The sequence below is a fragment of the Fopius arisanus genome, unplaced genomic scaffold (genome assembly GCF_000806365.1).
Source record: "Fopius arisanus strain USDA-PBARC FA_bdor unplaced genomic scaffold, ASM80636v1 scaffold00061, whole genome shotgun sequence".
Classification (NCBI taxonomy): Eukaryota; Metazoa; Arthropoda; class Insecta; order Hymenoptera; family Braconidae; genus Fopius; species Fopius arisanus.
Genome location: NW_011887800.1, coordinates 48,661 through 190,833, shown reverse-complemented (window position 1 = coordinate 190,833; position 142,173 = coordinate 48,661). Strand labels below are relative to the sequence as shown.

Below are 142,173 nucleotides of genomic sequence, written 5' to 3'. Positions count from 1 at the left end.
CCTAGGGGTTTTCATCGTATTTCTGGGTGTACACCCCCCTGTATCACCTTTTCACTCCTCGTTTCTTGGATAAGAGGGTGATGGGGTGGGTGGGTGATTGGGGGGTGAGTTGATGGGGTAAGAGGCATGGTTTCAGGGAGTTATTTATTTTTATGGGGTTTCACTCTTTACGTCGTCCAGATACCAGTTGCGAAAAGCTCTGGCTTCTGGCTCTGCACCAGTACCGAAGTACGGGGAAACCCCCGTGTGCCGCACGGTTAATGGCGTTACGGGGTTGCCATGGTTACCAGTCGCAGGAGAGGAACCCCATGGAGTCCCCAGGAGCCAGTCGCACCCTGGAAAGCGCATTTATCCTGGAAAAAAAAGTTGTAAGAACTGGTGGCATTCTATTATTCACAGTCACGTTGATACAGCTATTGTTTTTAGGGATTATTAATGAAAATTTTAATCTAGAGATAAATGTAAGATGATGGCCTGTTTGCATGGGTTGAAGGTCGTAATCGATTATAGCACCTTTTGAGATCGATATTTCAATTTGTTAATTACTTTTAATAGTCACATTTTTTAGGGAACCATCTCGAGGAGGAAATTGTTTATAAGCGAAATATTTATATTTCCTCTGATTTTTGAGGCTTGTACTATATTTGTATTATATTTGTATTATATTTGTATTATATTTGTATTATATTTGTATTATATTTGTATTATATTTGTATTATTAAATTGAATTATTGCTGGACTATCAATAGATACTCGAATATCAATGAAAATTATTACTACACAGATCGCATTTGAACTCAGAATTGTCCGGGATTCCGTCGTTCGGTTGCACGATTTAACCACTTCGGCCACCGTCGGTTGCCTATTTTTCAATGCATTTTTTAATTTCAATTACGTCATTAAACCCGATAGACCGCGATCCTAATCTCGGTTTACGCGGTTTATTCGCAGTTTCTGGACGTTGTATCTCGCACGGAGAGAAATATTTAATAAAAATTACCCATCCTATCGGTAATTCCTTTCAGGAAAATTTTCTGGAAATATTTCGGAATCTTTCCAGAACTTCTACTGATTTCGAATTTCGGATTATCATGTGATTACAATAAACCATTGAAATAATCCGTATACCTCGGATAATACTTTTTCCAAAATATTATAATTCCGGCGATAACGCAGAAAGAAAAATAAACAAAAAGTGGCGGAAGAATTATTAAATTTAAACAATTATTTACATCAGGAATCAAAAACGAGAAAATGGTGAAGCTCACCCACAATTCCCATAACGTCCATAAAGATGTTTTTTATTGTATTAAATTTAAAAAACTACTTTTTTAGTCGGTACTCTGATCTGATATAAGTAATAACCCCATTTTCCAAAAGAGGAAAAAATGAAACGAAATCGTTTGGATGAAAAGTATTTATGGATAGATGGCTCCATGAGACGGATAAAATTCGGACAAATAGGATCATGAAACGATTCTCAGATCGACGAGAAAGAACTGAACGAATAAATTGGACTGAAGGTATGGATTCTGAATAAAAGCGGATTTATAGAAAATCCGGAGGAATTTCTATTGAAAAATGATGCAAGAAGATGGAAATCGTCCGAATAGATTTGGGGGTATAAGCCATAACAACTTTTCCATTGATATTTATTTTTATTTATATCTTGACATCTTATAAAACTCGGATGAATGTACGGAAAATGAATATAGTAATAGTATATTGAAACAAACCAGAAGAACCCCCACCAACCCCATCATTTCAACATTTTCATTATTCAACTTTTTAAATAAAAAAATAAGTTACAGATGACCATAAAATAAAAGAAAAAAATAAGAAAAAAATCTATCCACAAATAATATCAAGATATATAATATAATACGATAAAATTATATAGTAATAATACATAATATATCTAACATTCACTTTTATTCGCTGTAAATATATCTAATAAATTCAAGTTATTTGTTAAATCAATAAATATATTAATGGAAATGTTGACTTATTGTCTGTAAAAATTTTCGCATTTTTCGATAAAAATAAAATGAGGACAAATTTCATCCAAAAAAATGTTAATCGCCATGGAATTAATGGACACTCACGAAAAATAAATTCCATAGATTCTCACGGTATATTAGTATTGGCACGCACGCGCTACACAAATTGGCACGCCCTTGTACAATGAGGGAGAAATTCCATACACGTGTGGAGATCAACAGAGACAGATCCTCACTCTCCTCTGGGATAGAACCACTGTATTCGGTATATGCTCTCACCCCCTTTCGATGGAGGAAAATCTATGTGTACCTCGGGATCTGTGCAGCCTCCCGGAATTAAAGCGCGGATACTGCTCGCTACCGATACGTTCAATGTATTTGCATTGATATTTTCTATCTACCAAATTTTTATTATTTATATTTCAGATGAAAAATCGGAAGGGATGTGTCAGCTTTAAAATTCAAATTTACGCACTACGTAGTCCGACTTTATGAGAATTTTTTTAACCATTTTATTTATTATTTTTTTCGAATACACCAGGCGATGGCTTAAATGATTTTCAGATACACATCACGTTTTTTCCCGCTTGACGCACGTCTACATCATGTTTACATCACTATCATATTCTTTTTTCAACTCGAAAATTGAAATTAATGGAAAAATATTGAATTGTTGAACAACCATTGCCAGACTCTTGGCTGTCGAATTTTTATTTTACACAATTGGCAAATAGAAATAAAAATAAAAACTTCAGGGCGAGTTTTCCACGTTCAAAATAATTTGAGTTTTAATGAATCGTCAACTAATTAGATTCGGCGATAAACTTGCTATTCATTTTTTTGTAATTCTCAAATAAATTATCCCAATCAATCGTCAATTTTAATTAATATTTTAAAATATAAATCAATGTACTATTTCACTCGCTGCAATTGTCCCTCAATATATCAATAATTTTTCAATATTCCAAATGACACAATACCGTCAATATTATTATCGAATAAAATTTGAAGCACCAATACAACAGATTTTCTTTCCAGATTGTTCTTCCCCCTAAAATAAAATAAAAAATCCATGATCCCTGATCCGAAAAAACCTCGATAAAGCCCTTAAAATTGATAAAAATTCAATTTCACAAAACTAATAACGAAAGCATGTACAAAAATGACTGGCAACACGTTGAAAAAGTAGCTCCCATCGAGTCCAATTCATCTTGTCAGCCCCTTGGGACAGGTTCGACGCTTTCCTCTCCTAGTTTCTCCCTCACTTCGCTCTTGTCCCCGAAACAGATTGCCAACGTTATACCGAGGCAACGGTGAGAAAAGTGCCACATGAAGTCAGAAATCATGCCAGCTAGGCCCTCCATGCCGAGGCGAAAAAAAGCTCTTCCTCTTTCTACCTCAGGCTTTATTACCATCTGCGCAGAGAGCGAATACCATTATCCACCATTGTTATTATGATTATTCGATATATATATTTTTTTTTTTATTCCAGCAGCCTGGGGGTAGAGACTCGACGAGAGCTACTTTTCATGCGGGTGTGTTAAAATTTTTCGCATCATCCTTTTTGTCACGTCAAAGTAACAGTCGGATGACAGATGATATTTCTTCAAAAAATCCTCTCGTCTCCCTTTTTCAAATGTAAGCCATCACTCGTTATCGCACCTTCCACGTTTCCATCGTCAATGATTTTACAATTTTTCAGTATCAAAACAGAGAGCCCTGGGGAATATATGGATTGTGAGTCATGAGTCGTTGGAAAAATCGAAATTCACTCCCTAGTTTATTTTTGATGGGAGATTGTTCCCTCGTTGGTGTAAAGACCGTAGAAAAATATGGGGGAGAGCCTTTTATATTTTTTTGTTGGTTTTCCTCTGAACATAAGTCATTCATGGGCTTTAAGTGCGTGGAGCTATGAATTTTTAGACTATCATCATTATGTCATAAATGAATTATTGAATGGGAAATATTACATCGAGAATGGGGTGATTTTTATATTATTTCACGGTATGGTTATTTATGGAAATTCCGGGCAGTGGTGGGAAGAATTTTTGAGAGATTGAAGTTGAAAGGTTAATGAAACCGTTGGGAAATATTCTCGTTTATAAACCGCGGCATCATGCATTTTAATGTGAGAATTTTCGAGTTATCAGAATTAATGTGATTCGGAATCTAGGAATTACAGCGATTTTCATTATTTCAAAGAATTTCTTATTTTTTTCGAAGTAAGCCATAAAAAATATTAAATTTGCAGAAAAGTCTGTCATTGTACTCTAGTTATCTCAGAATGATTTGAATTTTTTTACAATAATGTTACACTGAAAAAAATAATTAAAAAACGCGATAAAAAATAACAGTCCAAAAATAATACAGGTAATACCGTTAAACAAAATAAATAGATGGAATTAAACAATAGAAAAAATATTTGCGGTGAAAGATTTGTAATTTCCGGAATATTCCAGGTGAAAAACAAATCACAAAAATCAATAAATTATTCGATAACAATCGATGATTAAAAATAAAATAGAAGAATAAAATCTCAGCGCCTTTCCACTGCTTTCCCCCAATATCTCAAACCCCTGACAAACCTATTGGCACCCCATTTACCCCCCGATAATGATGAACCGATAATCTACCGCCATGATAAACCCTTTAACGCGTTCCACCTCCCAAAATCGTTTAAGCGCAATATTTGCACAATTTGGCATGAGTATATAATGATTGTGCTATCAGGATGGGTTGAATGAAGCCGAACATTTATCACCTATTCCCCTGTAGAGAATCCTTACGCCTCCAGGAAGCCCCGAATGAATCCCTTTTTGAGGCGGGATAACTCTCACGTCAAAACATCGGGCAATTAACCCCCGGGGGATTCGAAATGCGTCGTACGTACCCATTGGGTCTACATCGTTACGTAGATGATACTAAAGGGGGTGGAATCAGGGTGGAGAGAGCCCTGGACCCTTTTCCCGATGAATAAAAGCCCCAAGTGCGTCGTGGTGCTCCTCAACAACCGCAGGGGAATTACCCCGTGGATTACATGAAAATTCTATTATCGTCTTAGTATCTTCTACCGAGGTATCTATTCACTGACGTATCTGGGCCAAAAACCAATCGATTTTACACCCCTCACCAGTGCCCCCCACTGCCTACCACTACCTATCGCAATCTTTTTAATTGCTACTTAATTCAATAATTAAGTCACGCTAAATTCCATTGATTCGGAGTGGAGAATATATTCGGGATGGATTATATTTACCTGTGATGTCATAATATAACCGCATATTTGACATAAAAAAACATGTAAAATGTCACTTTTTTTCATAACTAATAATAATTTTTTTAAATAACATTTTTATGTCCCACTATATTTCCCACTATTTCAACTATAATAATAATTATGGTCGCGACAGCCTTAAAACAGACTAATTGATTTATTGATGCTTTTAATTAATTGATAACTCAAAAATCTTCAGGAAAACGACAAATTTTCAGTAAAAGCGGTAGAACAATTTTAAAATTCACATGGAGTGCCAATCACTGCTTGAAGGCTGACGTTTTTTTTATTTCATCCTCCAAGGCGAAATTATAATTTGATGCAGGCTGGGAAATTATGCAATTTCGAGGGATTGGTGCGTAATACCGATATACCTAAATCGTGGAGAGTGGGTGGCCTGAGGGCTCTGGACCTGCAGCTCTTGCCCTCGATGGGATACGAGAGTGGACGCTAGCGCGTGTCCTTCGCTAGCCACAGCCAATTAGCAAGGTCCTCCCATTAATCCGACCAATTAAGGATAACACGGGAATTCTATTACGCTCTTACTACGAGAATATTCTGAGTTTACAGCCTCTCAGAGCAGGTAGTGCACGATTTTCTATCCCCGGAACCAGGCAAGAGGGTAAGTGGTGATACTCCGGATCAAGTGAGGAATTTATCCCATTTTTTTTTCTCAGATTAAAAAAAATATATACTTCAAATGAGTATATTAATATATTAAACTCAACTGGAATTTTTGCTCAGAGATTCGCACTTCTTCCTTTAAATTTTTCTTTAATTCAATTTTAGTAACTGCGCGGAGAGAAAATTTCAAAATTACCTGAAGAAACCCGTGGAATTTACGAAATGGTACGTATAAAATCGTGAATATAATAATTGAATAGTTTTCCAAAAAATTACCTGACATTTTCGTACTCTTTTGATGACAGACCCGAAAATTAACTGAACGTTTCAGATCGGTCTCATATTTTCATAGAAATCCACCTAAAATCATCCTCGCTTGTGGATTACGTGAAATATTTCTTAAACTTTTTCCTGAATATCAATTAATCGAGTAATTTTTTTGCATGACCCCCATACGTCATGTAAACCATGTAAATTATGAAAAATGTCAAATTTTTAACATGAAATTTCAAGCGCATTAGTATTATTCATAAAGACCGGAACTTTTCTCAAGATATTGTATTATAATACTATATACTCCTAGATGTCGGATTCGCCATCGCCTGTGAAATTTCGCAAGTAAGCAAAAGTGCGAAAAATACCGGACATACCCGAGTGAGATAATTCACCGCAAGACTGAGTGGATGCAACCTCACTTCCCCGTCTGAAAAACAGGATTTCCCTCGTATGTCAGAATTTGCGTTAATATTCGAGGTTGGCAGTGAGGGGTAGGAGAAAAGTTTGTTGAATACCTCGTCGCCCGAGGTTTCACTTCTCCCTAATTACCAGGGCCTCATTAACCCTCTCGAGAAAACGAGAAAACTGTGATAAACGATGGTTCGTTACTCCTCCATAGCTGACGTGACGAAAAGTTAATTTTTTTGTTATTTTCGTTTGAAAAGAATAATGTTTGAAAGGAAAAACAATAAAAGAAATACCTCCACTGAATCGCGACTAAGTAATGGCACTTTTCCCAGCAGGGGCTAACTGAGAATTGTGACATTGCGCGAGAGTAATTCATTTTAAACGACGGAAGAACGAGTGGGTCAGGAAGCACTCAGTTTCGCATCTAGGAGTCACTCCCATCGTGTACACATGCACTTGTGAATGTTAAATTTATACGGAGTGAGCCCCCGCGGTGGCTCTTTCAAATCTCTATGGTATGCGTCTGCATTCCCACCATTCACTATTTTAATTAAGATAATTAAGGTATTTATTGATAAATTAAGGGTCCTCGCTGGGAATTGCCAGCTTACAAAAGGCATCCACGGGATTCTAGACAGTGTAGGTCCCTGGCATCCCTCTTGAAAATCGCCCTCTTCCCTCATCCAACTTCGGTGCTTTCTGTGAGAGCCACTCGAGCGTACCTCGATCGGCCAAAAAGCCACTCTATGTATTTTTTTTACATTTTTCTGAGGATTGCCAGGAGTTGAAATCAAAGAGGAATGGAAAAATATGCATCCTAAATCAACTCCGTACTTGAGGAGAGGAAAAAATAATATTTTTCATCATTTTGCTTTCGAGTGGGAGCTTTTTTCATTTTTCTGACCAACCTAGTATGGAATTGACGTTAAAAAATATAACGTTTTTTGCGTTTTGTCATTATTTAATGACTCGCCAAGTTTCAAGGTGGTATCAACATTTATCCAGATTTTTATAAATTTTTAAAAAGAATTAACTGTAGAGAAAGTCCATGAAAATGTTCACCAACCCGTGGATCACATCTACATGAAAAAATATATTGTATATAAATACACATTCATATGTACATATATCAAGCAGAAAATTAATATTATAAACAATGGCGTGTAACTCACTTACTAAAGGCCCTCAAAAAATTTAATTTCCGGGGAATATTCCAAAAAATCAAAGAATTCGACTAGATAAAAAAACTTTTCAAAAAAACATTTCCTCTTAGAATCCCAAAATTATTGCGGGAATGAAATATATTTTTAGTAATAGAACCTCCTCCGTAATAGAATCCCCCGACTCCTCAAGTCATCTCTATCACTTTCTTTTTTATATTATATAATAAATATATAAATGAATGTAATATCCCACTCGCTTTATCGATCCCCGTTTATAAAACGCAATTTGAATTTTGGAAAAAATTTATCTACTCGATTTATCCCGTAAATGTCTCGATTCTCTTTTTCATTTCTTTCATCACCCATATATGATAGTCAACACTCGCCCCCGTGTCCCAACATCTTCCGCATTATTGAAATTTTTGTCGTACTCCCTTTTCACGTATAAATATACGCTCAACTTCCAGCACACGCAATGCCAAGTCAGCGTAGAAAGAAGAAAGAAGAAGTTGGAAAACGTTCTCGAATTATGTACGGAACTCCCGCATCCTTTTCTCCCCTCGGTTAACCCCGTAATACACGCACAGAAACTCAGTGGAAATTTATGTCGACTCGCCATGTCTTATGCATTGCATTTCCGATGTGGGGATGAAAAAAAAGAAGATGAAGTTTCTTTACCCCTGTGTCTCGAGACGCCCTCGAATTATGGAATGCGTGTGGGGTAAGACAAAAAAGATTCGAGAGAAGAAAGATTTGAAGAATGCATAACACAGGTGGTTTTATGCTTTTTCTCGCAGACACTAAGAGCGAATCGCAAAGCCTCACAAGACGTTAAAAGTATATTTAAGGTATGCGGACGGGTGGATCAATGTTTCATAATCAATTCACAAGATTTACATGAGAAACAGCCATTTAAATACGCGCCTCATCCCCACAAGGATATTTCGTTTCATTTTTATTTTATAAAGATTCAACAGGAATACTCCAATTACAGAAAGAAATTAAATATATGAGGGTTGATAATAATAATTGAATTTATTTGAATTTTAATTCGATGTGGCGATGACGATAAATTCTAAATGTCAGAAAAAAATGGATATATTTTTTTTATATTTCTTGTGTTTATATTCAGGTTTTGCTAATTTCTTCAATTTCGTGAATGAATTTAGTATTGAAATTCAGTAAACATGAGAAATCCTTGAAGAATAGACCACAGAAAAAATAGACCAATGTTAATTTTCCCATGATCTATTAAGTGGACTGGGTTTTAACACGTTGTAAATGGGTGAGCTATTTTTTCCTGGTCTATTTCTTTTGCTTACCAAACATAAGAACAGTTTCGTATTAATTAAGAAAATCTTTTTTTCAACAAATAATTAATAATGCCGATTGTACTTGCCACTTTCAAAAAATCAATGCAAGGCCAATAAAAAAATTCTATAATTCATGTAAAAAATCATTTTTCAACATATAAATCCGTTTACAACCCCTTTTACAACACCAATCATTGATTAATCCTCCCCTCTTCCTCTAAAATATGAAATTGAATATTCAAGGATCTAGAATTTTTAAAAATTAAACATTTTCAGTCCAGAAAGCATCACCTATTTCTCATTTAGGTCAACCGAAAAACCTAAAACTCCTACAGGTACGACGTCAGTCGTTGGATTATATATAATAACAACATTCCGATCTCAGAATTATATTTGTTACACATATACATAAAAATCAAATGTGAGCGTGTGCCTTATAATTATTCCCAACGAAAAAAGGTTTCATCAATGAAAAGTTCAACGGTCCTTGACAGCTGTGTCTATCTTAATCATCGCGATTCCATTGGAAAACATCGTAAATCGACTAAATATAGTGAGCACTCTGAAAACTGTGCCTGTCAGGCCAACGCTCTATTATAGATTCATTATATCCAAACTTTCTGAAGAGCGCTAAAAGCCCTCGATATCATTTCATTTTTTAGTGCAGATTTTATAGCATTTGACAGGCGTAAATTTGGCTAGTCGGATTGGGAATTAAAGGACGAATGAACTATTTATTCAGAATGAGTTCGGGAATAACTCCACGTTATTTCTGATAGACACGATGAATGATCAATAAGAGAAAAATATCACAACTTAAAAAACCAATCTCATTAGATATAATTATTATATTGCAAATAATATTAGATTAGATTTCAGATATAATTTATAGATTATTATCTTATTGATAATTTATAAATTGATACCTCTACAAGGGAGGAGAGAGAAGTCATAGAAGATGCAGTGATTTGATGTTAATGAAATTAATTGGAAAGTGAAACCTTGATCGTGATATTGAATTAAAATCTATTTTTCATTACGATGTGTTGAAAAGTAATTTTCAGGCACGCTCCGCAGCCGCTCCGCATTATTCGCAATTCGTGCATAAAGTTGATTTCGGCATGGGGGATTATATATATAAACCTCACACACGTTAAAAATCATTTTCCGCACTTGTTATGAAATATATTAGTCCGTCACTAGGCCGTTAGAAACTTTTCTAGCGATTGTGGGTTAACAGTCCTAAGTGAAGCCAAGAAAAGTAACCACAATCATAAACTCCTACGTGCCTAGTGACAAAAAAAGAATATATATTCTTCTTCCCATTATTTTTCGGATATTTTGTACTAAACATACCAAAATATAACCGAGAGATAGTAAAATTAAACCAAATTCGACTGCACTCGATATTTTTTCGGTGTATTAACCTGAAATTCACAATGAAATCCTGAATAGGCTATCCTATCGTTCAGTATAACATACCAAATTCAGAGTCCCATCTAAGTTAATGTCCTGCCATCATGGTTCCATGTTTGAACATCACGCGTATCGTGAATATATCATGAAACATGAAAACTACCGTCAAATTGTCGACCTCGTTATAGCATTGAAAAATATGGACGAAATATGGGGAAGCCCCGAAACATGTTGCATTATATTGCCGATGTGTTGGTAAAATGGTTGTTTTCCCTGTGGGGTGCGTGTGACTGCAAATGGAATATACATGAGGTTCACCGAGGGGCATGAATAGACCGTGCGTACATCAAATAAAATATATCGTCAGAAAAAAAGGATTGATATACACTCGTTCTTGTGGACAATATACACTCGATATGATGGAGCCCATGAGATGGAATTCATGAATTTCTGGAATTCCTAACCCCACGTCTAGGAGCCCTCTAGGGGTACTCAGGAATAACGTGCTGAGCCCGGGAAACGTTTGAATTCGATTTACAATTGTATTCCCTTAGAAACATACTCGAAAATCAAAGGAAAGTGGGAGAATACCCGGAGGGAGTGAAAATTAAATCAACCTTTAGATAGGATTGCACAAGTGGGTGAAGTGAAATACGGTGGATTTGATGTGTGAGGTAAATTGCATTGACTGTAACAAAAGTAACAAAAGCTGAAAGGGAAAATAGTAAATTCATATGGAATGCAAACTGAAAATAATTATTTTGGGTTTACCGAGGGGGTGAAGTAGCCTGTTTGGTTCTTGTTGGCGGTGGCTGAATGAGTTTTCAAACAAATGTGGAGATGAATATATTGTGGATGTGGAGTTAACGAGTTAATTCGAATGAGAAGAGGAAGCATAAATGAATAGAAATTATATGAGTCACTGATTTCTGTCTCAATTCTGCCAATCACTGGAATTCTATTTTTTTCTGGTGAATAAATACTGTGGGATAATTTTTTCATCTGAGTTACGGGAATTTTTTATTTTTTCTGGGCATGTCTTTCATTCACTGAATTCTAGATTTCACATATTTTATATTTAATCTTCCAAAAAGGTTAATTTCCTTTGAAATATATTTTTTAGGAATTTTCCTGTTGTGTATGTTATTTAAAATTCTAGAAATTGGATTTGAAATTTTTTATGCAATTAAATTTCAAATGGATCGGAGGGAGATCGAATAAAAATAAATCAACAGATATATTGGTAAAAAAAATATCCAAATTTCATCAGATACTCTCAACTGATGTATCCGGCATAAAAAATAAATAACTCCTGAATAATTCCGCTATCGTCTCAATCTAATGACGAAGCATCGAAATAAATCTCGACGTTCTCCCATTTTTTTTTTTCGATAACCCAATTCCTGATTTTAGTCAGGGTTTAACAAGCAAAATAATGAATGCACCGAATTCTAACGGTTTGACAAAAGACCCTCTGTTGCATGCACCAGACAAACGTCCCGGGGGAATATTTGGCATGCGTGTTTCCTCGGTTCACTTATACCATTTCACTTCCTCGTTAGAGGCATCGATCTTGGGACGATTAATTGGGTTTTGCGTGTTGTGCCTTGTGAACTGTTTACTGGTGGTATGACGATGGAGAGGGGAAAGCCGTTGAGGAAGACGTTGTTATTAATTGAAGGTGAAATATCATCGGTGAAATAAATCTCGGAGGGAGGGGTAGGGTGATATTATCTTTATTGGGTGTTTTATTTTTTTATAAATGGTCACGCATTAATGGTGTCGACAGTCCTTTTGGGGGAAAGTAGATATTAAAGGAGGAGTAAATCCATTTTTGGAAACATTAGGATAAGAATGCGGGAAAAAAGGAAGTATATGAAATTGAAATGGACTTTTGGTATTAGTCAGTGGAATTGGAATTGATGAGCCCAAGAATAATGCTTCATCAAATAATTGATCGAGTCTTGAGGATTATTATTAGTATTAAAAAGAAAATGGCAGGTATAGATGGGGGAATCCAAGTGAAATAAATGGAGACAATATCCTCAGCTAATTGTATATGCGTGATTTTTTTTTCTTAAAATATATTCATCTCGAAATGATCACTGATTTTTTTTTTCAAGATTTTTTGGGGTGGATCTCAGTAGTTATGATTTTATACTTCCGGATGAAAGCATTTTTATAATGTTCATCCAAAATGTCGCAGTCCACTCAGAAATATGAAGCGACTGGGACTTTTTTGTGTTTCTATCGAATATTGTAAATTTTTTCTTGAATATAAATAATTGCAATGAGAAAAAAAATTATTTTCCAAGTATTATTTACTGACAACAAGAGAAATGGAGAAATTCTTGGTATGAGGATATTTTGCTGGCGCATTTGAACAGTGATTACCAGATTTTCTGGTGGAAAATAAATGAATTTATCAAAAGAAATTTTCTGATTGTGCGGAAGTACCTTAATTGTCCCACACATAATAAAAACGAAAAAAAAAAAAAAAACAAAATGGTAATCTTAGCTGATGCTTATCGTTTCCGGTTTCGTTCCAGCCAGCTCGTTAATTTACAAGTGGAAGAGCCATGGCCCTCGATGGAGGTAAAAAGCGACTGGGGGTTGGCGAAGGGGGTGGCAAGGGGGAGTGGGGTACCACACCCTCGACCACAGATTGATGCGTCGAATTATATTGGTCGTATGTGTGTGTGAACCCTTGCATCCTGCCGTCTCACTTTTGCCTGAATTACGCGCTCGATTTACGCATTCAGGGGGACAGAGGGGAGAAAAGTTGAGGGCCCCGTCGAGTTGGGAATACTCAACGGACCTTCACCTTTTGCGACCCCGCGGGCAACACCTCCCGTGTCTCCCTTTGTATATAACTCGGTTTCACTGCCATTACTCCCCCACCCCTCGTTTGATATCGCGGACCCAATTAACTTGGGTATACAAATCACTCTTTCAAGGTTTGATGTATCCAAACATTGCAGTTATAAATAAGGGAGCATAAAAGGGTTTGCCAACGGACAAGGGTGATTTTTCGCCGATTAATTTGGAGACTTTTACCCTGTAGGATTTACAGCAATTGATTCACCTGGAAATTATAAAGGAACATGAACGTTTTTTTTTTTAATTTAATTTCAGGTGTGAAGCACGGAAGAACTTGAGATTTTTAATAATTCCGCAGTGACTAATCGATTATTATTCAATCTGAAAACCTCAATTTGAAATTTCATGAAATTTTCAACGGTTTGCTGGATAAAGATAAAAATAACTGCATTATCAATTATAATAATTAATTTGTAATCATTAATAATGAAGACGTGCAGACATTGTTTCAAGAATTAGAGATATTTATAAAAATCAAGCGAACAAAAGCTCAAACACATCCCTTCATCCAATTCGAATAAATCATCTCCCCCCATTGCTCAAACAAACATTCCCCTCAAGTACCACCATAAAGAGGGAAATCACCACTACAAGAGTCGACCCTTCCCTCTCAAAAAACATCCCTCAAATATTTAATTACAAATTAGACAATCAAACTCGTAAAATTACACATTCCGATAAACCGAATGAATGAAATATTCGTCGGCAATGGGAATTAATCTTTCCATTCAATTCGAATGTCTGTACAACCTGACAAACAAAGACAAAGAGGTGGCAAGCAATTATCCCACCATCGAGCTTGGTTCATCCACCTTTCCACCAACAAGAGTACGCTTCATCGCCATTCTTATCGATAAGGATGGAGCCCCATTAAAACGAGACAGAAATTCTGTTGACGTTGTTTGCGAACAAGGCACCATCGTGTTGGTAACTTGGTAAATGGGGATGGAGGTGGATGAGGGAGAATTGAAGGAGGGATGGGAGAGGGATGGGAAAGGGATGAGGGAGTGCGTGAGGATGAACCCAGAAGAGACTGGATATTGAACCGTCTTCGTGACGTATTCTTACATTTACCACAGCTCCACCCTGGGATGCAGCTGAATCGTCGGTGCTTTAACTGGTGGCAAATTCGTTGACCCTAACGACTTGGGCGCCGGGACGGCGGGATGGACAGAGAGACGCACGTTAAAGTTATATTCAGGACTGGGTGACGCGACAGTTTGCAACTTTACTCGGTAAGGGGAGGGGTGATCGATAAATAAATAAGAGCAGAGGTTTTCCGATATTATCGGAGTGGTCGAGGTGGGTTGGGGTTGGCGAGACCATTGGTGACGAAAGGGGATGCTCAGTCTTTGATTGACTATTTTTTCAGATTTTTTCCAGAAGATAAATATTCTGTAATAATCATGAAACACAAATTTGAATTTTTATTTTTATTTAAATCCCCATTTTGGTCATAATTCACTGTCATTGCATTATCGCTGGAGTTTAAATATTAAAAGAGATATTTTATATTTCATCGGTTTAATTTGTAATTAAATATCTGACAAGTGTCTTTTCAGAAAATCGGGGAAAATTATCGTAGATTACCGTAAAATTTTTTTTTATATATTCACTTCTGAATTTCATTGTTAAAATAGTTATTGAGGTTGAGTAATAATTGTAATAATTTCCATACGAATCTGTTTGACCCCTGAATGTTCATTCCATCGCATTGCCCAGAATCGATGCAGATAATAAATATTTGACAGATGAATTTTACGAAGAGTTCACGTATTACCAATCCATGGATACGTGTCCAGGTTTCTCTTTTTTATCCACCCATGAATTATGCATATTTTCCACGATATGAGTACTTGAGTGATAGGGGCGTACGTCGCCCTGACGGGTTGTAAATTAGAGCGGGAAAAAAATTCCGACGACCACTCCACAGAGACGCGAAAAAAAAAAATAAATAGAAAACTCTTGCCAACGAAACTAATGCTATGTTTTATGGACCACGGACTCGAGCTTGTCATATTCAACTCACAGTTATACACTGCCCTGTAGGCATTCATAGGATGTGGGAATTATTAACAATAAAATACGAGGATGTACGAAGTCCTCGGTGTACAGTGATTTTTTGCCTTTGAGTGGAACAAAAAGTCTCGTAATAAAGTTTTGTACAGATGCATACGACGATTTTAATGTGTTATATCTCAAAAGTGATTGGAGATTACGATTTTTTCGTAAATACCTTTTTTGTAGATCTCATCCTTGCCTATAAAAAATGTTTATATAAAAAATTCGCTATGTTCTTTCAATTCTGAGATATAGGCTAAAGATTGGAATCGAAAAAAATGCAATTATCCTAGTTTACCACTTCGCGATAGATTTGTGTTGTCATTTTGATTAATGTAGCGAATATCCTGTGGTCATTGCAAATCGGATGTATTAGGTATAAAATATACTTGATTCGAGTACATATTTATGTATGTATAACTGGTACAATTTATTTATCGCAACAGTGAAGAATGAAAAAGTAACTGGACTTGACAATTCGAAAATCATCTCCACTAGAATTCCACATGCATTTTCACGGTACCATATACCCATAACGTACAACAATTTCCGATTGTTACCCCCACCCCCTTCCTGCGAATATCGTCGGCCAATAAGCGTAAAGTGTGAAATATTGCCGATCGGTTTTGTCCGGAGGGGTGAAAAACAGACGCAGACGGAGAAATTTGCACCATGAAAAAAAGAGAGAGAAAATGGTGGCAGTGCACAGGCCTATCGAGCCAATTTTATTGCTGAGATATTTATTCACATGAGATATGTACATCGCCTTGAAAAAAAAAACGAAATATAGCACTTACGAAAGTATTATTTGCCAAGCGAAAAAATTGGATGGGACATAAATTATTCGGCACTGAGGGGGACAATGAGGAGATGGAATTTTTCGAATTTTGTTTTCATTTCGAATAATGGATTTTTGTGGTTGTTTTGGGTGGGCAATTTTCCACGGAGATGAACCAACGATTTTTTATCGCAGAGCGAATTGTAGGGGGTATTGTTCATTTTGTGAGATGCTGGCAGAAATTACACATTGGATTTTCTTTTTATTCCAAAATTGTGACGCTGTCTTGTATTTATTGAGTGAAATATTATTTATTATTAGTATTTTTGATTAGGCATTAATCTGGATGAAATGAATTTTCAATCAATTTATGGAAATTAATTTCCATTTTTTTCAATCTCTTTAAAAATTTGAAAATTATCTAGTGATACTTATTGTGTAAAAGTATTGAATTAATTAATTAATTAATTAATCACGTTGCTGTCGTTATTTCAATAAATATTACCATATTTTGAGTATTTGAAGAAACACATCGCTCGTGTAATTCCGCTGCCATTAAAAAGATATCCCATACGTCATTGGTCGATCCATTAATTATTAATTATAATAACAATATTTGAATAGTCTGAAATTGATTGAGTGAACCGTTAAAACTGATTAAAATAATTCAAACGTTGAGTTATCTCGCGCTCAAACTTGAACACGAATTCTTCCGGTTTAATCTGTGAAATCGGTTTTTCATATCGTCGAACGTCACAATATTTGATATAACAATGCCCTCTATTAATCACTCACGATGTGAAATACAAATCCGAGGGAGCCTATCCCGATATCAATCGAATCCCTCTATAATTTCCGCCGAAAATTACATACCGCGTTTGCTAATATCTCGACCGGTTCGTTTGATGCACAACCCCTTTCCGAAAGCACTCCCCACCCACCTTTAACATCGATTGATATTCCCCGTTTTGCATCTGTCCAAATTTACCCTTTTGCGAATCTCCGTGCAAAACAACCTCCACTGTTTCATTCACCATGTACTTTTTTAGTGCACTTTTTTTTCTCAAAATATCCCCTCACATTTTTTCATCCGTGGTTCAACATTTTGAACAATAACCGTACCCTATTCCTGCACATAACGAATTATCACGGTACATCGGGTTGCGCAGATCGCCCGCACGGAATAATAAATGGCCTTGTTACAGTTAACTTTTTTTCTTTCTGGCTAATTTTGGGGTGCTGTTAGGGGCCTTATGCCGGTGATTTATATCTAGTGAGAGGCGTTATCAACGTCACTCTATTTTTATTCGATTTTTCATTGTGGGAAAAAGTTTGGAAAATGTGAAAACAACTGCAAGGCTTTTTCATTTTCAAAGCTATTGAAAAGGAACAATCAGCCCTTTCATCGTTGATTAGTATTGGTTACTATTGAAGGTCCAGTAATTGAAATGTTATGTACATCGGTGAAATTTTTTTAATCAATACAGGTGTGCAGCAGTTGAAGCGGTACGCGATGATTTATATTTTGGTACTCGAAATTTTGTTGAATTTTTCACTATTTCAGTTTATTTGCGAAATTTTCGGAAATAATCGATGATTTCTCTCGGGTTTTTTTAATAGGATTCAGGTCATTCAATTCGGGGGTTTCCAGGGGTTTTTTATAATTGCAAGTAATCGTAAATATTGCACGTTGTATAGTCGGGGAACTGTCGGGGATGGGTTGATAGCAATAATAAAATGATGCCAAATGTTTAACAGCTCTGAGTGCAATGGGGGGACGCGGCCATGTAATTAAAAATTCAAATAAAATGGTAACTATATAAAATATTAACTATATTCATCTTTTCTGTAACTTACGATTGCGATTTTGCCATGAATTTTATATTTTAGAGTATATGACTGGGAATGAGTTGAAAACGCTTTTCCGCAAGTGTCCCATTTTGGCCGATTCTTTCCTACTATTGCCAAAAATGGGGAGAATTTTTTCAGGCCAAGTAGAGCCACAGCCATATATCGAAATCGATTCTCGGTGGTTGTTCCACTCTTTCTCTCGTGATGGAACACGATTTCCCAGTGATAACCCAGATCGCCGTTGGTATCCAGCCAGAATCCAGCCATTTACTCTCTGCCAACAGACTGGAGGCAACTTTTTTCCAAAAATAAGAGTAGACTACAAAAAAAGTTTAAAATGGATGAAGTTAACATGCGTATAAATTACGGAATTTTCAAGTTCTGCACTAACATTGTAACGAAGAAAATTTGTGACTCTGAGAGCAATGAAAAAAGCGTTTAACCCACTTCTGTCTTAGTCTCGTTCTAATGCCTTTTTATCGGGAGCTTCTGCGTTTGATTTAGGGGTGAGTAAAACTTTTTCCGAGGAAAATAAACAACCGCCGTCGCAAGATTAATTCTTTGAAAAACAAGAAGTTTTTTTAATAATTATATATCAAACAGTTCGTCAATACTATTGCAAATATTTAGAATCGATAAAAATTTGCCACTTCTTCAAGGTCGTTCGGATTTTTTCACTCTTTTTTTTTTCACTTTCACGGAACGAAATGTTTAATAAAAGTTACGCATTTTTTGCATTTTTCCGGAGTGAACCGCGAATAAGAAAAATTACGGAATTACGGAACAATTTCGGAACTTTTGTTGTTCGTTCCACCATTTTCATCTAAATCTTCTGCTAAAAATAGTTTTAAACAAATTTCCTTAATTACTCAAGTTCCGTAATTTTCATTGAATACTTCCCTCCATTTGTGTGAGAATTTCATTAAACTAAAATGTCTGTGCAAATTATATTAAATTATAATCTGGAAATATTTCCGTTTAAATCCCATCCCCTGGTATATTTCCGTAATCATCTGCATGAAAAATCAAAAACTCATCCCTCACCCCCTAAAAATTCGCTTCACTCTTCGCACAATTAATTAAAACTGCACTCATCACCGAAATCATAACTCCCAGAATGGCAAAACCCGAACAATTAAATGATTCACCCGAAAATCGACGATTTACCGAGGGTTGAAAATGCAAGAAGAACCCTCTAAGCACTTGAGTCTCGCCGTATACCGAAAATCCATTTAATCGCCTGGCGCGAGCAAATGAATCGAATTAAATTTTAATACACAAATGGATGCAATGCAGGCATTCAACAATATAAGAGATACATTTATACATTTACCTCTCATTGAAAACTAATTGCACCGAAAGTTACGGTCTGTCGATTGCGGATATAACTCAAGAACCTATCGCCCATTCATCTTTCGTCTGTTGAAAAAAAGAGTCCACGTACTCTTCACCATTCACATCCCCTGCCACTTCCTCCACTATTTTCCCCTTGCCTCCCCCCTCCCCTCTCCCCTCACCACACCCCTCGCCTCACCCCTCGCCAATCGCCTGTATCGAAACTTACAAAACAAAATAAAAAATAAAAATAAACTGTAAAAAAAAAAACAGTAGACATGCAGTTGAAAAAATTCTCTATCCGTTTCGCTGTTGTACAGAATTTCATGCCGCCGTGTAGAGTAAAAATATTGCGACACTCCCCCTGGGACTGTGAGGAAAAAAAATGAGGGGAAAAAGATATGAATAAAAAAAATATTTGAGGTGAATAACTCGTCATGTTTGTTTTTCCTCTCGCACTCTGTTGACTTTGAAATTATCTGTTTATTTGTTAAAATGAGTAAAAAATTAATGGGTAATGTCTCGGTAAGTTAAATGAATGGCATTGTGACTCAATTTGAGGATTAAAATAATATTACCTTGTCAAATTGATGAACTGAATTGTTTTTTTTTTAACAATTCCAGGGGCGATATGTCCATTATATTAATGGAAATACTGGCAAATTTTCGGGCGGTATCAGACGGAAATTTAATTAAAAACGTTTGAGAGGGAAGTAATGGGTTTTTATGATTTTTTTTTTGAGGGTTTATACTGGCGAGTCCGTGAACTATTGTGGTCTGCTTCATTTGTGATGAAAAGGGGAATTGAATTTTGAAAAAAATATTGAAGACATCCTTTTTTAGTCATTAATTATTCTCATTAACAAGTGTATTTGAAAATTGACGATCATCCAGTATTTCTTCATTTATTCCTTGCTCAAGTGATAAAAAAATTGTTGAAATTTGGGAAAATCAGAATTTTATTGATGCACGAAAGAGGAAAATGCAGGAAAAATTAAGTAAATCCCTGAAGAATGATTTCAGTGATTTTTATTTAAAATCATCATGAAAAAATAAGAGATAATCAATAAATCTTATTATTTGCTCTCACGTACTTTGTCCGGTTTTTTTTCACTCCGCGTACTATTCCTTTCCGTTAGTAACTAAAAATAATTAAAAAAATATATTATTCAGCAGTGAAACGTGAATCGAAGTATCCATTTCCCGAATAACAACGAATGTCCCTCAAAAATCAAACGTCCAATTGTTTTTTTTTATTCTATTTGTAACGAATTTGTAAATATCGCTATATGATATAGCATCGGGTTTAAATTTCACATTCTTTTAACAAAACAATACCGAAATCGAAACGCATGTTCACATAGAGTGAAATTTCACTGCAATGGAGACACTAATTCTGAAGTCAATACGGTAATCAATTTATTTAAAAAATGACTCAAATAGATATTAACAAATCTGAAATTTTTACAATTTTTTTGTCAAGCATTTTTATCAGAAAATTGAATTTTTACATGTCCATTTTTTGAAAAGCAAAAGTATAATTATAATCGCACACTAAATGGTCTTAGTGCACTTTAAATTTCACTAGCCTTGAAAATACGTGAAACTTATATTTTCAGGTAAAATTACCGACAAAAAAAACTTATCAATTACGACTGGGACTCGACGAAATGTTAACCTCGTTTTAGGCTTATCCGAGCCTTGAATTGTGAGATTTCAAGTGTTCAATCGTGTTTCGTTTGAATACACGACATTATTCGTGTATACTTGTTTAAACAATTGCTTACTATTTCATAACTTTATTCGCAAACTAACAGAAAATTATGCCTATATGTGCAGATGACGATAATGTTTTCCCCAGCATTAACTAATAGTTCTTGTAAGCCTTTGGAATATCTCTGGGCGTAACAAGATTCGCTGTCTATTATTGTAAAAATCTTTCTTTATTTCTCACTTTACAAAAGACATCTCGAGAACAAATCCGCTATCGCTCTCAGAATCAGAAATATTCCTCGAACTTGACTATGAAACAAGTCGAATTGGTTACTGAAAGTGATAGAGAACAATGCAAGCAAGCAAAAAAAAGGGTACCTGAGCACAATGCAGTCTCAATACGCGTTACAGGCAAATGGTGCACGTATACACCATTACCACCGGAAAAGTCTAAGATGCAGTAACCGAGGGAACGCACGAAAAAATAGGAATTCCCCATTCAAGAAATTCCAGTCTTTGAAAAAAATGAGGGCTATTGTGAAAAATTTCGCTTGTACGTGACTCTTCTGGCAGTTACAGGATTCAAAAGACTCTTTCCCAAGTGTTTCTATAATAAATTACAACAACGTTTACAACGACGTTTACATCCAACCAAAACTCCTCTCTCAACCAGAATTATCTCTAAAACTAAGTGTATCATTGACATTCATAATTTTCACCTAATTAATTTTCTATTGTTTCTTATTCGATAAAATCCAACTACTTGCAACAACCATAAAAAAGATAACTAATCAATTCAGACTTTGTTATTATTATTGTATGCCTCACCATTAGTTCCCCCAGAAAACCTTCATTTTCCTCATTACCATAATTTTTAATCACGAATAAAAAAATTCCCCACGTTAATTAATCCAATCATTTTTAAGAGGAAGGGATAAAAAAATCACTCATCCAAAATTAATGAATACTTTGCCCTGATGAGTGGAAAAAAAAAAAATCCGCAATCCTCTCAATACGTTCTCCATGCTGAACGTCAAATTGAGGCAAACATAAGCGCAGTGCCCTCCCCCTTATCCGGAAGCACGATAATTCCTTTGAGATCCGTAATACAAATTCCGAGGGTGTGCCGACTGTGGTGGGGGTTTATAATTCTGCATATAGACAGTAAAATGGGTATTGTACATACACCGGAGAGTGAAAGGGAAAGTTTTCAACGTGAGAATGGGACTCATAGGGTAGGAGAGAGAGAGAGAGAGAAAGTGGGTGGAAGTGGGTGGGTGGGAGAGAGATGAGGATGCGGAAGGGGTGGTAACGAGCTTCCCGTGAGATTATCTGTCGCCCCATCTAGACTCGTTTCCCCCACCTCTTTTGGTGTAGTGCTTCACCACTCTATACATCTACGTACTCATCCTCTCAATGTACACATCATGTACGTACACTGAGATATCGATTTTTCACTGCACTTTTACGATGTACTCAATTTTCATGTTTATCCCGAATTGTCGGTGAATTTTTTTATGGCAATTATCGTCGGTTCATTAATGATACTGCCGATGAAATTAACACCGATAAGAGAATTGATTTTTTTCCGGTTGGTTCGAGGGTTTTCTAATCTCTTTTTACCGGAAGTATCGACTTTTTTAGTTTTCTGAGAAATTGATAATTGGAATGACCCGAAATAAAAATGACAAATGAAATTTTGCGAATTCAAGAAGTTCAATTGGATTTTTATTTAATTCAATTGCTTTTATTGAAAAATTAATCATTATTTACCATGAACAATTCAATTTTCATAAATTTTCATTCGAGATAAATAATAAATTTAGTTAGAATTTTTAATTGAAATTGAATTCAAACTCCCGTAACTAGAAATTCATCTGATTTTACGTTTGAAATTTCAATCACTTGTCTAATGTACAGAATTTTGCGGAATGTCTCGAATACCATTTGATTCATCAATTACATGTCCCTTCCACAACAAAAAAATGACAATAACGTGTTATTGAGAGACACACCTTAACATCCCCATTAACATGTACTCGTGCGCATGATGTAACTCGTGGCAAAAATAGGGGTTGCATTTTCCATTAAAAAAAATATCGCACTTCGAACTTCAATGGGGCATGTAATCGGATTAGGTTGAAGCGAATACAATGGTTAAGCGGAGCAACTGGAGAACTTTTGCGTTTGTGTAACCGCTCCATGAGAATTCCATCTGGTGGGTCCAACTGTAAGAGCAAGGGAGAGAGACAACGAAGTTTTGATCCATATGTCCAATGCCACAGGGGCTGACAATTGTACTGATTTCTCCTCTAACCCACTGAGCCCTCAACTCGGATTTTAGATCCGATTAGGCAATATTGATTTCGTACCCGGTATTGTCATCACCGCTCGCTGCCACTCTTTTCACTATTTTCGAGAGTGTCCGGAGAGGATTAGTATTCTTTTGTATAACGTGATACCCTCTGCTCTTGGAATATTGTCGGAAAGGTGATACCGCTCTTCAAGTACGATCAAATTCATTTTCTGTGCATTTTAATTCCGAACGGAACATTTTTTTTTCAGCTCAATCTCTAAAAAGTGAAAACGAAATCCTCGAGAACTTTTCTATTCCTTGATTTTTTTTTTTTCAATAAATCATTTTCATTGGGCAATTCAAATTTCAGGAAATTTTCGGCGGGAAAGTCATCCGAATTTGTAATTAAGCCAATGAATTTGAATTTTCTGCTAAAATCAGGAGCAAAGTGGTAAACAGGGATAAATGTATTTTTTTCGAGGCCAGTTTTTGGGCGATAGCTCGGAATTAAAGGAGGATAGCGAATTTTTTATATGAACCTTTTTTATAGAAGAGGATGAGAGCTGAAAAAAGGGTTATTATGAAAAAATCACCAACTGCGTTCAATTCCGAGATATCGAGTAAAAATTCTCATCGAAAAAAATACACTTCCTAATTTACCATTTCTTTACAGAAATGAGCTATTATATTTTTTCACGTTAGTCCCATCGATAATTCACCACGAAAATAAAAAAAAAACCGTCAATTTTCGTTAAACGGGTGTCAAACATCCATAATGAAGTTTCATTCAAATAATAATTAAAAATAGATTTTTGTTTATTCAATATCAATTGTTCTTGTGCAAAAATGTAAAATGAACACCATAAAAACATCAATCCCACAAAATATCAGATTTAAATAAAAACCAAGACAATAGACCAATTACACTTGCCCATGACCATGAATGAGACTTCCGGTTGCGAGTGAAGAATTCACGCTTTCTACTTGACTCACAAAAAAAAACTGAAGAATCCACACCGAAACGAGAAAGAAAGTAAGAGTGAAATTTTCACTGAGGACAATGCCCCATCCCTTTTGGACAGTAAAAGACATTACTGTCCTGATTTCACGAAAGTTTTCCTTCCCTCTTGAAAAATACAGCCATCCTGCCCTCGGTATTTTTTTTCACAACTCGTTGCTTTCCTCTTTGCCTCTGTCGCCTTACAGAAATGGCGCAATCCTTTCTCCTCTTTTATTCTATCCACGCCTCTTCACGTTCTTTTCACATTTTTTTTTTTTTTATTTCAAGTTAGCCCAGTCGACCCCAGATAAGTCTCGACTTCTTCAATACATGTCCCACCTTTTGGCTCGCAATCCCACGCCATCTCATTCTGCTTTTACCAGAGAACGTCGTCGTCGAAGTATCGATTTGTCCTTCTGGACGTATTGTTCCATGCTCGCTTCCTTGCCAACACAATGCCAGAGCATATACACCTACGAATAAACCAAGGGTGCCAAGGACTTTGAGAACGTGCCGCAACTTAGGGGGTGTAAATGGCAATGCCAAAGATTGGGGAATAATATTTTTTACATCCTCAACCCTTTTACGCGGTTCAACCCCAAAATTTTTTAGGAAATAGCAATTTTTTATCATCGATGCAATAAATTGACTCAATAAATAATATCTATAACAATACATTCAATAGTCTTTATGTGTGGGTTTTCTATTTTAATATCAGTGCATAACGATTACAGATTGCGTACAGTTAATCAATTTTTATTAAAAATTGTTTTTAATTAGAAAAAATATACATAGATAGAGGTCATTCCACCGATTATTAGTACCACGCCGGCCTTCAAATTTTAAATGGTTTTTTTGATAGTTTTTTTTTTGGAAAAGTGGAGTACAAGTGAAGGAAAAGAGCGCAGGTAAGAATGAAAAATTATTATACTATACTCGATGGAAGAGTAATTGTCCAGTTCTTTAATATTTAAATCAATATTATTTGAGATGTTCTTTGGATTTTGAGAATTAATTGAGCCAACGAAATTTAAAAAACCGTTAATTTTCGGTAAAAACGAGTAGAACATTCTTAAAGAGAAAATAAATAAATATATAAATAAATATAAATATAAATTTATATTTATTTTTTATTTTTATTATATATAAATGGTCTCAAGCTCGCAGTTAGTCATGCAAACATGAAAAATTGGTCTACTAAATTCGAATTACTACAATACTTTAATTTTGAAAAAAAAAATAAACACTGAGAAAATGCCCATGAAGAGAAATGAAGAAATTAATGTTAATCATTCCAGAGATAATTGCAGAGATATACAATTTATCGTACCTGCACTATACCCATATATTTTCCGGTTGACCGTCGAATAAGGGTGTGACGTGTATCTATGTGCTCACATTTCCGATAAATTAACGGTTGACCGGAGAAATTTTCCATCGATATTTTGACGAAGGCAAAGCTCAGTTGCATTTTCGCATCTCTGCAGGATCGACGTCGTTTCTTCAATTTCACCCCCTACCCCCCGATTGTCACGGACAACCCACCCCATCTCTTATCCTACATTGCCATACCAACACGAATCCCAGTTTGAGAATTGGCGCCCGCCAGGCTGTCGTCCTGGCGCCACCAGACCTATCTCCCCTCAGCATCCCCTCAGCATCCCCTCAGCATCCCCTCAGCATCCCCTCAGCATCCCCTCTCCACCCTTTATTTTCCAACGTCCAAGAGACTATTCACTTGCTTCAATTTTCTTCACTCAATTTATTGTCGGTTTTTGTCCTTTAATTTTGGCTGCTCTGACAGTTCCTCTCTAATTTTTCAGTCAAGGGCTCTTTGAGATTTTTCAACGGTGTACTTTAGTCTTCATAGCAATTCGCATATTTTCAGAGACTCAAAGGAAAAAGTCATTACTTCCGTCAATTTTTAGTCTGTGTTGTTAGAAATTTCTTGGTGTTTTCAGTCATCTGAATTTTCGGATGTGAGGTTAACTTCAATTTCAATTCAAAGTGCTCAAAAAAAATTTTTGATTTCTCTCGGAATTCGAAAAAACTGCGTTTTTTGGGTTTGTATGATTGATATTTCAATGGAGAATAAATTATAAACTAATGCAATAGTTAAAAGTTGCGGTAAATGATTGTAGAAGATCTCAAAATTAAAAAAATTGAATTTCCGGGATATTGAAAAAATTTAATAATCGCCCAGTTCTAATCTATAATATTTCATGTCACTTTGCCGGAGTTGAACACTTCATGTCCCATTTGTCAACAGAAGGATTACTGAATTATTTTTCATACAGGAAAAAATAATAATTAAAGTTGTGGACTGAAATGTCATTTACGAGATTTTGGAATGAGGGAATAACGAGATTAAATAATCGAAATAATTTTCAATCCCGTTATCAGTGTTTGTATCAATTGATTTTAATATAGGCATGTGTTAAAAGGAGATAGGCATGTGTTAATCGAGCTCAACGATTTATTATTTGAAATCTCGATCGATTGGTCTTTAGAAAAATTTAATTTGATGAAAAAATTTCACAAGACCGCTTTCCTTGGAAAGTTAATCAAGCGCAAAATTTTTTGAGAGTGTATCTTACATTTCCTCGTCTCTGCAGGTCCTACAATAAACAACAGGTGAAACGAATTGCCTTCAATTAAAATTTTGCATTTTAATTACTCCGCTCCACCAATTTTTAATCCACTTTCTAATTACCTTCTCGTCTCTCCAGCTTCAAAACGAAATAATTTCAATTACATAACAGTAATTTTCGAGATAAATTCCACACGCTTCATTCTCACGAAATTTTAGAGTCGACATTTAACTTGGCACCCGTTGACTCTGCGACTCTTTCTTCTAAAATAATTTCAATATAAGATGTCCTAAAAAATTATTGTAGAACGTGACACAGAGAGTTAATCCCACAATTTCAAACAGTTTATATAACATATTATTATTCATTTAAAATCTGCTTTCTAATTAAATTTCGATTTCTCCGGCTTGAAAATAAAGTAATTCAAATAATATAAAAGCTATTTAGGAGATAAACGTCAACTCTTGAATGGCGATGAAATTTCAAAGCTAGTATATATTTCACCGGTGGACCCGTCGACTCTTGGACTCTTTCACGGATTCCGAGTGATGCAAGCGTACGATAAGCTCATCCACCATCTCTTTGACGTCCACCGTCCCCCTGTGACTCCATTTTTCGATTCTCATTACCAACATCTCCTTTATTCCCTCGTATTTTCCGCCTTCCACCACTGTAAATAAACGGATATTAGTCATCCGTTTATTAATCATAGTCGTCGGTTCACGGCGATGCTCAGAAATCCAGATAAAGAAACTCGCCAAAGAGCACCGAGAAAATCTTACCCATTCACTATTCCCTTTTTACTTCATCACAGAATTGAAAAAAATCTCACACAGATGCACTTTTATCATAAAGAGCATGAGATAGAGCATCCCATGAAAGTCAATAAGGAAATGCAATCGATTCTTCTTTCCGGAGGTCGGTATTTCATAAAGGTAAAAATTTTTCATTCTCTCTTATTGTTACCGATGGAATTTTCCGGATCAGCGGACACCGAGGAAATTGTGTGTGTCCATTGTATTGACGTCAATGCCACGTGTACGAGTATCAATTTGATTTTTATTTTTGTCTACGCGATGTGTTTCTTCAGAATGCAACACTTTGTCGCATCTGTGAGCATATTCTCCGATATACAATAATTTTTCACTCTCCTCAGGATAGATACGTCTTACTGCAATGGAGCGACAGAAAATAACAAGTGTATGATCGTTATTTCTACAATAATCTCACTATTTCAGAGACATGTCATAATTGAGTATTTGTCCACCTGTAGCTATCCAATAATCGTAAATAAAAATGCGTATGACTCGGAAATTTTAACTAAATATGAATTATTATAATTTTTTTCACTTTGAGGAATATAAAATGAGGCGTAATTAATTGCATGGACGTAAGACTACTTAGAGAAATAGATTGGTGACAGAAAAATTCTTCACTAATTCATTCCAGGGGATGAAGAATAAATAAAATGTATCAGATGTGTAGAAAATACAAGCAATAGAGAATGTATATGGAATGGGAGATCGAGGATGGGGGTGGTGGGATTGGGTGTAAACAGAGGTTGACAAACGGTAAACAAAAAGGTAAGGTACACTCTGGGGTGAATCAACTCTGGGGCTCGTCGACAGACGTTTTCGTAAGCCAGTGGTACATCCCTCTGGTAGTTCTTTTCATCCAACCGAGAGCACCACGTCCAGAGCCCATCGCGCGACTCAAACGCACGACACGAAGGGATCTCGGTTTGTTTGAAGAAGAGAGATGGATCGGCCAGACGCTCTCACAAGTGCTATGGATAATATTATTTTCCCTTTTTTTTATATAAAAAAAAAGGAAATTGTAGGGAGTGACATCTTTCCCTGCAGTCCGCAGAAAAATACGAGAGGATTCTGACGTTTTTGATATAATAGTCTAGTCGTAAACAAAAATAATATCCTTCTGGCACTGAAATTCTTGGGGGAATACGAAACTCCCGCGTATCGCCAAATTTTTGGGTTTCCGTGGATAAATATCTTCCAGGGATGTTCCTTTGAAATTTCATATTGTTGGATTTTGTTGTAAAGTGGGCGATTTAGTAGTAAAATGAATTTACAGGCGAAAACCAATTTTGGATGTGAAATGTGAACCTGCGCTTCGTATGATGGGGAAAAAATAATAACTGGAAATGTAAAGTAGCCCATGTTTGCAAAAAAAAACATTAACAAATAAATAAATGAATAGAAATATTTTCATGTTTTTTGAGAACTGAAATGCGAGATATTGTTGATGGATTAAAAAACATTTTTCGATTGTATAATAATGAAACAGAGTTTAATTTCACTAAATGGGTGAATATAAATATATATACAGTAGAGTCTACTATAAATAAAAAAAATTAAAAATACTGTACAGAAAATATCAGAACGATTTTTGCATTGATGAAAAATCAAAATGAAAAATGGTTCACTTCAATTCCCGAAAAATTGATTACCAGCGAAATCTATTAACACCTGACAAAAAAAACTGCCGATTGGTTCTTGTTTTATAAACGGTTCATTGTAGTAATGTTTATTACCTCAATCCCTCGAAATGACTTTCATTCCGGGTTGGTTGGAATTGAGTACACGGACCTAGCCATTGGTCAAATTCAAAGTAATTGAATTTATGAGGTCATGTTGCATGATACAGAAGCACGCGAGAGCATGCAGTCAGTCTTGCTCAACTAAATTATTCCTTCAGGCCGATCTCTATCTGTATTTCAAAAATATTGCTAGCCGGCCAGCAATAAATAATGCAGATTCATCATCATACACTTTTCAGTCGAATCGAGAGCTGCATATAAAAAATTCGAATAATTTTCGGATGAAGGAAAAAATAAAAAAGTCGCCAGAAATGACGGTGCAGTCTCTTTGTTCAGTATTGAGTTTTTTGGGTCAATGCAAGAGTCGATAAATTATTGGATTGTCGCAATCGCTGTGATTATTCGTTTAATCCGCACATATCATTGTCGCATGAATTTCCGTGCAAATAGAGACGCTATCTCCCTGGAGAGTTACTATTGTGTCACACGGCAAATCAAGTTTTCCGGTAATTTCATTGTACGGGAATTGTTACTCCGTGGAGTGAGGTACCGGGTATGTGGGGAAATTTTAGGGGAATTCATGAAACCATAAATAGCACAGATTTGGAAACGAGAATTATCACTTTAATCACTCACTCTCCAATTTTTCCAGTAATCATTTCATTCCGCGGAAAATTCACCAATTTTTTAACAATTTATCATTTTCAACTGATTAATTGGGGTCCAATGTTTAATAAGGACTGGGCAATGGTTTTGAATATTAAACTGTTAACTATTGGTATGTAAAGTACCAAAGCACTCAAAACATTCAAACTCCCACATTTTATCGGTTAATTTGACGTTTACACTCGATTCTTCGTTGTCATCCTAAATTTTTAAATACTTGTTTTGGCCTCTGGGTCTACTGAGATGTACGTTCGTCTGGACCATTCAAGTTTAATGTTCAACATAAAACATGGATAATTTTCAACAATAAAAAGTTGAGTGTAGTTTCGCGTCCTGTGCAATCAACCAGCAGTGGAAACTGTAATTATTACTCAATTTCGCTTCTCCAATACTATCACAATAATAATTACTAGTATGATATTAATTGATGGGTCAATCCCGGGTAGCAGTGTGCTATTCATAGAACTTTAATTTTCCTGAAAAAAAAATATGGCGAGAGGATTTTTCTGTGTCAATTATACGAGGCGAGTATTGAGATTGAGAATTTTTATTGCGGAAATAATATGAGTCTTCTCAAAAAATTTTATTTTCTGCACAAGTTAGAGATGGAATTCGTAGTATTACTTCTCCGTTATTAGATGCTTCCAGACATATTTTTTTTTTCTACCAACAAATGATTGTCCTACAGGAAACGAGAGATATTAGTTTATCGATTCGCAGAAAAAAAACTAAACAATCATTGAATAATAATAATCAGATGATCGCAATCTCATAACCTGGTCTGTTAAAAATTTCTTGAAATCCCAGTCGCAATGTCTGAATTTTCAATTATTAGATTGAATTGCATTTTTTGAAAACAACAAATTTCGAATTTATTTTCTAATGCCAAAAAATTGAGGTTTCCACGTTAAATCATTATTTATTTTTGGAGTAATTTTTGCCAGAACCTTTAGTACATACAAATGTACGTAAATTATAATTCCAATTCGTAAGTATAATTACGCACAATTTCAATTTCATAATTAACGAATTTAAAATAAATAATTTTTTGTATGAACATAACGGATTGTGAAGTGAAATTTATTCTCGAAATAATGACCATTTTCATTTATATTTTTCCCGATGAATAAATAGCAGTCTCATTAAAAAATCCGTAATATACGATGCCACCCACACCATCAATCTTGTAATAAGTAAAGTGCGGAAAATCCGGGGAATTTTCTAATAGCAATTCTCTCCTGAATTTCATATCTTAACAAGCACCAGTGAATTTCACGGTAATATTTGCCGAGGATCAGTGTACCTTGCTCAGCCATCAATCTTCCTTGGTGCAGCATAAGAATGATGGAAGAGGATGTAAAGAGAGATAGAGCAGAGTACATCGTGTCGGGGATTAAAAATATTCCACGGCCGAGCAATTCATGGATATGTGCCTTGATGCAGCACAGCCGACAGAACTTGATGTATATTGTCTGTCTAGAGGGGGTGAGAGGGAAAAAAATATTCGGACGATGGAAATTCCTGGAATTGCTTTGCCAGGGGGGGCGACGATGAAGATGACGGAGAGGGATGGGGGCAATCCCAAGGGTGACTGGCAACTACCAAGACCCATACTTGAGACTTGATAAGGAGATGACTTATAATGACTTATAATAACTGATTATTTTTTAAATGAGTCACTTGATCTTTTATGAATATTCTGTAATATTCCAAATTATGTTTTTTGGAATGTTCAACTAAAACCTTCCATCTTGAGAGTTTAATCTGATAATTTCAATTTTCTCTACAGAAGTGGTCTTACTTGTATATTTATTATTGAATGCTAACTCAGAAAATGAAAATAATGGAACGGTGAGAGTTTATCATGGACCACTTACAGACGCATTTAAATTAGGCTGAATTTACCCATGAACTACGTTACGCTTTACTCTAGATTAATTACAGTTTTACGATCGTTTACACACATCCAGGAATCCCAATTGAAGGAAAACGTGGTAATATATAAGGAGTAATTAGTCAACGCCTCTGTGTTAGACTTATTCTGAAATTGGATCTGTATTAGCTCGCTCCTATTACAGGGAAATTTGAGACAGTCAACTTGAGCAACTTATCAGAAAGACCGTTTCAGCTCGAAATCATGAGACAAATGACATAATTTTGCCAATTTATTCACCTCGAGTGATTAATTAATGAATTCGAATTTTGCTGCCAGAAGTCGTCAAAGAAATCGAGTACAACATTTACAATAATAATAGCCTTGATAGTGAAGAACTCGAAAAATTAATTGCTGAAAAGCTATTTCCTATTTCTGTTCGTACCTCGATAACGAGAATCTGATAACATTTATTCAACTTTCCGTTTCTATGGGTAATGAATTGCCCTTTGGTGATAATATCGTGCGTATAACATGCAAAATCGATATATAATCAATTGCTGTTTCAATACAGTATTCAACGTGTATTCAATTTCCCCAAACGTCCAAACTCATGATTAATACTGCGAAAAATTATTCCAAATTTTCATTTCCGAAATTGCAGATGTGTATCTGTAATTAACCGCAATTAAGCGATTATCTAAATACAATCCACGAAATTTAATTTTGATAATTCCCAAAGTTTGATTATGTTCCAAAACCGTTTGTTTGTCCCGGGATTCATTGATTAAAATCGAACATTCAGGACAAAGAAAAAGTGTTGATTTCCAAGTGAGTGTTATAAAATGGCCGAAACCGATGCCGTGATCGATTTTTCTGTTGTCTATTCCTCCCGAGGTTCATCGATTAAAGTCGGAGACTTCGTACATAAATTAGGAAAAATGTGTTGATTTCGAAAGAGTGCAGGAAAATCGGTGTTTCCATCGATTTTCACTGAAATTCATCGATTAGAGTTGAGTATTTAGTCCCTAAATTCGGGGAAACGTTGATTTGCACGGGATTGGTGAAAAATATTTGAAATCGGTGAGTCCGAATATAATGTTGACTGGTAAACGACGATGAGGTGGGGGATACCGGTGTCCTCGACCGAGCGTTGCCGAAGTTCACCGATGTCCCACGGGTAAGCACCAACGGCGCGACAGTCTCCCCACCACAGTAGTGAATCGGCCAGCGCGACGTAAACACTATCGTTATCGTGCGCGCAGTCGAGTCCCCACACTCACGCGTTGTGGTACATTCTCTTTCATTCGAAAATAATAATAACAGACCAAGTGATTCATTCCGTACCGATGTATCGGCACACCTAGTAGATCACCCAGTTATCGAGTTCAGTTGAGTGTCAGTGCGTCGAATAAACTCAGCCTAAATACCGTGTGTTTGTCAACAAGAGTTGGTCATTGTAAATTATTCCTTGAATTCTGGTTCGTTCGGGAGTGTTTCAAGAACAAGTTGAAGACGATGGCGAGTTCATGTGGGCGTGCAACAGCCGTTGCCATCCTCGTGCTGCTATACCTAGGTGAGTGATGGCGTCGACCATGAGAAAATACTATCTCTCTTGCCCCCCTCTCTTTATTTTTTTTTTTATTTCATTACATTCCTTATTCGTGCGTACAACCGGATTCCTTCGAGATCGATAACGATCGATCTTCGGTGGATTTATCGTGCCCCAGTGTAGTGCAGTTTTAAACTGATGGGAAAGAATGCGCAGTGGAATAAATCAAATCAGAGGGTCAATCAAATATCAAAACAAATATCAAAACAAATATCAAAACAAATATCTAGTGGTGATTTCTCATGATGGTGGAATATTATTACACCGATAGGTCGAGTTTTTTTTTTTCTTGGCGAGGTTAATATCGCGTACTGAGTTGAGGAGTAGTGTTCTTATATTATTTGCGGTGGTAGTGGAGGTAGAAATGAGAAAAAAAATCTCATTGCTTCGTACGTGCGGAGATTTGAAACGGACGGTTTCGCGCGTCGGGAAAGTTCGTTGGCCGTGGCGCCGGTTTGAATTTAACCGTCGGTTCTCGATGCTCTCTCTCTCGGCAGGTATCACCTTCAAACCTGTATAAAAATCCCCCGCGGGCGAAAATGTGGGACTAGTTTGTGGAGTTCTGCGTGCAAGATTAGAATTTCTGTTTTTTTTTCCTTTCTCCGTTTCGTTGTTTTTCGGAATGTGTGGATGAATGTGGAGGTATGGAGGGAGTTATTTATGCACCTGACAGCGCGTGGGAAAGTGATTCGATTACTCGGGTTAAAACGTGCGGAAGGAAGTGGAGTTCCTCTTGTCCCACGGGAACCCGGGAATGTTGCAAATAGGTATAAAAAAAGAGAAACATAAGAGATGTCGAATTGATAGGGCAATTGCGCATTCTTTTGTTTTTGAAAATTTTAGGGATGAGTTTAATCATATTTCTCTCGCAATTTGATGGTTTTCAAATTTTCACAAAGAAATCGGCACGAAGCCGAGAAAAATCGTGGAATTTGAAAGTTTCATCATATTTTGGAATTATCTCGCCGAAGGAAGAGTTAGATATAGACATTCAGAGGCCTTTTGTAGAGGATTTTGCGTAGCACAAAATAGGTCTTTCCATATTTCTCTCGAGCTCAACGGGATTCTCCTTTCACTGCACGAAGAAAAATAGAATAATCGACAGATATTTCCGAAACTTGTCGTTTCCCAAAAAAAGTATCATAAAATTCTTCAAGTAGCTCAGAATCTTCCCATGAAGAAAGTCTCAAATTGTTCTGGAAATCCTCTGGTTCTCAGGCATTAGGAGAGTAATCCACATAAGAATTCCAATTTCACCTTTAACATTTTTGACTCCCCCAAAAAATTTGTCTAACATTAAAATTAGAAACGGCCATAAAGATGACTTTTAACACCTGTACAAATGGATGGTGTAATAAAATGCACCTGGCTAGGAGGCGCCAGAGCACCTTGTTCTCCTGTGGGCTCACAATCAACAATGAATTTTTGAAGACCCTAGGCCCTTTTCCTCCTCGGTGTTCCCATGATCATCATCTCCCTTAACGACCCTGAGAAAAGTCAAAAGTCTATACCTGAATTGTACAAGAGCACTCACCATCCCTCCATGGCCTTCTATTTACTCTATCCCTCAAGGTTTTGACTAACCGCTCAAATGAAGAAATCTCGATGCCCCAGAAGTATTTGCTTTCTACTCTTGTATTCTTTCTGCGACGTCAGGTGGTAAATTGCTCGGCATAAATTTCCACCTCGAATTATCTTTTTTGACCCACGGGTAAAACTACACGGATTATAAATAACCACTGTCGTACCCCGGCTGAAACGAGAATATGAATCATTATCTGCACGTCAAGGGATACGAATAAAGTTGCTTTGATATTTATGGAAGAAACCACAATGAAGAAAAACATGCAAAAATTCTTGAGAATATTCGCGGCTTTAGTTTCCCTTTCGTCTGAAATATTCGTAGAGATATGGAATTGAAAACGATTCCATAAATCAAAGATTTATGCTCTTTCTTCGTCCCCTTAGATTTCAACTGGAAACCAGAAAATGTTTGACAGAACTTTATGAGACGTTTTTATGAACTTTTTTCAATGAGAAAAAATTTATTCGCTTAAAATTCCGATTTTGGGAATATTTGTTTCTCCCACATGTTTACCGAAAATTCCCCGAACCATTGACTATGTTTACTTGAGAGAAACAAATTACTTTTACCTCAATTGAATTTTAATCTATCGCTATCGTTATCAATTCTATCCTGAATGCATTACAAATGGCAACATTTCAACTGTAAAACAGGAGATCATTAAACCGTACAATTTGCACAATTGAGAAAAAATGATTTGTCTCAAAAAATATTCTCCACAAATTAGAATTTTGTCTTCTCCGTTTCTTTGTAAAATCAATTCTTGAGTTCATATTTCCGGAATTTTAACTTTTTCTTGAAAATTGGAAAAAAGCACATTCCAATTACCCCAGTGCATCTGGCAAATGCATAACCCGTCTGTCCGCGTCATCTGCGACTCGAGGCATCCTGAGGACTCCCTCCTCAGTCCAACGAACCTCAAGACAGTGGTCTCTGTACCCAGGCAATAACACAACTAGCAACCAGCGAAGTATATCTCAACCCCGTAATCACGTTGAACGTTATTCGTTTTTCCATGTCGTTTACTCGCCAACTTTAAAGCACTTCTCAAATGCACCGCCATCACTCGTTAAGACTTTTCCTCTGTACTGACATAGCTTTTTCTACACTGGACGAATTCCAGGGTATTCCACCATTTAAGTTGCTAAACATTTTTTCCCCTCACGTAAAATCGGATGAATCCAAGCGGAATTGGGATTGTCGCGTTTTCCACTAGTTTTTGCCAATTTTTTTTTCTTGTTTTTTCGCTCTCTTCTTTTTACTGGATGAACCGTGGAATTTGCGGCTCTTCAGTTAACCTGGCTAGATTTACAGCCGATTTATAAATTCAACCACGGATTGGAGATACCGTTGCACGAGACGATTTCACTTTCAGAGGAAACTTGCGTACCGTTCATTACAGGGATTCGCTGGGGAATACTCTGGCTTGTTAGGATGTATCGATTACTTTAATGCAAGTACTCGATAACTATCCAATTACCTTTAAACTGGCACCTCTGAAATATTTATGAGGTCATTTCCTTTATCTTGTTTATTTATTTGGAGTTTATGCCCTTTGGGAATCGGGTTCTTTCCAATTATTGTTTTGGTGCGGAGTTTCGTTGGCGTTTTTTTTGGGGTGTGAGGACTCTTAATGGAGATTATCGGAGGGAGATGGGAGGATTTTTGTGGCAAGATTTTCTGGAGAAGAAATGGGGGCTAGGCTAGTGCTAAATATTGTGGTGAATGTTTCGGATTGTGAATTGGGTTCTGAGAAGTTTGGGTTCGTCCTGAGGTTTTATTTGATATTTGGGAATAGGAGAGGAATTGGAGTTGTTGTATAGGGAAGAATTTTCTGGAAAACACTACACTATTTTTGGATATAAAAAAACACTTATCAAATCTCCGATTTATTATGAAAAAACATTTTTCTTCAGATATATTCACATATCACTGAATGTTTTCCATGTATTTGTCTTTGACATCAATCAATTCTTTTGAAATATTTACTTTCAATTCAGAATTCCAGTGACGAATTTTCGAAAATCCATTAATTTTTAATGTCATCTTAACACTCAAGATGAGAAGATTGAGAATTCAAGTTGTCATGGAAATTTCGACATTTCTTTCTCAGAGAGGACTGAATTCCTCTGCATTTAGATTCGAATAACATTCTGAAATTAGTATGTAACTGTCAATTAACTGCCACAAAATTTCCGATAACGTATTAGTTTTCAATGTGACATTTGATATGGGTTCTCATGAATAATATTATGTCAAAATAACTCTTCACTGTCAGGAAAAAAATTGGCAAAAATCAAAATCCTCGAAAAAAGGTGCGTTCTCTCTTAATACTCTCAGGTCTCTGTAGAACAGAGATGATAAGCAATTATCTACAAAAAAAAACAGCTGAAAACTTGTGACACCCTCTGAATTTCGGGAAATTCTTCAAAGACCAATGAACTCAACTGAATTCCCATTACTATCGGATTGTTGCTTTTGTCTGAGTCTACCCTTCCACGAACTTTAATTTCTTTCTGATGTTAAAAATCCATCTTCACCAAATGGTAATTTAGGGACTAAATGTTTGTTTAATATATCAACTGGTGATTCAGACTTTCAACGCGTGAGTTAACGCCGCAGAATACCGCCGAAGCGGATGCGTGTGCCTCAAATGTGTTCTTTATTCCATTTTTTTTTCTTCTTTTTTCTAGTGAAAAATTTCTTTGACGCCTTTCAAGACCCTCAATGACCCACTTGTCAGTTTCGAGAGCTAAACAAAATCTTGAATATGTGAAATGTGGTGTACAGTTGTGGTTATTGTTCCCGTAGGCTCTTATATTTGGAAAGAAAGACGAATAGAGGGTTTTACATTTTATGCGAAAAAGAAAAAAAATATGAAGAATATGGAAGAATGCGTCACGGAGATTCTGAGCCGGGGACGCACGTGTAACATTAGCCATCTCAGCACTCCGCGTCATTATCTTCCTGGTTTTTTCTTTTTCTTTTCTTTTTCACGTGAAAAAGTGTACGTTAGCCCTGCGAAATAGAGAGCAGACGGGTCTTTTATTCGTAAAGAGCTTTTATTGTGAATGGAGGTGCAACGGTGGAACAGAGGAATCACTTTACATGCCTCGTGGCAGAGGTGAGGACCAATCTCTGGACTAGATGGTCATAAAAGAACATTAGAGAGGAAATATTGACGAATTTCGATGACTGGGATACGGGAAATAGAGGGAATTGTTCAAGGGTCACTTGGAGAAATGATAAAATCGACGACGTGCGAGGAATTTTTATTGGATGAAAAATGCCTTTGAAATGGCATTCGGTAGCAACGGTTTTTCAATATATTTGTTCGATACTGGGGATTAAAAATATTTCCGCATAAGTCGTTCCATCATTTTGAGTAAATCGTTGATTTTTAATACATTACACTGGGGGAAAAAACAAGAGGAAAATATTATTTCAATGAATTTTCTACCATCCATATTTAGAGATTTTTCTCGGAATCTATCCGATTCCTCTCGGGCGTGAAATTATTTTGTTGGAATTTCAATTTTCTGTATTTATTCGAATTTCCACGGAATTCTAATATTTACTTCGATCGCAGGGCATGAGTCAGAAATACCGCACGGGAAAAATGTAGTTGCTTGATAATTTAATATATACCCTTTTTCGTGTGGAATCGTTTCGCATTGATCTAGGAGATTTAATAAAACTGAAAAATTTTACAGTCCAGTTTGGATTTTTTTCACCATAACTTTTTCTTTTCTTGATTATCACCGGAAATTAATTCTAAAAATCATTTAATTCTTCAGTTCCAAAACCGCCAATAAAATTCATGTAAATTCAAAGTTGTAAATTTTCAAGGTTTTGTCCTTAAAATTTCAAGTATCATTTACATAACAGCGTCATTCGAATAAATTCCATTTTCCAAGACAGAATAAAAATATAACACGGGAAAAATAGTCACGGTATTATCTTCATTTTTATTTTCTCATTTTTACTACAAAATTTAACGACGAGAGTGTTTTACGACTAGAAATGAAGAAAAAAAACACATTCTCGAAGTTTGATGCGACATCCATAACGCGATGAAGTACCAGAGAAGGAAGATCAGTTACACAACTGCATAACCTAATAATGCATGATATAATTCTTAGAGTAATAATAAATGGATAAAAAAATTGATAATAAGAGGGTTAACTAGTTACTACAACGGATACAGTGTTACATGGGATACATTACACATAACGTTTGGGTTAAACGACGAGCCCTGATGGTGGCGCCGTTTAATGAGCCGTGACTGCCAGCTTTTTTTTAAAAGGCATTAAACAGCATATTTTACTTTTTGCTGCAAGTTCGATTTATAACTCTCAAAGAGATGATAAAAATGCCATGTGGAAGAATGAAGAATAGAGGTAGAGGAGAGAATTTACCTCCATATCTCCACCTCCCTTTAAAAAAATCTCTTTGTCGAGGGTTTTAGTGAGTTAATCCGTTATTAATTTGTGCAGTAGATTGATAGTGGCTTTATTTTATTTTTCATCATTTTTTAAATTTACTGTTAGGTTCTTGTGCGATTGTTTTCATCTGCGAGACAATTAATTCTCTGTCTGATAATTCATTGTATCGGTGAGGGTTTAAAAAAATTCATTAGTCGGAGTAATCTTCTGCCTTTGACCTGTATCTGATCTTTTGTTGTGTGTTACTTGTCCTGTTGGGATTGTAGACTAGAGGACATTTTGCTTTTTTATTTGGCTTTCTTGGAGGACAGTTCGAGGTGAATGACTCGAATAGGGGTTTTTGTTGCCAGGTATAGGGCCCCCGGATGTCAACTTTGAGCGGCTTTTCACTGTTTCAAAATCACAATTACCAGTTCCAGGGAAGTTTCGCTCGGTTAGTTTTCGTTTTCGCGCACGTTCTCGCTGGAAAGAGGTGATTTTTTTATTCTCGTCTTTCGTTCTTTATATTTTTTCTTTGATTTTTTTTTATTTTCTAACGTGAGTGCTACTGGCTCTTTCGAGGCAAAGGCGAGTCAGTCAGTCGTAACTTTTACATTCCTCTCGTCGTGACTCTGGCGAGGAGACCACCGAGAGGAGATCCTTTGTCCTCGAGGTGAACCGAACCACGAATTTATGGGTCTAGGGTGTAAAGGGAAGAGAAAAATGAAATGGGAACCCGCAGCATTATTTTATAGTGGTATATTTTTATTGACTGTGAAATGAAGTTTTTTCTTTCTTTATTTCTCTGCTTTTTTAACGAGTCAAGGGGAGAATTCATTAACACTATAAATTTTGGTGGTATACCGGGTTCAGGCGGAGGAGTTGAATTTATTTCAATGCTATTGAAACTTCATATTTAGCTCATTTCAATTTGAATGGTTATTGTCAATGGTGGAATGTTTGAGTGGAGATCTTTCATTCTTTGTGCTAAAATCACGAGCCTGAGATTGAGGACGTAGTGAGCACTGTTCAATATTTTTAACTCATTTTTCGTGTGAAATTCTCGTAACTTTTGCTGTAATGCAGTTCCAGGAAGGTAGCACAAACGAAACTGTCATTTCTTCTCGGCTTTTTCTTGAACATTAATTGAAGGCCAGATAATTCTAGTAGATACATTTTTGAGGCTTGAGGACATTGATATTAAATACGATTTAAGAATCCTAAAATAATTACCAAAAGATTGAAAAATCATGTTCAATATCAATAATATCTGATTTATTAGTCAATTCTCCATGAAATTTTCCACGAGAAATTCTGAAATTTGGAAAAAGACTTAAAATCTTTCTTGCATACTTTGTTTTCCGAATAAAGTTTTCCTCACTCGATTACAGTTCAGTCTTTGACCAACGATTTCCCAGTCCAGTCGTGCTTTCCTCGTGCAAATAAAGAGATTAAGATAAAAGATCTGATTACTTCAGCATATGTATTCACACCATATTCCAATAAGGGAGAATCGCTTTATTTTGAAGGTTTATATTGACAGAGGTACAATAATAGGTATCTGTCTAGCTATCTTATCGAGTAAAATGGCGTTATCAGGTGATAGTGGCATCTGTACCTAGAATCTACCAGATCACTGGCCAAATATCGTTCATACCTCTGGTACCCCTATAGAATTCCGGAAACACGAGTTGGATTATGTTACTCTCCACCCATATACTCCGCCAGTTACGTTTAAACATGAAACCGTGGATTAGCTGTTTGCTTTCACGATGCTTTTCAACTATATCGGTGTATTTTGCAAGGTGGGCGTGAATCCGCATAAACATCTGTCAGCAATAGCGTGAATGTGTGCCATTTTGTCGACGTCTCCTGTCTCCAATGCGTCTCTTCACAGGATCTAGTATTGGATAGTGTGATGTGCGTGTTTTCAAGCTTTAGTCGAGTAGAAACGGAACCGGAGATCCAATATTATGCGATCTATATATTAATGCCGACGTTTTACCGTACATATTACGTGTTACGGTCATTGACCCATTGGATGTCACGAATAGACTGTTCAAGTACAAAAAGAATTATTTCCGAGTGTTTTTATTGGTTCTTACGAGACGATTGATGGACGGAATTTCTGGATGTTTCAGTCAGTCATCTGAATTTACGATTATAGGAAGTTCAATTCAATTTTCATCAGTGATGAATTTTAAGTAAATCTCATGTCACTTTATTGTTAAAAATCGCAACTTTTCTCGCTTCAAATTTGAAGTGTAATTTTCCTGGAGTTCGTCTGGTTTTATTCCAATGTGTAGAATCATGTGTCGTTTATTTTCCAGAACACAATTTAAAAAATAACAAAACATGAAAAAGTGTCAGAGAAAAATTTACGGGAAAAAAAAATTGACGGAAGTAATTTTCACGCTGATATTCTGGAAAAAATTCCACCTTTCTGTGGTAAAATACCTCAAAAAATAGTAATGTTTGTCAGAGGCATTACGTTTTTTTACAACTACAGTGTCGGATTTTTAGCCGTCAATTAGCATGATTACTAAACCCCAGGATAAATCGCACGATAAACTTCTCTCCGTGCAGAAAATCAATGCAATTCCAAATATTTTGACTCTCCCTTGGTGATTTTATGGGTTTCACCCGCTGCGTCGTACTAACACGTTGTTTTATACTATCCCCCGTGTTAATGACGTCATGTTATTCAGTATTTTATTATTTTGGTTATCTCGTGTCTCTGGAAAGATTGCTCTTGAAGAAGTGAATTGAAACTCCGCCCACCCACTGGGGGCACAAGTTGGTTGCAACATCCGTATATATCTCTGTACTCTGAAGAACTCCAAGTCTGGAGGCATCCCGACCACTTGAATTACTAAAATAACACCCGCTTGTTTCTCATCTTTAATTCTCCCTTTTTTACAACGGCATCTTACTCTCGAGCTACACCTCCTTGTTTCTCTTCCACTGCTGGATATTAATCGTGAAATTCTTGAGTACCACTGACACTCGAGTCAGAGACGAATCATTCACTTTGTATTTCTCTCCTCCATCTGTGCATCATTCATCCCAAATTCACGTTTGATGTATTCGACAGTCTCGTTACATTTACAATTTATTCATTATTATCATGAAGATTGCGACCCTTGGTCGAGGTCTCTTCAATTACACACGTGAATGAAAATGCGACCATTAAAATTTTTCAATGAGACATGCAGCTATGGGGAAGATGGATAAATAAATGGAGAGGGAAAGATCGGTGAGGATATGTCGGCGGATGTCGAATGGGAGGCACAGCAATATGAGAAAGGAATAAAGAGACGTGGATCTCTGGGTAAAAGGGACAAAGAGAAGTTCCCTATACGATGGTCTTTACGATGGTTTTGTGGAAACCTGTTTCGGTTATTCCTGTATGGTTGAGTCCGTTGTGCACCTGTATAAGACCAAATGGACAAAGGCCTCCGACCATCAATCGCTTTTTGACCATTCACTCGCATTATTCATTATCGTACTGAGTAATTTATCATTTGTAGGTCCTCATTAAGAATTCATTCATTTTAGTTTTTTTAATTACTTCTAGTCAGGGTATTTATTTTACACCAGTCGATTCTCTGATTTTTTCTAAGGAAATTCAATTGTTTAATTTATGTTGGGAGATGTTGGGAGGTTTAATTGTCAGTTTTGAATTTTCGTGTCAATTTGTAATGTCTTGTGATTCTCAGTGAGTTTATTGTACTTAATTAGTTCATTGCGATCATGAGATATTGCGCATTATTTCGGCAAAAAATTCGTAACATCTCAATTGAAAAGTCGTTTGAACTTGCAATTTGAATTTCAATTAAAACCTCAGGGGGTTTCGCGTTTATCCTAAAAATTCAAGAAGATGGGTGAAAAGGATTCTTCATGTTAAATAATTTAATTTCTATTGGAAAAATAAGAAAATTCACTTGTGCAAAATAAATTTTCTTATCAGTGAGGATAGAACTTTTTTATGGGAAGGGGTTTCTATTTTTTAATTATTAGAGGAAATGAACATTCAATATTAAAGTGAATCTCGATAATTCTTGAAGAGAAAGGGATCGTCTCTACGAGTTTTCAACCGGAAATTTCCTTTGCTATTCCACGAAATGACTTTCGACCTCTACCTAAAGGCACAAAACAATCAGCATTTTAATTATTTTTCATTGTTAACCTTTGCCTTGAAATGTTACTCGCCCGATTGCGGCCCCACCCCTTCCGATATCGCCTTATTTTCTTTCTTCGGAGGCTTCTGAGCTCGATGAAAGTCAGAAGCCATCGAAGCCCTCAAAAAGGTTCAAACCTCATCGTTAAGCCGCGAGGTCAGACGTATTCTCCCTCCGTTTACACAAAAAAAATAAATAAATCCTAGACTATAATCTAAGACTAAAATCCTAGAGATTATAAATACATTTCTCACTCTTGGCGATTTTTTTCGTCCACTGTCGGTTTTTTGAACATTCTAGACATTTCGATTCTAAACTCGGATTATGCGCCTCAGACTAACGATTAGTCTAGCGGCTACCTAGCTTGTTATTACTGCAAATGAACGCTATACTGTTAGGAAATTACTCTTGAAATTTCAAGTAAAAAATCTTGACATTTTTCACAAGAAATGACTTACGTGCGTTTTTGTCTGATTTCGCGTCAAAACAATTCTTCTTTCATTCATCAATTTCATTGATTTGCTTTTTTAATTTCAACTTTTTTTTCTGCATTCTGTTCAGATCATAAATTGCAAATCTTATAGAAAATGATGATTGAATTTTTATTGTTTTTTTTATTTGTGAATGAGCGGTTATGGCGGATATTTACATTACGTTTTCGCGCGAATTGGATTAGAACCGACGCCCATACTCCTATTCACCTCAACTCGGGTCGATCTCACTTCGTGGGAACCGGTGAATGCAATTCACATTTATTCGTTTTTTATTATTTTTTGTTACTTATTTGTGGGTTCTATCCACGTGCAAGACCTTTCTCCGATTTGCTCTCAACATTTGTGGGGGAATGAGTTACGGTAACGGTAACAGCATTGCTGGGAATCACTGGTAATGGCAATGGCAATGGTCAGTGATTGTTGTTAACAACAATTTTGCGATGGAACTAGAGGATTTGATTCTAGAAATTTAATTTGTTCCCCAAGAATTTTTGCGGAATACCTTTAAATATGTTTGAAATCAAATATTTATATCGTTTCTATTCGGATAAAAATATGAGCTTTATAAATATTTTTATATATCAATGAAAATTCCTCATGAATCATAATTGATCATTAAAATCATAAGGGATTATTTTACAAACATTCCCTGAATTAATTATATTCAGTGCGTTATTTGGTATAAATCAATATCAATCATTCAATTCGAAAAAAGATATCTTATTTTTGTATTCATGTCTTATCAAATCATCCTTATAAAATCGAAATTTAGAAAATGAAGAACTCTAATCAGAAAACACGAAATGTAAAAAATAAATAAAAGTAAAAATTAAATAGACTCATCTCGCGTCAATAAAACAACTAAACAACTTCGTTATTGATAGTTACTCTAAAGAGGAACTTTCCCAGAAAAAATGATTTATGCGGAATGATTCATCTCCTTTAAAAAACTTTCCACAGAATGGATTTTTCTGAGATTCAAATTGAAGATACAGAGACATGAAGTTGTTGGTTATATCAAAGATAGCGACTGATATCGGCGAGATAAAATTCCTCATTCGTTTTGATAATTTGCATACATCAGTGAAGATTTAAATGAAAGTAAAATCAATGTTCTGAAAGATTTTAATGAATGGAAATAACAGAAAATTGAAGTTAATGATCCAAATAAAAGTATTCATCGTTAGGTCCTCCCCAAAATATTCCACAATTGAATTTAATTGCACACCCCAACCCAATTCCCACCAAATTAACGAAAAAAAAAACAAATTTCACTGAAATACAGAATTTTATGTACCAGAAATAATTTCCCCCACATTTCTCACTCAAGTGACGTTTCACGGTGACTAAACGTCACGGAAGTTTCACGGAATTCCGCTTGCGTGAATAATCATGCCCTCCAAACCATTGACCATATGGAAATGATTTACACCTGCATTAGTTATTCATATTTTCTCGCGTTTTTCCAAAATTTTGTAAAAAATCCAAAAACTTTAGAAATAACACAGGAAAATTATTACACACTGACGAAATTTCGCGAGTCATTAAATACTGCCTGATCCGAAAAACATTATATTTTTTACGTCACACCATCATATATTTGCAAAAAAAAAAATGTTTCAATGGTAATTTAACCGGAAAGAACGTAGAACATCCTTACGGGAATCAAGACTTTCGGGAACCAATTTGATTCCATTCTGGAACAATGACTCAATGAAAAAAACAACAAAACCACGATTCCGCCGTTTATTTCCCCCAATTCCCATATTATCATCATTCAAATATTTGCAACGTGTACCAAATATCTCTCGCGAGTTCCGATGACGCCGCTAAATATTGAACTACTTTTTACGACCACTTCCACAAGAACTATCGTCAACACTAGATCCCACTCAATTCTCTCTCCGTTATTCTCGTTTGCATTAATTACCAAGCCCGATGAATTTATTATCGCGATTTCACCCAAAATTTCCATATACCCTTTTCACGGTGCTGGGTCTCACTTTAGTTCCTCCTATCTCATCCTTCCTAAATCTTCTCTATATTCTCGAGTCCAAGCGTTAACGCATACGAAAATTGTTGCGGTGTACCACTAAACCGGAGAATAAACTGACAGACTAAACTCGGAATATTTCATTGATAGAAAATTTCAATTCCTATTGAAATATGTACTGAATCGTATAAACTTTTGAAACTAATTAAACAACTATTTTATAGAAAATTTTAATAGATGCTTTGATGGGATTCATATATTTATTTGGACAACCGCACAGGGGATATTGTAAAAATATGCTTAAATGAAATGTACTACATTCAAGCGTATTTTTTCCGTCTACCAAATAAATGAAGTGCTGACCCTCACCCTCTTGAAATATGATGGCAATTTTTTCTACAATTGGAGGGGTTGGAAAACTGTATTTCAAATTTTTCCACCAGTCTATTTCAGTGATATGATTTTTTTTGAATTTGTCATTTTTTTTTGATGACTTGAATGCGATTAGCTCGGTTTATGGTCAAAGGGAATTTCTTTCTTTCATTTTTTTTCTATTTTCACTTTTAATGGTGGTATTCATGACCTCGGTGATAGGACCTTTATCTATCTTTTATAACACTCCCACATTTATTGATTATCATTCAATTTTGCAATTCTCCATTTATTCATCTTTCTTCATGAATAACGGATGAATAAAAAAAATTAATTCTAGAAATCATTTATAATCAAATTCATGAGCAATTTATTTTCCTCGAGATATTCTCAGAAATCAATTGCATGGAAGAAAAATGAGATTGCGGGACTTACAATTTCTGATTTATTTCTAGTGAAGTTTGAGAATCGGATTTATAAAAGTAGTTCCGAATGCTCAATAGAATTATTATACAGTAAACTCAGGAAGGTATATAGAATCGTTATATGCCAATAAAGAAATAGTAAATCGTGTTCTACGTAGAAAGAGGAGAAATTTTACTTTGCTTCGTATGTATTAATCTGCAGCGCTTCAACCAAATTTCAACCAACAGTTCATGTTGTGTATTGAGGCGAAAATGCCCGCGGGTTTAAGCCGATTAATGATCAACCCATCCACCAATTCTCCAATTTACGAGCCATTCGTAATTATCGAATTTGTTTTCTAGAGATGGTCGGTAATATATGTCGATGGGTTTGCGCATTCTGGAGGTATTTAGTTACGGTGGAATAGTATTTTGTTGGTGATTTTAGGTATTAATGGGATTGATCAGCCTGGGTACTAGTACGCCTCGTTGAAGATCTACTTCAATTTTACCCGCAGGCGTTTTTTAATTCTCCCTCTTTCAATCAATCAATCACTCCGGCGAAATTTCATTAGATTTTTACGGAAGGTGGTCTGATTTTTGCGACAACAGAAGTTCGAAGCCCGCACGGTTTCGCGGTGAAACGGAAGGGGAAAGTGGTGGAATCGATTTGAGGTGGTTCATTAGGAAGATAGGGGAATTGTGGCTGGAAAATACAATAGAGCGACAATTCCTCAGATAATTGATTAGGAGATACCGTCGGGCGAAGGTTTTCATGACAAATTGAATTTTTTGGTGGTGTGCCGATGGTTCATAGTGATAAATAGATTGTCGAACATTTTTCTGCAAGAATCGATATGGAAGATTAATCTAGTTGAAAAAAAAAACTGTTACGATTGCGGATCATTAGAAAATCTGATTCATCATCGCTTCTGTTGTGACGTACCGTTAGAAAAAATAATGAAGGTCAACTGAAAATCCAGTGAAATTGTAAAGTGTTAACAGATACGATAACAAGAATTCTGTAATTTATTCACTCAAAAATTGCACTGGTGTTTCTGTAAAATCTGACATTTCATTATTCTGCTCCCTAAATCGTATTTAATGTAATTCCTCTCAAAATTTAAGACTCACGAATGCATTCACTGAATTGGTAGATTTTCTATTCGTATTCGAGAAGAGTAGAATGCAAATTTACCCTTCTATTTTATTCCTCCACGATATTCTACATTTTCAATTGTACGGTGTCTTGAAATTTCAGTGGAATTGCAGTGCAATAAAAATTTTAGGAATCTTGCATGGAAAACTTAGTGAAATTTTTTAGAAGGTCTAGAGTCGATGTGAAGCATTAAAATTCATTCCTAGAACATGTTTGAAAGGATTAGAGCACAAAGGATCATCCTATTGTATCTTATCTCTGGAATTTTCCCGGATGCTGGGCGGAATTTGCTCTTGAAATTCTGTCTTTTTAGATATAGAATAAAATTCGTATTTAAGTATCACAAATTTATTCAACCACATATTGCCCACAAGCCATATCACGATTGGGAATATTTTTCCCCGTTCGAAATGCACGATAGGTATTTGCAAGAGTATTTGCAAAAGAATAGGGAAGGGATTGGAATTTTAGAGTGGCACGCGACTGTTTCCGGTGGTGCATGTCCCATGGAGGGCAATGGAACAGAATTGATAGTGGCACTCGCGAATCGAAATACCATGGATATTCGAGTGGTTGGAAGAGGACAATTTTCAAGGAACGAATTTATATTTATCCATCCTCTCCAGACGGATCCTGTCCTCCCGTTCCTCAACGTCAATTTCTTATTTTCCATGCCATTCATCGCCCACCGGTTATGGATTAATCGATTAATCATGGATTTATCTAATGCAATTTCTTCCATGCGATTATCTACGAAGAGGCAATTTATTGGATAGGAAGAATCGATTTTCGTCAACCGTTTTTATACATAAAAATTTTAGTTGGAAAACAAATTGATAACGAGTGATTTTCGGGGGAAATTCATCAGAAAATATTTATTGAAAAAGAATAATGCATATCAGGAAGAGAACTTTAAATATAAATATCAATACATAGACTTTTTAGTCACTCGTTACTTTCAAAGATAATTGCAAGATATTTTCACTGTAAGTGAAAATATTACGCAAAATATGTTGATGTATTCAGCCATCTCCGCGCACCTTGACGAATTTCTTCCTCTCCATTTTGCATTTTAGTTTGTATTCCATCTTCTCCTCGAAAGTGGTGTTTTCCGATTATCGCTCTATTCCACCACCCGTTGAGATAGTCGGAATTTCCAAAAGATAATAGTACGTAATTGAAAGTACTTAAATTTCATTGAATACCTCCTTGATTCTCATACTCTCCTGATAGTTTTTCGGAAATTTTGAATTTTTAAATTTCAGTAAATACCTCCTCGATTCTCATGTTCCCCTGATACTTTTTTGAAAATTTTGAATTTTCAAATTTCAATGGATACCTCTTCGATTTTCATGCTCCCCTGATACTTTTTTGAAAATTTTGAATTTTCAAATTTCAATGGATACCTCTTCGATTTTCATGCTCCCCTGATACTTTTTTGAAAATTTTGAATTTTCAAATTTCAATGGATACCTCTTCGATTCTCATGCTCCCCTGATACTTTTTTGAAAATTTTGAATTTTTCAATTTCCGTGAATACCTCCTCGATTTTCATGCTCCCCTGATACTTTTTCAAACATTTCGAATTTTCACATTTCAGTGAATACCTTCTGCATTTTGATGTTCCCCTGATACTTTTTTGAAAATTTTGAATTTTTCAATTTCCGTGAATACCTCCTCGATTTTCATGCTCCTCTCATACTTTTTCAAAAATTTCGAATTTTCACATTTCAGTGAATACCTCTTTAATTCTCATGTTCTCCTGATACTTTTCCAAAAATTTTGAATTTTTAAATTTCACTAAATACCTCCTTGATTCTCATATTCTCCCGATACTTTTTCGAAAACTTACAAAATTATCTCTACTATACTCCCATAAACAAAATACCGGAAAAATATTCATAATATTTACCGACCCTATATACAATTCCAATTTATAAACAATACATAAAAAACGGTTACACAACACATACGTTTCTACACATAATTTTCAATATTTTCCAAAATATAGTTTTTTGCGCGTCCGAAATTCCTTGCAAGCCGACCAAAAAATGCGCGAGTATTTCGCAGTAATTGATAATATTATGGAAAATATATTGATATATTCTCTCTCCGCCCACGTCTCAACAAATTTTCTCCTCTATTTTGCATTCTTGTTTGGATTCCATCTTCTCCTCGGAAATCGTCTTTTCCGATTTTCCCTCTATTCCACCACCCGTTAAAATACCCGAAGGCCCCTTAATCGTGTATATACAGTAGGATAGGTTGGATGCGAAATGGGCGAACGGCAAGAAAATCCGTGAAAAATTGCAGGGAGTAGCCTGAGAGGCATTATTCCGCTTGAGCGCGGGAAAATCCCGGTGTGACGATTTATATGCTCGGTGGGAGAAGAGAGTTTCTTCGATAAAATAAGATAAAAAGAAAAAAAATAAGAGAATTCAGTGAGAGAAACACAGGGGAACCACGATCGGAATCGATACGTTCCAATACCATTACCGTCAGTACCTTTCGTTATAATGAGCCTCTAATCCACTCTTCGTGGAGGCAAATTAATCGATTCCATCGGATTCATCTACTTAGCATTATTCAATGATGAGGTTGTTCTCATTGGAAAAAGACTAGTGAATGAAGCCAATTGATCATAATTGAGAGGCTTTTCGATCCATCGAAGTCGATCTGCTCCCCCGTCCATTTTCAGCTTTAGAATTTTGCGAGTGTCTATTATGTCATAATGGAATTTTGCAGAATATTCATATTTTGGCATTTGATGTACAATAATTGAATAATACGACTTGTCCAACAAATTGCGTATTATTTATAATGAAAAATTAACGAATCTATTATTTTTTCTTCATTAATTCATTCATTCAAATATCATTATGGAAATTCTGCCAACTCCAAAAAATCTTGATTTAAATTCAAGCCGTTTTTAGACGTCCATGGACAGATCAAACATTACAATAGAAGATAATGATACGGATAATTTCAATTGCATTAATCAATAAACTTGAATAATGCCCCGTACAAGATTGTTATGCTCAGTTCATCAGCTTTCACAATAGAATAATCGCGAGGTTGCATTGACTAGCCAAATAATTCTCACAACTGGAAATTCTTCATTGACTAAAAGCCAACGAATGGTCAGTGAGCTTGTACAGTACAATTAATCATGCAGCTGATAGCCTCCAGTAATGCTTTTGCCCCTCAATCCGGAAAACAACAAAAGGAAGGATATACTCACCGTCTGTAGCGTATACCACCAGTTCATAATTAATGATGGTGCGCAGAGACAAACGGGGATCGATCCAGATGATTAATTTATAACCGGTGACAAATATTTGCCAGACGAAAGGGGTTTGCACAGGGGCTTTGACGTTCTCCTCTAGGTATAAAATAAAAAATTGCGGTAGAATGAGAGTAAAACAGCGGCAGGATGATTAGAGATAGCGACTCGGACTGACTTATCATAATTAATAGCCTGAGGGTGGCTGGAGGTCCAGGGGGTACCACTGGCTGTCATCCCTCTAACGAAATTCTAGTGAATGGAACGTAATTCAGGTGGGTGGAGGAGGTGACAGGGTGAATAGGGTCTTAATTCACTGAACGAGAGAGTTTCCAACCCCGAAAATCTTCTTCAGGAGTCTACCACATGCTCGACTCGATGTGCCATTCAACTTGCAAGACACTGAATTACATACGCCCGTTTGACTTACACTGGGAACATTCAACTTCCGCTTGGGCACGTGTTTCTTCTTGCGGGGGACACGTGTCTACCATCAGAGGTGATGGGAGATTAGATTTAATGAGTCCCGCCCATATGGGAAAGACATCGCTACCTAATGGGAGTGCGTTTTGAGATTCTTTTTTTTCTTTCTCTTTTTCTGTTGTGGAGAGCTTAGGGAAATGGGGGGAACTTCTTGTGGGATTATTGCTGTCCCAATATTGTCATGACAAGTGGAAATATTATGATCGTGTCGGCACCATTAGTTCTGAAGGCTCGTTGGAAATTCGGTCATTCATTCGGTCATTCATTCGGTCATTCGCCTTTGTAATTATCGAATGTAGAGGAAAATTGGAGATTAGGACGCGTAGTGGGTAATATCGTCAGTTTATTTCTGCAAATTGATACGAGATGATAAGGCGCAAGTGCCAATAGAGATGTTTACATAAATTAATAGCATACTTGTAAATATGTCCCAGTCATAATCAGAGTCTAACTGATTCGATTTTTTTTTGAGTCACTCTCATAAAGAATTATTTCAATAGAAATCATTAACATAATTTCTAACGAAAAATTAATATTTGGCTTGACAACTGGATAGAAAAGTTGAATTTCTTATGACAAAAAAAATCTTTCAGTTGTCACATTGTGTTTTCAACTGAGAACTTCCTCTTTCGTTCTCTAACAATTTAATTTGTATTCTTCAGGATGTTTTCACAGATTTAATTTTGACGAGAAATAAATTGGTGTGTTTACTCAATCCCTACGGTATGGATAGTTGAATAAGGCTAATGATCCCGAACAATTGAAAAAATGTTAAACTTTATTGAATGATGGATTAAACCTCCACAATTCGTCATTTTACTCACACCCATATGTGTCTCTGCTAAAGGGGTTGATTTTGATGGATCACCCGCAATTACAATTCCATCCGGGATGCCCCTCACAAATTGCCTGAGATTTGTACCCATTTTCTCCTATTTTCCTGCATAAATTTTCCCACATCGACCATTCCTGTAGAATTCCTCGGTTTTTTAATCTCTTGCATTTCGTGCCACACCTTTGAATCTCGAGCTACGAATTATGGACGTTTAGGTTCAGGGAATAAATGTATTACTTTGAATAATCGGTTAGGGAAAGTTTCATTCGAAAGTTAATTATACCAGAACCATCATTCAGGAATTGAAGATTAGTCGTCCGGATAGTGTTTAGCGAAAGCGTGCGAATATCCAGGTGTTCAACTACTGGGCGTTTCCATCGATTTTTCTCTAGGTGCTGAATCGCATTACAAGTTTAACGCAGATTAAAAGAATAACGATTTCGTTCCGTACTTTCAACATCTAACGATTTTATTTTGCTAATGGATTTGCAGATGCGACGAAATTCTATTAAATTTCGATTTTCTTTTGCGTTTATTAGAACAATTAATAATACTCAAACCATTGAACATTTTGCATCGAATATACTGAAATGAGGCTATTAATGAGAACTGGAAATTTCTATCTAATTATTTTATGAGAATTAAGAGAAATTAATATATGCTCGAATTAATAGAAATTTACAGGACTTTTCCGTTGAGAATTTAATTGAGTTATGAAATTATTCTTGCGGTAGTGAAAATCGAAAATTGACTTAAAGTTCCGGGAAAACTTGTCACAATCATCACTTATCAATACATTGTGCGACTGGGTACATGAATTAAATGTTACCGATTGTGTAACACATGATCAGCGTCAGACCCTTTTTGAGAATAAACCGAGAGAAACTATAGAACGTGACACGCCATTGTAAAAATTCCCCTATCAATCAATTTATAAGTCTTCACCCAGACATCTCCATGTTTTCATCCCCTTGTACGTCTTCTCTTCATTCCCATCGACAAAAGCTCACGCATGGAAATTTTAACCACACACTCGTCTGTTGACACATCTTATGTCACTGGTCCTTCTGCATCCGAATAAGTCAGAAGTGTCGTCAAGAGGGCATTATGCAAACTATGAAAACTTGGGGAATGGGGTTGTGGAGAAACGAGGAAACGTTTCTCATCGTTTGGTTAAGTCGCCCACGGGGCTTCAAAGTACTCCGTGTTGCTCTTAATGAGCAAATCAGAGGACTAGCTCATCTTTGCCCATCATCAACATCCTTCTCATCTCTCCTTTCAATTTATGGGTTTATTGCATGAAGAAATTGAGTCACTCTGGTTTAATAAAACACTTTAACAAGTTATGTCATTTTAAGCGTTTGACTTTTATTCTCATTTATCTTCTTATACCATAATTATACTAATGTGTTTGTTTTTTTTTATTCTGTTGCAGGTGAGTTTCTAACAAGTCTATTGGTTTTGTTACTTGGCTGTTACTGTCGCGAGCAGTTTGCACATCACGTTTACGCGTCGTAAATAATTCCAATTCACGGGGTCTGCTGATAAGAAAATTAGGTTTGTTTGAGGGATATGATTTTATCTCGGAAATTAGAACTTTCAAAGCGAAAAATCAGTAGTTCGTTGACGAAATCTGAAAATAAATTTATTGTAAGGGAGATTGAGGCGACGTATCCCCACGGAAAAATTTATAAAGAATTAGAGAATCGAAAAATCGGTCAAGAATCAAAGATAATATAATACAGAGCAAGTCCAGATATAATTAACAAAATAAAATATATAATTATCAAAATATATATTTTTCAGTATGCAATTTTCAATAAAACATGTGGATTTTGTTTTCCTTTCATCGAAAATCGAATTTCAATATGTGAATATTGAATTTGAACAGATGCAATTATAAAAAGAAAAGAAAATTTGAGATAATTTTCGTATAAGACCTCAAATGAAACAGCAATTTCATTCTGCCCCCATCTCCCTTACTCGTCAACTTCAAAAATAGTTATTCTCCCCGATAAGATTTACGATATTACCTATAATTTAACCGAAATATCCCGGAAATTCCCGCTGGTAAACTCACCATGACGCCCCCTTCGTCTCCTAGACGTGCACCAAAAACAAATTTTACTCCCCAAAAACCTTTCCGAATATATCTCAACAATTTACCAAGCGAAATACCTCATCATTGTGGCTTTTCAACCGGAAATATCGAGCGGTTAGCCGTCCCGTTGAGAAACTGCTGAAAAGCAGTTATTTTTCAATTGCCAAATGATTATTCCCCTTTCAATTGAAACGTCAGAGAAGTCTGCCCTCGGTATCACCACAAAAAGCCGATCCCCCCGGGATTCCACTTAATACTCAATGATCATTAATCACATCGGTCTAGAATCGGTATCTTGGAGCAGTGTTATTCACGAAAACACCCTCTATATCTCGAATATAACAGTCATGTGGGTATGATTATCGTTGACTTGTTCAAATCCCCTGGAGCGATACTTCCCCAAAAACGTCTAAGTACTTCCGCGATGTAGACTGCTTGTAACCAGGCCCAGGGGTTGATTGTCATGGTAAAATTTCGAGCGTATCGTTTTACAAGAGGCCGATGGTACCGCTGCGATATGACTAGCGATATAATTCATCCGGGCATGAAGTGGTGCGGATGATACGGAGAATGAAGTTTCCCCACCGCAAAGACGATTAATAAGACGAGCCCACGGGGTGAACTCTGGGGGTTGGGGGGTGCCTAGCCCTGGTCTTCGTTATGGCTGATATTTCAGATGGATGGAATTGGAGAAGTTGGAAAAATTACGGCTGCACGATAAATTGGAAAAAGGGACACTTTTTTATTAGTTAGGGGTAATCGAGGGTGAATGGTCATGGACAGGACATTTTCTCGTGAGGGCACAATGTGTTCATACTTTTTTTAAATCTAATTTCTGGGGTTCGTAGTCTGGAAAAAAGGCGCAGTTTTGGATCGTTTAGGAGCGATTTTTATAGCATTATCGATTATCGATTAGTATTTAATGTAGGGGAGAAAATTACGGGGATTCCTTGACTTCCGCGAATTTTTTGTTGGCTGGAGATTCCAATTTTCATCTGAATTTTTAGGAGGTAATTTAACGGGAATTTATAATTTTCAAAGTCAGAAATTCTTGGGAGTTGGTGCGAGAGTGTGACTTCGTAGAAAGTTTTAGGTACAAAATTTACAGTGTGTTGAATATGAAAATTTAATAATAGATGTCGGATATGAATTTTTCTTTTTGATGAATGATGAGAAATTACTGGGTTATTTGCGGTACAAAATGTCTACACGATAGCGTAAAAAAAGTTTCCATGCAGAAGCAACAAGAGAATTTTCAATGGGTTGCAACTGTACTATTTCCATCCTCTTCCCTCTGAGTAATAGATCTTGGAATATAAATTATGAAGATAAAAGCTCCATAAAAAGCTGCATCGAGTAATCTCAAAGCCTCAAAAAGATAAATGAATCGAGTTTTCCAGAATGAATTTTTCTTCATCTCCCGAGACTATTTCCGAATGCGTCGCGAATCATTTCTCAACCATCAAAAGAGGGAAAAGAAGAAAAAACAGATAGATATGTCAGATGAATAGATGAGAAGAGAAAAAATTGTCGAGGGACTCTTTCCCTCGTTTCATGAAATTAATGAACCCAAATGGGCCCTCAGTAGCCAGAATATGACGTTCTTTTGTGGCACGATTAGCTCGTGTATTTCAATATTCATAACCCAATATTTACCTCATAAATAACATGAATATGCGAAGTTTCAGTACTAAGAAAGAAAAGGGGTTAACGATCGACTTTTGAGGGGCTATTTCTCACGCTATTATTCACCCGGTGTCACGCGATGTCACGATATTTAGGTCACCTGCATAACCTAAACAGAACAAGTACTAGAGCAAAGAATAGACACGAGGGCTCAATTACACAGAGTATCAAATTGAAAAATAGAAACTATCTCATTAAATAGTCAAGGATATATCTGATGTTCACCTGTATGACCTGTTCTACCCCCTCAGTCTCTACTGAGAAGCCATTCAAAATTTTCACCTTAAAATCCATAAATTACACTTTCAACGGAGTTTATTAATATTAATATCCATAAAATTACGTTTTTGGAAAACAACACTTGAAATTTTTGATAATTACTCTTTGACGAATCATTTGATTTCTGAATTTTCTGGCAATTTTGAATTGCAAAGAATAAATTTAATTGGATTTGATGTTGAATTTTCACGCTGAACTTTCACTTTTATCGGAAAATCAGTGATTATTTAACATGAAAAACCCAAGGTTTTTTTTTACATGTTTATTCTTGCCAACGAAATATTTTTTATGCCCCTGGAAAGTAAATTATGGAATAAAGAGGATGACAATGGTGAGTTCCCGAATGAAAATTTTCTCAACTATCTGATGAGATGGTTTTCATTTTTCATTTAGTGCACATTCTGTTCTTCGTTATCATACTTCACGAGATATGACTGTGATTATGGTAGACGTAAAAATTTTATGATATAAGTGCAATATGGATGGAGCAATAAACCGCATTGTAATAATGAATTTTCGCGTTCAATTATACCGTATGACGCGAAAATCGGGATGATTAGTCAGAGTCTGAATTTAATAGCTTTTTCGATAGCTAGAAGTTTCTTAAGAACACTTTGAAATTACCCTCATTACCCGAATATTTCTCGAGTCCCAAAAATTAATTGACAATCAATTATATTCTAGGAAAAAATATCCATGAAAAGTAACTGCTAAAAAATTCCACTTTCAAACTCCAATAATTCTCCTCGATTTTTTTATTATATCATAGATCCAACCACTTCATGATTACCCGGGTAATTACCCGAAACCCCATTAATAACCCCACCTCAATGGTCGTTAGTAATGAGTCTTTAATCACCAATGGAAAAGTGCACTTGTAACGTAATACAAATCGATTTAACTCGCGGGGCAATTAACGTGAAATTCAATACGATTCAAGCAATTCCTGGGAATGAAGGATTGTAATAACAATGCAAGATTACGGTATTGTGTATTGATTTCGTGACTGAGAAATGCGAGTACAGAGGTTTTTACCTGTCGACAAGGGGATCATATGGTAGGGTAAAAATGTAAGAAGAAACCGTTGGTACTCAGGTCGCAAGCGATAAAACGCTCGTTGTACACGTACATCTGCGTGTAAAACGCAGAGTACACTTTTTTTTTTCTTTATCAGCTTGTCTGTGTACATCGGCTATCTCAAACACTGGCTTAACGATACGTTATGCCGGTGAAGATGGGTAAAAGTGGTATGGAGTGGGGGATGTTTTGTGAAACTCTTTGAAGATGGAAATTTTCAACGCCCCGAGGTGTTTGTGCTTGTTGCCAAGACCCGGGGATTTTCTCGGGTTCACGTTACCAGACTTTGTTCCGGTCTCAATACTACGACCTTAGGAGAGGAATATTATGTTATTAAGTGCATTTCGACAAGAAAAAATAAATGGAAATTGATGAGGAGTGGAGGGTGGGGAGTCATTTTCGTGGATCGCCAGGAAAATTTTACGTTCAAAGCACAATATCATCATTATTTTTATGGAAATTGCTACGATGATGTGATAGAACGAGCATTCTCATGAGAAAAATTGCTTTGACGGAGGAGAGAGAGGGACTAAATGGAACAATGAACTTCCATCCGTTCGGGAAAACCTTGCTATTTGTTTTACCTTTAATTTATTCAAAGAACGGAAGTGACATAATTAATGGCATCATTCAAATTTGTTAGTTAACTTAGATTCTCCATCGGTTTTTTGGAAATATCTTTTTTGGCAGTTTTTAAAATGTAAGCTTAACAAATTAACTCTCCAAAAAAGTTTTAAATAATTAATATTAGTAATTATTTCAATTTAAAATACAGAGCGAGTGGTGGGAGTAAACTGGTTTAGACTCTGAATGAATGTTTTTACTACCGCTCTTTCTCTAATTGGGATTTAATTGCTCATCAAATTGATTCTACAATCCGAAATTTCTCCCTTAAATTCGGTTCTGTAAAACCCGTCACACGAGTTTTTACTGTTGTTTTTAGAGTTATTCATGAGGCGAAACAAATTTCAGTCAATGAGAAACGTAAAAAATTGACAAAGTAAAACCCCAAACATCAGGCTATTACGGATTACTCACGATATATAGTACCAATGAGTCACTTTCTTCAATGAAAAAAAAAAAGGACTAGAAATGATTCATAACGTTGTGAACAGACTATAAACAAAAAATTCAACCAACTCCGAGGGGTTTATCGTCAATTCCTCGCGAGTCAAAACACACCATAAACCACTCGACCATTCAACTCAAAATAAATAACAAATAGCACCAAAGGCACGTGACGTCATTCCATTACACAAACTTTTGTAGAAATTTTTCCGTGAGAACGTTGTGCTTGCAGCTTCCCAAAGTCCATTTTTATTTCTCTCTCTCAGTTTTGTCAAAAAAAAATTTCGACTCCACTCCAATCATCCAAAACAACTCTAACCATTCCCTCCCGATTTCTTTTTATTGTCCTTTCTTCTCATTTCGTCTAGATCGAGGGTAATTTGTCGCAGCAGGTGACAGACGACGAGAAATAAAAAAGGGAATGAGGGAATGAGAAATCTTGTGATCACGACCAAATTAGGGATGAAGCTGAGGGTTGAGTAAAAAAACGGATGGAGAGGAATAAAGCGATTGTCCTTACGAGCGTCTTTGGATTTCAGTGGGGAATCTTGAGATGTCTGGGGACATCTGTCGATGTGACGTACAATGAAAACAAAAGGACGGGAGAAGAACAATTCCGGAAAGAGAATTACCGTTGAGAATAATTTTATTAGATGGCCTGAGGTATTTTGGTCGGAAAGGAGAATATGACTTACTTCAATCCAATCATTAAAAGTTTATCGCGAAAATTCCATTTTTGGAGAAACCTATACGAAACTTGACGATAGTTATTTTCTTTTAGCATAAACAAATAAATTAGAGATAGTTCGACACGATCAATGATCTTTAGTCAATAAAATCATTTTTCGTAAAATAGAAATAATTTTTAGTTGCACTTTGGGATTCGGTGAAGGAAAGTACTAATTAATCGGAATTATGAGTTTGAAATTGTCAGATAATTGATTGTTTTTAACAATTATTCAAGTGAGCAATTGATTCGTCAATGAAGAGTCCTGCAAATTTTTTTATTTTTTACTAAAAATTTAAATTGTTCTCGCGGGGAATTTCGAGGGAGATTTCTTAACAGTGCGTTTCCGGTGCAGACAAAAATATGTGAAATGAAAATTAAGGATTTGATAGGTTTTCAATGAGAGAAATTGGTCATTATCGATCATTAGGATCCCAATTCCGTCAGACTAGCTCGAACGACCCTTTCATCGACCGCAATAAAACGATAAATGCCCGTCATAAAAGTACCAGATAAAAAAAGTCCACTAAAATTTTCCAAGAGAAAGGTATCTCGAAAGATAAAAATATCACAACGATTTATCTTAATCTTAATCTGAGCGATTTCACGTGTATTTACCAAAAATACTATTCAAATAATGGTGGGTTTTCACACTGGGTTTTCACACTCGAAAGATAACAAAAATTTGCTTTAGAAATTAACGAAAATCTGAGAGTTCCGCGAAGACGTTGAAAGATACGAAATATTTTTTCAATTTTTCCTTAAATTTCAATGCAAGTAGAATTAATTTGGGTTATCAATATTTGTTGCTATTTTCCATAAACTTAAGGGTAAAAATAGATGATTACGAGTTGTCAGATGGTACGAAACGAGTCTCCATAGCTCTTAAAAAAAATCGTTAATTTCAAAGGTACGCAATAGTTAACGATATCCGACCAGATCACCTTGGGGTAAAACTGAGGGAAAATTAAATCGACTTGTCCTGAAGGCTCTCATTCGAAATAACGGTAATTTTCACTTCGTTAGGAGAGCTCTCCCAACCCCACTCACGACCCCAGTTTATTTTTTTTCCTCTTTTTCTTTATTTCATCATTCCTCCTCGACCAGTTGAATCTGTTCAAATTCCCCCACATATTCTCCCTCTCTGTGTACCAATCCCCGGAGATTGTACTACCATTGCGTATAAAATTATATCCTTTGAATCTACAATTACTCGAGATGTAAGGGTGAGGCGAAAAAAAAAAGAGAAGAGTACTGAGAGGGTAGAGGATGTGAGGAGTTACGCAGAATTCTGGACACGTTTTCCACCGACGCGCGGAAAGTTTGCCGGTGGAATACTAAAATCAACTGTTCCTCCAAAACAGGATCAATACTGACATATACGGGGTTTTCTTCTTTGGGGGTTGTCAGGACATTTTTTTTTTTATTCCTCTTTGAGGCTGTGAGACGAGGGGCGAGAGGTCGAGGATGAGGGTCTGTTCTCTTTTACTTCAGATAGTTTGGGATTTTCAATGTAGTCAGACGCGTGAGGAGGATATTTAAGAAGGGGAAATTATTTGGATGCTCATGTAAGTTTCATTTCGACATAATAAGAGGGGAATGTGAGGTATCATAAATTCATCTCATCTTGCACTGGAGTCCATTAATGTCAGATGATATAAAAATATTTGGGATGATTGAATAAAGATATGCGTGGGTGCGTGAGGGGATGGAGGATAGTTCAGAGCTTATTGATATAATATATAACATGATATATGATGTATATTATTTTTAGTGGTCAGTCGTTATTTATTGTTTCATAAACAAATATCAATGAATAGATCATTGCTCATAATGAATGATTGATGAGAATTAGTTTGAGAGCTATTAGAGCAAATAAAATTGAATAGTTTAGAATCATAAAAAGCTCAAATGAGAACGAATTTGTCTCTTGGAAAATGATATATTGAACACTCTAAGTTCTTCCTCCGAAATTAGTATGTTCTACTTACTATTTATCTGAGAATACTCAAGTGTTTCCAGAACTCCCGAGATCGCCTTCATTCTAAAAATACCATTACCCTTGTCATAAAATCAAGATCTCGAAATTGAAAATCGGAAAATGGCACAGGTTATCGCTTCAAGTTATCCCTCAAAGAATTCTTTTTTTTCGCTGAATCTAAAATAAGGCCCTCTCACTCCAGAGCTCACGAAATATCCTAAAAATATCCTGAAAACACAGTTAGTCCCAGAATAAATTTTTGTCCTATCTCGCCAATTTAATAATTGCATTGAGTTTATTCAATCAGCGGATTTTCTATCTGCAGCAATTAATCACCAGTCGATAGTAATCATTCAAAAATTGTTCATCAATCATTTCTAAGGTGAATCGTATTGCTCTCGTATAAAGATTCATCACCACTCGTGAGTAGAATTCCCTATAACGACATGATCAAGATGAAAAGCTGGAAAATTGCGAGCTGTGAAAAGCCAAATATAATTCAACCTCGAACCGTATCACCCTGATGTATCTCCTGCCCTGATTGATACGAGGACAGGTTGCTTACACATCTTGAGTTTAACCTATGAAAGAGATTTTTATCGGGGGTTTGTCCTGTATGTACATCACTTGCAAGACCGGCGTCAGCTTTTGTGCTATGTAAGAAATGCCATGAGAAAAGTGTTACATATGTACAGTGCGTCAAAAGAGCCAAGATGCTTGAGGAACTTGAGGTTTTATTTTTAAAACCAACCTCGGGGCTATTGCACCGCTGATACCCAAGAGAAAAATACACCATTGAAGAGAAAAGAGGATTGAGGAGAAAATAAAGATACACGAGAATTACCATCTGTGCATACAGTGCGATTATAACGACCTCCGTACGTTTGTACACGTGTCACGCACTGCTTTCAATCTGCAATCTCATTTTTTATTTATTTTCTTCTCCCTTTGCTTTCTTTGTTTTTAAATCTCCATTAATTGTCCGGTCAACGGGGCCTAGGCCGATGAGATAACGCCTTATAAATTACAAATGGTTTAATGGGATTTTCTAATTACGCTGTTGCATCGGTTTTATGACGGATGAATTAAAAATTCGAGGGAAAAATGAGGAATTGTCGGGGAATTTTATCTCACACTAAAGAAAGAGAGATTTAAAGGACGCGAAATCATCAGAACTATATTTTCGGGTTGTCATTTTCTTATGGTGTATAATTGTTCATTTTTATAGAATGAGAGCATCATGCATCATGAGAAAAAGATTTGATAAGATTTTTTGCATTCATATCATTCTGCGAGAAAAATTAGGAAAATGGCATATTTGGATATGATCGTATAGCTTCCATTCGAAAGCGAACGTCATGCGAATTTGATGTTTATAAAAAAATAACTATCACCGGAATAAAAAAAATACTACGATAAAATAACCGAGCGAACCAATTGGTCCTTTTACGATCCGCGTAAGATAAAATTGCAATTTCCCATAAAAAATTCTCTTTCTCGCAAACATCCACATTTCCAAATATTAAACTTTACAGCCCCATAAACCCATGGCAACCCTCTCTCCGCCCAAAATAAAACCATGAAACCTCCAATGTCACAAGAAACCCAGTCGAAAAAGCTCTCAAATTTCCTCTCCCCCTAAAAAAAAAAAATCGAACAGCCCAATTACAATTCTCCACGCGTCCCCCAAAATTTTCGACCCACTGAATCAGAACAAAAAAAAAAACCCTGAGAAACTCGAAGACTAACCAGAGAAAAGAATCATCAAACGAGCTCCTAGATCAATCAGGAAATACGATACACCATCCCATTTCCCCGGAAGACACGTTTCTTCCCAATTTCCCCCTCCCACACTAAAAAAGTGCACACCCAGTGTTCAACAACGTTTGGAAAACAAAAGAGACTAGACAAAAACCCCATAAACAAAAAATAAAGGACTAAAACGCTGATCAGCAAGAAAACAAAAAAGAGAGAGAGAAAAAAAAGGAGGAAAACTTGAAGACCTCTTCCTCTCAGGTTTCCACTTGGATCCCCAAAACTCCATCGCTTCCCACATGAAACAATGGTTAAAGGGGGTGCAGAGAGGGGTGAAAAAGGCGTTTCAAATTTCGCTGAATCAAAGGTGAAAGGTAGAGAAAGAAAAAAGGAATAGAAGGGGATGAGTTGGATGATCGGGAGTTGGTAGGAGAAGTGGCGGAAGAGGAGTTGAGCGGTTGTCCAACGGGAAGCCAAAAAGGTCTGATAGGGGGAGTGAAATCGATTCTCCAGGAGTTTCCCTTTAACCGAACAGTGAGCAGGTACCTCATGACCGATGTTATCCCCCTTTTTCCATCTCCATTTGCTTTTTTTTTTCTCTCTATTCTCCAGCCAATTCGCTGGAAGACCTCCCCGTTGCCCTCTTCACTATCCACTTCCGTCCACCGGTGTCATTGTTGTTGGGAAAGACCGTCTGGAGTGCTTGGGCATGGCCATAGACAAAGCCTTTATATTACGTTTCCACTTCAGTGTATCTAGTAAGGCCTCGGGCTTCAAGTGAAGAACAGACTATGTGTGTATCCGCAAGAGCACACACTTCTGTCACTCTCAGATTCGACGACAGTCTGCCTTTTTATGGTCTTCCAACACCTTTCGACACTCTCCAAATATTCAACATTATTTCGTTTTCCTTTTCTTTTTTTTTCGCTTTCGAATGGATGCATTGCGATCGGTCCATTTTCACTTCTTTCCATTTTGATGGCTGTTAGGAATTGTGGAGAATTTCTGAAACCCTTTGCCCCATCATGCACCCTATTCTTAGAAAATTAAAAATAATTTTTGGAATTCATCGCTATCTGATAACTCTGATGATTATCTAGATGCGTTGAAAATCAATATCAGTCACTTTCATGCGGACAATAATTGAATGGTACGCGATAGAATTGCGAAGAAAAAAAATTAAGATTAATTACGATTTCAGAGAGAGTGGAAATAATTTCTCCTCTTCTCTAAAAATGAATACACAAAATAGATCGGTATTTTGGTTGATGCACTACAATCATCTTATTGTTTGTTTCGGTTGATTACGTGATAAATTCATGAATTACATTTTTTTTTAAGAAACAACACAATATTTCGTTAAAGAATAAAACATTTGTGTTAATTTTGGGGTCTCGTACAAAGGAATTGTGATGAAATTGTAGTGTTGAGAAGAGATGGTTTTCATTTTTATCAGGATAAAAAATGTATTGTATCATGATATAATAGCACAGGGAAAAAGGTAACAGACCACACGACCTCTGACTACATACCGTGCGGTTTAATTAAAACCATAGCGGTACCTTCAAGCGTGCAGCGTTCGTTAATTGGAAGAATGAAGGAAGGAATTATGGGAAAAAAAAGCCACTATGATTCTAAAAAAATGGGGAAAAAAAGGGAATATAAAGATCATTGCGCATCGTTGGACACTGGAAGGTATAAACGAGACCTTCGTCCGTTAAATTTCCGCAGAGGCCAGTGCCAGGGTTCTCAGTTTAACTCGATTTTCATCGTACCGTTGCTCCAGTCCTTTGACGGCGACTAAACCAATATACACGCGTGATTCAATTACAGAAGCTCCCAACCTTGGGAATTTACATTTTTTTTCATTTTATTTATATACCCAATAACTCGAGTTCTAGTGCTCAATTTGTAATTCAAGTTCACTCAGTTGAAGTATTGAAATCGTGTTTCTAACATTTTCAACTTTCGGCACCAGCATGAGGTGATTATTAATTGAAAATTTGTTTTCTTTTTCATTCAAGAAAAATATTGCTTGAAAAGTTGAGGGACTTGATGAGGACAAGTAATATTGTTCAAAAATAGATTTTGATATTGAAAATAACTCAAAGAGGAGAAAGTGCAGTTTTATGGTTTTTAAAAATATTTCTTTTTGCATAAATGAATTAGAATTTCAATTTGTCATATTACAATTACAGATTTAAAGACTATTTCCACTTCCGTTCAATTGATTATTCATTGAGAACGTATTAATTATTTTATTATTATTAGAATCATGGAATATCTTACGGCAGTTATCGGTGAAAAAAAGAATAATAATATTTTTTCATATTTCCCTTTGGAAAATGGATTTTCCCATTTTTCACGGCATTAAAAAATCCATTGCTCCAAAGGGAGAGAGAGAAAGAGAGAGAGAGCTATCACCCATGCATTTTTCCATCAAAAGTGCGTTTTGATGTCTTCAACCTGCACACAATCTGCCATAAATGTTCATTGGTAAAATCTCCATCGAAAAATTAACATTAAAGTAGTGATATATGGTGACTTTAACACGAACCATAAAATGAACCGCAGCTCGGTGCGCAATATAAACGTAGGGATGAAGAAGGATAAAAGGGGAGAGTTTGTTAGAAGGTAGGCTGAAAAGGTCTTTGTATTCTGTTGAGTATTCGCACGTACAGCACGTGCTCTGGCTTAGGGTCCTTGGTTTACCTACATCGTAAGATCCTTCGGCCATGACGAACAGGAACAAGTACAGTAACTCACTCCTATTCTCCCATAACTCCGGTTAAACCTCAAAAGTTAAGTCATTTTGTCACAATAGTGATAAAACCGAAGCCTCATATACGAGCTTCCTTGGTGTACACCCCAGCAATTACCCTGTTTATGTAAGGGCGTGGTACGGTACATACTCGGGGGAGGTACAACAGGCACTAATTTCAATCCCTCTGCCACCCCCTTCTCTTATCCCCTCGACACCACCCCTTATACCCCCCCACCGAAGACTTCACCCTCTTTGCACTTTGTCACTATAAATAAAATTTTGTTAATATTGCTTTGAAGATTGGCGAGATTCGGTTAATACCGAAAGCGCTTTTGTGGAGTAATTTAGTCCCTCAAATTACATGGGTATTGAGTTAAAATTCACGGGGTTAATTTATAAAGCAGTTGAGCATTTTCCTGTGAGGCACAGACGTGTAATAAATTTGTAATTACTTCGGAGTGAATTTTCATTTTGTATCCGATCACGGTTGCATGATTTCAATATTTCAATGATTATTTCCATTTTCTCCAAATTCATTTCAAGCTCGTAATTTAATAATTAGATGATATTAAAATCGGAGGTTTGCGATATTGTCTTCAATTTGTGGTCATTTCTATGTTTAAAGGAGTATTCAGTGAGAATTTCACAAGTGCCCACCTTCTCCACCCTCAGATCGGTATTGGTAGATATTTTTGATTATACACTCTGTCAGGGTGCATTAATGGCGTAATTTATGAAGACAGATTCTACTCGATACGTTCCATCTTCGTAATGCAGGATCGATATTCCAATAAAATGTCTTGGAAGAAAGTGATTGAGAGGTTGACACATTGATAAATAGACGAAAAATGAAAATACTTTTTATTCAAAAGGTGGAGGTAAAATAAATCGATAGTAAATCCCTCAGATTCGTCGTTCATTAGTTATATTCAAAAAGAGTGCGAAACTATTTTACTAATACTTGAAGATTACGTGGATATCAGAGCGTTGGGCCATTAAAAGTTGGACGATGCACAACTATAACCTAGTAAAGTTTCCAGGGACGAAGTGTCGGAGTTTAATAAACCGAAAATTCCTCTTGAAAGTATTTCAATCCTCTTGAAGTTGCGTTCGACGTAAAATTACAAAATAAGTCAATTATCAATGGAACCGCCTCAGGAAAAATAAGAAAAAAATAAATAGCAGGGTAACTTGAATTAACTTCACGTAAAGCGAAAAAAAATCAATCAGTTTTGCGGGATAAAAAAAATGTTTCTCCAATGAAATTTCTTCCACCACGTCCAACATCCGTAACCTCCTCCGGCCATCCGGAAAAATTCAATCCGCCGATTTAATTTCGATAAATCCAATTCTCACATCTGGTCTACACTGTTGGGAAAATGGACGAACTGTTAAACAAGTTTTGGCCGACAAAATTGTTAGTTAATAATTATCACACAAATAATACTCGAAGTTTGATTGGAACAACAGATTTGGTTCAAAGGATGAATTTTTTCGGAAATATGTAGAGAAAGTAAGATCTCCTATTTTCTCCGCGAATTTTCACTATTAGGAAATTTGATATATAAAAAAAAAATCGGAAAAAATCGCTTGCCATTCAGATAAAAAATCGATCATTTATTTAATTTCAATTCAATTTTAACTCGTTATTCCTTGCGACCGATGATAACAGTTCGCCCGTTCGTGTCTGAGTGAAAAATTTTTCCACCATTAAATCCTACTTTCTCAGATATTTGCATTTTTCCTAAAGACCCAAAAATTATCTTCTTTTTTCATTATCTCTTACCTAGAACTTTCCCCGCGTCAAATTAGATGTGTTGAATCTCATTATCACAAGTAGAAATCAATTACTTTGACTTTCGACAAAAAAAAAACATGCGGGCCCATTTTTTTGACGAGCAAACAAAAAGGGCCCTTTCCATTGGGACGGCCACAAGTTCCTAAACTTGTGCTTTATCGTTTAATCACCCTGATTAATTCCCATAACCCCATTACTGGAATCTCGAGGCATTTATGTTCTCGGAGGTGACTGAAAGCCTCTCGCAAAATGCATGTACGTGGACGGGCAGGCTTCCAGGAACCACAGAATGGACACTCGATATCCTGGGGAAATACGTTATGGTGTTTACACGACGTAGCGAATCGATCCCGCATCCGGCGTGGTCTCGAATTGTGTTCACTGTGGGCAAATGTACACACGCCCCCGAGAAATTACGTCACACATTTTCGTACCATAATGTGAGGTTGGTACACGCACCAATGGACGAATAGAGATGGAATAATAGAGAGAGATTTTGGCTTTTCCTTCAATAACGAGTGCTCTGGATAACCCGGGCCCGGGCCCCGGGCCTTAACGATTCACAACTCAACAGAACAAATGGGTGACGACAGATTTCTCTCTGGCCAACTAATTCTCCAATGCTTTCATACCTTTACAATGTCCAGGGGGGGTTGGGAGGTTTTGGGGTACAATGGAATAGATCGTCAATGCAACTGAGGGCTCAAGTTGAGATTGACTGAGTGCTAGTCACGATAAATGTGGGATGAGTAACGATTTCGATACATCAATGGGGATTCACGTCGTGGCGCTTTTAACTCGATGAAAAATCGTCGGTCATTCGAAACTCAAGCGAATTTATTGGGGTAAATTGGTGATTTCAGGGGGAATCGTATGGAATTCAATGAGAAACTGGATTTTTTTTTTTCTTTTGAGGTGAGAGTCGGCAGGGCAAATTGGAGAGAAATCAATAATTAAATGGATGATTTTATTTATGGGAGCATTCATTTTTCTCACAACTTAAAAATATTTCCAATAATATTAAAGAGTCACGATTCCAAAATATCGGATTTTTAGAATTACAAAAAATTAAAAAAAATTGCTGGAAACGCTGGAAGCTGCACGTATACAATATTTACATGTTTCGATTTTTATTCCACTCTATATTGAAGTTATTTTTTATTAAATTTCTTGAATACGCCAGTTGGTCCGCGGGCAATAAAATTTTTCAGTTGAGAAAAATTTAATAATGCATTTAAAGTTGTTCATTGATACTGAATATTCAACGTTCAATTTTTCTATATAAAAATCATGAATAAGAAACGAACGAGTATGATTTATTCAGAGAAAAAAAAAATCCAGAGCAGAATAAAAAACTTCATAAAAATTCATCTATCCCCAGTAAAAAAAACTGATAATCCAGATAACAACAATCGATGCTTGTCTCTAATTCAATTCGGTATATTTTCTGATCTGATTACCGCGGGGAAAATATTTCTGGCGATGGTAGAGCCGATAGGAAATTGCAGTGTCACAGGAATTCCGGTGAATTAGCCACTGACAGACGGATAAATATCAGGCACGTGTCATCAATGGACCAATAGACTGGTGATAGCCAGAAGAGTGACTATCCCCATAAATGTATCACTCCTAATGCTCCAGAGCTCGATCCCTCTGATAATTTTTCTCTTACTCACCCTATACGGGCACGTCTCGTGACGAATAATCGTTTATCTCAGGGAAGAATATGTCAGAGTCATACAGCAATGTGTACTCACCCTCCCGAAAAAAACTCATCTTCATCTTCGCGTTCTCATCCCCAATCGGATTTTCCTCTATCTATTTGCTCAGGTCCAGCAAGGCCATGACGAGAAGTGGATGAGGGAACGAAATTAACGTTGCGTAAAGATTGCCGAGGCGGGAAGAAGCCAAAGGGGAAAAAAATGAGGGGAAAGGAAGGACAAAGGTCATTCTTTCAGATCAACTTTGACCTTTTCCCTTTATTATCACCTCATCCGTCATTGCTTGAATAAATACGAAAAATTTATTGCGTAGAAGTGATTGAATTCGGAAAATTCATATAATATTTTGCGGAGCGAATTGCCTATCCAATAAATTTCATAAATTTCATAAATTTCTCATTTCATCATTTTTTTTTTCTGTCGATACATTATGGCGCCGTGTCGGAGGTTTTTTAATATGAGGTACTTCGCAGTAAATTGCCCCTAAACATGACTCTCCTAAATCATTGCTTTTACTGCATACGCTAATATCAATTTTTCATGTCGACTGCCATTAGTCTGAAAATTATTGATTGAATCCAAAAAAATGGGGTCATTTTTCCAGAATTGGGATGTACCTGAAAAAAAAAGAAAATATTTTTTCCTTTCATTAACTCTTTTTGAATTAATGACATGAAACTGATATTTCTGTATTTTCCCGATGTGATATTAACGCGATAACACGACTGAAATATTTCAAGAGTCTCATATTTAAAAACCGTTCATCAATCCTGTAAAAATATCTCACCAGTGGTTTCACTGCTAACCGTCAATTTAATTAGCGTTTCTCATTTCGCAAAAAGCTAAATGAATTCCCCACCATCTCCCTCCACTGACAATGCTTCCCCCCCCCCCCCCCCCCAAAAATTAATTAAACCATAACATATTACCCGGAAGTAAATACATTGGATAATCTCAGCCCGAGCGATGACAGCCTTATTCTTCCCGGGCTTATCCGAACATACACCAACAAATCTCTCATGCCGACCCCTTAATATAAAATATAACATTAAGCATATATATCCCCGTCATTCCCTCCCCCCCTCATTGCTGTCCAGGTCTGTTTATATATTGTCAAAGATAATTCTCCTTGAGAATAAAAGCGAGACACCATGACAATGGCAGTGAGAGTGTCACGTGTGACCGGGCAAAATTCACCCTGAAAAGATACTTGGGGATTTAGTTCGGTGTTTCAATTGAATAATGTCGAATATTTTTCGGTTAAGCTGGCAGGGCACGTCTGCCAGAATTTTGGCAGCTCCCCCTTCTATTCTCCAGCGCTTCATTGGGGTCAGAGGAGGACACATCGCAGGTTTATAATTGACACCCGGTCTGAGGGTTGCAATGTATACGTGCGGTGAAAGCGAAATGGGGGATACGAGGGAGAAATTGAGATTGACAGTTAATTTCGTACCTCGTCCCTCCCTCACCACCCACTGGCGTCTTTTGCCATTGCTCCAAAAGTCCCCCCCTCATCCCCTATCTGCTGTTAACCCAACGCACTATTGCGTACACATCTTCCCCTTCTCTTTACTCAAAATGCCAAATTTCCAGTGAATTCAACTTCCGCTTGGCCTCAACGCTGATGTCATGACAGACTCCAGTGCCATCACTGGCTGGAGATGCTTTTTTCGCTTTTGTCATGGTAATCAGGGATGAGGATATCGATTTGGCTCCTCTGGTGATGAGGGGAGGACGAGATTTTCGGGAGGAATTGCTGATTGAGTTTACGGATCTACCCTTTCTGCCAAAATTCACCCTTTTTTCATGTTTCTACAGCACTTGTGACAGGATTGACATTTTAAAAATACAACGTTTTTCCGCTTTGTCGTCGTTTAATGACGCATGAAGGTTCAAGGTGATGAGAACATTTTTCTGCGTTTTTACTATCAACTTTTCAAAAGAATTACAAAACTAGAGAAAACATGAAAATTATATCGCATCATCACGAAATTTCGTCAGCTATTATAAATAATGATAAAAAGGAAAAACGTTATAGTTTTTTTTACGTCAGTCCCATACACAATTGTTATTAAAATTATAAATCAAAAATTAAACTTGAATTATCAATCAGAAAATAATCTTTCGAGAGAATTGATATTTTTCAATCTGTTCATAGAGCCCTTCCTCCATTTCCGTCAAATGGAAATGGTGACATGTCTGGTGAATTGAACTTCCGCTCGAATTGCGCCAGCAATGTCGCAGAGAGGACAGTACAAGATCCGATTTTCCTCTTTATTTTCTAAAAATACTTGAGTAAAGAAGTCTTTGCCTTGGGTCTCGGGTATGATCGTAAAAGCGATTGATTCTGGGGATAAAAATCCGCGATTCGAATTTCGATGTGGCCTGAAAAACGAGATGAGTTTAATGCCGGGAGGGGGGCAGCGGGGGCGGTACAAGGGGGTGATAGGGGGGGTCTAAGTGGGCGGGGGGCAAAGGCCATGATATAAAGCCGCTTCTGTCAGGCAGAAAGGGCTATTCGATTTTTTTTTTCCTCCGCACAACCGTTTTTATCTGTCTCAGTGGAGAGGGATTATGGGGATTACGGTGTAAACCACTGGAATTGCTAGATCGATTTGTTCTGACAAGCTCAACAAATAGGCCGATTTATATGGCTCATTCGATTCTAAAAGTTTTCAGTTTTGGTTGATCGATCGGTTCAAGCCATGGATCCTCCAGTGATTAATGAATGGCGTAGACTTTGCATGACTGCAATTGAATAAATCCCTCGAGTAATTAAAACTGTCAAATTCTGAACTAATTACTTGAATATTTAGCAAAGGAAATCCCTCATTTGCTAACCGAATCAGTAATGGAATTGTAAAACAGGATGAGTCAATATGAGGTAATTGAGGAGAATATATTCCTGGAGTCTTTTATTATCTCCTGGACTGTAAAAATTCCATCTTTATGCTCCTCAAGGTGTCAAGGAATATATTCCCCCTCAATTACCCAAGGCATTAGCATATAACTGCAAAGTGTAAAGCATTCGGGGAATGTCTTTCCCTCGGAATTCTTTGGCACCCGGATATCAGGCAAGGCGAATCGATTTAGCTGCACATAACTGTGAAATCCATGTGACACCAGTGATAGCAGTGCCAAGGTCCTATCCTTTCACTCTCTGGTGGATTAATCGCGGCTTAAAGCCACCGCTGTCCTTTTCACCTACAGCCACTCTGCCATATAAAACACTCCCCCGATATCACACACTCCAGAATTCCTACTATTCAAATGCACAGATAGGCGGAATGAACAATTTTAATTAACATTGAAATGCTCGGCTCTAAATCACAATAAATATAGCATGTGTTACGTGTGCGTGCGGAAAAATCGTTCTTTACGCACTTGTAAAATAATATACTCTTTTCGAACACCCGCATTTAATGTTCCATTTTCGGAAGCTCTTAGTGTACGGAAAGTGGTTGTTTTACGGATGATGTATGTGAAATTTAGAAGTCGTGTGTAAAGTTGTCCTGCATTAAACTTACTCTTTGCTTTACGCACTCAAAATTCACTGTACATAAAAACAATCACTTTATTCTCATTGCCTTTATAAACAATAAACTCGACAGGTATCACAAAAAATAAGATGTTACGTCTGCGTGCGAAAAACGGTTCTTTACGCACTTGTACAAAAATCCACTATTATTTCACATATAAATATGTTTTTCTCAACTAAATATACCTATATATCTTTTTTAATTGAGAAAATGAGAAATTATGGTTTTCGAAAAACATTTTTATGTATGTATAATTATTATTTAATTCTTTCAAAAACCGTTTTCATACATCAGGCTATGGGTCGAAAAACGACGATACCTTTCTTAACATCTGGATTTTTTTAAAAAGGCAAAAGGGAATGGCTAAAATCCACATGACCCCTGAATAGACACGGAGGATATATCGATGCACTGCACTGAGACTCCACAAAGGAGGTGAAATTTCCATTTCCATTCGAGTCAAATGCGGAACCCACCGCCCACCAACTTCTGACACGAGTCAAATCCCTCTCTCCATTTTATTCTCCACCTTTTCTGTTGCTCACTGTCCCCTGACGCCTCTCGTACTCTTTATTCCCTCCAACCGATCGCTCGCAAATCGAAAGTTTCATTTAACGCCCCACCGCACGGCGTCAGAATCTTTTTTTTTCTTTCTCCTTCGACAAACTTTTGTTGAGATTTTTTCGATTTATTTTGCGGTGCGGTTTGTGTTGTGTACTTTTGCACGCGAATCCCTAAGGGTTTCATTATTGATATTGACAAATGTTCTGGGATATTTCTTGGATGGTGGCTGTTAAGAGAATTTTGTGAGGCAAAATATTCGATAGACCGTTTTCATGATTGTGATACATTATCCTTTTTGTTAAACGGACATTCAACAACAGATCCTAGAAAGAATAGAATATCTTTCTGCTCTTAAAATTATATTATCGCGAAATTAGGCGATTAACGAGTAACGAGCTTTTTTGCGCTGGTATTTTGTTGGAGGTTTGTTTTTTTACGAGCGACGAAAATTCATTAATTTTATTTTCACACTCGCGTCATTGCGATGACGAGGTTCATTCATTGCGTTATTTCATTCGCAACAATTAAACGTTTCAAATGAATTAATTAGAGAGGCGCAGAAAAGTAATTGATACATTTTTTTTCTCGCTCATTTTAGGGATCAATTCGGCGTTTTTTTAATTCATTAATTAAAGAATGTTTATAACGTATTGTCGTTAATTTCAATGGATAGTAGAAGATAATGGTTTCTAAAAGATGTTTGAGGAATTATCCATTGGCACAGTTTTCTATCAAAAAATCTTCAATTTATTAATAAATGTCAACTGATTAATTATCTCCTATTCAGTTTGACAGACGACTACCGAAAATAAATGAATCTCTTTGATTCAATGCATAAATTTCCATGTTGAAGATCGGGTGTGATCGAAAAGGGGAGAATTAGAATGGCGTCATGGGCTTTTTGAAGTCCATCTTGTATTGCCCTCCTGGGATTTGTGCGCGGAGAGAAATGCTAAGTAATCATTCAATAAAAATTACGAAGTGGAAAAAAACATCAGGACAATTCCTCTAATTAACTATTATTAATTATCACCATCCTAGCAAGAATTATATCGAGTCCTTATCTAAAATACAATTTTAAAAAATAACTACAAGATCGATTCGAATAATAAAATAAAAGGTAAAAATTCCAATATCGGTACTAGAATTCTTATCAGTTAGTTGGGAATTCTTAACTTTCCTTGAATTTTCTACTAAATTCCCAGGAATTTTCCTGGAAAGAACGCGAAATTCCATTCGAAAAATTCGGAATTAGAATTTCTTATATTTAGATTTGAATTTTTCCACCACCGGCACTCGAACTTTATAAATTTTTGCCCGTGTAGTAAGAGATATTGATTGCTGAACAGATATATAATTTTTAATGAACATTTCTCTTGATGGGGGTAATTTCGATGGAATATTCGTGGGGGTGTGAAGAGGTCGTCCTCGGGCAGTGGGACTCTCGTCACCTTTAAGCTCTCCGGCTCTTTCATCCGTCTCGTCCGGTCTTCCGACAAATTATTAACCTTCCGGCCTGGGACGGTGGCAAACGCGTCAACGCGGAAATTATTCACGCGCCACGGGACGCTTTAATGACGCGTCTCTGTACGCCTCCATTACACCAATGGATGGAGAAAATACCAGAGTACAGTGGGATGCCTATAATACGATATAGTCCTCGGGCTCGTTTCTCCAACCTCTCCTACTCTTCTTGTTCACTTGTAACTTGGAAAGTACCAGTTATCTCGCACAAGAGTAAGCCCCCTTTAATCGAGGAAACCGATTAGTCGAGTAAGTCAAGCGAAATTCAAACTGCTTCCGGTGAGCCTGCTCCAATGCATTTCACTCCCTTTGCCCTACCAATTTTAACACACATACCGAAAAATTCGAGATTGCCGTACATGTCGGATGAAACTAGTTCACGCGGGGAAAAATATCCCGATATAAAAAGGAGAAAGGGAATTGATCTCGAAGTATCTTAAAGTATCGCGAAATTCTCAGAATTTTAAAATTCAAAAATTTCAAAAATTCAAAAAAATTTGCGGAAATTTGGGAATGATTGCGGAGGCCAAGGGAGGTTGCAAATTATTGCACAAATTTTTCTGAGGGCGGGAGTCGGCGAAATTTTGAAAATTCAAAAAATGTTAAAAATTTGGAAAATCGTGAAAATTTGAAAATGGTCGCGGAAACTGATGGAGAAATTGAAAAAAGTGAGAATTTCTTTTGATTTTGTTTTTTTTTTAAAAAGATTTGATTTTTCGACAATTTTTGCTGTTTCATAGTTCGTCGCGACCCTCCAATATGTCAAACAATTGACTTTATCATTCAATCGATTAACCCGCTCGATCACAAACAAAAAGGAATGATGAAATGAAGCCAGTGATGAAAAATTTAAATAATTATTGCTTATTCAATCAAGCGGCCGGTTTAATTTCCCAAACGCTGTGTGGTGCGATAAATAAATAACCCGCAGTTGATCTCGTGAAAGAGAGAGACTCCGAGCCGAGAGTGAGAAAACCGGAAAACTTTTCGAAAAAATAAAAAAAAAGGAATTAAAAAAAAAGAGATTACCACGGCGCACGAGCACCGGGGGGAAAATCGAGTTTGTTTCGCGCTTGATTTGCCTTGCGCCACCTCGACACGACACAAAAGGCGAGATCGTTCTTTTCTCTCATCTTCTTTTACACTTGGATCTGCCTTTCCCCCCTTTTTTTTCACGGGAAACGTAGGTTTTCCTCGTTTTCTCTCTACCCCTTGGGGTGGAAAATTTATATAAGATAAGGGTGATTTAGTAACGGCCACTTTCATTAAGTAAAAACACATAAACTTTCATTTTTACGGTTTAGTCATATTTTTGCAAGTTAATTCGTTAGGAAAGTTGTTATTAACTCGAACATTTTTTTACAAGCGCGATGCTTTAATTTTCGCGGTACTTATGATACTCGTAAGGTTCATAATATCTCAACATATTTTTTTTTGTTCTTCAGAACATTTATTCTTTTTCATTTTTTATGAAAACATTTTTAATGATCGCGGACGTGCAATAACAATTTTTTTAGGGTGTTTAAAAAAGGGGTAACAAAGTTCTCATAATTTTTTCTCCGACGACCACTCGTTCTCAAGATAATTGTGTACCTGAAAAAATGTTGATCTGGCTTAATCAACTTGATAATGATTAAATTACCTCCGTTACGAGTAAGGTTGAGGGAAAATACCAAAGGCTTTTTCCCGTCATAATCTCCCTGAGCATTTCCTCTAAAGCTTCTTGCCCTGATATAACTCCATAGATCACTAGGATTATTAATTAAATTAGATTAAAATGACTCTTCTCATCTCGTTATATCAAACTTTCATAAGTAAATACCACAGAAGCGAAAGAATTATTGGAGTCAAATGTTATTAAATTGACATATTAACGAAAAATTAATTCGCTCAAAGAACCATCTGCTTTTTTTACAAACATAAATGGCAATACAATGAGCAATAAATAAATTCTTTACATGAGAGAAAAACTCACGAAATATGCCTCGAAATATGCCATAAGATTCCAATAATTCTGACGCAAAATTTTTATCCGTCATTCCGCGAACAAATTACGGAACGAACCTGAATTTTCACTAGAGTGGCACGTAATTTTTCTTCACCATCGAATAAAAATTTCAGGTAGTTTCCGTAACTTTTCTAAGCCAACACGTCAAAGCTGTCGCGTGATATTCCATAAATATTCCCTCCGCGAAACAACATTTATTCTTGCAAAAAAAAAAATAAAACGATAACGAGGAATGCCATGAGTATCCAATGAAAACGAGTTACCATTTCGTTTCACCCTCAATTTTAAAACGGAAGTCTGAATTACCGGTGGAAATCGAGTTCACCTAGTGCTCAATTTACGTCGCTTCCTATATGCCTTCTTACAGCCCCTGTATTGCTTTTGGCATACGCCAACTACTGACAACACTTGGGGATGCTGTAGGGCTAGCCGTTATACCCTTCGTGTCGTTGTCTGGAAAAACCATGTCCATGTACACCCTCTACACCACTTTCCCTCTTTCCCACTTCTCGTTTATTCCTCTTCAGTGCCATCCGAAAATTCGCCCCTCGGGCGTTGGCCTGTCGTCATTCCGCAATATCTCTCGTCTCCCAAAAATTCAACTCCCCCACAACGAAAATTTCAGCCATCATCCGTTTTACCTCCCCATCTACCCTTTGTGATCGATTTGGTTTTCTCTTTTCACGGGAAAGAACCGGCAAAATTAATTAACGAAATCTGATGGATTTTTCGTTATTGCGAAAAAAGAGAGATTATCAATTATTTGATTACCCACGTACTCACTCAATTATCGAGGAAAATGGTAAAGATTTTTTTGTCAAGATTTTTTTTTTCGTGCAATTTTTATATCAATGAAAAAGATTTTTTTTGATAAATCGACGGGACTCCACAATTTTTAATATTTTCTCCCTCCCCAAGTTTTCCTCTCCATCAATTGAAAAATTCCAAAACTACTTCAGGTTATAGAACCCCATTAATCATCCCTAATTTAACTTCCATATCGCCATCACTCCCACCCCCTTCTATCACAAAAGAATGACGCAAGACGAACGACTGTGAGAAAAAACCGATGGGGTGATGATGAACAAGTTCAATTTTCCCTTTGTAACCCCTCGAAAGGAAACCAAAAAATGTCGTCAACCTCACGGGTTTTCGTTGTCATGGGGACACCACGTGCGGGTTAGATATCGACTGAGTCCTCCGCGGGATATTCCAACTCCATCTGAAAAAGCGAATTCACAAGCAAGGGAAGACAGCATTTGTAGATGTGAGAATCGTCCAGAATGCGAAGTACTAAGATACCGAGGGACGCACAACGGAGAAGAGGAGTACAAGAAAGGGGTGGAAAACAGCCACTCCACAGTTGAATTATTTAAGTCATTCCCCAGTGCCTAAAACCAAGTGGTCCACCTCCGCACTTTCCACGAAAAAACACTAGAGCAACTGTCTTTCTCGGTTATACTTCCTGTCCCTCCCTACGTTGAAGGGAATTTAATTTCTCGGTGAAGCCGCAGAAGGGCTAGGAAATAGTCTTATATATGTCGGGGACCGGAATCCTCCCCTGGGAGTCAACCGTCGAATAAAGAAAATGTTTTAATTGTGGAAAAACACGAACTCCTCTTCTCCGTTTTACTCCACTTTATTGCTCTTTTCTCTCGGTTATACTTTTTTATCGCTTATTTCAGTCTTTTTAAAGGGGGAAACAACAGCACCTGAAGTTAATTGTGGATGTCATAATCTGTATTGAATGAGAAAACAATTTAATGGGAAAAGAAAATTATTTTTAGGGAATCAGAGATTTTTGGGAGACAGTTTTCAAGTTAATTGGTTAATTCCTGATTAGTGGGTGGGGGATTGAAGGGAAATGTCAATATTTTTTTTTTTTCGAACAGATTAGATATCAGACACTTTCATACTCTCACGTCTTAAATAAAACATTTTTAACGAGCATTTCAATTTTTTGTGCGAAGCACATTAATACGTACGGAGGGAGACAATTAATGAAAATTACAAGAACAAATGTATAAATTTCATGTTGGACCCTAATTTCTGAGTAAAGTACAATTTAATAACAAGTGTGAGTCGAAACTGAAATTGTACGAAGTACCGCAGTGAATTCAAGGTTTTTGCCCATAAAAATTAATCACCCGGTTGATTACTCTTTCTTGCGGGGACAATCCCGTTGTTTTTTCCCGAACTGAGAAATTTTACAGAATTCAATGAAGGAAAACTTACTAGATCGGTAAAAATCGTTGGAATTTCAAGAATACTTTATGCTGTAAGGATGGAATGACTCAAAGTGTCTGTACATTTTATTCTTCAAGAGAAACAAGATAAATAATTCACAGAGTCCACCAAAATTGTCTGTCACCATTCCGATAAAAATATTCGCGAAACGATTGCAAATTCTATATTGCGCATGATGTGAATTGTTCTGTAATTTTCATAAAAAATTATTCCCCATCGTAATGAAAGAATATGAGTGTCCGTACTTTTATTTAAATGAAATTATATTTTGGGTCAATCATTTCACGATGAAATGTCATCAACAAAGAAAAAAAATTGTATATTCATCGTTTCAATTACTCAGTACGTCCCCAATCCAGAGACAAGACAAACCCACTAGCTGACGTTGATTATGGATCTCATAATTTGTATTAAATGGGAAAACAATCCAGTGGGGGAAGGAGATTACTTTTGGGGAGCGCCTTGAGCCTGAAAGTAATTTTCAAAATGAATTGTTTAGTATATGATTACCTATCTGGGGGTGACTGCTAGAAAAAACAACAGGGGAAAAGATAGACTGAGACTTTTTCATGAAAAATTTCCTTTTCATCTCAGAAAGCGATTGAAAAAATGTTACGACACATCGGTCACACAAAAGTTTAATTAAAAACTTGTTCTTGTTCTTAAAATGACTTGTTGTCAGATACAAGAACAAGATTATCACACCAGCTGAAGCTGATTTTGGCTATAATAATTCGTATTAAACGATGGGGGGAGTTAATGGAGGGGAGGGGAAATTATTTTTAGGTAACCGTCTGGGGTATATGAAACAGTCACTTACAAGTTTTAATACAAGTGCAGACCCCATGGCGAACGGTTAATATAAATACAGAGAGTCACCTGGTGCATGAGTGGAGCATTACGACGGGTAAATAGCCAAAGCCTTTTACCGAAATTGCTCGATCGTATACAGGGAGCGGATGGGATGGGTCCGTCTCAAGGTGAATGGCTCAAGTACCTGGGAAAAGGGATATTTGCATTTGTAAACACTTGAGAAATCAACAAAGTGAGTTGCCTGTTACGAGAACTCTGTAAAAACAGCTTCAAAGATAAGGAGAAAGCTGAAAAAATTTTAAATCAGATGGGATGAAGTGATCAAATGAGTGCTAGCTCTGTTTGCACCTCGTTGATTCTGTCAAATCAATTGAGTCTCTTTGATAATTCAAGGAGGCCGATATCTTTTCTTTTTTCAAGTATTTCACAAATTTCTGGGACATGATTGAAAGAACTGACGGGATAAATGTACCGTTTTCAAGTTTTATTATTATTCAGTGCCTCACGAACTTGAGGAAAAATTCACAAGAATTATAGTTGATAATGATAATGAATAATTATATAATTGTAATGATAAGGTTTGATAACGAAAGCATGAAAAACCAGGAGATATCGGTAATAACTATTTACCATTTCATATCTCCGGGAATTGCGAATTACTCGAACGTTACACTTGAAATTTGAAGTTAAATTGTTGTGAAATTTATTAACAAAACGTAAGCGCTGTCTAGAAATGATCGGAGCCAACAGTAATTGTCACTAACCGAAAAGAAAAAAATATGACATGAAAACATTGATTAATCCAATTGTTCCATTGAGCGATTCAAGCGACACGGATTACAATCCCATTTGTCATCCATGACATTTAGTCACAAAAGCTTCAAAAGATTTTACCGACAACCATGGCAATTGAATTACTTTCGTAATTAAAAAACCAGAGACTTTTCATAGTGGTCGAAAAATTCCGATGCTTTTAAAGCACCACAACATACCCCAATGCACCAAGAAATCCCTAATTCTCTTTTTCATCTTCCCGGACTTTCAAAAAATATCGAGAACTCGTAAAACAAAAACGAGGTAAAACTCCGTAAGAAAACCTTCTATTTTTATTTTCCCCCGGAAACTTTTCCATGAAACTTTTCGATACTGCGTTTTTTTTTTCGGCAGTAAAGAAAAATAAAAGGGGAGTAAAACGGCTCGCCCCCGCCCTTTTCCCCATCACGTGGAAGACATAAAAGTTGACCGTTTTCCCCCAGTTGGGGATTTTTTTTTTCAACCCCCGCCCCGGTGAGTTAGTTTCACCTCGCCCTCGGTACTGGATGGTTTATTACCTGCTCGTCGATAAAGATCCTCCACGTATTTCCGTCTCGTCTCTACTTTAACCCCCTCACCCCTTTCTTCTCTCTGGCATCCGCATCACATCGCACTCGTACGACTGTTTATTACAAAAAATTTATCGCCCCGACTGCTGAAGCGAACTAATACACGCGACTTGTTTGACTTGAGCGATGGTAAACTGTTTTCCGTTTACGAGTTGCATCACTTTTCAAGAGTCTGTACGTGGTTTAGTACATAGACGATTGTCGTTGACGACCTTATACAGACAGATTTCGTAAATACGGTATGCAAAGCATATAAGGGGATGCTGGGGTAAATCGACGGAGTAAAAATTATTCTAGTCTTCATTTTTAACATTTCTTCTTCCGAATTAGAGAATTGTAATTGTAGAATTTTAAGGGTGCAATTTTTTATAATGACTCATACCACTCGATATGGATCGAACATGTGAATGAATATTTATTCAGTCAATAATTATTTAATCAGTCATGAAGTTTCTAGGGAGTGCCAATATTTTCCTGTGCAACACTACGGAACTTCGTGAGCCATTAAAAAATTATAAGACCCAAAAACGTTATGTCTCTTTACGTTAATTCGTTTGATCATTTACCAGAAGAATGAAAAATGTGGATTTTGGGTAGAAAGGTCATGCGTAATTGAAACGTTTCAATTTTTCCACTTGAAAGTCCAGATTTTTTTCGTCAGAATGATTATTTCGGTATTGATGAGGTTCATGAATCCTCAAGGGTAATGGGGTAGGTTTGAAGGTTGCTTCAAGTAGTAGATATTTCCGTAATATCAAGTTTCAATGATATCAAATTGTTGCTATTTATTTCAATTGCAAGCGCCCGGTGGAGTACAAAAATAATGATCCTAAAAATGTTTTTACCTCCGCCGCAATTGATGCAACAGTCAATGAAAATATTCACTCGCAGGAAAAATTGAAATTTCATAGGCAGTCGAGGAGTAATTTAAAAAAAAAATGCCATTGAATGAAGCTTAATGAAAAATGCAGTGCAAATTCATTGAAAATTCACACCGGAATGATATTTATTAATTTACTTCAATTTTTTAAATTCCCTCCATTTTCATTTAATTTTCCACTTTTATTGAACTACAATCCGATGGTGATCTGAAAATGATTGAATTTTCAATCATTTATCATTTTCAATCGTTAAATTCTAAAAAATGGAATGAAATTAATAAAAAATTTATCCGAAACGAATAAATTGACCCGTAAATTCTCCCAAAATATATACGCCATGGAAAATTTGATAAATACTCAACCGAACGCGATAAAATCGATACATCAAGTATTCCCACGTCAGATACAAAAGACTGTTATTCAAAACATGAAAACCGATTTGTTTGATCAACGTTGATCTCCCCCCTACGAATCGTCTCATATCAATCCATAAATGTTCACAGCAAACATTGGGTAACGTATACACGTCAAAGGTGTCAGCAAGACATCGTCAAGATGCTAACGTACGTGAAGCATGAAAAGAAGCCGATAAAAGAAAAAAAAAATTCAAAAAGAACTCGCGTCTCTTTGAACTCGATGTACATTGGTGTTGCATAGAAATCGCTACAACTGTGCAGTCGAGTGCAATTTAATGCATCTCAAGGGCTCGTTCAAGCACGTTTTTATAATTTCTTGGGGGGGGGGCTTTTAGATATGACGCTCTTTATGTGCAATCACCGTTGCATGTATCGTCATTATATACTACTATTTTTATGGCACGAGCCATAACCCTGAGAGTAGAGAAGATTTTTCAAATTAAACATAACAAATTAGCTGAATTCTTTCCCATACTGCGAAAATTTCTTAAAATAGGTTCAATAACAACAACAACAATAATAATAATAGTAATAATAATAATAAGTAAGAAAAAACTTAAAACCCCAAAAAATACGAGATAATATTAAATTACGATATTAATGAATCAATTAATGTGAGTGACGTGATATTAATCACCAAGAAGAAGACACACCGTAAAATCTTCATCCATTTTCAAAATCAAAATCTTCAGTAAAAAATGGCGTCTGGTTTCACTCCATTACCTCGACCATTAATTAGTATCAATGAAGATGTAGGGATGTTTTTAAGATGTCGAGATAAAACTGCAGCTTGAGCCACCCGGAAAATTCTAGACAAGTCCCAAAAAAAATATCTGATGTCCCCGGACCGATAGTTATTTTCAAAGAAGACCATCCCCGAGGACTCAGCCTTCCTGCGGTTCTAAAACATTCGAAACAATCGGTTTCAGATCATGGGAACGATAGCAGAGGTTAGAGGGCAAATACTTTTGGATACCTACGAACAACTGCGGGCGGTCTCGTTCCTTTAGTGATCACGTTCTATTCTGATAGTTTTCGGGTTTTGACGATGCGATATCTGATGTGAATGGTACACGGTGAATAACAATGGAGTAGTACTAACAACTCGTAAGTGACTGCTCAAACTTCTTGAGAGATCCTGAACTAGTTTTCGAAATCAAGACTGCCGGGTCTCAATGCGATGTTATACCAAGTATATTCATAGAAAATTCGGAAAACCATTCGATAAAAGGTCAAGGGATCATTCGTTCTGAAAAATTGCGTTGAAGTTGTACCGGTGAAAATTCGAGAGAATTTAAGACTTGATCTTCGAAGACTAGCTTTGTAGAGAATATGGACCGATGTCTCTTTCAGGAAAAAATTCATGGAACGGAATTTTGATCGGAGATAACGCCGATCTTTTATCGAATATCAAATATAACATGTTGGGAGAAATCGATATGGTGAGATATTCGAAAATGAATCAATCTTTCAATCTCTATTTTTCGAATGGATCTGATAAGAATCAGTTTCTCATTTAATCTCAAGTCTACTCAGCCGACATCAAGAGTAATGATTATATTTTATTGTCTGAACCATTTTATTATTACAATATTACATATATTATTATTGTGTACTAAGTATAAATAATAATGAAATGATTCAAATATTAAAATCGATTATTTTTAATCATTACAATAATGGATCGGTTTGATTTTGTTTTCCGAATGTTTTATAACGAATAATTATTATTCGGATCAATTCACCAAATAAATTTTACTATGAATTCTTCAAAATGAAAATTAGTCCCGATCTTGTGTCTCATTTTTCCATCGAATCACCTAAAATTTTGAGATTAATTAAGAATTAATTAATTGAAAGGTGTCTAGTGTTCATTAACGAATAAATCATGAAAGCATCATCTATTTAACCTCCGAAAAAAATTCACTCACCAATTACCCATGCACTTGTGCACGAGTTTACTCTAACATTGTGCAACACAACCTTGAAGTCCATTTGAGAATAACGCGTGAGTCATCTCCATTCATGGAAAAAGTTGGCAATTACCATACGGCAATCTTCCATTCTGTCGAGACATACAACTCTTTCCCCTCACAATTTCCGCCAACTTCCAGAAAACTCTACACTTGAGATTTAAATCAATTTTCCTGGCAAACTCGCCAGTTACGTCTTTACAATCACATTAAAGCTCTAGAGAAAGACTGACACAAGTTTTGAGGTGACTTCCGGTCGTCTATATTTGCTAGTAGATCATTACAGGCAATATAACCCCTGGGAAAGTAACATTCGTTGAATCGATATTACACAGTTATTTCGTTACGTACGTGGGTGGTAGAAATACGAGAGGAAAGAGTAGACGTGGCTGAGTTCAATTCACTTTAATTGCTCTCCATACTTTATGGTATATTCTCTTGTGCAGGAAAGTTTTGTCTCGTGTTTGTTTCATCGAATATTTTTTTATAGATACATCAACATGGACATGGTTTTATGACTCCCAAAAATCCACTCCGTGCTATTGTACTCGTTGTGACTGAGGGCGATTCTTTTTTTTTTTCTGTCACGATTTTCCATTAAAAAGGGAGAAATGACCCCTCAATTTCGTATTTTTCATATTTATGCCCCATTGAAGTTGAAAGTATTTGGACGATGAGTTAGGGAATGGTCTTATGCTTCAGGCGGTTGCATTAAATGATCCAGTTACATTGAGTTGCTATCAAGAAAGCAGATCCCGAAGTAAATGAACTCAAGTGGAATTACTGGGAATTGATTCGTCGGAGTCGTGTTGCTATCGTGTGATTCAGAGAAGTGTTTGGATTTTTTAATTTCCGCTTGAAATCAGGGGTCGATGACATCTTCAGTAGAATTTGTTCTGCGGCTATTGAATTTCATTGTGGATAATCTGGAAATGGAATGGAAAAGTTGTTACCGAACGTGAGAAAACCTTTCATGAAATTCCAGTCAGAAAGTCTTGTAAATTTTCAATTATGTGGGTGAGAATTGAGTTTCTCATTTATTTTCGAAATTCCAGAGAATTCGGTTTTTCATATTCAATAATAATTGATTTTTTCCACGCAACCTTGAATTTTAAATAAATAATTCATTATATTTTCCGCATTTCCATAGTTTCTCGACTTTCAAATCGATAACTTTAATCACACAATAACTTCCACCAAAACTCAATAAATTTTTCAAAATTCTTCATTACCGAATCATTTAATTTCCCGGTTAATCCGGTAATTCTCAATTAAAAAATAATCCTATGGATTATCCGACAATGGGAGTAAAAGGGTATTACGTTTATAATTATCGTAAATTATTGCTCCAATAATGAAAACCCAAGTTTTACGATTATGCAATCGTAATTTCTAGTTTACATTCAACGATGAAATAGATTTCGTAAAGCGCAGACATCCGCATGTCATTTGAAATAAATCGATTTATCCATGGAAATCCCGCGTGGAAGTGAAATGAGTCAAGGGATCTCGCGACAATCACGTATTTCCATCGAATCATGTCGCTCCAATAGACAACTGGCGAATATTCCTCGCTGTTTATTTGTCCGAGTCATCCCCAAGCTCACCACAATCTGTCGGCTATCCCTTTGCTTCTCTTCTGTATTTCGAGGAGAGCTCTCCCCATCTGGAGTGTCTGATGCCAGCTTTCCGTACTTAACGAACGCCCTTTGGCGAGATAACCGCACCTCCACCGACCATTTAATTAGCCCAGCTTAGCCCATTCTCTTCGCCACTATTCTCTTCCACACACAAGATACCAGATAAATCCGGGACTCCCCCTTCTCACGATCTATTTGAATTCCGTAAATAACCTTTCGATCTTAATGTTATTAAATTAGTTCTAGCTTACGGAAAAATTCGGGGGATTATTCGTTGGTACCATTTATTTTATTACATCGATATCCATACTATATATATATATATATATATATCTACCCTACTCTATATCGATATCTATTAATCAGTTTTTATTGAAGCTTTTCCGGATAACCCCAAGTCAATTCCCATGCCATCAGCATTTTTAATTAGAGCATTTGTTGTTTGGTTTTAATTAAAAACGGATAATGGATTTTTAATTTCTTCGAAATTAAATAAAATTGGGGTTTTCCAGGTAATTAGTATTTATTTCGTAATGACAGGTGGAATTTTTGTGCTGGTTGTGAAAATTCAAGGAAATCATTGAGTTTGGATTGAATTACATTTAACAACCCTCACTCGATTTTTTATTTATCCCGAAAATTCGGAGAAATTATTGCTCGAATTTACGATTTTCCATTGCTCTATATGACGATGAATCCTGCAATCTAGAAAGTAAATCTTTCGACAATTCTATTCCCGTAAAGCAAAACCCAATTTTATTTTATTCGCCAGCCCGATCTATTATCTTCCATGAATCCACCAAGGGATTGGCACAGCATGACGCGGATTCTTTTTCCTCATTACCGAATTTTCTTTTTTTTTGAGTTACTGATCTGCTTTACCTCATTATTCCCTGGAATTTCCGCCCTCATCGTGAGAGCTCATCGTCGGATTATCGAGGGCTGGACTGATTTCACCCCCGGGGACAGAAAAAAATAATCCAAAAAGGTGGGGAGGAGGAACAAGTTTTGATGAGAGTTCATTCCAGCCCCTCGGTCTTTTTTTTTTAAAGAACATTTGTCGAACATGTAGCCCTCAGCCTTCTGCATAACCCTCTTTGTCGAATCTTGTCTCAGTACAATGAATTCTACTCGGTGTGAATCGATTTGTTCAGTCCTCAGGGAATTCTCAAGACATCTATTTTCTTCTACTCTTGGAACAACGAAAATCGTTAATTGCGAGTTACGAATGGAATTACAGTGCTAGTTTGGGGAAAGACCCCACGGGGTTTTGAATCGAATTGGGAAACTTCCAAAATGACTTCCTAGTAATGTAGTGAAGATTGGATTATGTGGAATGGAGTGCAACGAGGAGATCCTGTAATAACTTTATTCATTCATTTCGTGGTTCGTTGGTGATGATTTCGTTGGGACCTCGCTAATTTCCACATGAGCAATGACTTCAATATCGAAAACAATAAAGACCAATGGATTACAATCACGAGAATAACGAAGATAAAGAAAGTCTTTAATAATCTTTGATCTTAAATCCATCGAGTGAGTTTGAAAGTTGAACCATTTGAAGACTCTTCGATGCGTTAAAATCGGGTTAACTTTGACAGCTTCAGACTTCAATTCGTTCACGTCTTCTTCAAACGGTTTCTATACTCAGATCCAGATAATCCAATAGAAATAAATCAGACCATTATCTTTGATCACTAATTGTAATGATGGATTGGTTGCAGTAATCAATTCTACATTTTTTCCAAGACGAACATTGCTGCGTGGGGTTATCTCCACTAAAGTCATTCTCAGTTAACAACTTTATGATCCTGAACGAATAATTCGCTGCGATTCCAAAAAGACTATGAGAATATCACTCGAAGCATTTTACGATAAGAAACCAGTTTTAATATGTATAGCCGGATCCACTCCGAATGGCCTTCTCATTGAGCCGGATCTTTATGAATTCATCATTCGCGATTTCATACTGAAATGCTAAAAAGGATTGCCCCATATCCCTCTCGATAACCCCTCCCCCTATCCTCGCTATTTCTCACCCCATCGAAATGAAGAGAACTGTCGAGACCCCAAGTCTTTCAATTTCAAGGTTCTATTCAATCCTAAAAATTGATTGAACCCGCGAAAACCCCATAACCACCCAAGTCTTAACAAGTTCCTTAATCAAACCACGTTCCATACCCCAAACCCTCATCATCTTCTCACTTAATCCATCGAATCCACCTCCCTAATCACAAAACTTTTGCCTCTAAAATTCCCAAAGCCCCACGACTCTCCACACGCACACATCCCTCTGCACTTCAGCCAATTCGATATTGGAATTCGATCAAATCCTCTATCACCCTTATCCCAATGTTTTTTTTTCTTCACCCCTCCTCTCTTTAGCCACCCACCCACCTCTTTTCCACCTCCCTCCCACAACCCCCCGTGGCAGATCGAATTCTTCCGGCTCAAATGACATGTCGTCGAGTTTACTAGCCCTCTGTGCCACCTCCTACAATCCTCCCTTCTCCCATTTATAAACAACCCCCTCCGGTGCTGCAACTTGAGTACCAGCGAAAAGCACATGGGGAGAACTTTACGCAAATGCGTATGTGTAGTGCTGTATCTTCACCCCCGTATAACCACCCCCAGACGATATTGCCTCGGTATATAGTCACGTTTGTTCGTAAATTCAGGTGCGTCCAGGGGGCGTTTGTACTCAGGGTGAATTTATACTGCGACGATAACACGTGCATTCTATGGTACGTCGCTATTCGTCGAAAAAACTATTACCGAAACAATATATGAGGCAAGGAAAGCTGGGGCTGGATGGAGATATAACTGTTAGTGTGGGAAATTGGGATTTTATCATTTCGAAGCGAGAGATAATGGGAGAAAATCAAATATGATTTTGAAGAATTATAATTGAAATTTTAAGTTTAAGTTTTTTGGATTTTTTATTATGACAAAGTAATGCGAAATTTCTGGAGAATTCTTTATTGACGAATTAGTTCGTTTCTTGAATGATATGTTAATTCTCAAGTTTTAGGTTCAATGATATTTAAAATCCCTGGGGCGTTTTTTCAATATATTAGAAATTTTATTGTATTTGATGCGGAATTTTTACGGTTATCATGACTATTTGGTCTTTCATTGCGAAATTAATTATCATTCAATATAAAATCAATTAGTCTTCTTAAATCGTTAAGATGAATAAAGAATTTGTGGCTGCCAACTCCCATTAACTCAAATGTCTCATTAATTGTGAAATTGAAGGAAAGATTCGATTAAAATTACCGGAAATGTTATTTTTATTTCGAAATTCCCAATTTTATGAAACTTCAGAAGAGACAATCAGATGAATTGATCAATACTGATTCATTTATTACCGGAAGTTCAAGAAATCCCCGTATATATAGTCTAATATTAAATTATTCAGAAAGCCAGCTCATTTTGATACTGAATATTCATATTCAATAGGCCATCCAAGTAAGTTATGAAACTTTTCTCTTACTCCCACATGAAACTACTTTAATTCATCTAAATTCTGCACAAAACCTGGAACTCCATCATTCCTCATAATTTCAAACCGAATCAGCGAAGATTCATTCCAAAAATTCCACCAAATTTTCCATAAAAATAAACTATCCAACCCGTAATAAAATCTGGAGCTTACTGCTTTCCTCGCCTCAAATGCTTTGAAACCCGAAAATAATTAAATAAATCCAGAAATGAAAGGAAAAAAGTGTCATCTCTTCCGAGGGCAAAAAGCAATAAAAGCAGCGAAAAATAATCTTTCTTCAAAGGCAGTGAAAATACCTCATAAGACAAATGTTATCACCCGTAAGATTTAAGGGGCACCCTAATTGCCTCGGTAGGTGTGTACGTCCTAATTTAGTTGTGCCAGGGGATGGGTAAAAACGTGGATCAACGCCTTCCCCAAGAAGAAAAGAAGATAGGGCAGACGAGAATATGGAGTAGGAATCCCTCAGAGGCGTCGTCATGACACATGAGCCTTTTGGTGTAAAGATTTTCTCATTGCGAGGGGACGAATATCTTCTTAATACTGAAAGCACGAAGAAGCCTTGGTAATTGGCACTGAGGTGGGGTAGGGTTCATTGCCGTGTGGCTTCAGCATTAGGGTGAGGTTGGGATGGACGATGGCGAACCTTAACGGCCTCTCTTCACTTTTACCCCTCCAACCTCTTCCTACTTCCTACCCTTAAAGCACATCCAAGTCTCAGGGACACATCTTATTTACGTTAGTTAGGGTTTGTTGGCGCAACCACCCTTGGGGCCATTCCCTTTCCGCATCACGTTCTGTCCCTATCTTTGTGGGTTACGGTGGTACATCTAGAACTTCAAAACTATTCCCAATGATTCTGGATAAATAGATTACAAGCAAAATGAAATATTAGGGAGAGAAAATGGTGGCATAAAAAAGTTGCAGTCTTTCAACCCCTCTGATGGTTCTTGGCTCTTGGTAAATATGCTTTTTACCACCTCTTTGACCTTTTTCGGGATGACACTCGGTTTTTGGTACTTTACAAAGGGAGGGATTACGCCATCTTGCCGTTGATTGAAGTTCAATATTTGATGTCATGGTATAGTTTCTGAGTTGTTCGTCATCTTGTTCAGAATGTGGTCGGTCGTAAGTTGGGCTAACTTTGATAACTCCAAGTTTATGTTGTATAGTTTAGGTGGAATTGATTACGCATCATTTCAGGGGAGTCGATGATTGGTATCACAAGTTATGTTTCTGGGGGTTTGTCAGGTTTGTCGGCTCCAGTTGACAATCGATTCTGATCCGCTCATTTTTCTCGGGTTGAAGTTTATTGAAGGTTTTTGCAATAAAGGAGATAGCAACTCTCGATGCAAAATTTTTCTCTTGATTTTATCAGATCTCCTTGATTTATCGATCATGGAATTAGCTCAGACTTCATGAAATTTTGAAGGCTAAATGAATTTATCAGATTGTGAAATTGTTTCGATCACGCATCGAATATTATTATAATCATCGGTAGAAACAATTTTTAATGAATTTGCTATTCAATTTGAATTTTCAACAATTTCTTCGGTGCCACGTGGACTTGTAAATTGATAATTACCAGAAAACTAAAGAAATTAACTAAATCATGAATAAATAATCCTGCAACAATTTCATATCAATCACTATGCCATTGTTAAAGCTTTCAGTGCTTTGCACCTGAAATTTTAATTTTTCAATTGTAACAAAATAACTTGTCGTCAATTGAAAATTCGAATTCTCCGAGAGCATCTTCCAAGCATCCCCATGTTACTTATCACTTCCCCCACACGAAACTTACGATAACTCGAATAACTCTCAATGCCAAAACGTTAGAAATCCTAAACGAGACTACCCCATTTGCCAGTGCGGTCCACCGCACAAATTAACTTCGACTGACTCAGGTGCAATTAGCAAAGTTGCTGAGTCTGTGGGCTTTGCATGTTGCTTCAACCGTATGCTGTATCCACGTCCCTAAAAAGGAACTACTGTCGGTTAGCATCATGATTCTCAGTTACCCCAAAGTACTTCCGATATATCTGGATTAATTAACAGATCCAAGTTTTTGTGGACTGCGAGAGCAACAGATGATGCTGCTCTGTCGTAATTTGTTGGTTGGAAGATTCCCACGGAAGAGGATCAAGTTGTCCCACGTTTTGGCTTGGCTTTATGATTAGTGTAGATGGTTCCGCGTTTAGACCCTATAATTTCAACACAAAAGAATGTTTTCATTACGTTCTTTGGTTCAATTGAGACAATTTTTCAATTTGAATCATTTGTGGTATTAATTCCTAACAATTGAACAGATTTTGCATCATTAAATAATTAATCATGATTGATTTGCTAGATCGAGGGGTCTGTTGGGCCTTATACCGGTTAACTATCAAAAAATATTTCATTATTGATTAGATTGACGTGAAAAATCACCGTTTTCTCATTTTCTCATTATTTCCAAAAATCCATAAAACTTTAGAATAAACCTAAAAATTATTGTGCACTCGTGAAACTTTGTTTGTCATGAAATAATTATAAATGTTTATTTTCTCGGGTTAATCACACCAATTTATCAGATAATTTATAAAAATCGGCAATTTCGGCTAACGGGTAGCAGGGGGCAGGGGGCAGGGGGCAATATTTTTAACAACCTTCAAACAAAATTGATAACAATTTTGTTCTATCATTTTTATAATTCAGTTGCGTCAATTACGCACTTTGCAATGACAAAATTAATCGACTTAATTGCTATTTCCTGTTGACTCTCGTCACCCATTCTATCTCTCCATTTGCTGACGTTGACAGGCCCCTGCACTCTCCCCCACGCAGTTTACCCGCAATGTTTGGTCTAGTCCTATCTCACTGTAGTTTCCACGTCATGTCATGACGGTTGATCTCGAGAATGACCAGACCCTCCGGCTCCTTCTGCTTTTCAATCCTGTGTTTCGTTGTCTATAGAGAGCAGACCAATACTCTGACAGAGAGACATAGCACGTAGCTAATTAATTAATTAATAATACGAGCATAGAGGAAGTTTTGAGCAATTTGTGCAATTTTCATTGGATGAATGTCTTTACTGATGGTGAATTTTTTTTTTACTCTCATTGCAGCTCACACCAGTGGACAGTTTTTGGAGATTTTACCATCTGGAGATTCCCAGTCAAGACCAACTGGAAGTAGGCTTATGCTAACGTGTAAACCGACTGGCGCTGATCCGAATATTGTTACTAATCTTCAATGGTTGGATCCATTTAATAGAGCTATCGAGTCTCGAAGGTAAAAATTTGAGAATTTTAATACGAAAATCGGAGAGATTATTTCAGTTAAACAAATATTGAAACTATTTGCAACAGAGAGGAATGTAAAAATGGCCATTCTTCAATTTTCAATACATTAATGGATATTGATGATTTATTGAGAGAACAATTTTTTTTGTTTCGGTTCTATGAAATCTGTTCAGTCGATTTTCGATTTTTAGAGAAGGACCATTTTTTATTGTTTCTCATTGAATTAACTATCAATTTTGTTTAATGGACAACTAGATGAAGTTTCACATTATATCATAAATTATAGAAACATTATATCACAGACATCAAAAAACATAACACACAGTTTCAATATTTCGTTCTGCTATTTTTTTCACATGAGCACAGGACGACGAGTGAAAATCCAATCAATTACACTCTGTTATACTCAACAAGATATTCACAACAGCACAAATTCCCAGCACATGATTGTTAACGTATTTTTTCTCCACTTTCTTGTTTTTTGCACACAGTCTCAGTGTCGTGGCGATCGAGAGGCGAGTATGAAAAAAGAGAACAATGAGCAAACCGAATAGAGACTAACATCGATCGATATATCGTAGTGTTTTTTCCTCTTCTTTTTTTAACGCGATTTTCTGGTGAGTGGTAAACTAATGGATCTGTATCGTTAAAAATATTTTTGTAAAATATCTCTCACGTAAGATATTTGTCAAAAATACACAGTCCTAGACAGCGAGGACAGATTCATTGATTTATTATCGCCACATAAACTCTCATAGATATTTCTGTCGCCCGATGTATTTGCATCTCAGTCTTGAAAAATCTGGAAAATATGTCGCTATTTTATTTTATTCTAACAGAATGAAGTGGTGAAATAGGCAAGGGGAAGGGTTTCGTCCATGCGATTTGAAAATAAAAATGTGAAAGATCCTTTTTCGTAATGTCTGCACAAAATTTTTTTGCTCCAGTAGAAAGTTTCGACAGAAATATGAAAAAAAATTACTCAACATTTAAATAACCAAATTATTATATATACAGAGAACTTCATAATTATTTTCGTAAGAAAGATTTTTGAAGGCGAATGACATTTGTTGTAAGCCATAAACTCCTGGGCATACCTCCTTTCACCACTTCGCTACTGATTTTATTGCTTAGATTATAATTTGCTTGTCGACTCCGCTGCTAAACACAATCTTCAATTCCACTTATTTTAATTTATTCACTTTAATAGAGAAGTTATAAAATGGAATGATTCAGATTCTGAAATTACTGAGATATCTGAAAACTTCGAAATTTCATCGTTTCCCTAATTTTATGGCTTAACTACTGAATTTTTGTCTCCAATCATCATTTTTTATTTTTTTCAGCTTTTAAAATTAAGTTACGTAATTTTGAGTGGTAGTTTAGTCTATTCTCTTCTTCATATTCACTCATATTCACTCATATTCCCTCATATGCACTCATATTCTCCCCTGAAACATAATAATTCACCGAAAAAACTTCACCACAAAATCCACACGTTCACGCACTCACATTGGGATACAGTTCGTTCCCGAGAAGTAAATTAAAAAAAAAAATATCCGAAAAGACAAAAGCATTTTCTCTCTTTCGCCGCATAAATTAGCGATTCCTTTCACGTTTTCAGCGGCGTCATTTCACCAGTGAGTACTCACGTAAAAAAAAAAGAGAAAGGGACGATTCGAGTTCTAACTATTTTCTCATTCACACCCAACCCATCAAATATCCAATTGCCATTCTAGACAAGTGCGAACAAAAGACGTCTGCAAATGTTTCTTCAATCTCTTCTTTTTTTTTGGGCGAAAGAAAAATTCCCATTCATGTCTCATCGAATCGTCTCGAGAACTTTATCTGAAATCAAATCACGCCTCATCATTCTCTCATGGGATTGTCTCTGCATTCACGTTCTGTCATCGTTCGTCTCATTATCTTTTCTTCTTATTTGTAGTGAACGAAATGATGACATTAAATCACTAATCATGTGTTTTGTCGGTGTCGCGGATTAATTAAGGGATGAATTGGTAAAAGGCAACGAAACGCCAAACGATTTTTCAAGTCGATTCTGACTATTGATCAGTTTTTAACGAAAATCTCAAAATCTAAGACAGACAGTGAAATTTTTCTTATGACCTTTTTTAGAAATCTAATTAATATCTACAAAAAAGCTCTTTATAAAAATTTTGTTTTTATCTCTAATTTCCGAGATATTCCTGAATAACTTCCTGACGAGGCGCGTTGACTCATAAATCTGTGAAATAAATAAAACAAGTCAAAACTGATTTTGAAAGCGATTTTCGCCAAAGAAATTTGTAGGAACTTTGTCCATTGAAAGTATTCCATTTGCAAAGTAATGGCTGAATTTTTGCAAACTTTTTCTACCAATTCTCCCAAAATTGATCTACTGAAATGCATTAATTAAACCGTGAGGCTTGTTAGTATTAATGTTATAAACTGCAATATTTCTAACAGCACGTTCCAATCAAAATCTGGTTCATCCACACCCGGTTTGTACACCGAGCTGCATCCGGACGCGAGTTTGTCACTCGTGTTCAATCCACTGAGGGAAGAACAGGCTGGAACGTATACCTGTTCGGCGAATTACGCTAATGAACCGTTCAATAAATCGGTTCAAGTTGTTGCTATTGGTACGTATGATTACAATGTAATTACTGCTAGAAAATAAATCCCATCCGCCTACCAATAATAAAAAAAAATAATCACCCAACGGGAGCGGAAAAACGAAAGAAAAGAGGGAACAAATTTAACGAGTAAAAAATCCCCCGCAGATTGTTACCTCCATTTTTTCCAATTTATTTAATCAAATTGCATTCGCCTAAGTAAATTTACAAACTCTGATATTTTTTTTGCTGGCATTAAAAAAGAACGAGCCGGATGCATAAAACTAGTTGAATATTTTCATTAGCAATATATTCAGATCGACAAAAGGGAGCTTTTCCATCTGCGAAGAAGAGTTGAACAGCGGAATGAATGACTCGTCAATAAAATTTTCCCTTCAGTCCATCTGATTGAATATTGATAATTGAATAACTCCTTTTAATACTCCTTTAATAGAGAACGACAAAATATTTTCTGCTGATCATTCAATCCTCTACAGAGACATTCCCCTCACTGACAGGAGTTTCTTTATCATCTTGTGACGGTTAAATTTCAATAGATTTCAATAAAGACCCCAAAATTATTTGTCCTCCAGACGCCTTGAAATGGGTAGACGCCCCGCAGCATCAATACGCGATTCTCAACGAGGAAACCAAGATAAAATGCCACGTTACAGCCCGGCCAGCGCCAACAGTAACTTGGTTGAAAGACGATTTACCGATTATCACGAACGACCACTATATCGTGGAAACTCACGCCCTGACCATTTCCAACGTTCAAATGGAAGACCAAGGTGTCTACACTTGTCAAGCCGCGGTAGTCATAACGGGGCAATTCGACGAACGCAAAATCTCCGTAGAAGTTCACGAGAAGCCAAAGATCGAGGAAAGACAATCACAAGTAGAAATCGTAGAAGGCAAGACAGAGACGATAATCTGTAAGGCTCGAGGCATTCCACCCCCTCGTTACTCATGGGTTAAATCCCTCACCAAAGAAAACCTGACATCAGTCGATCGCTTCAGAGTGGACTCCGAGGAAGGAATTTTGACCATCAATAACGTAAATCGCGAGGATGCTGGGGAATATCAGTGTATCGCTGTGAATGCAGCTGGCACTGCGAATTTAGATATCCGAGTTGATGTAATGTCAAAGCCGAAGATCATGGAATTCCTGAACCGAACGATGCCAGTGGGTAAACCGGTGGAAATCACGTGTAAAGCATTTGGTCGTCCTCCACCAGACGTTACATTCAGGAAACATACCTCTCTGAAACCCTTCGTCAAGGGTCTCCAACCTGATGATGACAGAATCCAACTGACAACCATTCCGGACAATCAGAGAGGCGAGACTGTTGCTAGTTTGAGTATTCACAGTGTTCTCAGGAAGGACGATGGATTGTACGAATGTATTGCCACCAACAAAGTTGCCACTGCTTACAAGAGTGGACATTTGACTTCTGAATTCCCTCCGTCATTCGAATCCATGGAGAATCAGACGATATGGTCGTGGGAGCAGAGGCCTGTCAATCTTACTTGCATCGCTGAGAGTATTCCCAATGCCACCATCAGGTGGATGTTGAATGATAAGGAGATCGAGAGGTTGGATATTGGAAAGTCGTTCAGAATTATTGGGAATGGACCCATCAGCACACTCACTGTTGTACCTAATGATATAAGATTCTATGGTAATTACAAGTGCGTTGCAAGCAATATTCATGGGAAACGGGAGAGGCTTATTGAGCTGAGGGAAGCTGGTAAACCTGGAATTGTTCTCGAATCCAGAATGGCTACGGTGACTGCTACCAGTATTTCATTTACTCTTATTCTACCACCTACTGAACCGGAACTTCCGCTACAAACGGTCACTGTTCAGTATAAGGAGCCTAGACAGATGTGGCAGGATGCGAAGAATAAGACCTGGTCTATAAGTAAGTTTTTTATTGTCATTTTTCACATTTCTCGATGGTTGATACATTCATATTTTTCTTTGAATTTCGGTATGAAATTTCAATGGATTTCACGGGAAACTTTATCTTTGGCTCGATGTAATTCTGAGGCAACTTCACGCCATGCTATGGGTTAACTCCAGAATTGTGCATGAAGTGAGAATTAATTAATTACTTTGAAAGTGGAGGAAACTCGCGATGTTTTTTCTTTTGTGGAAAATGAGAAATTATTAATTCACGTAATGAATTTCCTTGACTCAAATTTCTCGCCTGCATACGGAATTTTATTAAAGAGATCCCTTATTCACCTTTACTACATGAACGAGTCATAATGAAATTCTTTTAATTATGACTTTGATTTTTTAAAATTGTGAGTAATTCTACAAAAACGAAAAATGTGGAGAAAATTATCCTCAACAAACAGCTGGAAAAATGATTTTAAAAATTTGAGAAATAGTTTTTTAATTCCTTGAATGGCTAAAAAAAAGTCCATCAATTTCCGAGAAGACGAGGGTCAGTGGTCGACTCATTTGATGTGTAATACCACAAATATAAGTAATCAATATGCATGAGAATCCGTGGGCAATGAATATCAATGAGTTTTAATCAATTATTCCAATCCGACGCGATTCATTCCAACGCGGACTTTAATTTCAAAAGGCGAAGTAAAGTTTGCCACAAAATGAATTATAAACTCACACAATTCTCGTCTTTCTTCCCATTCCAGACTCATCATACGTCCTAGAGAACTTGAAAGCCGAGACGAACTATGAATTTAGATTCCGAGTGCGTAATCAGGTAGGAGAGAGTAACTGGGGTGGAAATCTCGTGGAGACGACACCTCAGCGTACAATTCCAGCAGCACCAAAAATGAAAATGCGAAAGGACAATGGAAATTACGACGAGTCACTCTATGCACATCAGTACGAAGTCACATGGATTGAACCATCGGACAATGGTGAGCCCATCGAGGAGTACGACATTCGCTGGTGTGAGGTGACACGAATAGGCGATAAATTCGAGGTGCTCGATGGTACATGCAAAAATGAACCACTCAAGGGACTCAGGCCGAAGCACTGGCTGAGGAATCTCAAACCGGATGCCTTCTATCGGGCTGATGTCAGGGCCCGCAATATCATCGGCTTCGGAGATCCTGGTTTCGTCCTTTTCAAAACAGCACCAGGTGAGTCATTAAAAAAATCCACTCCAACAATTTTTCAGGACATTTTTTACTTTCAATTATTTCGTTAGATTAGAAGCCTGCAGACCATTCGGTGTAATTTCTTTATGTTAATATCATTTTTTTTTTTCGATCAACATTTCGATCTTTTTTCGCTTCAGTTTTTATTTTTATTTTTATTTATTTTTTTCGTTTTCTTGAGCATCGTCACTCGGTCAAGAATTTTGTAGAATTAACTTTAGGTAATCCAGTTTATTTCGTTAGTTAGATTTTACATAGTCTTTGATACTCAAGGAAACATTTTTTCATGATAGAGGCACGCGACTTATTTTCTGGTTTTAAGCAATCGTGGATGTATAACCCCCCACATAATTTTTCTTTCACGAGGAATCAAATTCTGGGGTTTTACCGAGACCATTTGGTACTAATTGAAGAATTCTAGGAGAAGTGGTTGAATACCTTTTTTGTTGGAGAGTTTTGCAGAAAAAATTACTTCATGTTTTTTTTTATCGTTGAATTACGTGCTAATGATTTCAAGAGTAGAAGTGGTTGAACTTTTTTATTGCCATTTTTTTACTAGTAAAAGACGTCTCTTGGCACTTTCTCTTGAGCAAATTTCTTGAGAAGAGTAATCAACATAAAAATTTTAATATTTAGCCTAACGTTTTTCCCAACTTAATTAGTGAATCATTCTCTTTGAAAATTGATCTTAAAATTATTATACGTCTGTGCTTACTGTGATAGCTGATCATTAACCCAAGAATTTGTTTTTCCTCGTGTTTAAAAAGAGAACAAAGAGTCACGTTTATTTTTTTACCATTCAGAATCAACCAGCAGCACTACGGACTACTCGATAGTATCTGCTGGGGATACTGCCAAGCCAGTCCTTCATGCAATTGTCACGGCTATTGCGTTAATCTCATTAGTGTTCTAGAATTGATGTTCAATCAATATGGGGGAAAATGCATAAACAACAGTTTGAAACATTGTACACTTAACAGAAACCTCTCGAACAAATTCGCTTCAAGTGAAGAAGACACTTATACATCGACAGAGTACAATTTATCAGTTGTGTTGCGATTGGAATGGTAAAACGACAATTTAAAAAAATTGCAAATCAACACTTACTCTATTTTTTTTTAAGAAAAAAGTTTCAGGGAAAATGCGTGAAAACTTTTTCTGTAGACTTTTCTCAGTGAGAATTTTGTTTTACACTAAACAAATTCCAGATCTTATGACATTTTTGGACCGATGCTCTTTTACCATTTCCCTTCAGATTCAATAACCCTCATCACAATATAATGTCGAGTGGAGTGAGTTGATTACGTTCCACACAAACCAACACTAAAGATAAATGTAAAGTAGGATTAATTAGGATGGTGCGTTAATTACATTCCGATAACCCGTGGATAGAAGAAATTCCATACAAAGTATTTCGGGGGATAAGTGAAATTAACATGAGTCGATGTTTTTTCGATAAAATATTGGTGATCAGTAAAAAAAATACTGCGTCACTGTATTTGTACTAATTAAAATTGTTGAATGCTCATCGTTTAAAAAAAAAAGCCAAACGTACTGGTACGTTACTTTCGTCTTTGGTATTTTCATCTGCAACCCTGAATAAATTCTTGCACATTCAATTGCTGATTATCTCCCTGTGAAACTCGTCGCGGCGACGAAATAACGAAATTTTATCGTACCACGAGTGGTGAAAAATCATTAATCATTGGGATAAAATATTCAGTTGTTGCCTTGCATTGCTAAAAATGCCTGATTGCTTATTGTTACTTTATTGGCAACGTGACAATATTTTTTATAAATAATTATACACTCGAAGCGAGATTCAACGACGTAGACTTAAGAACCAACGATTCTTTTTTTTTTGTTAATTATCATTTTGTTTGGGATTTTAATTATCCTGATTCTGGTTCTGTTGATAAATCATTTGCATGGTTCGAAAATTCGTTTCTATCGGACAATAAGATATGAATGTTTTTAGATTATTTTTATTCTATTATTTGTACACTGTTAGACCAAAGTCGTCTGTGCTAATTTCACGGTGTATTTTCGATTTTTTTTTTTATATTGGAATGTTGTACAGACTATTCGATACAGTGTACAGACATTTAATGCTGATGGGATTCACTCCAATGCAGTGTTTTTGTTGTTGAAGAGGAGGGGCAGAATTAAATTTTCAAATTGCAAATTATTTCAGTCGAATCTCAAAAAAATTATTCCACTTTGAAGTATTTTTTTTTCTCATCTTCCCGTTGGAAGATGGAACTAAATTCCTCCAGAATATATTAAATATGGAGGAATCATCTATTTTGCCCTCTCCTTTTCTACTTTTTCTGAATTATCTTTTGGGGATTACTAGTTTGCTTGATTAGTTCAAACGAAATTACTAGAATAAGAAACATAAACATGAGTGTTTAGTGCGCATGATCTGTGAGTAATGAATATCAATTATGTTTAATTAATTATTTAGTTTTAACTAGACCCTATGATTTAGTTTATTTTTACATTATCATTCATCAATTTCATTGATAGACAGAGAGAATTACTGATAATAATTTAATGAAATCCGAGCTCTTCATTATTTTTATCTAGTTGAATAGTTGCTAATAACGAGGGGTGAAATCTGCATTGAAGATTTAATTTTCCATAATTAACAATAATAATTATGGAATCAAAATTTCATTCATTAGGTAACCGAACTCAGATAAAATATCAATTTTTTTTTTCAATTTTTTCTCAATTTCACTCGTTACCGAAATAAAACCATAATTACCACTTCAATGCAGAGCAATTTGCATGGCAGGTGCATTACCACAATTATTTTATCACTTTCTAATCATCGGCGATTGATTAATCGAAAAAATTGGATGATTCGTCGCGGCGAGTCGCCGTGTGCCCAGTGACAATAAATAATCGCCTAAAAAGATGAATAATAATTATTTCAACATTAAACTCAGCGAAAAGTAAATGCCAACAGCTAATATTCATCTTTTCACTCGATTCACCTACAGATGCATTGATAAAATTCACAGTACCGACTAAACAGAGTGAAAAAATTTGGTTAATAAATATGAATAAAAGACTCGGCGTATGCATTTAGCGATGGCGACGGGGTGGTTTGTTTATTGCGGCGTTTCGCGCAATTACAGTCAAACGGGGTAACTGAGGAAGTAGTATACGATATAAAGAGTGGAAAGTAGAAAAAACAGGAGTGAACAAAACCAGATGAGAGAGATGAAGAGGGAAAAACGAGGAGAAGGGTTGAAAGGGTTTTGCGTTCATACTGGGGAAGCGTTCGCGCGTTTGACAATGGCCGATATTTTTTTCATCCCTAAACCACCCTCTCCCCCAGCACCTCCCACCCACCCATTAATGACGACGAAGAGGTAGAACAAACAGAGAGCCAAGAAAAGTGTAAAAAACATTGCGGAATCCCAGTTTCTATGACTATTTCAATTTTTTTTACCCTCGTTTCCTCGTTCTGCAGTTTCGATTGTTTTCTACCACAATGAAAAATCCACTAGGACTCGGTCCATTCTGTGTACATCGCCGTACGTTACTTTTACGTGTATAAATAGTCGTATCCAATTTTAGAAGTGGAGTAGAAACGATTTAAAAGAGTCTTGGCACTGGGGGGTATTATCCTCGGTCTAATTGTCATATGTAATTACTTCATCCGTTAAATTGATTCAATTGCAGAATTGATGGGCTGGTGGTGGGGGAGGGGGGCACGTGTGAAATCCAATTATCTGGATATTTTTAAATCGGCAGAATGGAGGTGTTTCATTGTTTTCGCATTGATTGCGAAATATTTTTCAGCTGAAAAAATCAAGAAAATCGTGATTTTTTTGCATTGTTCATTTCAGAGCTTATCACTACACTTGTTCATCAATTTCGAATGTTTAACGATTTTCGTAATAAAACGCAATTGATGTATATTTTTGGGAGAGAATAGATTAGTGTTTTTCATTTATAAATTTCCTTGTCGAGAAAATGGAAATTCCGTCATCTCCGCTAGACTCAATGATATTCTCCAAGAATGAAGTTGCCCTCAGAAATATTATCATCACTCGAATTGTCAGATTTAATGACAGCCTCATTAACTAACTCCCTCCACGTCAATGAATCCCTCCTGAAATGATCCCTTCGCAGGGTGAAAAGGTCTTTCTCCCCTTCGTATTACATTCAACCTTTGATCCCTAACGATATTAATACTTCTTCAAGAAAAATAATACCGTCAAAGAAAAAAAAAGGAAATGTTAAAGAACCACCAAAAGACCAACTCAACCCTTTTCACCGTTTTAATCTCATCTTGATAGGACACCGCATATGCATCCATTCAGAAGAGAAAAAGAGAAAAGAAAAAAAGTCGTCGTTCATAATATCCATAATTTTTATTTTATTTCTCCTCTGTAACTCAAGCCTATACATAAATATTATTATACATTTAGATGTTATGTATGTATGCATAAAGGTGTTTTTTTAAAAAAAAAACGCTCTTATTTATGAGAATGAGGGTTACATTTTGAAGATTGTTTTCTCAGTCCTATTTTCCTCTTTCATGTTCATGAGAAAGAAAACCATAAGACATTATATTATTGTACATACATTAACAACGATAAAAGAAAAAAAGATAAATATACAATGAGTGTCAAAAAGTGCACGATGTTATCGCCAGTGAAGAAGCCAATTTCAAATTGTTTAACCAACAAACAATTTTCTCCAATATCTGGCTTGCATAAGGCGTCTCCATCCCAGCCGATAAAATGCCCGTAAAACCGATGAAAAAAAAAATATAAAAAAAATTGTTTTCATTCAATTTGAGATGGTTTCTTTTCATGGCTGTCTCGCTTATTTTTTGCTTGTCCATTAAGTCGTCAGGGGGGAATATAAACCCTTCAGTGAACAAGCAGCATAGAGAAAAAAATTGAAAAAACAAAAAACTGGATAAATAACAGAGAGAAAAATTGAGAAAAATGGTAAATATACAATCACACAAATGGAAGAATTGTTGTTGTGTGGCCCATCACATCTGGACTGGAGATGATTCATGAATAATAAACAATAATATCGATAATAATGGTCCTGGGAGATATATACATGGGATTAAGTAAAATGGGTAGACAAAATTACATTAAATAAATTGTTATGTAGAGTAGTTGCCGGATAGACTAACAGTAAATATCGAGAGGAAATGGTGCTGTCTGGGCTTCTTTAACATTTTATTGATTATTTATTGCTACTGCACTGTATTCATGCTTCGTACATTTTTGCACTGTAATCATGCCTCGACTGTGTTAATTATTTTCATTGGATTGTTTTATGCTGATTCTTATTCTCGTTTTAATTACGTTCATTAACTGTGGCGCACTAATACTTTATCGTAATCGGGTGATTGATTTAGTTGTGCTTTATGTAAATAAGAACGGATTCTTCCATTTCCCAATAAACCCTTTCCTTTTCAGGTATTAATAATCACTGAGTTTATGTTTGGTGGTGTTCTATTATACTTGTGCATTACGTTGTAGTCAGGAAGATGAGATAAATGTACCAGTACGTTTTATGATTTTTCGGAAGTTTAGAGGATTTATTTTGAGAGCCGATTATTGTGTTTCCAGTGAATGCTACGCTGTTTTGTGCATTTGCATATTTTTGGATTTGATAAACAATTATTATATATTATTTTGTGTATACGATTCAGATGTCATTGAATAATTCATAGTTTTCAGGAGTTTTTTCAAGTGCTTCGTGAACTTTGAAGATTCATGTGTTAATCCTTTCAAATAATTCTATTTTGGTTCTCCTATTGAAATAGAATGAATTACGCAAGAGTAAGAACTACTTCTACACAAGTGTTGGACACATGTGTATCAGTTGTTCAGTCACCGATAATTACGGAATATTAGAATAAATTTCGGGGAGAATGAGATAAACCTGAGGTTTTTTGGAATTATAATTATTGTAAATACATGCGGATTTTTTCAAAAATAATTTCTCGTTCTTTCCTGAATAATTCTATAGGAATTGGTGAAGATGGAGTCTAATGTGAAAAACAATTGCGAATGAATGTGCAAAATTCCTAAAATCTCTCCCGAATTTTCCAAATGGCCGTTTGCAATTTAAATTAATTCAGAAAATAGATTTCAGCAGTAACAATTGTTTATGCAATAGTAAAGGCTATTATTTTGTATGCGTACAATTTGTGCGTACTATGAAAATGTGCGAGTGTTCAAAACAGCGATATCATCCTCAAAAATAGTTCTCCTTAGTGGATCACCACCAAATATGTTTTAATATCGCTTATCCGCACTAACAATCTATGCGAAATGATCTCTCAATTATTTCGATAACTTAAATTCGCTTTTTTCTTTTATTTTTCAAGCAAATCCATCGAAACCCGAATTCTACAATCATGAGATCTCGAGTGCTGCTGTTATTGGAATAGTCGTTGCAATTCTCATCATCATAATCCTAATTATCGATGTTATTTGCTGTTGCGCACATAAAACAGGTGAGTGATGGGAATGGCAATGAGTAATTATTGTTTCGAGTTGTGTTTGCTGACTCATGGAATTCCGATGAATATTTGCAGGTATTATCTTCTACGTGTGCGAACGATCACGAAGGAAACCCGTCGATGAGGAGGACGCGAAACTCGGCAGGTGAGTCACCAGATTTTTTTTATTCATTTCAATAAATTTTCCGTTCTGAGTGACCGTTAATCTCGATTTTTGGAGTTTATCAATTCGATATTTTACATAAACATTGAAGGACGTTTTGTTGTACAATCTGAAACTGATGACACACATGAACATCAATACATACGAAAACATGCTTTTGCCAAGGCGCTATTTCATGAAGTCATACAGAGAATCAACATTTTATTTTGTTATAAAAATTTTCATTTGACGAAAAATTTACCTCTGAATTCTCTAGAGATCCTGGAATATCTGTACATTCACATCTATTCATTACGGAGTCTTTTGAACATTCTGTTTTCTCAATACAATTTTTAATTGGATAACAAATGAAAATGAGAAATATATAAACAATAGTGTAATTTAACGATATCACAGGATTTTCAAACATCAACTTCATATTTTCCAATATTTTTTTTCTATTGTTAAACCTGAGAAAACATCATTCTGAATCAAGGGAAACAGTCGTTTAGTTCCATATGTAGATTCTGTCTTTCTACTGCATATTTTCTCTTTTAAATGTGAAAATAAATCTTGATATTTCATCGTATTCTGAGAATATAAAAATTTTAGTAGAAGAGTGGTAAAATGCTTTACGTTAGTATTATTTTTACGATGGGTTTCTCAGTCACGAATAACAGTTCGAGAAAATATAGAATGACATTTCTGTATACAGTAGAATCTCGTTACAGTCGCACCTCTCCTCAATTTCATTTTTCGCATATCTTTCGGTTTACCCATTCTCCTAGCTCCAGGTTACAAAATCCAAACAATCAGCGAGGAATTGCATTTTGTGAAAAATAAAGTTCTTTCGTATTTGAATTTCCTATGAAACAATTCAATTCACAATTGCATCGAGCGCGTGCTCGTGGGGTAGTTCCCTATAGTCCGAATTCGCTTCCCCTACAGCCCCATGCACGCAGGGATATAATTTTCTTATGATTTTCAGAAAGTTCTTTATTTTTCGCATTAATAATTAATCTCAGTGAACCGCAAAGAGAGATATTACATGAAAATAGATCATACCCTTCTATATTACCATTTTAATTCCCCTACAATACATAATTTCATAAAAAAATAGCAAATCGTTTTTCAACGACGTTTTTCACGCGACTATAACGAGAGTCTGCTGTGAACTCATTCAATGAGGAGTAATGAAAAAAAATAGTAATAGTAAAAAAATAATATTTCCGTATTGTCCGCTCTGATCACTGAATATCAATACTATCAGTGATTACAATCCCTGTTTTTTATGATTTTTATTGAAAATCCATTTTCCAGTGAATTTCTATTTGCACATAAAGATATCTATTTCGAGGTACATTCGCAGTTTCCAATCATCAGTTTGATGTTTTCCTCGGATCATTTCACCACTTCACTACTGAAATAAAGATTTACGTTTCGATTCATCCCATAAAATGGACTAGAAACATTTAATTTGTGGTACGTTAGTCCTCCATCATTGGGTTTTCGTCTACATGATATAATTTACTGCTATCCCCATTTAATTTACCATAAAAAAATTTGTTTCCTTTTCTCTTTTCACCGATGTTTATAGTCTTTACGGTTGGCGGTTCCCATTGCCGTATTGCGACCAAAAAATGGCCAATGTGGCCGGTGTAACGGCCATCCAAGAATCGGGTAGTGGAAAGAATACCATTAAGCTGGTCAAACATACCTCCATGTAAGGAAAACCAAGACAGGCTTGAAAAATTGAGAATTCACGTTTTTGAGATTAAAGAAATAAACACACTAAGATGAAAATAAAGAGAGAAGAATAAGAATGAGCATGACTCCATTGGAGCTTCTCTTATAAACAGTGACATGGCTTTCCACTTGGCATGAGAGTACTATTTTACTTTTCTTTTGTGATCTGTTATTTATTTTCATTTATTTTTTTTTTAACGTCCAATTGTCCAGGGGGTGGAAATTTATTTCACTCTACTGTTCTGGAGACTTTCAATTCACTTTGAAATGTCGTTACGAAGGAATCGAGAGCAAAAGGAGGGAAATAATGTAATAATGGAGTCAAGCATGGGAGAGACACTTCGGCGAGACGACTTTTTTTTTATTTCGCCTTCTGTGTGCCGCCAACCATCCACCTGCGATAATTTACAGTCACACATTTTTTTGTACAATTATCGATTCTATTGGGTTTCACCGTCATCGCCATTAACACTGTCTTTTCGCGTTTTCGTCGCCACTCGATTATTCATTGAATAATTTTTCGTAGCTACAAGAAAAAAATATTTGTTGAAGTGAAATGAAGGTTACATTTTTAATAAATAGCATTGGTAATTGAATTTTTATTATCCAAGGAATGAGAAATTTTGGATAAATGTTAAGCCTTTTTGCAATGCAGACGATTTCATGACAGGGTTTCATGCTGAATTCCGTAAGGTCTACTCATTATCAAGTTAATTGGATGAATACAAAACGGTTCATTGAAAAAATTAGGGTTTCGTTAATTATGCTAATTCCTTTCAAAGACACGTGAATTTAGAGAAAAAATAATTGAGGAGCCGTTTCTGAAGGCAATTCAATTCCCAGCAGAAAAGGCTTTTTCTCATTACCGGGATAATAAAGAAAAAGGTGATTACGTAGATTTGTTTTTATCTGTTGTAATATTGATTTAATTGATCAATTCCCTCCAACAAGTATTTTTCTACTGTTAGGCTTGAGCTTTGGCAATGTTGCATGACATCACACTCAAATGGATATAAAACATTAAATTGATGCTTACACGCATCCTGATCGATCAATATCTAGTCATCCAATCACCAGTGAATCCACAAATCGAATCAAATCGATTTTATCTCATCATGGCTTGCAGCGTATCTCGAGATCGGAAGAAGATGGAAAATATTTTCCGAGGTGCTTTATACTAGACAAATTGATTTTGAAGCTACAAAAATATTTCGATTCTGAGATATTAAACGAATCATGAGAAAAGTCGACTTGGCTCGTTTTTATATTTACTATCGCAATCATCAGGTTATAAGCAAAAAATCAGTAATAAAAATTGAATGTTAGCATGTCACGTGATATCGATGTCGTCCTCACGTATTTTATAAATGAATTCTGAATGAAGTACCAATTATCCTAATGAATAATTTCCCATGGAATTACAGAGAGGAGAAAGAGCCATTGAAGGAGGAGAAGAAAATAACTCCAATAATTGATTCTGGTTTGAGACGAGAAACATCGATTACATTCGATGGAAAGCGATCTGTCTCGAAGACCGGCTTCGTCGGCAAGGACTCAGCTGTCTAGATATTCTTCCGGCGTACTAGATTGTAAATTACTCCCCCCCAAATTTCAAGGCCTTTGGAGCTCATCCAAATAGACTTTGAAGAGCCGTGAATCGAAAATATTGATTTTTGAAATATTAATTCACTCAGTATACGAATTACTTTTCAATCTATTTTCGATTGTTGTGACTATTCGCCAACTCCGAATGTGACTATCTGCACCTCCCAGGCAAGAATCACCATCAGGAATGAAATTTATAGATAAATGTTGAAAATCAATGAAAATTCCAAAATTTGAAGAGAAATTATTGACCATTCGGTACAAATTCAGAGTCTCAATCGGCTCTCGAGTGAACATATATCGAAAAATGTATAGGAAAATAATGATTATTTCCCCTAGACATCCCTTTGCTTTCTCAATATTAACTTCATTCTGCTTTTAACACGAATTCAAAAAATCAGTGGCGATATGATAAAGTGGAATACTTTCCGATTGAAGAGCGATAAAATTCTCATGGCGAATTTTTGTGAATGACATGAGAGCTATTAAAATATTCTCACAAAAATCCACTTTTTACATTACATTATTTAGGTATTTATTGAAAATTAGGTGAATATATTTAGTATAAACTTTTACCAGTTGCTGGCGAAAATTTGGTAAAAAAATATTCGTCCATCATTTTTTTAGCGTCTTCCTTGTTTCTCGAAACAACTGTGCGTTTTTTATTGCTTTTAATATAAACGACTGCGATAATTGGTTTCTTCAATTTTATCTAATTGCCACTGAGATAATTATCGTGTATGGATTGTACAGAAGTAGGTGTTTATATCCTTCGGATTACGAATTAGTCGTTGATGGAAAAATATGCTTTCAATAAGCTTTTCTCAGATTCTCCCCCTTTTAGATAATTCGCAATCTAGTACGCTGGATTATTTTATAAGTAATGAAAAAGCGACGTATGAATTTGAAATTCAAAAGTCGAAGGGCTTCTAAAAATCTCGAGCCCTGCGTGTGTGTGTATATATCTATATATACTTTTTCGAAATGAAACAAAAAATATCCCATAAAAGCCAAAATTCATCTCATGCACAAAAAGCGAAAAATCTGCCAATCGATAAAGCTAGTATCATTTCCTTTTGAAGACTGATTCATTTAAGACTATCATGATAATGCCGTCTCATGAATTTGACTTTTCATTGTTTCCCTGAAAAAAAAAAGAATATTTCAATGAATATTAATAACTATTTTACAGTTTTTGATTCAAATATCTTGATGATTTTTTATCAGTGTACTGACGTAATTGTTGTAAATCGTGACATATTTGTTACCGAGTGAACGAAATGATTGAGTAGTTTGTATTTCTTCTCACTCATTTGATTAATAATTATATGAAAAATTTTTTGTTTCACCTATTTCTTCATTTATTATCAAGCCTTACGTACAACATTTTGTGGTGTAATTATCCACTTGGGATAACATCTCGCTTGACATTTTAATAGAAGAATTTGAAAAATCTCTCTACATATTTATGTATAGCAATATGACAAAATAAAATAATCTACAGCAAAGTAATGAAAGCAGTCGAATCCAGAAAAATCGAACAGAAGAAAGAAGACCTGAAATGATAAAAAAAATCGGTTTCCTTTGAAAATGTGCAAAATAATTTGCAATTGCTTTTTGAACTCGTCTATTTTCGGTACTTTGTTACTGAAAAAATTGAATAATATTTACACTTCTGCATTTGCCTCGATCTTCTGAAGGAAAAGGAATATTCAGGGAATGAAAGAAGGGTAATAATACCACTGCCCTGATATATAAAAGGGCTTTTTGCAAAATGCAGTTAAAGAAATGTGATAAGTTTTTGTAAATGCTTGTAAACGTTCTCTCTACCAACTAAGGAAGTATTGAAGTTTTTCCCTTTAGCATAGGCAAACAGTCCTAGTGAATATTTGAGATGGAATAAAGCACATGGCAGCAAGTAGCTTAAAAAGTACGCTCGTTTGATCCAAAAGGTGTCAGTCAATTCACGGAAAAGAATAATTAATGAAGATTGCTGGAAAAATAAAAATGTGAAATATTGGAATCGATTGTGTTCAATCAATTTGTAAAATCAGTTGAATAATTCGAGTTCAATGGGAGAGCGTTCTTTTTGAGCTGTAGCTTTTTTACATAAAATGAGAAAATACATTTTCTGCCAAATATAAGTACTTATTAGCTTAAGAAAAATAATTGAAATAAATGAATAATGTTGTATTTGTTTTATGGAACAGAAGTGTGGTGTTTATATCAAGAAACAATTATCATGAAATAAGTAAATAAAAGAGTTAAAAACAATTTCGAACTAATACGACGAAAATAAGGGAGATGGAAATGGATGGAGTTTAATTTAAGGTGAGTGCAGGCTATTTTATATTTGTTGCCAAAATCTATAACACAAATGGATAAACTAACTCGTATTTATTGATTAAGTAATCATGATGAAACATTTACAGGAAGATAAGAGATGAAATTAATGAATCGACAGAAATTATAATGTATGAGAAGTATTAAGTTGTATCTTCCACAAGATAACATGAAAAACAATGGGAAAATGAAAAAAAAATCTCATTATTAATAAAGGTCTTTAGGTGTAAGGCATATTTTTTAAGTATATGCTTTTTCTGTATTGCGAGGAAAAACAAAGAATAAAAGAATTTGAAAAAATTGTTAATTTATTGAATACAAAGAATTTATTAAAATTGCCTGTTTTGCGCAAGTCTATTTCCTAAGATAATAGAGTATTTAGAATGAAGATAATGAAAGTTCTAAATCCAAGAATCATCATTGGTTCGAGCCAAAGAAAATTTCGAACAATTTGACAATTATTGGAAGGATAAAAGTTGTCAAGTTCCCTAAGTTTTGATTCAAGAATACAACTATCATTTTTGTACTGCAAAATCACAATCTATCAATTTTAAGACTTAACTATTTTACGTTAGAGTAACAAGTCGATTTTTCAAATTAATTATGATGACCTTCAACCAAGAACATAAGTAAGATGAAACACTAATCAGTAATGGAATTTATAAATTTATTGAACATTAAACCAATATCGATATTAACTACCGTAATAATTATATCAATTCTTGAGAATCAGTTCGATTTTCACAATTTCAATGGCACGGAATCAATTTCCTCAAAATTTAAGACTGTACAATATACCTAAAAAGGTCTTCTACAATTTCTATTCATTGAGTTTTTAAATGTTATTATTATTCATATTGGCAGGGACCCTAATGTTTTCTTGAGTTTTGAAGATAAACCAATGCCACGACATAAAAAATAGTGTTGCTCTCTTTTCTTATCTAGTCTTAATCTAGGAAATGGAAGCTCATACTTCGATATCGACATTCGACTTTCTCCCCTTTTTAATCAATAGATTTTCTTCCTTCAAGTGAGATGGTTCAGTTCTCGTGTGCCAGACGTACACCTGGAGATTAAAATCAGCAATTTGAATGATACAGTTGGGCAGACGTACGTATTACCCGATGGAATAGATACGATAAAGGAGTGAATGAAAGTTTCTAGTACCTTTGTACAACAATCAGCCAATGGCTCCAACTGATCCCTCGTGACCATCTGCTCAAGTATCTCGGTCTCCTGATATCCATTTTTCGATTCGTAAGAGAACCATGCATCCTTCTTTTCAAGGATCACTCGTAGATTAATAGCAAAACCTGCCATATCCATGGGAAATTTTCTCTCTGGCTGCCACACAGCATTGAAACCCGTTACTTTCATTGTTGATGCATCACAGATGGGTCGCTCCACCATTAAACCACCGACTAAACCTACTGGCCATACACCAATCACTTTAATCCTTTCCATCTGTAAAAAAAAACGAATCAATTTAATGGAAGTGCACTGCGCACCTAATGGCAATGAGTTGAACATTGACTAACATTTTTTTTCTCTACAGAGTGAAATGTTCCCGATAAATTGATTGAAAGACTTCGAGTAAAATCCTCTCACAAGAATTTCTGTAAGATGTAAAAAAACATTTCTTTGTGATTACAACGTGATTTTAGCAATTCTCAATTCGCGTAATTGCCACATTCCATTATCTGTTACTCATTGCGATTAATCACTCATCCGCATTCAACATCTTGATTTATCATCTCATTGAGGCAAGATTCTGATGGGAATTACCTCGGGGTCATTGTATAGGGAATACTTTAAAGAATTGTCGTTTTGCAAATTTACATTTTTTATTTAAATAATCAGGAAAATTGTTTTCAAGAACATCCAGTAACGAACATTCGAGTTTATCACTTACCTCTTTGAATAATTTGAGTGAGTACGTATTATCGTCATCAGCGAAGTAAACAACAGCGTTTTGACTCGAGTTATAATTTTCCCTCAGCCATTTCAGTGCTTTATTCCTTTGCGCTACTCCCCTCGGTTTTTTCCAATTAGGATCATTTTTGCCTAATTTGAAAGTCCTTGGAGTGACATCGTTGAGGTGTTTATAGATTAGGCCACTTTCGTGGAGGAAATTAGTGACCAATTCTGTTTTGTTGATTGCATCTTCGACGACGATCCAGTAAAAGTTTGGAATGTGCAGGAAGGTCTGCGCCAATCTCGTTAACTCTGCTTTTTGAACGGGTCTAGCGAATGTTGGAGTTATTGCAAATATTGTTGGTGCATTACGGTTGAATATATTTGCTCGGTCCATTAGTGTCATCTGGAGGTTGTCGATTGATTGACCTTGCTCTACTACCGTATTCGCCAGTTGTTCGAGCTTTTCCTCTGCACTTTCCCATTTTAATCTATCGGAGTATACTGTAATGAGATTGTTAATTAGTTCGAATAAAACTACTGATTTATACTGGCGTTATAGAAAAAAGAAGTTAGGAGATCGAAGGAAATTATAAATTTATACGATTTGTTTATAGAATGTTGAATTTATTAAAAAATTGTCGGAAAACGATTCCGCGTTGTGGATTACTGGCACTGTCCAGATATTCATCTCTGCGTGAAAATGAGAACATCTCCCCTCCAACGGATAAGATAAGATAGATAAGATCAATTAGAGATAATAATGATCTTAATATTGATAATGGCCCGTACCGAAAATAGTGGAATTCGAAGAGACATTTCCCCTAAAATAGTTATTTCATGCATAAACTATAATGAGCTGAAAATCGCTCGTTCCATCCCCTTACTGGAATTAATTAATTCAACAGGTATTATTAAACGATTCAATGAAATTTCATAGTTAATTTAATTATAATGGATAAATAAAATTACGAATGAAGCCTTTCACTTATCACGAATTGAATTCAAATTCACCGCTTGATCGTCTATCGATGCAATTGTTACCAAATATAATAAACTTTAAAGAATTTCGTTCGGTGTTGCACAATAACATCTTTTAATTTTTCCCGCTGTCATTCCGGGGAACGCACGCGCAGACTCCGAAATACGCACACCTATGTAAACACGGATTGTGGCGACTAGATGATTTATTAATGACTTACTGACAAGTGTAAAGAATATAAATATCCAGAGGACGACGAAAAGTGGGACACCCCTCGAACAAGCCCACAATGCGGCCCACATGCTGGTGTTTTTGTGTGTTGCACCGCCGATGAGAAAAGCTCTACCTGTCATCCTGCTACACACCACCCTGTCACCGCCATGACACACCAGATACAAAGCCCACTAGGAGCTCGCCACTTCAGTTATAAGGGTCCCATGTGATTCGTAATGTGACTGTCAATTGACCGGACATTTTCTCGGTAATTCATCATCGCTCATGCTGTCTTCATGTTCACAATAGTACACAGCCCAAAAATCCGAAATTCACTGTAAATACGTGTTCTCCAACGTAATTTCCATTTCCAAATGAAAAATCATAAATTTTCAAGTGGAATTACGATTTCAAATTAATAAATTATGAATTTGAAAAGTGTACTTTGGATTTTAATTTCGAGTTCATAGTTTTATCCCGGAATTTACGGAATCGAAGCTCGTAATTCATATTTATTGTCTCGTAATTTAGGAGTGCGAGTTCCGTAATTTACGACTTTGATTTTTGGATGTTTATTCTGCAGAAAAATGTGGGCGAGTGAAATTTTACGTAATCGTTCCGTAATTTTTATCCACTAATGGAAAATCGAGTTTTTCTCATTTATGTAATGAAAATAATCACTCTATTTTCAACTGAGAATCGCAAAATTGTCTGACGATATATGCCAGAGTGCAATAATTATCTTGGAGGACAGGACAAGGAAAGGATAGATGATCTCACTATGAAAGAAATGAGTTGAATATGACCTTGAACTCCTTTCTCCGTCGCAATCAAATGACAAAGGCGATTCGAAGAAATGATTTCGACAATTTCATAATCAAGAATTTTTGATTATCGATGACGAACTTCCCAGAATTTTTGAGAAGTTGGAAATTTGCGTGGAAACAAGTGTTCCGCCGTTTTGGACAAGTCTGAAAATTATTTTAGTAAACGGAACGTCTGCAAGATGGCGACACCTACACGATTTTCCTTCATTCGCGGTTTCAATAAAGAATGAAATACACTACCTAATTGATTGTTCAAATTACGCATCTTGCGATAATTAAAAATCTTTTAAAAAGTGAAATTTAAAATAAATAAGAGTGTTATCAAAACGAAGAGTTCCTCACAAGCTTCATAATTTCAAAAAAAGGAGATCTACTTATCCTCCTGTTATTTAAACCAAAAAATCTAAAAAATATCAATTATTCCATCAATACCTTTACAACAATTGAATTCAAACTTGCATGCAAATTTTTCCACCAATTCGAGATGGCGTCACTTGAGTTGAAATTTTCGCACTTCAACTCAAATGAGAAAACGAAGAGTATCAGCATGATTAAAAAATTGTAATAAATTCTTCAGTTTCAATAATAAAAAATCGTTAAAAGGGATAAATGCCAACTGCCAATTGTCAATTGCCATCCGAGGGTATGGATTGTGATAAAAACAAGGCCTCCAGTTGGGAGATAAAATTCGAACGTGGCAGTTACAATTGTTGTAATTCAATTGCGATTGAGAATCGAAAAGCGACGAACGATATCAGGAGTCGAACAGTCGCCAGTTGGGTTCGTTCAAAGATACACTTTCCCTTTGCCGACAATTATTGCTTATCGACATTCTTCGACTGTCGACATGATCGCAGTTCCAACGTTCATATAACCTCATTCGATAGGCGCGAACACCTGCGCGCCCAAAACGTGTCTTTGTTTACATTAAATTAAAATAACAATTGGCATTTAAAAAATTGTGGGAGTGTGCAGTTTGAAACGGTGGGAAAATGAGTTTTCGCAAGCCCAGGAGAGATTCCGATGTTATTCTCTCAAATTTTAATCATAAGGAGCTGCTCTTCAAGTTTCTTATCATCGGTGATTACGGGGTCGGTGAGTATACGGCATTGAAATCATCGAGATTATTATTGCGGTGGAAATAATCTTGAGGAATTTCTATGATTCTCTTCATTTGAAATTGCAACAGAACCGGTTGTGTCGGCTTTCTGCAATCCTCAGGAGTCGTGACTATGATTATTTATTTTTGTTTCAGGGAAAACTGCCATTGTCAGGAGGTACACGGAAGGTATGATTTTTTTATTTCTTTATTCCCATAAATAGAAATGAAGACGTCTCTGCCAGAGATTTTTGTAATTATATAAGCTTTGGAGAGAAATTATCTTCTGGGTGACTAGTTATCCTCACATTTAATGGCATATCGAAGAAAAGCCTTTAAAAATTCTTTGAGATTTGGGGCTGTAGTAATTCCAATAACATTTTTAGGTTTTATTGTTGGACAGTAGAACGATTTTTCCTCATCTGTTCTAAATTTATTCGAGTCTTAGGTGGGATTTGCATGACATTTGCATGTTAATTCCCTTGTCATCGTCTCAAAATCCTCTGTAATATCGGTTTTAGCTTTTTTTTGACATAATTAAATATTATTAACTGGAGAGCAGTGGTGAGACGATGAAAATTGAATTTATAGATTCAGATTTATGGTTTGCAGGAAAATTCTCGTCCAACTACAAGATCACGATTGGTGCTGATTTTGCGATTAAAACTCTCGACTGGGATCCGCACACAAAAATAAATCTGCAATTATGGTATGTTTATCAAGGATATTAAATTAATAGCTTTTCTGTGACGTTCCGTTAAGGAACGCGGAAGTTGGGGATTAGTTGTCAATAAGCTGATCCGAATTTTCAATGCAGACTGTAAATATTTACGTCAGCGACTTTCCCTTTCCTTGCATTGACCTATTGAATTCCAATTTCTCACAAAGCTTAATGATAAATATTTAATGATGGCTGAAGTTAAATAAACTTAAAACAATCACCACTAAAAATTTTCATCATATCACAGAAAAATTATGTATTTATATATACATTATGTACCTTTTGTTTTAATGTCTGTAAATATTATGCAAATCGTTGAAGATTTTCTTTATGTAATTCTCTCCAAATTTGACAATCAATCATCTTTCATTCTCTCAGGGACATCGCAGGCCATGAGAGATTTGGATATATGACAAGAGTCTACTATAAATACGCGTAAGTCTTCATAAATCAACCATCGATAGCGTCCATTCAACTCTTATCTGTTGCACGTGACACTTTCATTGATAACAATTCTGAGATAGATCTCGCAACTATTTTCTATGGTACTATTGGATTTCTCTTCTCCAGAGTTGCAGCGGCACTAGTCTTCGATATATCTCGAGTTGCAACATTTCAATCCGTTAAGAAGTGGCTGAGCGACCTGCGTGAAAAGGTCACGTTGCAGGACGGTTCTAATATTCCAATAGTACTACTTGCAAACAAATGTGATATTCACCATGCTGCAATACCTACAGAGCAAATAATCAAATTCTGTAAGGAGAATAAAATTGGGAAATGGTTTGTTACGTCGGCTAAAGAAAATATGAATATCGGTGAGTTGAAGATTATTGTAGAAATTATCATCAAATTTGTTATCTTATCCTTAAAATTGCAATTTTCCGTGGATGGAATGAATCATCGATTTATTTTAAAAAAATCTCCGAAAGTTGATGATTGCGACTGATATAAGGGCATGAAATGCGGAAAAGGAGAATTGCTCCCCTCAATTTGTAATGGAGTATTCACGATTCATTGAAAGATCTTTGCCCCTAAAATTGAAAAAAAAAGATAAATCAGTAAACTCAGTCCATGAATCTATTTTCAGACGATGCAATGCACTATCTCGTTGAGAACGTCTTGAAAGCGAAGATAGAAGACGAAATAAGAGACTCGATAAAGCTTCGAGAGACGCCACTTATCACTGACAAAACCGGATGTTGCAGGTCGTGAGAGTGGGGTAAACTTCGACCGATTGGAACATAATCCTTCGCGAATTATGGAACCAACTCAGCACAACACAACATATCAATCAACTGACAATGATTGTCGCCTCCATCCGGCAAATTTATGCCGCAATTCTAAAAATAAATATTCTACTCAAATGTACAAATGTAACTATCACTAACTCGAGAGGAAATAATCGCTTAAAAATTATTTGATAATTTTCAAATGTATATTTTCATGCTTGAATTTTGTACATACACGAGTACCCGTAATTATATGTAAATAGATGTAAAATTCATACGTAAAATAGTTGATAATAAAATCATTCAATATTTACAGGTTCTTTTCTTCTTTGGAATGACCAAGAAATGCAAAAATTAGTCTAGTGAAATCCATTCGTGGACATTTCTCGAAGGAATGACATCAGTTTTAAAATATTCAAGAGTATTTTTGGAGGATATATGATGAACTGGAAGAAATATATTCTAATATTTATCTCTCTACCTCGGTTTTAATATATTAATTTATAAATATCTCGGAAATTCGTCAGTTCACTGTTGGAAAATTACACTCGAAAGTTCAAGTGATAAATTTGATTTTTTTAACAACGATGAAGTGACATGAAATTTCTATAGAATTCTTAATTAATGAATCACTTAATTTTTTAAATAATCAGTAATTCTCAATTTTCAATTGATTTGATGTCGAGTGTTTACGATGAGTCCGAAACTTCAAGCTTACATAGAAAAATGAATTATTAGAAACTTCAAAATAATTGACAAATGAAGTAAACGTTTTTAATTGAAATTGAACAAACTCAATTCAGATGATTTTTCGGTTCCTTTCGACCCAATAAAATTATGCATAACAGTTTAGAACGGTTATCTAATTACGATAAATGAATTAAACAAAATCATTCGTCCTGAAAAAAAATCCTATATAGTAAATACCTCTGAGACTAGTAGGTAAAATCAAAAACTCCTCCAAAGACCTTTCTGTAGTCCATAAAATTCACCACAAAACGAGGACTTATGCAATTTCCCCCACTCATGCCTGAGATATCAAGAAATTAATTGTCAGACGAATTTCTCGCATTATCTCACATCACCGAATAATTAAGGAATGGTAAACACTCATCTTATCACTAAAATCTTCTTGGCACGTATTGTTTCCACATTTTCATGTAGAAAATAATGTAATCACGACTGCTGAATTCCATCGATCTCCTCACAATACAAATAAATAACTTAATCGATAATACTTAATCGATGATACCGATGAGTATAAAATTTTCTATAAATAAAATTCCGTTATGCTTGTTTAGATTCAGACTATAACGTGAAAGTATTCATAAAAACACTGTGAAACTCCGGGTTGTTCTGGTGATTAAAAGTCATCAGGAAGCTCCGATTTCCTTATCACCGGATTCATGGCAATCGACACTGTTGACACCATTGTCTTGCTGTAATCCTTCGAATAATCTGAAACGAATCATAAAGAATTTACTGATAATGAGAAAACAGAGGGAATGACATAAAACGATTAAAATGTTAGATGTAGATGATGTCAGAGTTGTAACTGAAAAGCAATTTTCGTTTTAATCATTATTAATTATCTCCAACGATTCGATTAATCTTCAGTTATTTTGGTTTTTAATCACAGCACATATTTCAGCAAATTGTTACGGCTCTTATATTTATGTTAATTAAGCGAATAGCGGATTATCACAAAGACAAATGGGTTAATGAATTAATTAACACAAATGGATCAAAGGTACAGCGGTACAATTTTTGATTTGTGGTTTTTATAATTGTCAACTTCTTTTTTTTTGGCTCGTAAACTTGAGTAATTAGTACCTAGCTTCATTCGCCGGTCTATCAAATACATGCTACCGTTGAGATCCGCGTTAGTAGTAAAGTGACAGTCTATTATCTAGCTCGCATCTGGCAGTCCTGAAAAACAGGTTGTGTAAAGAGCCTTTTTATCATTATTAAGATTTCTTTGGTGATTACAACGTTAGACTATTCATTCGTTTAAGGATGTCATCTATTATTTTCAGGTTTCCATTGTTCCTATTTTCTTCTTTGAATCGAGTATTTCCACAGGGAAATCCCGCATCAAAACGAGTGGAGCGAAATATAAACTCTTCTAGCTCCAGTTTCATGAAAAATTCATCGTTAGAATTTGTAAAACTCGAAGAAGAATTCCTTAAAAATCCTGATGGATTGCCCCAGTCCATTCAGGCTCCCAAAAATTTTACTGAATCATTCTTGCATTAAAATCTATTTATGTACCAATTTTCATAACGATCTCGTCGTCCCTTCGATATACGATGAACGATTTTAACGATCGGAGACAGCCCCACCTCATTCTCCCATTCTCTTCAATTATCGTGAATCATTGCAAAAAAATATCCATAAAAATTGACATTGCTCATGAATCTTCTTGAAAGAATGCGCCCATAAAAAAAAACTCCTAGCATCTCTCATAACCGACATAATTCCGCAATTAACCCTGAAGATGACATGAACTATCTGCGGGGTTGAACGGCATTACAAGTCGTTCCTCGCATGACGTCAATGAAATATTTGAATGACTTTCCTCTCGTAACATTTATCAATTAGACTAACAAAATAGTGCTGTGTGAGTACCATGCCAGGCCTGATATCTCAATAAAAACCCAACATTTTTGCCCTTCACTTACGACGCAATAATGAGCCGTGCGCTTCGTATTCATTACGATCAGAGTTTGGTGACCGTAACGATGTGGTTACCTTGGCCATAATTATTTTGTCCTGGGACACTGCTCCCGTGTGGAGTCAATGTTGCACGAATCCTCGAGCAGCTTATCACACCAGCATACGCCTGTCTGTACTGTTTATTCATTATAACGTAAATTATCGGATTGACGCATGACGCAAAGTAGAGGAGTAAGTAACCCATCACGTGAGCCGCTGTAACAATAAAAAATTACGATTATTACATGAGAAAATATTACATTCTCACATTTATCGGTGTGTAAAAGTTGATGGACCCTAATTGTTTGTGGCCCGTAAAAATAAGTTGGGGTAAATTGAGGGGTTGAAAAAAAAAAATATTTCTTACCGGGATATCTTACTTCCGGGTCACTCACTTTGACGATCGTGATTGGCAAGTAGCAGGCAACGAAGCTCAAGAATATCGCTAATACCATTTTTGTTATCCTCCACTCGCTTCGCCGCTGCTTTATCTCTCTTGTATCGCGTCCTGGGGTGTGAGGTGATTTTACAGCTGGACTTGCGTGCTTACGCATTCGTGATTCCGAACTAAGAATAGATAAGTGGAGAGATTGAGTTTGTTGTTCGGTTTACAGTGGCTCATGTGAAATTCATAGTTTGAGGGTGGTTTACATTTGGTTTGGTATGTTTAACAAAATAACATCTTTAACAATAAAACGGACATGTCTGCGGGATTTACGTCCCTCTAATTATTCAAATCGTCCTGGCAAATAATAAAGGGGAAGAAAAACTCCATGATTGCTAATTATCTGAAAAAATGATTTCAATTGTAATTTAAGAAGAAATGGTGTGAAAATAATTAAAATCATTGTGCAAGTCTCGGTAATACTGCATTGTTAATTGTCCACCGTTTTTATTGCTGTTTTTGATGTTGCGATGAATACTGTATGGAAATAGTGCCAGGGGTGTTGTACTAGGACGTGTAAATAGGAAAATATCCAATCACGTAAACGAGCCATTTCGGGAATGGAATTCGTTATTTGTTTGGGGAGCGGAATGATTACCTGTGAACAACCCAAAATATTTTGGCGTAACAGCCAACAATTATTATACAGGGAATCACGAAGCCAGTTACGAAGAGGAAGGTCTTTGAACTCAAACCCCTCGAGTCTTTTACTATTGAGCACGTTTCGAGGTTTCCATCGTAATCAAATTTACCTGAAATAGAGAAGAATAATTGAATAAATGCTAGATAAAGATAGACGGATATTCGAAGAGCCCATTTATTCTCCGAGACTATTGATTCCTCATCAAATTCCAAATTGTTATAATTCAATGAGTCTGATTTTTCTGAATAGATTTGTCATAGATTTGAAATAGTAGGAATTAATTAAAGAATTATAGATAATAGAACATCATCAACATGTTGACAATTCTGTTGACAATTCTAATAATTTATTTAATCATTGATGACGTACCCCAAGCACCAATTAACGTAGGCAACTGCATTGAATAAGAGAACACATAGCAGAACAGTATCATAGCCGCGATCCAATGCTTCTTATAAATCTTGCCATAAAGATTATGATGAGTAATCATAATGTATCGATTGACAGTTATAGCAGCGACACAGAGGAGACTGACCCCGACGTTTCCATATCTGAGGAATGGAACGAGAACACAGAGAAATCTCACATCTGTCCATCCATGATTCACAAATCGAATTGAATCGAATGGTAACACCAGCGCGCAGAAAATAAAATCCGCGAAGCACAGACTGAAAATAAAAAAATTCATGTTATTGACCTTGGAGTTGCTTCAATTGATAACAAGTTTTATGATAAAATTTTGGAGTTTCGTAACTCGATTTAAGTTCCGGAAGCTCTAGCTTTATGCTCGTATCTTGCAGTTTTGTGGACTTTGTGGTAAAAAAAAAAATGGGAAATAGCGTGAGAAAAGAGATTGAGAGTCGTCGACAAATTGAATCAAACGGTTGATGTCTTTGGAGATGTCCAGACCTTATCGTTTTGTGTACGTGGCCTCGAGTGCTCTTGTTAGGGAAGGTATGCTAGGCACGTTTCCTGTCTCATTGTCGGCAGAATAAATCAATCGTATTCAATTGGGCTAAAAAACACTAGGCACCATTTGTGGTACAGTGGGATTAAATGAAATCGGATACAGGAGGGGATATTTCCGGGAGTTTATTTCGGCAATATCTCGGTTAGGGGAAAATTCATGAAAGGACCTTTGTCTTTCACATCCAATGGTTTTTTAGATATTTGCATAATTATGTGCATTTTTTTTTAAGTTATCGCCTTGAAGTATTGGGATTAATTTTAAGATAATATTGGATGGAAATTTTTAACTATCATATAAACGTTTTGATTTTTCGAAAAATAATATTTTTAATAAATTTTTGTCTTTTCTAGTTCTCATCCACGGAAAAATCAAAATTCAAACAACGATATGAAAAACGTAAATTATCATTTGTATTTTATGTGGTTTAAATAATAATAATAATTGATGTTTGGAAACTTGTATTTTGTTATTATTTCTTAATTAATTTCAGAACACTCTAATGAATTATAAAATATTTTCCACGCGAAGAGTGTCTTCAGAATAAAAATGATGTTTTTTATAACTTGAGATGTTTTCGCGTGAAACCAATGTGCAGTATTTTTTTTTCTAATTTTCAATTAGTAGAGCAATAACGAATTACTGAAAAAATCGGTATGGACGCGTAATTACGGAGTGGTCTGCCATTTAAAGAAATTAAGAACTAGAAATTGGTTCCCTCGGGTATTTCTGGGTATATAATGAGTTACATTAGGTCTCATTAAACAACTTTAAGTAAGGCTCATTATCTCAACTAGCGACGAGTTTTGGGCCATAAAATTGGGATTATTCCATAATGAATAAGAAAAGATTAGTTAACATCTCCATTTATGATAATTTTCATTCTGTAAATATTTCTGGAAATGACTGTTGCACCGGGAATTTTTAAATCACCTCCTCAGGAATTTTCAGGCATTTATAAAGAACATAGAAAGAACATAGAAAGAATATAGAAAGAACATAGAAAGAACATAGAAAGAACATAGAAAGAACATAGAAAGAACATAGAAGGATTATAAATATTTGAAATTAATTTTTAATTCAAATTTGATTCGAGAATAATTTGAAAATGATTTTTCAATCCATGGAAACATCGAAATGGGACTAATTTTCCATCGTCTGCACGTTTTTTGTTGTGTTCAATGAATTTATCAGAAATTGATTTTATCAACCTTATGATGAACGCAGCTGCGACATTGCGAACCTTCGGGTACTTGCAGAGAGCAATAATCGTGAGTAAATTTCCCACGAGACCCGTTATCATTATCAGAATAGAAACCACGGCTGCGAACGTCCTCAGAGGCTTTGGAAATCTGTAAAAAAAAATTTTCGTTAGTCCATGAGAATTTTCTTGGTGTTGCTTGAACAATTTTACACCTGTACTGTAATGAACAATTAGTTTTTACTCCCTAGTGGACGAGGGAGGGACCCGAACATTCCGGACAAACCGGAAGAAATTAAAATGTTTATTTCGACGCACTTGGGTCATCCGGATGAGCCGGAGGCCCCCCAACTCGAAACTTTGATAATTTCCGCTGGGAGATAAGCCACTTTAGGTGAATACTCGGATATTGTCTAGAGGTAAATTCCACGTGCTTGCATATTCTCCAAATTATGTAAAAAGACGAATTTTATTCATCGTAATGAAAAATTAACGATTACAATCGAGTTGAAATGTCAAATGTGTGCAATCCGTTTTTATTTACTTTTGAAAAATTCAATGAAAAGTTTTTTAAAACCTGTTTTGCGCTATCCTAGCAACATTACGAATATATTATTAAAAACGATATAATATTGGATATATAAGTATATTTAATATTTCAATTTGATTTAATAAAAAGGAATGAATAAATAATTCAAATGTGAAACGTAAACAATTCATAGTACATTTCGCGACAAGTGCGGAAACGCGATTTTTCGCGTGTGGGAGGTTTACAGCACGAGCTGAAAGCGGGTGGTATAATCCTGCATGCCGAAAATTACTTTCCGCACGAGTTGCGAACAATATTTTTTGTGATAATGCGGGAAAGTCACTTTTTAGGCTTTTAGGAAAAGTTACTTTTCGGCACATCGTGGGTAAAAGAAATTTACGGTATAATATAAGAAATTGATTTTCATATGATTTATCAATGTAATAAATGTCACCTTGATTCCTCCATAATCGTGTGATTGGCTGCCTCGGAAACCCTGGCGAGCCAATGAGTTGATCCATTCTCCATGCCCATCACTGATTCAATCCTAGTCATCCTAGAATTACAATCGGAATTTCCCGGTTTAATAAATTTTCTAATAACCACCATGATCCGCAACATTTCCGGCGGACATATAGCCACAACAGATCCGTAACGCGATAACACAAAAGTTCCTCGAATCCCCTTTTTTTGAATTTGAAAGAAAAAAAATTCTTTCTGTGAAAGCGGACGTGACCTACCAATAAAAATTATCCCCAAGCCCTTATTAATTTTAATTCATATGCTTAATAAGAGGGATCTGACGGCGCCGAAGCAGCTGCACGAAGAGGAATTTCCATTAAAAAGTCATACGACAATTGCCGTAAAAATTACCGGACTGGTCAGTAAGGTTGGAGTATTGGGCCCTAATCTCGAATACTAATGGTCAGTCCAGTAAAATTTCCTAGCTGTCACCTCCGAAAATTCAGTTTTTACAATGGGCCCATGAGAGGACCCAATCATATGCGACCGAAACCCCCGAAGGCGGACGGAATTCGACGAAGTGTGGGATCAATCACTGAAAAAGTTATGAGCAGTCCAGTATAGGGTTTTTCGATCAGCAAGAAGTGATCGATTGTTCGAATCGGATCGGATGACCCACTCAGGATCGTTCTGCATCAGATCGATCCCTCCTGTCTCGATTCATGGAAAATTGATCTTTTTCGGTTTTTCTTCCCGCTCTTTATCGACCCGCGAAAATAGATTTTAAAAATGGAGTATCAAGTCTAAGACAATCTTTAAAAGATCGCTCCTAGATCGATAAGCCCTACTCCAATAAAATTTCCACTGCTTCCACGAATATTTCAGTTACTCACCAGTAAATTCTGAATCATTAAATGAACTTCCGATAAAATTGATGATCACAGTAGTAATTTCATTGCTCTGCGTAGTAAATATTTCGTGGAACTCCCACTGGAGTGCTACGATGATTTTTTATGCATTTCAAATGACTTTTCATCAATACAGTAGCAATGCCCCTGTACTGTTAAAAGACCGGTAATTTTTCGTGAATATTTCTCGCTGTGTGAGATAAACGGAGCCACACACCTATTTGTCCGTTTTGTCTCGGCTACCAGATTAGATTGTCGTATTTATGTGGTAATAAAGTCCCTTGGGTGAATCGCTCGATATGGATAACACAGTGACGCTTTCCCTCAGGCATTCTGTCTCTTGATATGCATCTTAGATACCTCAATGTCTCGGCTTTCATGAGGCATTCACGTCGCAGAAAGAGTTATGAGGCTTCTTATTTTCATTCAAATTTCATCTACTTTTCATTTTCATATAGATGATAATGCATTTTTCAATAACAGTAATTGGAAAAATTCATTTAGTGCGCGTTGACGAGTATTTTCTATACTACTGTTTAAAAAAAATTACACAGACGATGTAATCTCTCATCTTTCAATTACTGGATTTTTCATTTTTCATTTTTCATTTTTCTTGCAGAATTTATTGCAGGGAAAATACAAAGCATGCAATTACCCGAAGGCCTTCAGCCATTTAGTTATTTGTTTTGGAAATCCTAACGATCTCTGAGGATTGTTTACTTCCGTCTCGGTAAATATACAGGTCATTTAAAAAATATGGAAGAGACTAAATATTTTTATAAAAATGTCTGAAATATTTTTATTGAGTTGAATGGAGGAGCGGAAAGGACTGAACTCGAAATTCCAAAAACTCTTCGGGAATTGTCAAATTCACCTGCGACATTGACAATGAAATCTCCTACAATTAAATATAAAATACATTCAAAATCAGTTTATTAATATACTAATTTCAAGTATATAGTCTAGATACATATTTTTATTTCATGGATGTAGCGAATTGCGTGGGTGAAGCGTCAAATGAATAAAATGTCGCCGACGAAGAATTCCGTAAATTACTTCACACGTTTTTCTCGTGCAGAGAAATTAAACGTGAATGTCCCAGCATGTAGAATTAATTCTGGTACTTGTAGAAGTACTCGAATATTTATTAATCAGAGGGTAGAATATTCACCAGTAACGGAAGAGCTATACTACAAGATGTTCTAATCTGAAATTCTAAAATTCAAAAATTCCAAAATTCCAAAATTCCAAAATTTCAAAATGCCAAAATGCCAAAATTCTAAAATTCTAAAATTCTACAATTCTGAAATTTAAAAATTCTGAAATTATAAAATCGAGATTATGCTATCACAATACATAATTATTATTAATATATCCAACTAGGTCATGGCGTCATACGATGTAAACCTGACGATTTTCGAAAAACCCATGAAAAAAATTCTCTCCAAATAAAAAAAAAGTCTTTATAAAAATTCACCCAGTAATTGACATAATCAGCGGAAAATATGGAATAAATTTGATAAATTATTCCAATCCCATGATCCCATGAGTAAAAAATGGAATAAGTGAAACCCAAAATGAAGGGATGCCACTCATATTTAATTGGATAAAGCCGGATCTCGTCTCATAAAAATACAAATAAAATCGAATTTCACATTTACGGGAGAGTCACCGAAGGGGGAGAACATGAGGGTGCATGAGGGTGTTCCTGATCAGGGCAGCCACAGAAGTTCCCCCTCTGGGCATTTCAGATGATCATTCGGCCAATGACCCGGAAATATTAAATCGTCAATGCTTTTCATGCATCCAACAGCGAAAATCGTTGCGCCTTAAATCGTATATAATAATCGCGTGAATTCAGAAGAATTCTGGATAATTTCGGAGTAGGTGTTTTCAGGATGAATTGTCTATCACATTGTTTGTGGCATGGCACCCATGGGGGTGCTGGATTTGTTAAACTGAGGTTAAACAGCTGTGCATTAACCTCCATTAAGCTTAATTAAAGAAAATTAACGAACACCCGGTTCGGCTGGTCTTCCCCTCGTTCGTGTAATGCTGGTGTTAAGGAGAGTATGAAACCGTACGAATTGGAGACCGTATATTTTTTTTATTCGTGCAATTATTTCATTTGGGATAGGATGAATTAATTATTGATGATTTTTGAATTCGCGCTGGGTGGTGCACGGGGAAAATATACTTGAGGTTAATATATTATATTTATTCAGTGCACGATTAAATCGAATGGATATCGATTTTTTAAGTGGAATATAGGATTTATTATATATTGTATATTATATCATTTAGTTTTTGTACTTTTTCCACGAGATGAATCATTAATTGAGACAGAATATTTTGATAATTAAATATTTAACTTCTCGGGATAGGGAAGTCATTTTTTTTATATGAAATTGACAGAGTATGTAAAAGTTATGTAAATAGATTTATATATATTTCATGGATATTTCGGGTGAATTATAGATATATTGAGAGAATATATTGAATTAGCCTTTATTATAGTCCGTTTTGATAATAATTGAATTTTTACGTGGGGATGTAGAAGGAAAGAAATGTATACTTGAATTAAATATAAAGTATTCTTTCAATGAATATATTTATATATTTATTTCAAGTATAATATTTATAATTGATGCACCGATACATTTTTTTCACGAATGAGAATTACATTTCGAGTTGATTTGAGCTATTGGCCAGTTTTTCGGTGATACCTCAGAATCTGAAAGAGATACAAAAATTCGTTAATAACCTTTCTTGTAGAGCTAATGATGGACTTTCAAAAAGGTAATAACAAAAATTTCGGTATGTCTCTCGGATTCCGAGATATATTCACGAAAATCTACCGTTTCGCTACTGAATTCTCTATTTTACATACTAATGTGAGAGAATACATTCCGGAGGTAAAAAAAATAGAATAAAATATCCTCCAATATTCTTTCCTCCAATTACTACTCACGGACATGATTTTCAAACTACGTGAACGATAATTTTATCCATTAAAGTTATTTCAAATAATTCTGGGAATTCGCATCAAAAATTTTCCGGTGACGAATAATATTCTTTCGCGATTAGTCGCGAGACTGTCGATTCACCTCAATCGCTGTCTCGGATTCACCAATGAATGGACACCTTGACGTCACCAAATGACGCTTAATCACCATCAAAGTATCCGCATGAGTCAATTCTTGACTCATATCGTATAAAAACCAAACATCTAAGGTGAAAGTATACAGCGCTCAGGTGTATCGCGAATTACACGTGTGTCTCATAGTATTACTCTCCTGTGCAGCTGTGTCTTATTTATTTTCCAGAATTTATGTCTGAAGGAAGGAAAATACGAATTATTACACATCCGAGGGAGGAACAATAGGAAACAGCAACTAGAACAGCGAAATAACTAAACCCGCATTGGGAGTTCTATCGCATGACGCGGTTTATGGTACCCGGTTGCGGGAAAAAATTGTCACGATTGTGAACACAACTCTTTTTTTTTTTAATTTTGATACGAGTCAGTGACTCATGTGACGAATCGACCTCGGATAACTGTTTTCATAACATGTGTTTATGGAAGTCTTAACATTATTCTCATTCACAATATAATGTTTCCTTCTTTCAACTATTTTATCGTAAATAAATATTCTTTATGGACATTTTTTACATACTATTTATAATAATCATAATTTTTGTTTGGATTGTTTTTGTATAGAAAATCGTACTACAAAAAAGTATTTATGAAGAAATAATTATTTTCCTGTAATTCCAGGATATTTATTAGTAATTAGCTTCGGAGAAAAATTCACTTATTCTAGTTTCTCGTTAATCACAGCGCAATGAAATTACGAGAATAATAAATCGCGGAAGGAATTATTACAAATTCCAGTGAAGACAATAATGAATAGTAAACAGAATCTAGGATTTATATCCAATAATGAAGAGAGGGAAATATAAGAATCAGGGACGTAGAACCAGAAAAATAAAATGTCAACACTTAAAATGAAAATTAAATTTAAAAAAATGAAAAAAAAATCGATTTTCCACCTGCAGCTAATAAAAAACCGCGGGGTATTCGTGATAGATGAAAAATGTCGAAAGTTCAATTCTGACTCACAACAGAATTATTTATTTATTCCTAAGGAATACAGTAGCACGTGACACGAAAAACTTCCGCGTATCAATGACATCACTCTTCACAATAATCATCATGCGTCGAGTACATTGTCATTATCATGTTCATGTACCGAATCCCATTCACTCGATAATACACAACACCCGACCGATCACCAATTGTCCATATACACATCCCTCTCATTTTTATTCTCCCTTTCTTTTTTCATTTTGTTCATAGAAACCAACGGGAAATGAAACGGAACCGCACTGGTTTATTATGGGGTCTGCTGAGGTACAATGAAACGAGGAAATGAAAAAAGATTTTATGGTTGCAGAGGAAAAACGACGGGAAAAGGTACAGAGCAGTTTCCTGTGCTTTCAAGGAGCACATGAAGCTTTATATATTTTTTTGGAGTCGTTACATACAAGTGGACAGTCTCCCTCAAGTTTATGGAACCTAATCCCATTCAAATATTGGTACAGAAAATCGACAAGGGTTCGATACAGAAAATATAAGTGTATTTGACGAGAAAGGGGAGACAATTCATGCGAATTGTATTCGTGGGAAATTTGGGATTTAATGAAGAAATTTATTCCCTCATTTATTGGATGCCTAATGAATGGAAAATTTTTCAGAATTTTTTTCTTTCTTTCGATTCGTCTAGGTTGTAGAATTCCTCGTGAAGTCTCAGAACTATTTGCAGGCAGATCTGCAAATCCTTCTGATGCCACTTCAAATCAATGAACGTGTTTTAATTGGTTTGCCTTGAAGAATTAATGATCTTCATTTGCAATTACCCAACAGCCCAATCAATCAAAACCTCATAAGTTAATTGCGTCAATTACTCGAAATAACCATCGGTCATAAATAAATCTTATCAATACTTGATTGCACGATTACTTTTGTAGCAATCCAAAAGTTTTTTCACGTTATTATCTCCCCTTTGCTCTCCCGATTTCTCCACAAATTCGAGTTCTCAGGAGCCCTAAACCCTGAGGATCGAGCCTTTTCGGCAGAAATGATGAACGATCCTGAGGGCAGCTCCCCCAAGGACACGTGTAAACGTTTAACTGTTAATTTCCGTCATAAAGAATTCAAGTAAAAGTAACAAGTGCAATAAAAAGTTGAATGCTCACTCTCAAATCTCCCAAAATGAAATATCAGCTTTCCCTTTCAAACACTCCACTCAAAACCCTAGATCAATCTCATAATCAACGAACTAAACATCAATTCCAAGACACGAATGTTGCCAATTATTTATTTCAACTGTAATCACGCGTACAGTCGTCACTGATAACACCCATTCATGTTTATCACTGCACGAATTCTTTTGAAACTTCTAAGACGTCGGTGACTTCTGCAAGAATCAAAAGCCGGACTGGAGCCAATAAATTATTCCAAAGAGAGTACATCCGCTCGACTTCGCTGAATCCCATGGAAGTCCTACAAAAAACCAGGAGGAGATATCACTTAACCACCACTTAGTCACTCCATTTAATTTTCAACAGTGGAAAGGAGAAGGGTGACAAAAAAATAAAGGATCTTTCAATCAATGAGTAAACGATTGAACTTCTTGATTGCGTTAATTGTTCAATTATCCACCGGTTGAGGTGTTTCTTTTTCTTTTTTTTTTTTTCAAATTTGTAATTTTATTTGGGATGGGATGGATCTTTGGCCGCTCTCGGCAAGTGTCACCGTTCGACTGCTACGAGAAACATTCAGCTCTGTCAAACGTAAAGTGGGAATACGAACAGTTGTTATGGTGGGGCACCCGAGAATGACAAAACGCACCCACGAGCCGGCCTTTGTGGAATAAGGCAACCCGAGGACGAACAACCCCCAGGAGTACCCCCTGTAATGGCCAGAAAAAAAACACCGGGGGAATTTTTTTTTTGAGAACGCATCTAGTGGAGATGAGCTTTGGTTTATTGCCAGGTGTGGAGACTATTTTTGCACCTGGATTTATTGCTTACCGTTTCTGGCATTTCAAGGATTTTATTGGTTTATATTCAGCCAGTCGTTTTATCGTGGCTTAATTCTCATCGTCCTTCTTCTAGTTTTTTATTATTTACACTGATTTTTTCATTGTTTATCGATATTTTTGAGAAGGTCCGAGGACTACGTCTTTTTGAGATGCGTGAATGGGCGATGACCTGTGAGAAAATATTTTTTATAGATTTTATTCAACTTAATAGAAGAAAAAATTAAATGAAATTTAATTAAGAAATAACAGCGACAGATATGATTGTGAGAAATTAACAATGGAAATGGTCTGAATGACAATTTAAATTATTTATTTATTTTTAAGGAACACGTAGTCATATGTTCTTCCTTATTAACACCAGTTAGATTATTTATCGATGTTTTTAAAAATGTGATTGAGTCTTAAGAGAATGACAAAAAGACAGAAATATAGAAATTTGATGCTTTTTCTCGAGATACGCGTCAAAATAAAATGACATATGGGAAAAAGTTCTTTGTAGATTTTATAGGGGTACATATTCATAGATTTTTGACCGTATGTCTATACATATTCGTCCCCATTTTATTTTTGAATTGGAGATAGGAATGATTGAGAGGTGAAGAGATCACAAACTGGGTGAATATGGATATTTTGTCGTCGGATGGATATTGTTGTTGAATATTTGAATGGAAAATCCGTTTTTCGATAGAAATAGCAGAAATATTTGTTATTCCCTGCTGAAGTCAGCGTGAAGTTCAATTCTGATGAATGAGGATTTTATTTTACACACGTCGTACACTCTAAAAATGGATTACTTTTGAAACTACTTGGGGAGTAAGATGTGTGTGCTTCGAAAAGTCCTTCACCTAACTGAAGAGTAATAAAAATACTGCTGAAATGTACACCTATTATTTCTCATCAGCATTTTAACTTTTTGAAAATTCCTTCGATATTTTTGAGGAGTACTTTTACTGTTCGCAAGTATGTCCGTAATTTAATTCCTTACTTGATGTATCTATTCCATAATTTTGACTTATAATTTTGTAGGTGGGGCGGGGAGGGGCGGTATATTCAAAAAATATACGGCACATTCAACAAAAGTTGAAATTTCCAAAAGCTTTTAATAGTATCAATATTTCTATTGGCTAATTTCATTTATTTTGTAATAACATTTTTAATAACATCGCCCTGAATATCATGAATTTTTATGTTCAGTTCTCTTCTCCCTCCTGAAAAACACAAAATATATTTTTATTATTGTAAATAAAATGAACATTTTCCTTTTGCTGATGGTGATTATGATAGTGGTATTTTTGAAACTTCGAGTAAAATACTGAGTCTCAGTAATTTGCCGATTTTTCATAAGTAACGGAGTCACTGGAATAAAAGATTTCAAAAGAGAAAATATCTCAACTGACGAGAAGTCCATTTTTAGAGTACGGTTCCTCTCATTCAAGATAATTTAGTATAATATAAAAAAATATACTATCCGACCTCGAGTAATTTCCCTCCACCCGTTGAACAAAATGCAATTATTTTTAAAAAGGATGTAGGGGATACAGCATCAACAGTCAGCCCACATGTTGTATCAGTGGGCCAGGTTTATACCGCGCACTTCCACAAGCCCCTCAACCCTTTTTTTTTGCGTAAATACAATGGTCTGCGTAGGAAAATCATTGACTGACACACACGAATATCTGCTTGGGCTGGTTTAGAATAATACGCGTGTGTGGATGAAAAAAATGAGATTGAGAAACTGATTCCCCTACTTGTCGCGGTGGTAATACACGTTATTAAAAACCTACGCAGATTGAGAGTACAGTAGGTGGTTGCGGTGGCCCTAATTTTTCATACTGACGAGTGAAATCTAGGATGACACCTTGAAGAATCATTAATGGCCACTGATTATTTCCGGTTTTACCCAATCTCAACAGATTTTCGTCGTTAAAACTGGACAACAGCTCATACAACAATTTTATGAATTTTCTGACAAATTGTTGGTCGAATTGACACGAATAATTGCATAGATTTCCATTTTACCACTTCCCAGAGGTCGTGATCGTGCGATAATTGTCCTGCGTTTGTTAAAACTCTTCAAAAATTTATTATTCATTAATTTTCTGATTAATAAATTATGGTATTGGCGGAATGAATGGAGATGATAATACTCGAGAGATGATAATCAATAACATGAGTATTGTGGAATCAGAACGAGAAGACAAATGGCTTGATGAAGTTTTTCTAACTAAAGTTTTTCAAACATTGCCCTGATTTATAACTTTCGTATAAGCTGGCGATACAAGTACCCGGTGCGGTATACGATAATTTATTTCCCAGCCGATGATTGACGATGGACTTGCCTTCAAGAGAAATGATCAGCAACTTGATTGCACAAAGGTCGATGGTTAATGATGAAGTGTCTCGAGTAATTGAGACTCAAAGAGGAACGAGCCCATCATAGACTCCAAAATTCAAACACAATATCTCAGAAAAAAATACCCATAACCATAATTTCAATATGGCAAATTGTGTTAATAATTATTATTAGTCTACAAATTCTTCTGTAATTTACGTAATGAAATGGTGAAAATGGATGAAAGTGCAGTTGAAAGATGTAGAATAGAGGGGAAAATGTGAAATATAAGTTTTCACTTTTCTCTTGAATTTTTCACGGGAAAAGGCGTTGACCCTTTAAGAGGATATATTCATGAAAGAATCGTACATTCTGCTGAGTAGTCGAGATTGAATGAAAGTGAAGAGGATGAAAATTTTGAGAAATAAACTAAAATGCAATGGGACACCCGTTGGCCACGTGTGCACGTATGTCTTCCCATGATACCAGCACCGCTGTATTTGATCATAAAAGTTTCAACATGTGTTTTCACTGGTTCTCTCGTTTTTTCGTCATCTCTGGGTGTAGCACATGCGACACCTCTTTTACGCCTTTTTACTACGATCCCTTAGGGTCAATGGTTTGTTTGCTCTGTCTGCTCAGTTTACTGTTCTTATAAAATCTTGTATTAATTTATTCGTGGCATTACATCAAACGAATGTCGAGAGAACTTCGAGGAAGACTAAAATAATAAATCCTGGGATTACGAATGGTCTACACTCTTTCCCCCAAAATTCACGGTTTTTTTTTTATTTTGCTGGTGAATTTATTATGGAATGGACGTGGATAAATATAACGTCCCGGCGATTTGTCATTAAACAATTACAAAAATGGAAAAATATTCGATTTTTTTCGTGTGAATCCCATCGATTTCTTCAGTTTCATTATTTATTTATTTATTTATTTATGTATTTATTATTTAAGATGAGGATGATATGAATCTTTGATAAATATCTGTTGTAGGTGGTGATAATTTGTTTTCTATCTAGTTTTTACGTGAAAAAATGAAAGTGAAAATGAGTTTTAATGAAAAACGGAAGTTGCGATTTTGAAATTTATGGTAATAGGGGTCGACGTTATCGACGGAGCTTTATGAATATTTGATTCGTGTTGATATGGACTATTTTTTGTTTACGAAGTTATGAAAAAATGGGAGAAACTTCGGGGCGTTTATTTCTCCGTATGTACACAAAACATAAAATAGAGGGGATGTGGAGTAGCGAGTACATAAGGCGGAGCTGCTGATGACGCGATCAATTCGCGGGGAAGGCACGATTTGCGACTGCCAGACGACCGAGTAAACTTCCTTGGAGACGATCCGAGTAAAGAACAATGTACATTGTCACAAGGATAAGTACTGAGTAATCGGTGAATTAGAGTTACATAGAAATCGGTATTCATTTTTAGCGTTTTACGCAATTTTGGAATTATGTTAGGTTTTGACAGTCGCATCTCCGGAAATTTAACGGTTTCTGACAAATTGTTGCTTGGATTGGCGTAAATAAATATCCCATTTTCCGATTTTATCATAATTTAATTCCCGGGGAAATGTCATGATCGTGGAATAATTCACCAACGCCTTTTAAAAAATTCTGCTTTTTCTTTTTTAACAATTACAACTTTTTCAACTTTTTCAAACATTCATAAAACTCGAAATACCACCGGAAATCATTGCACCCTCATGAAACTTCCTGAAATCATCCCCATCATATATAATTTTTCCATTAAAAGAAAACTGTTTGAAAAATCGAAATAAAATTTGTTTAAATCAAAAATAAAAATGTGTAATTTCAGAATAAACTTTTTGATTTAAGACGCAATGTTAAATATAATATTACGTCTTAAATCAAGAAGTATATTCTGAAATTAAACATTTTTATTTTTGATTTAAACAAATTTTATTTCGATTTTTCAAACAATTTTTTTTTAATGGAAAAAATTCAGGGGATAATTTTCACCAAGAATTTTCTTATTTTCTCTGCGATGCTCTCCGGTGTAAAATCAGTATTTGAATCATTTATTGTTACATGAGAGGACAAGGTATACACAGGTATATACTCTCCTCCCCTATAATATGAAGAGAAGAGTACACGTAGGTAAATATTGATCATCATGACATGTGGTGAGACCAGCAAGGTGTTTATATAGAATAGATATAGATTGAAGTATATACATTTGATAGCATGATTCATGCCCTGGAAGGGAATATATTTCCAGAGGATTGAAGGAAAGAGTTATGTCGTACATTGGCACGGTGTGTTATCTCTATAGAACTTATTTTTTATCATTTGCTCGAATATATCTAAAATTACTAGAAATACCTTAACTTTTTGCGAAAACTGACAGAAGAACCGCAAGAGAATAAATCGAGGGATTGCATACCAAAAAATTAGAGTGAAATTATCATAATTAATCTCTATTAATTTACACCAGATAATGGAGATAATTAAAAAAATTATGATGCAGCAATTTGTTTGTTTTAAATTTTTTTGGAAAATATATAAGGGATTTAAAAACATGTTCAAATATTTGTTGACGATTAAAAAATGGAAAATTGTGGAATGCCAATACGCCTTTAAGAGAGAAATTTGTTGAAAGGTGTTATGACGTTTGAACCATGGAAAATCATATTTTACCTCTTTTTGATTTCTGTTTATTTTTTAAATAGATGATAGACACAAAGAGATCAACTTGGCGCAGGCGTCATGGGATTTGCTTTCGCCTCAGCATCATTGGAGTTTTCTTCATCTGGTTTTCCCTCCGCAATTCAGTCGAGCCGCAAAGCTTGCGCGAAACGTCTCGTCGAAGACCTTTTACCATCTCCAGAGAATTCCATCACCGACAACATAAATGTCTTCGACTTCCTGGATAAGAATGTAAAGAAATGCTCCAGTGGTCCACGCTCAATTGAATTCAATTGAACAGCAAAATTTAATCATAATTAAATTCGCAAACCCACGAGACATTAATTCAAGTTATAGTTGTAGTTTCACTGTGGATCATAAACTCCAGTGATGCATCTCCAGAATGTTGCCTCCAGGACTGTGACACGCGAGTTGCTCATTCAGCTGGTGTGTATCTCTGTGAATTCTCCGATGTGTGCCACGGCTTTCTGTCAAGAAGCATATGTACTGGATCGTAATGATAGTGATATGCAACACACCTACTCCATCCAACGTTGAATCATCTTAGAGAGCGCAAGTTATTCCTCGCCTCGAGGTAATTTTTCTCTTCAAATTCTATGTACCAGAGAAAAATGACACGTGATTAGAGAAAATGTTGAGGATTATTTTAGTTCCGTCATTAGAATGGTATCATGAAATATTCAAAAGTAGGCAACACTACGTTAAAAATATACAGCAGTCACGCACTTGTTACTGATTTACATTTCATGATCTTTATCGAAGCTTTATTCTCACTTGCGAAGGTTTCTCGGCATGCGTGTCAATTTCTCGTACAAGGTGCTCCGGAATTTTAGGGAAGGAGACAGTGATTATTACCAGAATTTTTTAGGGAAACTCGGACAGAGATTTCGTAACTTGATTGAATTTCCTATGAAACTGGAATAATATTTTTTACATTTTCCTGTACTTTTTCTGATTTCGGAATTATTACAGAGAAATTTTATTGGAAAATTAGCTGTTCTCGTTATTTTTGGATTATTTGCATGGAAAACAGTGAAATAATTTTTTTTTTCATCACAAGATTGTTAAATAAATTTTCTATACTAAATTAATTTGAATGAATACTCATTGTTTTCTTGTTCAATTTTAAGAGACATAATTTTTATTTTTGTTTAATAATTATTAAAAAATTGAAGAAATCGAAAAAATTGAAAAATTGAGAAATTTATCATTTGATGTTATCGCGATAAATTATTGCAAAACTTTATTGAAAATTAAAAAAAAAGGCGTACGACTATAAAAATTAGTGAGTCATTGAATAATGATAGAACCTAAGAACTTTATATTTTTTTACGTCAATCTGATCGAGGGCTTCCCAGAAATTTCCAAAAAACCTGAAAAACTCGAAGATATCGACAATATTTTGTTGAATAAGTTATAAAAATTATAGCTAATGGACAAAATAAAAGACAAAGAAAAGACATTGAATATTTATGAAAAGGTACTTCGATAGGGTCGTGAACTACAGGACATCCACCTTATACTAAACCTTTTCTTCTCAAGTCATCTGTTTTTTCCCAACAGCATTTAGATTCCACTCCATTGAAAGATGAATAAGAAATGTGGAAGAATATAAAAAAAAAGCGTAACGGAAAGAAAGGAAAGGCATTAGTAAATCGCACCTCATTTCATACTTCTTTATCTCCATATTTTTAGTCCATTTTTTTTTATTCCGTGGAAAAAAGTAATGGAACAACTTTCAGCGCAACTCCGTGAAACCTCGAGGAAAATAAAAAATCGCCCGAGTTTACACGTCAGGGCCGAAAAAGTTTATTATGATGAGCAAAATCGAGAATACTCACCAATATGTAGACGCATGTATTGAGATTGTATATACTCCCACAACCAATTGAGAGAACAACTCTTGGATAATTTCCGTTAACGAGACTGCTCTTTCCTCCCTTGTTCGTGATAGATGAAAAGACCAGATGAAAGAAATAACCGTTGGAAATGTTGCGATTCAATCGACTCGAAGTCGTATCGATTCATTTGTTCAGTAATTTCTACTCGGATTAGGAAATTCGGGGTAATCGTGTGCTTTTCATTCACTTTCAATTGCTCGATTGAAATTAAAAATGGGGATTCAAGATATTTCATTTAGAAAATTATTCAGAATATAGATTGAAAGGACGATCGGAGATTCCGACGATTTGGAATTTTTTATTGTACGAGTGTGCTTTTAATTTTTATTTCAATTTCAAGTATTCGCTGGATTTCTGACTTCTAAAAATTCCGCAAAATTAGGTTCATCGTGTTAAATCATAATTGAATTTTAATTATACAATTATTGAAATATGATTGAAATTTATTGTTTGAATTTTCCCCATTTTCAGAAAAATTCCCCGGAAATTTCATTTTCCTCAATTCCCTTCTTTCCATACAATTTCAAGTTCAAATTTTCAATTTTCCATGCATCTACAATAAAATATAATAAATTCAAATATAAATTGTCATCTAAAATTTTTCGCCGTGAAATCTCTCCAAAAAATCTCTGAGCACCCGAATGTTTAATCCCTCAATTTAAAACCTCGCCTCACGTGACATAATTTCTCATCCGACTTACGATTAAATTTCCCTGTTTTCCCAATTACATTAATTGCAGCACTTACTTCGGATAACTTTCTGAGTAAAGGGAACAGTTCTTAAATCAACACGACTTTCTCAATTGAAGAAAATTCTTTTCCCTGCGATTAAACGCGGATGAATATCTTTCAATTAGGAATCCTATAAAAGTGATTATCTTTTTTGGATCATGGAGGGGGTTTTCCTCCTCTTTCTTATTCATCTTCCTCGGAGAAGCGGAAGAGAAACTAAGGAAAGAGGAATAAAACCCACGGAGGATTTCGATAATATGAGGTGGTACATTCCTGGTGTCTTCCCTCATCGTTTTCACGATCGAGTCCCGCCGGAACCCATCAATAGGCTCACTGCCCTCCAATAATACCTTTTCCACATCCTTATCCCCGTTTTGGCACATATTTCATCTGCAAATTCCCCGTCTCCTCCCCGATTCCTCTAAATGCGTGATAAATGTTTGCACGCGCGTTATATCTTTTGGCCTTTGCAAATATCGAGAGCATCAATTTATTGAATGACAGGAAGTGGAATCGTCTGTTGGGAATTTCAACTAATCGCTGATAACTTGTTATAACTGACTGAATTTACACATTTGGTGCAAAAACCCAATTGTATTATTGTCTACACAAAAAATGTGAGCCAATATTACCAAAATTATCGAATTAGCTGAAATTCATTTGAATATAATTAATTCATTAGAATTATGTTGAAATTAAATTAGTTTTTCGAATTTACTGACTATTTGTTAATCGGATTAAGCCGATAGAATATATTGTTTATGTATTTACAATTTTTTGAAGAGTTTCTAGAAAGGACGCAATTATTGCACCATCAAGAAATTTTCGAAGTCATCAAATAATGATAAAATCCGAAAACGGTATATTTTTTAATAATTGTTTTGCAGTCAAGATGAATAAAGAAATGAAAATACAATTTCACTTTTAATTTCTTTATTTGTTGTGTATTTTATTTCCCCACGGCCGTTAATTAATTCCATCAAAATATCTCTTTAGTCTCATTATTCACCTTTTTAATCTCGTGATTAACGACTTTGAAATCGTAATTTTCATTTTCAATCTCGTAATTCAAGCGCCGTCATTTACGAAGGGATTATTCATTACGATAATTCATTATGTTAATTCTGAAGATTCCTTTGAAATTTATTTGAGTAATCTACTTAATTTTCATTGAAGATGCTGGAGTATTGGATGGCGATCAACGATACGGAGACAAATGAGAGTGTCTTTGAACTTGACGAGGTCCTAGAAGACCCCGGTTCGGCAGCCCTCTTCGACGGCTATCCACCCTGGCTCCTCTATTTTGCTGCTGGGTGCTGTCTCCTCTTCATGCTCATTGGTATCCCGGGCAATCTCATTACGGTTGCTGCACTCTTTCGGACTAAGAAGGTAAAACTTCTGATAAATCTTTACCTCTAGTTCTCTTTCATCATAAATCTACCTCATGGCAATAATTTGTTTTTTAATTTTACGCACTAGTTCGGAAAGTGTCAGTTGACTCAGAGTGACAACAATTTTTAAAATAAAAAACATGATCGAATTAAATTTATCATCCAATTTATGATTCAGTAGTGCAGTGGAAAATTGCGATAAGCGCATTTTTTCAAGGCCAGTTTTTAGCTAATATCTCGGAATTAATGAAACATAATGAATTTTTTATCTGAACATTTTTTATAGAAGAGGATGAGAGCTACAAAAAAGGTCATTATGAAAAAATCATTATCCTTGTAATCTCTGAGCTTGGAATAGTATTATTTACATCATAACATGTTTATTTTTTGCTGGAGTTTTTGCAAAAATTTTTTCGTAATGATTCCGAG

General features: G+C 35.8%; 5 protein-coding genes across 12 annotated transcripts in view; 3 read left to right on the top strand and 2 right to left on the bottom strand.

The window, feature by feature from the left end:
• Positions 1-33,303: 33,303 nt before the first annotated feature.
• On the top strand, positions 33,304-110,737 carry Fas2 (fasciclin 2). 3 transcript variants are annotated; one of them, XM_011308599.1, is made up of 9 exons: positions 33,304-33,651; positions 93,457-93,622; positions 96,100-96,275; positions 96,842-98,173; positions 98,919-99,374; positions 105,772-105,900; positions 105,982-106,051; positions 107,646-107,771; positions 109,219-110,737. In XM_011308599.1, exons 1-9 carry the CDS (start codon positions 33,594-33,596, stop codon positions 109,358-109,360), a joined length of 2,655 nt encoding a protein of 884 aa, XP_011306901.1. In that variant the 5' UTR covers positions 33,304-33,593; the 3' UTR covers positions 109,361-110,737. The 3 variants fall into 3 exon arrangements, with proteins under 3 accessions (XP_011306901.1, XP_011306902.1, XP_011306903.1); XM_011308600.1 differs by lacking the exon at positions 107,646-107,771; XM_011308601.1 differs by lacking the exons at positions 105,772-105,900; positions 105,982-106,051; positions 107,646-107,771; positions 109,219-110,737 and adding an exon at positions 100,196-101,903.
• A 310-nt stretch (positions 110,738-111,047) lies between these two features.
• On the bottom strand, positions 111,048-115,172 carry GlcAT-I (Glucuronyltransferase I). The gene is made up of 4 exons (XM_011308598.1): positions 114,859-115,172; positions 113,655-114,160; positions 112,910-113,206; positions 111,048-112,808 (listed from the first exon to the last, which is right to left on the bottom strand). The coding sequence occupies exons 1-4, from the start codon at positions 114,989-114,991 to the stop codon at positions 112,710-112,712; spliced, it is 1,035 nt and encodes a 344-aa protein (XP_011306900.1). The 5' UTR covers positions 114,992-115,172; the 3' UTR covers positions 111,048-112,709.
• Positions 115,173-116,207: 1,035 nt separating this feature from the next.
• LOC105268775 (ras-related protein Rab-38-like) lies at positions 116,208-119,040 on the top strand. Of its 2 annotated transcripts, none has more exons than XM_011308596.1 (6): positions 116,208-116,773; positions 116,934-116,966; positions 117,390-117,486; positions 117,877-117,933; positions 118,069-118,313; positions 118,704-119,040. In XM_011308596.1, exons 1-6 carry the CDS (start codon positions 116,671-116,673, stop codon positions 118,883-118,885), a joined length of 717 nt encoding a protein of 238 aa, XP_011306898.1. In that variant the 5' UTR covers positions 116,208-116,670; the 3' UTR covers positions 118,886-119,040. The 2 variants fall into 2 exon arrangements, with proteins under 2 accessions (XP_011306898.1, XP_011306899.1); XM_011308597.1 differs by having other exon boundaries at positions 116,213-116,773; positions 118,586-118,795.
• Positions 119,041-119,331: 291 nt separating this feature from the next.
• On the bottom strand, positions 119,332-132,433 carry moody (G-protein coupled receptor moody). Of its 3 annotated transcripts, XR_892372.1 has the most exons (9): positions 131,857-132,433; positions 125,682-125,783; positions 124,709-124,849; positions 122,900-123,198; positions 122,486-122,639; positions 121,810-122,009; positions 121,479-121,658; positions 120,561-120,656; positions 120,095-120,185 (listed from the first exon to the last, which is right to left on the bottom strand). XR_892372.1 is itself a non-coding variant. In XM_011308593.1 (8 exons), the coding sequence occupies exons 2-8, from the start codon at positions 125,780-125,782 to the stop codon at positions 120,091-120,093; spliced, it is 1,170 nt and encodes a 389-aa protein (XP_011306895.1). In that variant the 5' UTR covers position 125,783; positions 131,857-132,433; the 3' UTR covers positions 119,332-120,090. The 3 variants fall into 3 exon arrangements, 2 of the variants coding, with proteins under 2 accessions (XP_011306895.1, XP_011306897.1); XM_011308593.1 differs by lacking the exon at positions 120,561-120,656 and having other exon boundaries at positions 119,332-120,185; XM_011308595.1 differs by lacking the exon at positions 120,561-120,656 and having other exon boundaries at positions 120,097-120,185; positions 121,409-121,658.
• Positions 132,434-137,858: 5,425 nt separating this feature from the next.
• The window catches only part of LOC105268773 (G-protein coupled receptor moody), a 19,229-nt gene continuing 14,914 nt past the window's right edge, over positions 137,859-142,173 (top strand). The window contains exons 1-3 of one of the 3 annotated variants that reach the window (XM_011308591.1): positions 137,877-137,951; positions 138,057-138,294; positions 141,530-141,742. In XM_011308591.1, coding sequence (XP_011306893.1) covers positions 141,530-141,742 — 213 coding nt within the window. In that variant the 5' untranslated portion in view covers positions 137,877-137,951; positions 138,057-138,294. Of the gene's footprint in view, positions 138,295-141,354; positions 141,743-142,173 lie in introns of those variants that run through there. The other 2 variants (XM_011308590.1, XM_011308592.1) reach the window with 2 other exon arrangements.

What these genes read in the sequence shown, in the direction of transcription:
- Fas2 (XM_011308599.1), top strand. Translation starts at nt 33,594, where the DNA reads ATGGCGAGTTCATGTGGGCGTGCAACAGCCGTTGCCATCCTCGTGCTG. An exon ending in AGAGCTATCGAGTCTCGAAG is followed by an intron (nt 93,623 to 96,099) that starts GTAAAAATTTGA and finishes TATTTCTAACAG; the next exon opens with CACGTTCCAATCAAAATCTG. An exon ending in GAATAAGACCTGGTCTATAA is followed by an intron (nt 98,174 to 98,918) that starts GTAAGTTTTTTA and finishes TTCCCATTCCAG; the next exon opens with ACTCATCATACGTCCTAGAG.
- GlcAT-I (XM_011308598.1), bottom strand. Translation starts at nt 114,991, where the DNA reads ATGACAGGTAGAGCTTTTCTCATCGGCGGTGCAACACACAAAAACACC. An exon ending in TATATTCTTTACACTTGTCA is followed by an intron (nt 114,161 to 114,858) that starts GTAAGTCATTAA and finishes ATCTCATTACAG; the next exon opens with TATACTCCGATAGATTAAAA. An exon ending in TGGCTGATTGTTGTACAAAG is followed by an intron (nt 112,809 to 112,909) that starts GTACTAGAAACT and finishes TTTAATCTCCAG; the next exon opens with GTGTACGTCTGGCACACGAG.
- LOC105268775 (XM_011308596.1), top strand. Translation starts at nt 116,671, where the DNA reads ATGAGTTTTCGCAAGCCCAGGAGAGATTCCGATGTTATTCTCTCAAAT. An exon ending in TGTCAGGAGGTACACGGAAG is followed by an intron (nt 116,967 to 117,389) that starts GTATGATTTTTT and finishes TATGGTTTGCAG; the next exon opens with GAAAATTCTCGTCCAACTAC. An exon ending in AAAATAAATCTGCAATTATG is followed by an intron (nt 117,487 to 117,876) that starts GTATGTTTATCA and finishes TCATTCTCTCAG; the next exon opens with GGACATCGCAGGCCATGAGA.
- moody (XM_011308593.1), bottom strand. Translation starts at nt 125,782, where the DNA reads ATGACTAGGATTGAATCAGTGATGGGCATGGAGAATGGATCAACTCAT. An exon ending in ACGATTATGGAGGAATCAAG is followed by an intron (nt 124,850 to 125,681) that starts GTGACATTTATT and finishes TTTTTTTTACAG; the next exon opens with ATTTCCAAAGCCTCTGAGGA. An exon ending in CCCGGAAGTAAGATATCCCG is followed by an intron (nt 121,659 to 121,809) that starts GTAAGAAATATT and finishes TTATTGTTACAG; the next exon opens with CGGCTCACGTGATGGGTTAC.